This window comes from Diceros bicornis, chromosome 7 (genome assembly GCF_020826845.1).
Source record: "Diceros bicornis minor isolate mBicDic1 chromosome 7, mDicBic1.mat.cur, whole genome shotgun sequence".
NCBI lineage: Eukaryota > Metazoa > Chordata > Mammalia > Perissodactyla > Rhinocerotidae > Diceros > Diceros bicornis.
The window spans coordinates 11,171,558-11,274,453 of record NC_080746.1 but is presented as its reverse complement, the minus strand read 5'-3'; the positions used below and the strand labels follow the sequence as shown (position 1 = coordinate 11,274,453).

The 102,896-nt window shown below is 44.4% G+C and overlaps 6 protein-coding genes across 13 annotated transcripts; 3 read left to right on the top strand and 3 right to left on the bottom strand.

Annotated features, from left to right (window-relative positions):
* Nucleotides 1-38,037: 38,037 nt before the first annotated feature.
* On the top strand, nucleotides 38,038-45,450 carry NRGN (neurogranin). The gene is made up of 4 exons (XM_058544918.1): nucleotides 38,038-38,204; nucleotides 43,702-43,928; nucleotides 44,195-44,212; nucleotides 44,634-45,450. Exons 1-2 carry the CDS (start codon nucleotides 38,190-38,192, stop codon nucleotides 43,921-43,923), a joined length of 237 nt encoding a protein of 78 aa, XP_058400901.1. The 5' UTR covers nucleotides 38,038-38,189; the 3' UTR covers nucleotides 43,924-43,928; nucleotides 44,195-44,212; nucleotides 44,634-45,450.
* Nucleotides 45,451-45,535: 85 nt separating this feature from the next.
* Nucleotides 45,536-50,511, bottom strand: VSIG2 (V-set and immunoglobulin domain containing 2). 3 transcript variants are annotated; one of them, XM_058544914.1, is made up of 7 exons: nucleotides 50,367-50,511; nucleotides 49,691-49,854; nucleotides 48,877-49,084; nucleotides 47,901-48,059; nucleotides 46,850-46,969; nucleotides 46,591-46,735; nucleotides 45,536-45,903 (listed from the first exon to the last, which is right to left on the bottom strand). In XM_058544914.1, the coding sequence occupies exons 1-7, from the start codon at nucleotides 50,425-50,427 to the stop codon at nucleotides 45,771-45,773; spliced, it is 990 nt and encodes a 329-aa protein (XP_058400897.1). In that variant the 5' UTR covers nucleotides 50,428-50,511; the 3' UTR covers nucleotides 45,536-45,770. The 3 variants fall into 3 exon arrangements, with proteins under 3 accessions (XP_058400897.1, XP_058400899.1, XP_058400898.1); XM_058544915.1 differs by having other exon boundaries at nucleotides 45,838-46,021; XM_058544916.1 differs by lacking the exon at nucleotides 46,850-46,969.
* Nucleotides 50,512-51,547: 1,036 nt separating this feature from the next.
* Nucleotides 51,548-63,203, bottom strand: LOC131408296 (endothelial cell-selective adhesion molecule-like). The gene is made up of 8 exons (XM_058544912.1): nucleotides 61,671-63,203; nucleotides 60,272-60,679; nucleotides 56,527-56,747; nucleotides 55,244-55,445; nucleotides 54,903-55,058; nucleotides 53,072-53,194; nucleotides 52,653-52,779; nucleotides 51,548-52,409 (listed from the first exon to the last, which is right to left on the bottom strand). Exons 2-8 carry the CDS (start codon nucleotides 60,339-60,341, stop codon nucleotides 52,094-52,096), a joined length of 1,215 nt encoding a protein of 404 aa, XP_058400895.1. The 5' UTR covers nucleotides 60,342-60,679; nucleotides 61,671-63,203; the 3' UTR covers nucleotides 51,548-52,093.
* Nucleotides 63,204-64,603: 1,400 nt separating this feature from the next.
* MSANTD2 (Myb/SANT DNA binding domain containing 2) lies at nucleotides 64,604-95,290 on the bottom strand. Of its 6 annotated transcripts, XM_058544908.1 has the most exons (6): nucleotides 78,941-86,587; nucleotides 77,083-77,148; nucleotides 75,609-75,698; nucleotides 71,578-71,677; nucleotides 69,909-69,969; nucleotides 64,604-66,138 (listed from the first exon to the last, which is right to left on the bottom strand). In XM_058544908.1, the coding sequence occupies exons 4-6, from the start codon at nucleotides 71,651-71,653 to the stop codon at nucleotides 65,286-65,288; spliced, it is 990 nt and encodes a 329-aa protein (XP_058400891.1). In that variant the 5' UTR covers nucleotides 71,654-71,677; nucleotides 75,609-75,698; nucleotides 77,083-77,148; nucleotides 78,941-86,587; the 3' UTR covers nucleotides 64,604-65,285. The 6 variants fall into 6 exon arrangements, with proteins under 6 accessions (XP_058400891.1, XP_058400889.1, XP_058400890.1 ...); XM_058544906.1 differs by lacking the exons at nucleotides 75,609-75,698; nucleotides 77,083-77,148; nucleotides 78,941-86,587 and adding an exon at nucleotides 94,508-95,250 and having other exon boundaries at nucleotides 71,578-71,833; XM_058544907.1 differs by lacking the exons at nucleotides 75,609-75,698; nucleotides 77,083-77,148; nucleotides 78,941-86,587 and adding an exon at nucleotides 94,508-95,249.
* On the top strand, nucleotides 86,507-87,212 carry LOC131408298 (endothelial cell-selective adhesion molecule-like). Its single transcript, XM_058544917.1, has 2 exons — nucleotides 86,507-86,790; nucleotides 86,976-87,212. The coding sequence occupies exons 1-2, from the start codon at nucleotides 86,649-86,651 to the stop codon at nucleotides 87,155-87,157; spliced, it is 324 nt and encodes a 107-aa protein (XP_058400900.1). The 5' UTR covers nucleotides 86,507-86,648; the 3' UTR covers nucleotides 87,158-87,212.
* A 5,886-nt stretch (nucleotides 95,291-101,176) lies between the features above and the next one.
* Nucleotides 101,177-102,021, top strand: LOC131407826 (ubiquitin-fold modifier 1-like). The gene has a single exon (XM_058544432.1). The coding sequence runs from the start codon at nucleotides 101,223-101,225 to the stop codon at nucleotides 101,478-101,480; it is 258 nt and encodes an 85-aa protein (XP_058400415.1). The 5' UTR covers nucleotides 101,177-101,222; the 3' UTR covers nucleotides 101,481-102,021.
* The last annotated feature ends 875 nt before the right edge of the window (nucleotides 102,022-102,896 follow it).

The window sequence follows — 102,896 nt, the reverse complement described above, 5'->3', positions numbered from 1 at the left end:
AAGGATAAGCTGAGTCAAAAATCTGCCTCCCTGTCAGTTTCACCCATTGATTTTCATTTGTCATGCATGCATTCAATCATTTATTGAAAAATGTATTGAGCACAATTCATGTGCTGGGATTTAGTAGTAAATATCTGTTCTTACGTAAATATCTGTTCTCATGCAGCCAACAGTTTTTTTTTTTTAATTGTCTTGCTTTCCAGAGCCACACAGAATAAGACTAATACATTATATTTGAAAAAAAACAAAAGCTATCATAACATCATAAATATTCTCTTCTTCAGCTAAAACTTCTCAAGTTTCTTTAATGTATAAATGATAATACCTGTTTCACAAACTCAGAGGCCTTATATCTTTTATTTTTTCAATGAACAATTCAAGCCCTCAGTCCCTTATTTTTAGAAAGTTCAATCTCTCCTTTTTGAGGCCTCCCTACCCTTGATTATCCAAGAAACTGGGGGTTCATGTCTTAGACCAAAAGATGCCGTTCCCTTCCCAAAACCAAATGTAGAGAAAGTAGAGACATCATTTAATTAATGCTGTTGCCTTCTGCTACGATAATGTAGCGTAGTCCAGCAGACTGAAGTCATATCCTGGATGATTCAGATTTCTGTCTGCAGCACAGGGGATGCCCCATGCTTTGGTTCTAGGGTTACACCTCTCAGTTCCCCACACAGCCATTGTTCCCCAAAGCTCAATAACATGTCTGGGTGGCTCGGTCTTGAGGAGCTTCTAAAACCAGCCGTATGTTATGCATAACAAGTGCTCTCCTGCAAACACTTAGATCCTTGTCTTAAGCTCAGACATTCTCTTTCTGCAAAGCAGTTTTATTTCAGGTGCCCCCTTGCCCTTCCCTGTCACTGAGCCTTTATCAGGCTCTACAATGGAAGTTCACCCAAGTGATCTTCTCCACTCAAATACAGATGACTTGTGCCAATGATTTCAAGGTCGTGGCATTTATTCTATAATCTCCACTCACCTCCAGGCAGCCATCCCCCTTCCAAGGTCTTACTGCCACTAGAGAGCTGATACCAGCTAAACACAAGTCTCTAATATCCACTGGACCCCTTCCTCCCATTCTCAACCCCCCCTTTCACAGGCTTAGAGAGAGAAAAAAATAATCAGCTCTCTTCCAGGATTCCAGCTGCTTGTTCCCCTATTCCATCCAAAGCACCAGCCTCCAGTCTCTTTTCTCCTCAAACAAAGCCATTCTGCTTGGGGGATTATCAAGGGGACCCAGAATTAATGCAAAGACTTAGCTTCCCTGTTCTGGAGAGAAGATCAGAAGAGCAAAAGAGATTTTTCCCTAGTGAGTATATAGCAGGAAAGAAAAAAAAAAAAACAATTAACTTTTTCAATAATTCTGTTATACATGTAAAGTGATTAACCCTGTGCTTTCCATATAATCAGCATACACACCCACATACACACAAACACACAAATCTAGTGGTGGTGATATTTTTGGTGAAGGAGAAAGAGGAAGAAAAGAAGGTATGGAGGAATGGATGTGGTATAACAATACATATAAATAACACTTTATTAGCAGTTGTCTGGTTTTCTTCATCTCTCTGGCTGCTCCTTCTCAATCTTCTTTGCTGGTAACTCTTCAACTCCCCAACCACTAAATGCTAAAGTGCCCCCAGGCTCAGTCCTTGCACCTCTTTTCAAGTGATCACATTTACTTGTTCTCATCCAGTCTCATGGCTTTAGAAGCCATCTGCATACTGATTACTGCCAGATGTATACATGTACACAACGGACCTTTCTCCACTCTGATTCCAAACTTGTATATTCAATTGCCTACTTAATATCCCTATTTGGATGTCTATAGGCAACTCAATCTTAACATGTCCAATAACATGTTATTGCTCCTGATACAGGCTCCTGATATTACCCCTCAAATCTTCAATTTCCTCAGTTTTTCCCATTCCAGAAAATGACCCTTCTATTCTTCTGTTTGCTTAAGCCAAAAACCTAGAATTCATCCTCAACTCCTCTCTTTCTTTCACACCCCATTTGCAATCTATCAGCAAAACCTGTGGGCTCTATTTACAAAATATACTGAGAATCTGACCACTTCTGTTGTTACCACCCTGGTCCTAGTTCCCATCATCTCTCTCATGAATTATTGCAATTACCTCTGTATTGGTCAGTCTATGCCACATTAATGCGGCACAACCCATCCCAAAGTCAGTGATTTAAAACAATTTCTGTTTCTCATGGGTCTGCGGATCAGTAGCACTTTAGCTGAGCTAGGCTGGACTCCAGGCTTGAGATTAGGTTCAGATCTGCTCTAAGCTGAGAATTTGGAGGTTGGCTGGGGAAAGTCTGCTTCAGGCTGTGAGCCCAAGGGTCAACTGTAGTGCCTCTGCTTCATGTGTCCTATTCAGAGCCCATGCTGAAAATGCTACCCAAGGCATGCTCTTCTCATAGTGGTCACAGAAGCACAAGTGGGAAAAGCCAACATGGAAGAATATTTCAAGATTTTGCTCATATCGCTTCCACTGACATCTCATTGACCAAAGAAAGTCATTTGACCAAGCCCAAAGGCAAGAGGTAAGGAAATACACTGCTCGCCATGCAACCAGCACAAAGGCCTCATATATGCATAATACTACTACAGGGTAGTGAAGAATTGTGAAGAACGAATAATTCAATCTACCACAGTCTACTTTCTTGGTTATAATTATTCACATCTTTTTTTCATGTGTAAAATACACTCACTTCTATCCCAAGACCCCTAAAAGATCCATCAAATCCTTGAAATCCAGGATCTACATCAGGTCCAGATATGGCTCTTCTTGATGTAGAGACCTATGAATGAAAAGAGCAAGTATCTTCTTATCATATACCTGTAAGTGAGCATAAGTGAGGCCGTCTTGTTATACTAAATGGCCCAAGCCCCTCCTCTGTGTGACTACTCGCTGCTCTGCACATACTCCAAAGAATTCACATGCTCTCCTGATTTATGGCCTCCGCTTATGTATGTACTCCCCAGTAGCTTGATAAATTAAAAACTTTTTCCTATGAGTTTCTCTCCAGGAACCGGCTGACCACAGGCGGGAAACACACCTACAAGGTATTCATCACAGCTGACAGAAGAATGGAACAATGTGATGCCTAGAGCCCATCGTGCCTGGAGACTAACATCGCTAGACCCCCTCTTTACTGCCCATTTTCCCTATATAACTGCCTCAAGATTCTGTAATCTTTGAAGATGGGTTTTTGAGACATTACTCACCTGTCTTCCAATTTGCCAGCTAATCTAATTAAACTTCATTTCTCAATCTCTAACTCATTGTGATTAGTTGGCTCATATTGCAGCAAGCAGAGCAAGCCCATTGCTTGATATCATACCCAACATACAACAAATGATGGACAGGGATAATACAACCATGAAAATAAAGACTCTCATTCAAAAAGGGGATTAATGGAAGTAAGTAGCAGTCACTGGTCCATAACAATTATGAAATCCCATTGAGCAAAGGTTGTCAGGTTCCTCTATTTGGGGAGGGACAATAATGTTCCATGATTAGGCACTGGTTCTGCTCCCTAAGAATGATTCTCCAGTCTATTTTCCACAGCTCTTGGTTCTACAGTCTAGGAAATCATTCTTTTTCCATCATCTTCCTTAGCCACTTGGAAAGGGCATTGGAAAATATGCCCTTTTTGGTGGATAAGTAGGTGTCTCAACCTGATTCCTGCCTGTAGAAAATTGAGAGCCCAAAGATCTGTTTACATCTTGTACATCTTCAGTCTCTTTTGGTTGTTGGTAGTGATTTGCCAACAAACTTTTCTCAAAAACTTTGTGAGTTTTCTATGTGTTTGACTCCAGTCAACTCCTGGGTGTTCCAAAAGCTTCACCCACAATTTCTTGCAAGATATGCCTCCCTCTCTCTCTCTCTAGATTTCATTCTATTAAGAGGAGTGAAGAATTGGAACCAATATTTAAATACACTAAAGCCTCATAACTGTCATAGATAGTCTCCCTGCTTCTGCCCTTTTCCTCTTTCAACACAGCAGCCAAAGTGTCCTATTATAGTTTGGCCATATCATGTCATATCACGTTTAAAACCCCCAATGGCTTCTCATTTCACTCAGAGTAAAAACTAAAGTCTTCATAACGGTCTACAAAGTTCTATGCAGATTTTACCTCTTGCTACCTCTCTAACCCCTCTCCCTTATCTTTTTATTTTTCTCTTTGGTTCTGAACACCATCTAATATATCTTGTTTACTGCCCTCTTCCTCTACTAGAATGTATGCTCCATGAGGATAGAGATTTGCTATTTTGTTCACTGCCTAGTGCCTTTATTACAGGCAGCAGGAAAGAGTGAATCATCTCTAGTGGCACATACAGAAGTGAGAGGAGCCCTAATAAATATCTTCCTCCATCAAATTAGCTTTGATTGTGTTATACATCCATCCCTGAATGAGTCATTGAAGCCAAGGGAAAAGAATATGCTAATTGACTTATACCTATCACCATCAGAACCCACTCCTGGAGTAGGAGATCAGCTCTGCCCAAAAAACCTGGCTGAAATTCATGGAAGTTTGAAGTGCCTTATAGAAAATAGAGTAATGTTGTCAGGAGGTAGAAATAGTGGATGCTTGGCAGGAAACCAACAAATACCCACCACAATACTTTCATCACCACATGGCTTCTCACTACATTGCACTGTTTATTAAATTATTTGTCAAAACCAAAGGCTAGGGAAGTAGCAAGAATGAAAGGAAAAACTTAAAACAGCAAATGAGGGGTTAACAAACATGGAAATGTTTGAATAGCCTGCCACATAAACTGCAATGTTAATGGTGTTCCTTGGAGTTGTGCAATGCAAACAGGGGACTCTCCCAAAAGAAAGAGCTATGGAGTCTAGGAGAAGATGAAAAATCATGTGAGAGGAAAAGAACTTAAACTGTTTTTAAAATATATGCAAAATTTTGCTCTGTGGGAGGCTAAGTGTGAGAGTCTGTGAACATGAATTTTTCATAAAACATTCTTATGAACACTGTACCTATAGAAAATTCTGGAGTCTTCTGTCAAGATCATCAATCAGCCTCTTTAATAAATATAAGTCCAACATAATCTGGAGGGACCTGCTCTCTGTTGCACTATGATGTGGAGCTCAAACAGTGTCTCTGTAAGTGAGACATGAGCCCAGGATAAGAACCTGAATTGTTGTTGCTATTCTGCCTCTAAACATATGATATTCCCTTTTGTTGTTGTTCTAATGCAAACTAAACTGTGACTTCCCTAATTTCTCAATAAAATTAGCCCAGTAGTTTCTCTCAAAACAACTTGAATTTTCTAACATTTGGAAACATTTCAGCGGGTACCATGTTTTCTTCAAATGGTGGGTTTTCTCCTGCGAAATTGTATCCATGTTTTTGTTTTACGGGAGAAAGGGGAGGCTATACAGGAGCCAGGTACTAATTTCCTAGCTGAAGCTCTCTTGGCTTGAGGATATTTCTAAAGAGCAGATTACAGACATAGGACTAGGATTTTTGTCTCTTCATTTTTAGTCCTATTTTCCCTCTCCCATACGTCTGTAATGAACATATAATGATGAGCCATTTGTATCAATTTATAAAATTGATAAACTCATTTCCAATCTGAAGCAATTTTTACAAATATAGCTACTGGATTGACAATTATTTATGCCTGCGAGGCTCTCAGAAGAGACTGCACATGCAAAATACAATACTTCAGAATGTGAAGTTATTTTTGTGAAAGAAATGTGCTTGGGAGTAAGCAGTCTCTGTTGTGTAAAGCAAAAAATAAAAGTCTGCTGGGTAATGATGTTGTTGTAACTAAAATCTCAAGAGCCACCACACTCATTACCAAACACCATGACAAAGGATTGTCAAGATTCCAAGAGCAAGAGATCACCACAGAAACTGTACAAACACTATCCGAAAGGGATCAGATATAACGGAGAAGAGGTGAAAGTCTGCCATCATTCTATTCCTGAAGACACCTGTCTCAGAGGCTTCTGACCAAGAACCACGGCATCTTATTCCATTGAAATTGCTAAGAAGTAGGGCACTGTTTGATAAACCAGGCATTAAACCGATTTTGGAAACTATCAGGAAAATTTGTTTTTGAAATCTTTGAAACAATAGAAAATATGCTTGCCTGGAGACTTAACAAGCAATTGGTAGGGAAACATGAACACTGCAGTGCTATCCCAATAACGAGTTTAGAGGCACTTGCTTTTAGGTTGCTTGGGTAATGTAGTGAAGGCTGTGGCATGCTGCCCAGATCTGTCCCCACCTCCCACTGGCCTGAAAGCTGCTTCTTTTCTAATTGCCCTCAGCATTAGGGAGCTGCTTCACCCTAGGTTGTACCCTCCCTGGAGGCAGCTTACATGTAATAACTAGTCAAGGGGCAGTGGTAATGCCCCTTGCCTCAAATTGAAACAAGTCTGCATGGCCATTGCAGCTCTCAGCCTTGGGACTGGCTGACCTCTGTTGCAGCTTCATCACAGTTCAACTTCATGCTCTGTCCAGTCTTGCTTCCCTACCATCCTTACAGGTGTTTTTCCTGAATGCACTCTCCAATAAACCACCTCTACTCAAACCCTGTCTCAAAAACCATTGCCAGGGAACCTGACCTATGATGGGTAAGTTGAAAATCTCTGACACACCTGCACATTTAAAAACTCTTCGCTGAAAGTAGACCACTGTCTTTCGTCATACACAAAGATAAACTCAAAATGGATTAAAGATTTGAAGGTAAGACGTGAAACCATAAAACTCCTAGAAGAAAATATAGGCAGTATGCTCTTTGACATCGGTCTTAGAAGGATCTTTTTGAATACGATGTCTACTCAGGCAAGGGAAACAAAAGAAAAAAATAAACAAATGGCACTACATCAAACTAAAGAGCTTCTGCAAGGCAAAGGAAACCAGGAACAAAACAAAAAGACAACTCACCAACTGGGAGAAAATATTTGCAAATCATTTGTCTGACAAGGGGTCAATCTCCAAGATATGTAAAGGACTCATACAACTCAACAACAAAAAAACAAACAAGCCAATCAAAAAATGGGCAGAGGATGTGAATAGGCATTTTCAAGGAAGATATACAGATGGGCAATAGGCACATGAGAACATCTTCAACATCACTAATCGTTAGGGAAATGCAAATCAAAATTACAAGGAGATATCACCTTACACCTGTTAGAATGGCTATAATTACCAAGACAAAAAACAACAAATGTTGGAAAGGCTGTGGAGAAAAGGGAACTCTCATTCACTGCTGGTGGGAATACAAACTGGTGCAGCCACTAGGAAAACTGTATGGAGATTTCTCAAAAAGTTAAAAATAGAAATACCATATGACCCAGCTATCCCACTACTGGGTATTTATCCAAAGAACTTGAAATCAACAATTCAAAGAGACTTATGCACCCTTATGTTCATTGCAGCATTATTCACAATAGCCAAGACATGGAAGCAACCCAAGTGCCCAACAACTGATGAATGGATAAAGAAGATGTGGTATATATATACAATGGAATACTACTCAGCCATAAAAAAAAGACAAAAATAATTCCATTTGCAACAACATGGATGGACCTAGAAGGTATTATGTTAAGCGAAATAAGCCAGACAGAGAAGGACAAATACGATATGATTTCACTCATATGTGGAAGATAAGCACATGGATAAAGAGAACAGATTAGAGGTTACCAGATGGGAAGGGGGTTAGGGGTGGGCATAAGGGGTAAAGGGGCACATATATATGGTGACTGACAAATAATAATGTACAACTGAAATTACGCAATGTTATAAACTATTATGACCTCAGTAAAATAAAAAAAACTTTGCTTTCTCTAATGTCATCTGTATAAAGATTCAGTGATGGGCATACCAGCTGATCAGGGGCTAATCTGTAACAGAAAAATACAAATTTCTATTTCTTCTCTAAATGAATTATAATTATCAAAATTCCAAATAGTAATATTACATATGGAACTGTGTCTCCTCCAAAATTCATATGAAGCACTTACCCCCAATGTGATGGTATTTGGAGGTAGGGCCTTTAGGAGATAATTAGGTTTAGATGAGGTATTGAGGGTGGGGGTCTTTATGATGGGATTAGTGCCCTTCTAAGGAAAGACACCAGAGATACTTCTGCCTCTCCCTCTCTCTCTCTCTCTCTCTTTCCATTAGAATGGAAGAGCCAATGGTGAGGGCCTAGGATTGATTGATTGGATACTAAAATGGGAGAAGAGTGGCAATGGTCACTTTGCTGCCACTTTGGGCCTCATATCAAATTTTTCTGGGAGTGGCTATCTCGACTATCCAGTATCACTTCCACCTTCCCCCTTTCTACTAGTACCTAGCTTTTCTTTTTGGTTTCTATTGTTCATCAACACAGACCAAAAGTTGAACCAGCTCTAAAGATGAGTCCAGATTGGCTCATATATAATATGAGCCTTCTATACCTCAGCAGGCTATCATTGTTTCAGGACCAGACATGTGACTTAGGCCCATCTAATTGGGATAGAAGCTCTCAGCCAAGGGTGAGTTCATTTCCTAGGAGACATCTGGCAATGTCTACAGACATTTTGGGTTGTCACAACTCAGGGCAGGGTGAAGGAGTGCTATTGGTATCTAATGGATAGAGGCCAGGGATGCTTCTTAACATCCTGCAATGCTCAGGACACCCTTCCCCCCAATAAAGAATTATCCAGGCCAGGGGCTGGCCCCGTGGCTTGGTGGTTGGGTGCGCGTGCTCTGCTACTGGCGGCCCGGGTTCGGATCCCAGGCAGGTACCACCGCACTGCTTGTCCGGCCATGCTGAGGCGGCGTCCCACAAACAGCAACTAGCAGGATGTGCAACTATAACATACAACTATCTACTGGGGCTTTGGGGAGAAAAAGGGGGGAAAAAAGGAGTATTGGCAATAGATGTTAGCTCAGGGCCGGTCTTCCTCAGCGAAAAGAGGAAGATTGGCATAGATGTTAGCTCAGGGCTGATCTTCCTTACAAAAAAAAAAAGAAAAAAGAATTATCCAGGCCAAATGTCACTAGTGTCAAGGTTGAGAAACCCTGAATTAGGCATAAAAATATCATGTAGCTGCAAAGAAGAACAAGCTTTAGAGTAAAGCTGACCCAGTAGGAAGAGGGGCAAAAAGACACAAAGACACGGTATCTGTTCCTTTAGTGATCACATCAATGACCTACTGAATCACAGCTGAAGTCTGAGGACTCTCCACTTGTGTGAGCCAATTAATCTCCTTTATTTTTGATAGTATTCAGTTGTAACTGATATTCTTCTAAACTCACGAGTCCTGGGTAAAAGAATGAAAAGGAGAAATTTAGATAAGAAGAAAAAGGGAAAGAGAGGAAAGGAAATAAGATAGTGACTAAAGGAAGCAGCAGCCAGAGCCAGATATGCAGAGAAAGACAATGAGCTGCTGTCCACCAATTAGGTCTTTTTGACCTAACAATTAGGAGTTGCTAGAATTAACGTTGCAGAGGATGAAAGAAGCATATAAAACATGATGCTTCCCTCAAGAGAACACAGCCATTGATCAAGGAGATAAGACATACATTCACAAAAAGAGTACAGAAAAGATAGAAAAAGGATTTTTAAAATATAACACAAAAAGAACAAACCATAAAAGAAACATTTGATAAACAGGATCACGTTAAAATTTAAAACTTTCATATATCAAAAAACACCATAAGCAAAGTGAAAAACACAGCACAGAATGAGAGGAGATATTCGCAACTCAAAATGCATAAAATTAGCAAAGGATTAGTATCCAGAATATAACACCTACTCAGTATAAAAACCTTGCATAGGAATGGCAAACACTAAATTCATGATAGTGATTATTGAGGGAGGAATGGAAGAGAATAGGATTGGAGAAGAGGGCCAAAAGGATCTCAAGGATATATGTGTTTTATTTATTTTTTTTATCTGAAGCAAATAAGATAATGAAGGATAACAAGACAATTTAATGAAGCTGGGTGCTAGAAACATGAATACTTTTTATAGCATCTTTTATTCCTATGTATATGTTTTACAAAAAAAAATTATGAATTCTTGAAAATCATTAAGAAAAAAATTAGAAAAATGGGCAAAAAATATGAGCAGAGGAGGAAACCCAAGTCCAATAAACATGGAAAAAAGATGTTCAACCTCCCTAATCAGGGAAACGTAAATTAAACAATGGTGAGATAAAATTTCTCATTCGTAGATTGGCAAAATTTAAAAGTCCGACAATACTAAGTAGAGGATGTTGAACAACTGGAACTCATTTATACTGCTCTTAGGAATGAATATAAATTGGCACATAAGCTAATAAACTTGCTGATGATAAGCATACCTGTTAGTGTTTAAGAAGGTCAACATATAATACCCCTCTCTTCCCAACCCAAATTCTGAACCAATTGAGGGAAACTAAGGAGCAAAATTAGGATCAAAAGATAGCGTTTAGAAACAGAATATTCAGATTCAGCCTACAACTGAATTTAATCAGTAATTAATATAGCTCAGAGATAGTAAGACTATGTCCCACATATGGATACGATTGCTATTTGGACTTTGTGTCTCCTCGTTTTGGGGAGAGAGTGAGAACAATTTTGTAAGAAAGTGGAAACATAGAGTTGATTTTGTTGTTGTACAGAAATTCAAATATGCTTACTAGGGTGCATATGAATCCGAGTAGCAGAAAGGGTAGCCTATATCAGTTATTAAGCTATTGTCCCTCAGCTTCAAGCCCACATTCTAGTTAACTTTATGATGCCGGGATTGGGCTCTGCACATCACTCTTTTGCTTTGCTAGCTGTATCTCTTTTCGGCTCTGACAACAAGGCCATTAGGGAGGGACTTCAAGGCTGGACAAGGAGGATGGCACATGCTCCTTTCTGTTTTTCCTGTGGGCTTCCTATGCTTGTCAGTGTCACTCAACACTGCTTCTTCCTCACCCCAGAGCTGCAGTTAAGGCCAGGAGCAATTGAATGCAGCTTTCCAACACTCAAAGCCAGCCTCATCATGGCCCCTCAGAGATGCCAGCCCCAGCCATGCAGTGTTCCTCCTCAGAGGTCTGAGTTTCAGCTCTGTGAGGCCCTTTCACTAAGTTTCTAAGTTTTAGTAATTCCAGCTTCTTCTCTTTGTTCCTCCTGGCCTAGGAGTGGTAGCTGCTTCCTGCAATTTCTATCTCCATAATAGCTGGGTTTTCTCTTTTGTCTTTTTCAGTCACCATGTAACAGTTCTTTATATCTGATCAATAATTCTTTATATTAAATTCTACCTATTAAAAAAACTATAATGGTTTCTGTCCCGTAATTAGACAGTGACTAATTCAGATGGGAATCAAAATAGACTTCTTTTACTTAGAAGGGTGAATTGGAGACTTCTGGATTAAGATAGAAAACTGGACACATGCATCTAATTCTTTATCCTCCAGAAACTCCATTAAAACAACAGCACGTGAATTTTTAAAACTAAAACATGGTTAGTGCAACAGGAAATGAGACAAAATCAACAAATTTTGGAAGCTGGAAAACACATTCAGCAGAAATGAGAGAGCCAAATCCCAGGCCCAAAATGAGGAAGGCTGAGAATCAACACAATTTGCACCACAAAATTCACAAGAGGCACAGGAATAGGCAGTATCAGTTAGCACTGGAACTAGGGTAAAAGTGGGAAGGCTAAACAAAAGAAAACTGGGTAGAAAGCTGTTTGAGAAGCAGTTGGATCCTTAGACTCCTGTTCCCACTCCACGCCGCTGGGAACCTGCCCACCACCCCTATCTTAGCAGAATTCTGGAGGCTTACAGTCCAGAGGGAATAGAACAGCCTCTAGCCTGAGAGATGCCAGGCCCATGTGAGGACAGCATGAAGTGACCATGTGCATACCGAATCATGAGTCCAGAGACTTCCAGTCCTCTTTCCCAATCATCCCCCAGAGCATGAGTAGAAAGATCCTAACCTTCCAAATGAGAAATTGGAAGGTCCTTCTCTGAAGAACCTCGCCTAACTAACTGACATTAGGGGTTCTCAACAAATAGCCCATCAAATCACTTTGAAACTCAAGGTCAACAAGACCACCCACATGATAAAGGGCATGGTCTAATCGGTTTCCTCGTTCCTCATTCTTGAATAGAATTACTCTTGATTAGCCAGGGATTATGAGACATAGACATTTGGGCAAAGCCTCTAACATAGAAAATAGAGATTTTTCAAATTAAATTAAATTAAGTTTCTGAGACAGACTGTGCAGGGAGAAGAAATCTTAAAAGAAAAGTATCATTGATATCCTCAGAGAAGAGATGTTACATTCAGTTTTTTAAAAGGAGAAAGATTCCGAAAATGGAAAAAAACATAGCTCTTAGAAATATCAAACTTGGTAGCAGAACTTTAAAACTCAATTGAGTTTGGCAGTTCCTCAAAAAGTTAAACATAGAATTGCCATATGACCCAGCAATTCCACTTTTAGCTATATACCCAAGAGAACTGAAAACACCTGTTTACGCAAAAACTTGTACATGAATGTTCATAGCACCATTACTCATAGTAGTCAAGAAGTAGAAACAACCCAAATGTTCATCAACTTCTTAATGAATAACCAAGATGTAGTATACCCATACAGTGGAATATTATTCTGCCATAAAAAGGAATGAAGTATTTACTTGCTAGAATATGGATGAACCTTAAAAACACTATGTTAAGTGAAAGAAGCCAGACACAATAGACCACACTTTGTATGATTTCACTTATATGAAATGTCCAAGACAGGTAAATCCATAGAGACAGAAAATAGATTAGTGATTTCCAGGGGATGAGAGTAGGAGAGAATTGGGAGTAACTGCTAATAAGTACAGGGTTTCTTTTCGGGATGTTGTAAATGTTCTGGAAGTTGATAGTGGTGATAATGGCAAAACATAGTGAATATACCAAAAATCACTGAATTGTATGTTATGTGAGGCATATCTCAATTTTAAAATGCTATTAAAATAAAACTCAATAGAAGGATTGAAGAAAAAAGTTAAGGAAATCTCCCAGAAAGAAAGGTAAAAAGACAAAAGATGGAAAATAAGAGAGAGAAAATTAGAAATTTAGGGAGAGAAAGAGAGCAGGAAAACAGAACAGGGTAAATTATCAATGAAATAATTCTGGAAACATTTCCAGAACTGAAGACATAGGTTTCCAGATTGAAAGGACCCTATGAGTGTCTAGAACAACGGATGAAAGTAAGGCACTTTACTGCAAGGCACATGGAGAAAATCTGTGAATATTTGAGGACAATAAGAAGATTCTACTAATTTTGAGAGAGAGAGGAACAATAGGTCACACATACAGGGTAAGAGATCAGAAGAATTTCAAACCTCTCAATAGCTACACTACACTAGAAATTTCTTCAAACTTGTGAAGGAAATTATTTCAAACCTAGAATTCTATACTCTACCAAACTATCATACAAGCATGAGAGTAAAACAAAGACATTTTCAGACGTGCAAAGTGTGTTGGATATTTTCCATGTTCCCTTCCAGACCTTCATCCTGTTTTGTGCAATAGGAAAATCTTTTAAATGGCCTGCATCAATGGGCTCCCTTGCTTTCTAGGTTTGATAATAAGAGACACCAGCAGAAAGTCAGAGGGTGGAAGGAGAGCAAGGGGATGATATTAATCCCCTTGCCTCCCTCCTTAGTTTCTATGGCTTGTCTACATTGCTCTACCAAAGGCCACAGCTCTTGTCAAAAATCCTCTTGTATAGTTACTCTCTCCAGATTCTAGTAACTTCTTCCTCTCCTTGATCCTTTAAGCCTACCAACAACATCTCTGAGGTTCTGCCCCATCTCTTATTGGTTTTTATTTATTCTAGTGTATCAGCTAGCTATTGCTATGCTAATGCTGCATATCCACCACTCCAAAGTCCAATGTCTTAAAACAACCGTTTTTTCTCATAGATCTGCAGGTCAGCTAGAACTTGGCTGATTTAGGCTGGGCTCAGTTGGACATCTTTACTTCATGCTTTGGTAGCTAGAGCAGCTATGCTTCTCACTGTAGGTCTATGGGGTATTTGGAGCAACTCTGTTCCACATGTCTCTCATCCTCCTTGGACCAGTAGGTATTTTCTCTCACAGTGGCTCATAAGAGGCTCATAAAAGCAAACAAAAACATATGATTCCTCTTAGGCCTAAGCTTGGAACTGGCATGCTCTCACTTCTACCCACATGCCATTGGCCAAAAAGTCATATAACCAAGCCGAAAGATGTGAGGCAAGGAAGTACACTCCACCCATAATGAGGACACGAAAGTGTATGGATCAAGACAGGAATGAAGAATTGTACTCAATTATTCAATCTACCAGCCCTGCTTTCACCTTTATAAATAGTCCCTTTATTAAATCCACTTCAATTACATTATTTGAGTGTGCCATGTGCTGCTCCAGGATCTAGACTGATGTAAGAATAGATACCAGGAAGAGCCCAAGAAAACAGTCCCTCAAAATGAGATTCTGATATTCTATTGCTCTCATATTTAATAAGCACACAACTAACCTCCTTACCAGGAGAAAATGGGATACTGGTAATCTTCAATGTTCAGTGGCATCACAGTGACTCAACTTATCATTGGTGGTGGCAGGGAATTAAGTTCAGGTGGAGGGCAATAGCAATAAAGTGACTGTGGTACTTGGTCACCATGGTGACAGTGGAGATTATAAAGATTGTAGAATCAGCTGGTTGCTTCTGATGGCTCCAAAGAGAGTAAACAGGCAAAAGGACATATTAAAAACTTTGAATACCCAACACGGAACCAGGTAGAAAATCCGAAAGTCTCTATGGTAGCACCAAAGGACTCCTTCCCCTGTAGTCTCTGGACTGATATGGATGAGGACACAGTCTAGAAAATGATTTTAATGGTTGCAGAGTTGCAAATTCAATTAAGTACTCAAATCCTTCAGTTTCAGTCTCTTAGAATAAGCTGAGGGTACTGATGGGAAAGAAGTGGGACCCCAAGATATGGGATGGAGACATTTGTGCAGACATGGATGAGACTGAGAATTTAAATGCTCAAATCCTCCTAAACTTCCCTGAAAATTCTGCAGCCCTGCTTCCATTGAATAAAAACCTTTCAGTGACTGCACCAAGGAAATTCGATTTTCCTTAGGACCCACCTCCGCTACCCTCATTGCTTCCACGTCTTGGAACTATGACAGCATAGTTCAGATTGTAAAGTATAAGACCTGGGCCTAGAGAAGATAGACTATATGCCAAAAGAGCTGCAGGAATTCATTAACTTGTATCAACAGGAGTCTGGGAAGCATGTATTTAAGTGGATTCTAAGGTTATTAGACCAAGAAGAACATAACATAAGACTCAATTAGCTAAATTTTTTGAAATGGGTGCACAATTGGGAATCAGGATTTAATGTCATGGTTTGAGCACTTAAGAAGTGGCATTAACAGTCAACTAGTTTGGCCAGTCTCAACAGTAAGCTACAGCCAGTAAGCTCAAAATGCCAGAACTTCCCTGGCATACTATAGATAGAGGAAGAAGACTAAATGCTAAAGAACATGAGAATGCTAAAATGCATCCATTATATGCAACCTGCTCAACCACCCCCTAGCCATATTCCCTCACAAGGTCCCAGAGGATACTCTGTTCTTCAAGGCATTAAGAAATGAATTGAGGGGCCGGCCCGGTGGCGCAAGCAGCGAAGTGTGTGCACTCCACTGCGGTGGCCCAGGTTCGGATCCTGGGCGTGCACCGATGCACCACTTGTTAAGCCATGCTGTGGCAGCATCCCATATAAAGTAGAGGAAGATGGGCACGGATGTTAGCCCAGGGCCAGTCTTCCTCCGCAAAAAAAAAAAGAGGAGGATTGGCATCGGATGTTAGCTCAGGGCTGGTCTTCCTCACAAAGAAAAGAAAAGAAAAGAAAAGAAAAGAAAAGAAAAGAAAAGAAATGAATTGAACTGACCCTAATTCTAAAACCTGAATGCCACCGTGGTTCACTAGTCAGAGTGTGCTTATGAAAGTCAGGTAAAAGATGGAGTTTTCCTCTAAGTCCAGTGGGACCATGGATCTCTTTCATGGTTCCCAGTCTCAGAAGGCATATTTAGACATACATACTAACTGAATAGACATACATAGTAACTGGATGAATCTTCGTATTGGTTCCCTGACCCACAGAGTGAGGTCTATTATGGCCAGAAGGGAGGGCCAAGTAGAAGGCCCTAGAACTGCCCTACCCTAACGCACTCCCCCCTGCCACATTAGTAACCCAAAAGCAAACCAACCATCCTGGAGGAATTACAGAGTCAGTGCTGCCATTAAAGAGTTGAAAGAGGCAGAGGTGTGATTCCAACCACATCCCCATTTAAGTTCCTTCCTGGCTCTTGCAAAAGCCAAATGGTCTTGGAGACGGACTGTAGATTGGGAATCACACACTTAATCAGTGGTGCCATTTGCAGCTGATTCTGGATGTGGTAACTCCACTCCCCATTCCTATCACCAAAGATACTCAGAAGCAGTTTGACTTCATGTGCCAGGGACAACAGTATACTGTTAATGCTCCTGCTTTTTGCCATAACATAGTCTGGAGAAACCTTGATTGTCTTGATATCCTATAGAACGTCATACTGGTCCATTACATTGGTACCATGATAGAAACACTCAAGTGCTTGCCACGTCAATGAAGTTCTCAAGGATCTAGTGGTCTAGTTCATGTTGAGATATACTCTTTAAAGTAAAAGACAACTGGTTGCATCTACCCACAAAAAAGAAGCACAATGTTTGGCAAGACTCTTTGGATTTTAGAAGCAACCATACCACAGATGAATATGTTGCTCTTACTCATAACAAGGCTATTGGTTTTGAGTGACGTCTAAACAAGCAAAGACTTTGCAACAGGGTGCTGAGCAATCTATCCTGCCACTTTTAATTGTATACAACACACTGATCAATAGTGAGTGAATGGGTCAGGTAGTGCATTCTCCAAGAGGATTATTTTGCACAGCTATGATCAAGGAAATCTTCTTGGGGGAAGAAGAGGTTGGAATCATATGTTGGAAAGGAATCTAGTCGGGGAAAACAGCTAAAAGGCTCATGTATTTCCATTTAGCTTTGTTTCAAAAACCTCAGTCTCAGGAGGAAGTATCATTCTTAAATTAGAGAGGTCACAGGAAGTCAGAGTGTCCTGTCCTCTGGCGACACAACCAGGATTAGGGATCGTGGGCTTGCTTCTACCCAAGTTCTTCCAGACCCCAATGAAATAGTCTAAGTGTTTTGAAGTTAAGTCTTTGCCACCAGCGCCATCTCTGGCTAAGATGATATCAGGTGACCCAAAATGGGGAAAAAGAACATAATATCCCCGGATAAATCTGCAGTGTAGTGGCTATAGCCACTCTTATCTGATATATCCAAGGGTGATTTTTTTAAATTGTTTTCCATTCTTTTTTTTTTTTTTTTGTGAGGAAGATCAGCCCTGAGCTAACATCCATGCCAATTCTCCTCTTTTTGCTGAGGAAGACCGGCCCTGACCTAACATCTATTGCCAATCCTCCTCCTTTGTTTTTCGCTTTTTCTCCCCAAAGCCCCAGTAGATAGTTGTATGTCATAGTTGCACATCCTTCTAGTTGCTGTATGTGGGACGCAGCCTCAGCATAGCCGGACAAGAGGTGCCTCGGCGCGCGCCCAGAAGCGAACCAGGGCCGCCAGCAGCGGATCCGAGCGGGGCACTTCACCGCTAAGCCACTGAGCTGGCCCCTGTTTTCCATTCTATAACAACCACAGTCCCTTGACGGGCAGACTCCTTCCTAGGAGCAGACTATGGCTGTCCTAGAGGTGGTTTCTCTCTGAGGCTCTTCCCTAACGGTCCCCAAATCAGCACTCAGAGGCCAGAGGAAGTACAAGAGTAGGAAAGGGTGTCCTGTCGAGTTTTGCCTTCCTTCTGGTTTTGGCAAGGTTGGAAATAAGTGGCACCATGCACCCATCTCCCTGCCAGCGGGGAAAAGGCGGTAGCCAGGGGAGGCCAGCGAACCATCAGTGAATCAGGGGTCTCATTTGTGAGACCAGCAGAAAGCAATCTGGAGAGGCAGGCTGAAGTCCTTGCCCCACACTGCGTCTGTCCCCGCCCCCATCTCTCCAGGAGAGAAATTGTATCAGGAGAAACCGTCCGCCAGTCCGAGTCCTGTGATGGCTGAAGAGGCGGGGCCAAGAGCGTAGTAAATACTTGGCCAAGTTAGCAGCCTTCGGCACCGGAATGGAGAAGGGAGTGATTCAGAGTGCAACATGGAGGCCCAGGCAGCCTGAGCATTACTTTTGCTCCTACTCCGAGGGAAAGGAACAGGCTTTCAAATAGTACCTTCCTGCTGAAAGTGCAGCCAGCCCTCTTCCCTGACAGGCTTCCAGCACCTCGCAGTGGTGCCACAGCACTTGAGGATAAGAGAGCCGAGGCGTGGGGACAGCCGGGGGCGGGAGTGGCTGCAGCGTGTCAGCCGTCAGGCTGCAGGCGCCCACTCGTGCGGCGGTGCCCTTTGTGCGGAGAGCTGTTCTGGGGCCGAGATGATGCAGGGGGAGTTTTAGGCAGCATAATGATTTGTTTCTCCTCAACCACACAGTTGTTAGCGGTGGTGGTTTTATTGTCGTGGTTTAACTCTTGGCAGCGCCTTACCTCCCTCCACTGTGCTCACTGGCTCTCTGCTCCGGGCAGCTCTCCGGCCAGCCCTTCCCACAGCCCACTGGGACCTAGGCCCCCTGGGCAGGCCTCTCGCCTTGTCTCTCCTTCCCCTTCCACATCTAGGGAATGTGCACCAGGGAGGGGGCAGGCACGATGCTACGGTACTAATTGTATTAATGAAAATGGCAAACACACATCCTTTCCATCTGGCAGCACAAAAGGAGAGGCTGTTGGGGATGCAATTACCCACTACAGGAGAGAGTAAAATATTTGTCAGGTTTAGCAATAAAATTAATATCCCCAATTACTAGAACCTCACTAATGAGATGAATACAAATTGCCTTTTCTGGTTGCAAAAGGAAGAACCTGTCGCATAAAACCCAAAGTGCCATTTTTCGCAGGAATCTCTGCCGCTGAGACAGGCGTTTTCATGTTTGAGGATCCAGGGTAGTGAAGCTGGAGACGATGTTCTGCTTGTTGCTGACGCACACCCTGACATTACAAACTGAGGTTGTGTGTGTGGGAATGTCCATCTGGAGCCTGTGCTCCCAGGACTCCAGAGGGCTTGGGACAATCCCCAGAGCTGCAAGACAAGACAGCCAAGGACCCCACGCACCCCTGGCCCACCCAGTCCCTTTTCCCACGCCATCTGCACGGCCTTCCAGGTCTCCTGCAGCCAGTGGTTGTAGCCCACTTACGGCCAGATATTTCTGCAGTTTCCGACATTTTTTTCCTTCATGAAATTTGTATATAGCAAAAGCTTGGTTTGCTTTAGGCGGAGCATATGCTTCGTATTTATTGGAATAAGTTTTCTAGTTCCTTAGCATTCTGTTCACTGATATTCCATATGTTAAAAATATCTCTGCTTTTTCCCCTGATACTCAGTAGTAGGCAGCCACAGTGTTCCTCTGTAGTTTTTCTGGGTAGAAACAAGAACCTGCTCTCCACAGCCCGGGGGAGTATTCTTTACCTTTGGAGAGAATGACCTGATTTCCCACCCATGAAGAGAAATACGATTTTCTTACTCACCACCAGTTTCATGGATAGTGATATCAGGCAGCCTGATTTCAGGGCGCGAAGACCCTTATTTTAGAAAGGGAAGAGCTAAGACCAAATACTTTGTCTCTCACTTAGGGATTCTGGAATTCTGATTCCTCTTCTGATCTATAATGTGTTTGGTGTAGGAAGCAAAAAGAACAGGATCTGGACACTTCAATGAGTTTGGGTCTCAAGGAGATTGCAGATAAGCAAGGGCACTCTTCTCAGGAGGAGCGGGCTATAATCCCCTTGGGACCTCACATGCCCAGCCCACAGCTATAATAGCCTCTGTGATTTCCCCGAGGTCTGATGGGGTGGTCATCATCCCTGCTGAGCCCCCAAGAGACACAGGGAGCTACTATCTCAGCGATGGGAAATTGACCTTTATGACAACTTCAGCAACAAGAGAGCAATGAGTAAGCCAGAACTATCCACATTTGAAAAACAGAATTTGGAGTTAAAATGGTAGAATCAATATCCAACTTCATATACGTGTGTGTGTGTGTGTGTGTGTTTATGAGAGAGAAAGAGAGAGAGAGGAGAGAGACAGAGACAGAGAGAGATTGAGACAGAGAGACTGAGATGGGGGGGCGTGGCAGATATTTACAACTAACAGGGAAGAACACAGCACTCCTGGAAGAATACCTGAGTTGAATATTCCCCTTATGATCTGGAAGAGTGGGATAGAGGCTGGAGTTGCCAAGGCCAAGGCTGACTATCCACTCTACTGCCCCAACAGCCCCTCAGAGATATCCTGGGAAGACTCTCCCCCTCAAAACCCATTTATATGAGTTACTGTAGCTTGATGTCTTGTCTGAACCAGGAAGCTGTCCAGAGCTGGGCTTCAGGTCATGGCTTGGTAGGCCCAGCAGCAGATCAGGGACCCACCCTGGATCCCAACCTGTCTTCTCTGGACCTGGCTTCAAAGAGATTCTGTAAGCAGACCAAACTTATGAACTCCTTGTGTTTCAAATATTCTTTTGTAAGCTGGTTATCTTTAATTTAAAATTCCTTTTCTCACATAAACAACACATTTGTTCATTCACTCACAATTGTTTACTGACTGCCTACTATACCAGGTGCTGGGGACACAATGGTGAAAAGCAGACATAGAGGTTATGCTCCCAGATAAATCCATAAAAACCTATTTAATCAATAATAAAGGCCAAATAATTTTCATGTGTGGGAGAATTACATTCTGAGCTCCCTCTTGGGCTACCTGGAAAATAGCATTCCCTGCCTTGGCAATGGCAGTTGAAACTCCCACCTGGTCCCTGAGCAGCTGCAACCACAAGTAAGAAGTGCAGAAACCAATATCTGTTGAGTGCCTACTGTATGTCTGGCTGTGCTAGCACTTTACATACATCTATGAGATATGAGACTCTATGAGATAGACTGAATTGCTCTCGTTTTATAGACAAAGAATCCAATTCTCAGAAGCTAAGTAAGTTACTTAAGGTCATACAGTTAACGACTAAGCTAGAATTTGAGCCCAGGCTGCTGAAACCAAAGCCCACGTTCTTCCTTCTATTCATCCACTGACTGCCTCAGTTCATGCTTTGGCCCAGACAGGTGGGGCAGCTTGGGAAGGTGAGGACTGAGGGCACCTTTCCAAGGCTTTGGCCATGGGGTGCCACAGGGCCATGGGGAAGTGAAGCGTTCAGATATATAGATCATTTCTAAGTTGGTGGTTCTGAAATCAAGCTCTGAGTACACCATCTGTTTCCCCCAACATGGCTTGTTGCTCTTATCCACCCTGCTACCTACCCTGGAATCCTCACAATTGACCAGGTACTCTAGTCGTCAAGACTTGGCTAGAACTAAGAACCCTTTTCTTCCACCTTGTTTTCTTGGGGAGATGCTGTAGGAGACTTGCAGGAGGAAGCCAGAGTGTGAGTAATAAAAGAGTCGCTTATGTAATAGGAAACCACACTTTTCAGGGCACATGGACTTCTCTGGGAGCCAGGATTCCAGGGTTCTGTTCCAAGTCCTACCACACTTGGATCTGTCCCCTTGAGCAAGTCACCCCTACTTTTTCCAGTTTCATCCTGTGTAACCTTGGCAGGGTGATGCTCTTCCTTCCCTCTCCCACTGAGAGACCCCCACAGAATGCATAGCAACAACCAAGAGCTGTGTGGCACTCTGAGTGACATCCTTTTGTTTCTGACCTCCAGTCTCTGATCTTCAGGTGCTCACTTTTCCATGGCACTTTACAGGGGTTGTAGCCCCTATTTGTCTTTCAAATGACTTTAGACTTATTTGATGTGCCTAAGATGATTGTGTCACCCCCTCCCCCACCAGGGGCCCAGTAAGGTTATCATGGCTTCTAATTGTCTAGTTGTGTGCGGAAGAGGGCCAACAGCAGCTTCGACTTAAAATGGAATGAGTCTCGGCCTGGATGCCTATTGTCTAATTCCACCTCTGCCACTAATTATATCTGCGTCCTGGGAAAGTCACTTACCTCTCTGTACCTCAGTTTCTTCACTTGTAACAGAGGGGAATTAAACCAGGCATCTCTAAGAGTCTTTGCATTTTCCTGATTTTGATCCCCTTACCTTGGAGGCCGTCTTATACTTCTGTTTGTTTCATAACATTAGGAATGACGAGTCTCCATGTGTTCAAATGGACACATGAAACACGCACACAAATCCAGGCCCTTCCGATTCACGCACCCGGTTAGACGCCTGTCAGGTTCTGAAAGGCACCATTATGACCACTGCTGTCAGGAGATGTCTTCAACTAGGCCTGCTGCTGTCTCCCCTACCCTTGCACCTTCTCCCCAACACACAATCCTTTGCCCCAGCCACGTTCATGGAGGGTTTCTTCTGTACGGCAGGTGGCTGCCCACCAGACAGTCCCTCTCTGAAGTTAGAGGGTCAAAGCTGTAAGAGGAGACTTGTTCCTCACCCCAGCCACCCGCATCTCAGCCTCAGGACAGTTTTGCTCTGCTCCACACGCCCTGCGTGGGTTGGCTCCTGTTGCTAGGAGAACCTGACCATTTGCATTTCCTGCTGTTTTTATTTTAGATTAGCAGCCGCACTGCTGCAGGAACACAGGGTATTTTAAGAAAGACAGAAAAGGGAAGGGTGTGGGGAGGACCTAGTGTGGGACTCCTTCCCAAAAGCCTCCAAAACACTCAGAGCAAGGTAGCACCCATCCCAGACCCCAGCCCCACCCAGGCCTCTTGCCTCCTCTTCCCTGAGCAGCACCATCTCCCACTCCTGACACCCTCACAAGCACCTTCAAGCCATGCAGGAACAAAACAACACAGTCTTCTTCCAGAAAAAGGTGAGGCCTTGTACTCAACCTAACACACCTAGAGCACCAGTTTCCCCATACTAAAAACAAACAAACAAATACAAACATTTCTAGATTCCCACAGGGATTCTCCACCCCAGCCAAAACACCTGATCTGCAAAGACACCTCGTGTTTTCTCCTTTCTCCTTGCCCCTTCTCTCTCAGTCACTGCCCTAAAGATGGGGGCTTGACTTTTCTTTCAAAGCCTCATACAAATCAGTGTTATTTTCCGAGATCCCCCTCAGTTCTATTAATCTCTCCCTCCCCTGTTCTAAAAATGCCTGCACCTTTTCACCATTACCTTTGTTTCAGATAAGCAATCTATTTTTCCATCTCCCCCACTAGACTATGAACTCCTAGAAGCCAGTGTCTACGCAATTTTTAATTTTTAATCCCCTTCTTACCTCTAGAATATTTTGCTCACAGAAGATGCTCATTAACACTTAAAATTTTTTTTCATCTCCATCAAACATGTATTGAGCCCTCCCAGAGTTGTATACCATAGGTAATCATGAAACATTCTCTATCATTAGGGAGCTCCAAGCCCAGTGGAGGAAGACAAGACAAGTAAACAGTCTGAAACAGTGTGATGATGTTGTAACAAAGGTATGTTCAGAATTACAAGATGTTTCCTGAGACAGGGCGGGGGGGGTAGGGTGGAGTGTGAGCAAGAGAAATCAGGAACAGTTTCACGGAGCTGACTTCTCAAGAGGGATTAAAAGTCCCCCATGGGATGGCCACTGCAGTCATATGGTACAGCCGGTGCAAAGGCACAAAGACCTAAGAGAAATGGATTAAATCGAATACACCATCCAGGTCCTTAACACTGGCCCAGTGCACCTCTCTGACGCCCACACCCCAGACCCGTTCCCATTTGCATCTTTCCGTAAGAAGTAAAAATGTCTTTCCTCTCCTTAGCCACCTTCTCCAGGCTGTGGGGAGCAAAGTGCTGCCAGGAAGAAGATAATTATAAGAGACAAAACAAAACCATTCCTAGACATACACCACAAAGCCCCCTGTAGGGCCACATTCCTCAGTGGAACAAGCATGCATTTATTTAGCCTCCTTTCATATAGCCGCCCTTGTCAGAGGCTAAACCTGCAACCTCATTTGGGAGGACCAGCCTCTGAAGTGTGAACTCAGGAGTGGCTGATGGGACTCTGAAACAAAGCAAGCACTTGGATGCTCGGCCTTTTTCTTCAGTCAGCTTTGTCTGGGCAGTGGGCATAGAAACCCTGGAGAGATGGTAACATCTCCCTCCCCAACAAATCCAAGATTCTTGAACTTTAGTGAGAGAGACTTCAGCAGAAATTCCTAGCTGTCTACCCTGCTCTCCTTTTTCTTATGAACAGAAACACTGATTTTTATACGGAGCTGCAACGTCATCAGCTGAAAGACCGCATTTCTCAGCCTCTCTTGCAAGTGGGTGTGGACAGGAAGATGGAAGTGGATTTCTGAGATAGCTCATTAATAGGGGGACTGAAAACTGGAGTAGAGATTTTTGGCCCCCCCTCCCACCCCACCCTTCTCCTGCTTCCTGCCTAGAAGATAGATGTTCAGCTACGGCTCTAGCAGCCATCTTGAACCATGAGGTGACTTCAAAGATGGGTACCACATGCTGAGGATGACACTGTGGAACATCACACCAGCTCTGGTGGAAGTTCACAACTCTCCAAAAGGCTGTTTATGTGCACAAGCACAGTTTTTCAAACAGTTTCCAGGGTTTCATGAGCCCTGAAACCAATGCATGGAGCCCAGGTTAAGAACCCTGCCTTAGAGATGGGAGAGCCAGCTCCACCCCAACTTCTTAGATGACTATTGTTAAAGTGAGGAGAGCCTAGGCTTCTGTTGTGACCACATCCTCTGTAACCTGACAAGCCCTCTTCTTCCCTCTGGAATTCCAGCACCAATACCTTGCTTGCCTCATTCCTCTTAATGGTTCTGAAGCAGGGCCGCCCATCTCTCCTTCCCCCTCCCCAGCTCTTCTCTTTGGACTGCCAATCCCACTCCAAAGTCACTTTATACCAGGAAGGAAATTAGCATTTGTGTTGGGACAGAAAGTGACACTGCTCAGCTTTCACTGTCATTCTGCTCTTAATTAATATTTAACCTCAGAGAGATTGTGTAGCAGACGGAAGTGGCTGATGGGAGAACAAAGCCCGAGCTGGCTCTCTTTTTCAACACTGCCTCCCCCACTTCCAGCTTCTCTCCCTGTACTTTAAGGCCGTGAAGGACCAGGAGGACCCAATGGGAAGTGAGCAGGCGTGGCAGGGGACACCCCTGAGGACCCTCGATTGTACTTTATGGATTTGCTCCCTCAGATCTCTTGTCTAGAGAACCCTTCTGCAACAAAATGAGAGCAGCTGGAGCCCAGAATCTGCTTCCCAGTGCCCAGAGCTAGACCCAGGCCTGGCCTGTCCGGCAGCATGCAGAGACAGGTAGGGGGAAAGAAAAGCAATGCAAATGTGCCCCTCAACAGATTATATTTAATGCACTATTTTTAGTTGCCTTCAATCCCTCGGGGCTGTCAGGGCGGTTGCAGCCCCACTCCCCCGGGAGAGGAAATGACAGGCATTATTACCCAGCCCAGAACACTGGTGCAATGCGTGGTGGGTAGGGGAGGTGCTGCCTTGCCAGCTCCAAAATTTGGGAACTTAACTTCCAACGGGAAATTGAGGACACGGATAAAGATCAGGCTACGTACACAAGGCCCACAGGACCCCCTCCTCCGTTCCCAGCCAGCCTACCAGACCATCCCCAAATACACGTCCACTGGGCCTGGACCAGGAGTGTGGGAGTCTCTTCAGTCCCCAAGTGTCTTGAAAAGTAGGTTATACAACATCCCTCACTGCCAAGTTCTTCCTTCTCTCTAATCTTAGCCCTGCCTTCGGTCTAAGCCCATTTCCCCTTGCTCTGCATGCAGAGGCAAAGGAGGACAGCTGGTCACCATCCCCCAGCAAGAGAGCCCTTCTTTGTCTAAAAGAAAATGATTCAGTTTCCTCTCGGCCTTCTCTTCTCCAACCTGAGTCATTCCAGTTCTTTTAACCTTTCCATACGTGTCATGTTTTTTAGCACATCTCCTTGTCACTCTTCTAACCCTGTTCTTAATATATCTCCAAGTTCCTCCTTAGAACCTGAACAGACCCCGGACCTTCACCAGGGAGCACCTGAGCACCAATTTGAATGGAAGAATTTATGACATACTATCTTGGAGAGGTTTTCTAATTGTGTTAGTTATCTCCCCTCTCCACAAGACCAAACTCTCCTTACAGATCGCACCCTCTACTTCTGTAACCTCCCTCACCCTCCTGTACACCGAGCTAAGCGCAAGGCTTATAAGAAGTGGTACAGACATTTTCATTGTGTTTAGGTTTGAACGAGATGCATATATAAAATTTTGGGGCAAAGTAGTTATCATTTACTTTGTAATTATACAATGGCATCTAAGTGGTAGCTTTATTATTGTGGTGCATGCCAGACCTCTGGAAATTGCTTGTTTTCTTCACCATAGCATTGCAAACCATAGCACTCTATTATATTCATTCATTTGGTAAATATTTACTGAGTTCCTACTGTATGTCAGGCAGGATGCTAGATGCTGAGATGTCAAAAAGAAAGACCAAATCCTGGTTCTACAGGTGTTCACAGCCTAGTGGGGAAGATAAGATGTAAACAATTACTAGCCAGTGTGGTAACTGCTAACAAAGTTCACACGAAGTGCTAGGGAAATATAGAGAAGGAAGGGACTGACCACAACTCTTTACTCTCCGTGATTCCACCTTGTTAGGTATTGATGTGGACCTGTTTATGACTTCCAGCATCCCGTCCTAGAACTGGCCCGATCCATGCTGCTGGAGTGTTTGTCAGTAACATGGGCACATACTCAAGAAGGGCTGCGCAGAACCCTTTCACAAAATTTGGTATATGGATACATAGAGAGAGATGATCTTTCTTCTTTTGTAGTTTTGGGCCTGTCCACAGCCTTCTCACCAAACTGAGGGTAAATCTAACACAGAGAGACTCTGAGGAAGCACTGCTGAAAGATGGAAAGGGAAACAGACACCTGACAACGCCACTTTAAGCCCCTGGGTCTAGCCATGCCCATCCAGTTAAGTGGCTGGACCCAATAAATCTTTGATTTTGTTTAAGATAGTAACTCCAGACGGAAGCAAAAGCCTGAAAAGGGCCCTCAATACCAACATGCCTTTCCTGGATGGGAGCAGAGGCTAGAAGGTAGTTACCTAATGTGCAAACATAGAGTAATTTTGTCTTAATGGCTTCATGACTCTATGATACATAGATTGAGGAGAAAGTCATCTAAGCAGGAGAGGTTGCCAGATAATGGAGTAGCTTTGGAGTTAAACAGATTTGAGTGGAATCCCAGCTCTGCTGCCCACCAGCCTTGTGACCTTGTTCAAGTTACTTAACCTCTTGGTCTCCTCACATGTTCCTTGCCTGCAAAACGTGGATAACAGTATTTGCTTCATTGGACTATTATGAGCATTACGTGACATAAGGTACTGAGATGGACACACATCACTCAGTCATCCTGGTCTGGAACAACCCCCTTTCTTTTGTGGAACTGCTCTTCCCCTACTCTAACCAAATGGTTCTGGAGTGCACTGCCAAACATTTAATCCGGCTGGTCACACGGTTGTGCCACAGGCTGGGTCAATTATAATCCTTCATCCTCCCAGACACAGGGATTGGTGCAGGGATGGGCCTGCGGCCTCAGTCTGGTTTATCAGAGACCTCTCCCGGGAATTTTTGCATTATTATTAATGAAGTTGGGATTGAAGAAGGATATTTCCTCTTTGGTTCCAAGGCTATAATGGTTTAATTTCAGAGTTGCCTGCAGCCATAGTTCCAGTATTATGGAGATGGCAGCATTATGCAGATGGAAGTAGAGATAAGAGACAAAAAGGGAAGAAGAGAGTCTTGATAAAATTTTGTATTCCTGGATCTGGTTGTTCCTGAAGCTCCACCTCTGCTCCTGCAGTGAATTGATATTTATGCTACTGTAAATTGGGTTTCTATGCCTCACAACCAGGAGAGTCCTGATCAATACAGCTTGCGATGCCCTTGGTATAAAGCAGATGGCACACAACAGAGATGCATAATAAATGTTTGGCACAGAGAGTGCTCCCAGGAAAATAGTTGGAGACCTTCCAGACTTAGAAAATCTCTACTTTAATTTAAGGTTAATTCAAAAGTCCTTGTATATATGTACTGGTTTACAATAATAATAATGTATAATAATCAGTGCCCTCCAGTGTCCCAGAGGTTTCTGCTTATAGGTACAAGCCATTCCCATGTAGTGGTTAAAAGCAATGCCCATTTTAAAGGAGACAAGCCTACTTTAGCCAAAGAACAGGCAGAGAATCTTTGTCCTAAGGATGTCTAATTAACCCTTCAGACTACCAGCACAACTAGACTGGCAGCTGCCTGAGGACCACATGTACCACCTGTAGGAATGGTGAGGGAAGGGAGCCATACCCTGCAAGAGCTCTAAAGGCTGTACAACAAGAGATTCTGGATCATTAGCTGCTCTGCCTTGAATCTGTCTCCTTCCAGTCCTAACTTTGGAGGGTTTTATTTTTATTAAAAGGGGTGGGAAGTTTTTCCATTGGGTGGTCTGATATGGTTGATCCTAATTCCCTTGAATAAGTTTATATGTTAATGACTTTTTCCTACCAAGCTAAACCGGTGGCCTGTGGGGTGGATGAAGACCACGCTGCCACTGCCATTTATAAGAAATTAAGGGTCTACCACCTATAGCTTTTTTAAAACCAATATAAATCAGCCATAGGGCTAGAGATAAAATGCCCAAATCCATTCAGTTCTCAAGTATCTCTAGGTTCTTGTCTCTGCCTTAAAGGAATTTTCCTTAATCGCCAGTAATTCTAATTACAGCAAGCCCACACACCAGACATGGGACAACTGGGAAAGGTTGATGTGATAGAAATGCTAAGAGAGACCAGGAACAAAGGGTTTGAGCGTGACTACAGGAACTATAAATGGTCACTTAGAATCCTACAATGTTTCCCTCAATTAAGCAGAGCCAATCTAGGACGACCAATTCGGGAGTCAAGCTGCACCAGATCATATAACTCATGTCTGAGTTACTAGCTGTTCCAACTCAGAATTTTCTGGGTCTGTCATCAAAGAATCCCTGGAAATAACTTGCACATGCAGTTGCCATCTTGTCGAAATGATAGGGACATTGATTTGATGCACTTGACTATCTCTTGCACTTTCTGGCAACTTAGGGATTCATTCGTGTGAGTCTTACAGAAAGCCTGAATGATAATGGGTTAAATATATAGGAGTTGTTTTCCTCATGATTTTAGCATTTGACTTGTTGCTCCATGGTCAAAAGATAGCTGATACAGCTCTAGACTTCAGGTCTGTATTCAAGGCAGAAAGAAGGGGTCCAGGTGGTGCCAACCACATCTGCCCCCTCCTATCTGGAAAGCAAAAGCTTTCCCAGAAAATTTCTCAGCAGAAATTTGCTTATATCTCATTGGCCACATCTGGGTCTTCTGACCAGCCCTAGCTGTCATGAAAGCTGGGAAAGTGGAAACAGGCTTAGACCGAAACAGGCATTGTCAGGTCCAGACCCATGACTGCCTTCACAAAATTGCAGTTCTGGTAACAAGCAAGAAGGGGAAATACATGGATACTGGCTAGGCAATCAATAGTGTCTGCCATGATGGTTTTATTAAGATCTATACTTCCTCACATAGTATCCCAGATGTAGAACTTTCCTTTGTTATGGTCTGACATATGTTTAGCAAATAATAATGTAGCATAGCTCCGCCATTCCCAGAACAGAAAACGCTCTCTCTTCTTTAAGGACCAAACTTTATACTCCTTCACTTCTGAGGAACATCTACTACATAGAATTGTGTCTAATGTACAGATCTTTGACTGTATTCTAGGGTATGAGAACACCAAACACCTGTAGAAAGACTATTTAAATACCTTAAGCCTTCAGGGTCAAAAGGACAGAGTGCTTTTACCTAGCATGCCTTCTCTCCAAGCAGCAGGAACATTTCCACCAACAACCTAATCCAAAAACAGCTCATGTTCCAGGACTCCCCAGCCTCACCCCACTCCAACGTGCAATCCCACAGCAGGCAAAGCAAAAATAACAGAAGTATATCAACTCAAATAACTATCAGTACTTACTTCATTCAACTTAAAATGTTCCACCCAAACTACTGAATAACAAAAGCTTGTATTCATAATCTTTTACTTTGCAGTGCTTCAGGCTGACCAAAAAGAAAAAAAAGTCAAAATAAACATCACTTCCCAAGGTTAGCGCCAGTGTTAATCTGGGAAGAACTGCTCTCATTTTTACATAGGGAAAGATATTTGAACAAATGACCAAATTCCTGTGTCTTGATCCAATCTTAGGGGTGTATGACATACATGTCTTTCATGTTTGGTGGTACCCTTAAGACAGCTTTCTCTTGCAGATGGCCTGCCACATAGGCTCTTACAATGGCTAATTTCTAATATCTGTTCACCTATATGTTGGTCATATTGGACAACAATCCTCTAGGATAATACAGTCAATGTCTCCTTCCTTTTGAAGTCTAAGGGTAAGAGACCTTTCCACACCAACACTTACTGTCCTCACACAAGCGCATATGAAAATTCAGTAGAAGATGACTGTTGGTAACACTGTCTCCAGCCAGATGGATGATCTGTATTGGTTTAAAGAAAGTGACAGCCAGTAGGCCCTTAATTCCTTGTAAATGGCAGTGGCAGGTTGGTCTTCACCCACCCAACAGACCACTGGTTTGGCCTGGTAGGCAGAAGTCATTAACATATAAACTTACTCAAGGGAATTGGGTCAGACCACCACATTAGAAATTGGAATCGGGTCAGAACCATGTCAGACCACCCAATGAAAGAAACTTCCCACCTTTTTTTTTTGCTGGAAGTCTCCCTGAGCTAACATCTGTTGCCAATCTTCCTTTTTTTTCCTCCCCAAAGCCCCAGTACATAGTTGTATATTCTAGTTGTAAGTCCTTCTAGTTCTTCTATGTGAGCCACTGCCACAGCATGGCTACTGACAGACAAGTGGTGTGGTTCCATGCTCAGGAACCAAACATGGGCTGCCGAAGCTGAGCACACTGAATTTTAACCACTTGGCCATCAGGGCTGGCTCCCCATTTTTTTAAGTAAAAATAAAAATCTCCAAAGTTATCAATGCAAAGAAAATCTCCAAATGGAACAGAACAGCAAGACCACAAAGCCCAACTCTGATCCCTTGAAAGCCAGCTTCCTCTTAAGATGCCTCACTAATGACTGCTGCCACCAAGTTGGCTGTTCCACCTTGGGCTCTCTGGTCTAAGACTGAGTGTATAACTCTTCCATAAGTGCCCCCTTGCATAGCTAAGACAGAGCTGAAATGCTTAACCAAGCTAAAGGAAGGAAATAATAAAACAGAAATAGACAGAAACATTAAACTAGATAAACTGGTTTACAGGCCTGTCTCCTCCCCAGGCTCTCAGGCCCTGTAATGTTCTGTGCCCAGGAACCTGTGTCTATATATCTCAGTTCCTCAGAATGGAAAACTGAATCTTAGAGAGATGAGGAGTTGCCTCCTTCTTTAATGCCCTCATATTAAGTTCTTGCTGAAGACATACTTGGGTCTCTAACAGAATCATGGCCCACTGCAAATTAAATTATATCTGACCACAGAAATATGCACTTTTCTTTACCCCTTGCTTCCTCTTGACAATATTATTCATTCACCCCCTTATTCATTCAATCATTCAAACATATTTATTGAGGATCCACTATGTCCCAGACATTGTGCTAAGGCTACAGTGGTGAAGAAAACAGCTCGAATCTCTTTCCTCATGGTGCTTTAATGAACATACGCTTTAAAAATAAGTATTAAAGAGTCCTTATATTTCAGGGACACATACTTAAATATTTATGAATGAAATGATGATGGGGGAGTCATAAAGAATATAGATTAAATAAATTTGGTGATGAGCCGAGAATTATTGACTATGGGTGATAGGTACAGTGGAGTTCATTATATACTACTTCATTTACTTTTGCATGTGTTTAAATTTTTCTAAAATAAAACAAAAGGTAAAAAAAAGTATTAATACAAGGCAATAATTGCTAGGTGTCAAATGAATGACAGCCATAGCCAGTGGACCCAGATCAAAACCACTCTACACTCTCAGATTAGAGAGTGTCAGCAGGGAGAAGTGTGAGGCTGGCATGAACACACACACACACTCCAAGAGACACTCATTCGGGATGATTTTGAGAGGGTCTCTATCTCCTGGATAAGAGTTTCCCCCTCCTGCCCTGAGGCAGACAATGACACAGAGAATGGCCGGAATCTCACTTGACACACATTACTGGTAGAGCCAGGAATTTCTTTTATCTGACTGTCCAGTTGAACCACAAAAGGAAAAAGGATCTTTAAATGGACTAAGGAATAAGGTAAGAATTATACCTCATGTAAGTCTTTTTATAAAAATGATTTAAAACAGGACCAAAATTGAGGTGGTTATTAGGTTTGTGCTAGAGTTTGCTATTAAAATGTTATCAACATGGTTGTTACCTTGTTATAAAAACGAATGGTGTTGGTCCGGTGTTTACAGGCAGGGTGTGTAGGCCCAGCAGGTACACACATTGCTTAGCCATCACTAGCTTTTTTTTTCATAAGGAAATGTGGAGAAGCAAACTGAGGAAAGGGAAGTGGAGTTATACAAAACAAGTAGATGTTTGGGCAATATAGGAACAAGCAGCAAACCACATCTGGGACTTTGAACTACACTGAGACCCAGAGAAAAAGGGCATGGAGGTGGAGGAAGCAGACACCTGGCACATCAGTAGGAACAAAGGGTGGGTGTGTGTTAGAACTCCAAGAAACAGCAGGGCTGCAGAGCAGGCAGGAACACGCATTTGAGGTGTACCTAGAGGTCCTGGTGGGCTCCAATATGTCACCATAGATGAAGTCAGAGCCCTGAGCTTTAGACATAAAATCCTGTGTGAGGGGAAGGAGATTGAGATTGCTGTCCTCAGAGCCTTTCTGGACTGGGGCAGCATGAGCTAACAGTGACACTAGATGCAGTGCATGGCTCACAACACTTGCTCCCGCCTGAGATGTCCTTCTGCCCATTCCCAGCCCCCTTTACTCCTCTGAGTCCTATTCTTCCTCCAAACCATCCTCACCCAGGAAGCCTTCTTGGATCATCCAAATTCTCAATCATTTCTCCCACATCTCAAGTCCCATAACACTTACTGTCTGCATCATTCATTTGGCATCTATCAGTTATTACTTTAGGAGATATAAATATATCTCAAACATACATATATAGACATATATATACATCTATATCTATACATACATATGCATAGCTATATACATATGTATATATTTGCACACACATACACATGCATTTTTATCACCAGACGATAAGATCCAAGAGAGAAGAGAGTATGTCTGATTTGTTAACCACTCACTGTAACCCATTCTTTCTAACCCAGTGCGAGTGCTGGGAGTCATACAGAACTGTTTAGAGGTGAAAACACACCGAACTCAAAGTTGGAACTCTTGCATTTCAGCCTAAGTTCTGCAATTCACTAGAGATCTAACACCAGACAAGTCACAAGACATTTAACTTCTCTAGGCCTCATTTCCTCCTCAGAAAAAGGGGTTAAAAATACTAATGTTTTCTCACTCAGTTCTCAAGGGCACCAAATTAAATCATGGCTGTGGAAGCAGTTTATAAAGCACTATTTAGATTTAGGGTAATGTTATTATTCTGCTCTGAGTTTTAATCTGAATTTTTCCATTTAACGATGGTGAAACCTTGGGTAAGTTCTTCAACCCCTAGAAGCCTTCACTTCCTCATCCGTAAAATAGGAACATAATGCATAACTCACAGGATTGTTGTAAGAATTAAATGAAATCACATATATAACGTGGCTAGCACAACACATGGCACACAGTACTCACTCAGAAGTGCTCATTCCCTCCCCTGTCTTACCGAGTATATTATATTAAGCTTCTATATTGTGTCCCTAGCAGCAGCCTGCACACAGCAGAAGTTCAAGAAATATTGACTCTCCTTGATAATGCCGCTAATGATAATGACGCTGCTGATGATGGATAACGACTATTGGTGAAGACGACTTAATCGTCACCTAATGCCCAGCAAACCCGATTTTTACATTTGAATGCACCCTTTGAGCTGTATGCTTTCTGCCCTTGCCTTTATGACATGTGGGGTGAGGGTGGGAGGAGGCCTCCAGTCTGGCAGAGGCCCCTTTAAAAATGTACCCAGGCTCCTCCTCTGCCAACCAAGTTGCTAAAAATACTATTACAGCAAAACCTGAAATATTTGCACAGAAAACTGAATTTCCTGGTACCCCCACCCCCTCCACTCAAATGGGTAAAATCCTGACCTAAGAAGCCCTCAGATCAGCTCTACCAGAGGCACAGGCCTCCTACTTTCCACCCCCGCCTTATCATGGAGTCCCTCTGTGGGCTTGAGCTGGGATGTTATGTTCAGAAAGTGCCCACTCCAAGGAGGGGAAGCCACAAGTATTGGCAAATAGCTTGTCATGTGCTTGGCTTTTCTCTCTGCTTACAAGGACCAACTCTCTCCAAATCTCCCTCCATCTGTCCCAAGAAGTGTCTGTATTAGACCCCAAATGCTTCCTACTGCTCGATCTTTTATCTTCTCTTTTGTCTAACCATCTCCTCCTCTGCCCGCCTTGGCTTCTATTCTGTGCCCCTCCACCTCCATGCTCCCTGCTGGATCCAGCCCACTGCACCCACGTGCCCCAGCTCCCTCTCTAACCCGGCCCTTCCAGAGCTCATCTCCTTTCCAGGCCTGCAGTTCTTCCTCTTCAATAGCTATGGGGGCCGGCAAAGAGAGAGGAGAGATTTGAAATTCAGAGTCAAGGAGGACAACTACAGGGCCCAAGCCCAGCTGGCTAGTAGGTAATACTCCAAAGCCGACCTTGGCACCCAGGGCCTAGGCCAGGCAGTCCACTGTGGGGAGTGTCGTCTGGCACTGCTCTGCCAGGGTCCAGAGCCTCGGAGTGAGGCAGCCTGCTCCTCAAAGCAGCCAGACCCAGGCATTCCACACTGCTCCTGTCCCTTCTCCTAACTCATCTATTTGAGAATCAGAGGCTCAGCGTTCCACCCACCCCATCTTGCTGACAAACCCTGGCCACATAGTCCAGAAGAGGAGCCCCTTACCAGGGGAATGTGCGCCCTGGATGCATGGTGGTGAAGGGGGCCACTTCTGTGTATGTCTTTGGATGTCAGTGTGGCAATGTGCCCACAGCATGTGTCTCTGTGGCTGTGTGGACAGTGTGTGTGTCTGTGCCACTGGGCCTATGTGTATGTGTCATTTAAATGAGGCTCCTAGGCCGGCCCCGTGGCTTAGTGGTTAAGTGCACGCACTCCGCTACTGGCGGCCCAGGTTCGGATCCCGGGCACGCACTGACGCACCGCTTGTCCGGCCATGCTTAGGCCGCGTCCCACATACAGCAACTAGAAGGATGTGCAACTGTGACGTACAACTATCTACTGGGGCTTTGGGGAAAAAAAAGGAGGAGGATTGACAATAGATGTTAGCTCAGAGCCGGTCTTCCTCAGCAAAAAGAGGAGGATTAGCATGGATGTTAGCTCAGGGCTGATCTTCCTCACCAAAAAAATAAGAGTAATAATAAATAAATAAATGAGGCTCCTGCCTCTGGATATTTGAGTGTGTGTGTCTCTCTTCTCACTCTGGCCTCTGCCTTCCTCTCTGTCTACCTTTTCCTCACCTTGGAGTCTGCCCATCCCCAGGGCAAGCACTGTGGCTAGTTCTCCGTAGGCGCCTCAAGTGGGCTGACGCTGAAAGGATTGTTTTGTGGTCAGAACTGACAGTTGCCATATCTGGTCTCCCATGGGCCAGTGAGTGTTCAGAGATGCCCTCACCCCACACAAAGGTGTCTTTTAGGAAGAAGGAAATGCTGTGCTGCCTGTGTGGGAGTTAGGGGAGAGGAGGCACTGTAAAGACACCTCCCCCCCTTCAGCTCTGACCAGCAGGAAGAAGGGCCCAGAGGCAGCACAGCCTGCAGAGGGATGTTGCCTAGCAACTTGGGAGACTTTACTGCAAACTCACTAAATCCCGAATTCCTCAGCTCTAATTTGGGAAGGGAAAAGCACAGAGTCCAGGCCTGATATCTACTCTGCCCCCAATTTCCTCCTTCTCTCTCTCCTCTGGATTCTGGAGCTGAAGTCCAATGGGAACTGGCACAACCTAGGGCCTCAGATGTGCCCATCCTTTAGGCAAGGGCCTGAGTTCCCAGGACATTCTGTCATTTTGGTGGAGGTAGGGGGATGGAGGATGTGCCAGAGACAGATTGGGGAACAGATTTTCAGTTACAAGGGTGGGTGGGTCCCAAACATGCTGGGAGAGATACCTCTATACCCCAAGCCCTGGAATCCCAGCCAGCATCCAGCTCAGCTTGTGGGCCCAAGCTGTCTAACCCTGTCCTCACATCATGAGTGGCCACTGGAATTTCCCTCCCACTCATTTTCCCTTTGGCAAGCAAAGCCCATGGCCCAAACGTTCAGGTAGCAAGAAAGCATGTAACAGCCATGCTATGACTGGCCAGTGGCTGTGGATTCACTGCAGTGCTATCTCAGGATCCCCTATCCCAATGAGAGCCACAGGGCAGTCTCCCCTTTTTGCTCTGCTTCAGTGAACAAGCCTGGACAGCAGCCATCCTTCCTTCCTTCCCATCTCTGGGACCTTAGCTGAGCAAGACTTTCTTTCTAGTTTTCTCAGAGATGGCCCACTCTATCCACATAACATGCCACACTGCCAGCTCTAGTACCCTGACAGGTTCGGGGAGGTTGGTGGCCACAAAAGTGGCAGGCTGCCCCACCAAGATGCTCTCCCATATCTCCCCTTCCCAGCCTCTCACAAAGCCCACATCCTTCCTCCATCACGGACCTAAAGAGCTGATGACTTCTGATATCTCCCTATACTGGGGTTTAGGGTATTTTTCTTCTTCCCAGGGGCAAGGGTGGGAATGGCCAGTTTTTGTCTTATTATGAAGCAGTGGCTCAAGAGGCAAGGGAGAGTCTGGTATGGGGAGTGGGACAGAAGGGTGTTTCTCCCAAGTCAGTATCTACATATAAATACGTACAAAATGGATGTTGTGCACATATGATTTTGTTTGGCGCAGGGCATACAGATAGATGGATGGATGGATAGATAGATAGATAGATAGATAGATAGACAGACAGACAGACAGACAGACGACAGACAGACAGGTGATGGATGGATCGATAGATAGATATGTAACGCAGACGTCTCAGTTAAGGTGACTTGCCCTCACGCGCACAGAACAGGGCGTCTGCTTTTATCTCCACAGTGTGTGCACAATTATTTTTGCAGGTTATGTCTGTAGTGTGTGCGTGTTAACGAAATGCACGTTTTAGGGAGCCTGGGGAGTATCATATGTGGATATGTGGGGCTGGTGTGCTGTTGTGTTTACGTGTGCCCACCACCAGGTTGTGTGCCGACGGCTTTCTCCGTTCTATGGCAGAGTGATGATGGGACTTGTTTACTGCACGTCTTAGGGGGCTCTTCTTTGCGGACCGAGGGGGAGGGAACTTAGAGGGAGCCATATTTGAGACTCTAGCTACGTTGTGAACTGTGGGGAGGTGGATGAGGGGTGCGAGATTTTCTATATATGGGTGGGAGGGGTGCTGTGCCCAGATGTGAGTGTATTTGTGCCCGAGATGTCGAGGGCCTTCTTCTGCCTGCGTCGGCATACATCTGCCTGGCAGTCTGCCGCCTCGGCAAGCAACGGGGTTGAGTTTGGGAGGATGGGGTGTGTAGGAGGAATGGATGGAAGTGTGTAGGCAGAGGGGTTGGGGCAGGTGGGGGAGCGAGGCGGGAGTGGTCCTCCCTCCAATCTCCCCGCCCACTCTGCCGAAGGCTTCTCCTGATTGGCTTCGGGGCCGCAGGGCTCAGGTTACATTCGCGAGCAGAGCGGAGCGCGGGAGAGAGGACCCGAGAGCAGACTTGCTGGTTCCGCGCGGGTCGGCGGGCGCCCCACGGCCCCAGAGTCCCCACCCAGCATCACACAGACCCCACCCCCACCCTGCGCCAGCCTCCACCCCAGCCAAGGACCCCCAACACCAGCATGGACTGCTGCACCGTAAGTTAGAGGGCCTGGGGGACGGGCACGCAGCTTCGTCTGGGGCAAGGGGCTCCCAAGAACCCCCTGGAGGGCGAGTGAGGGATGAAGGTGGGTGCAGAAGACCTAGGAGCAATAAGGGTGCCCGCAGAGATGTGGGAGGTGGGTGGTGGAAGCCGCCTGTCTGACTTGGACGCCCTAGGAAAAATGCTCCCCAACTCGCGGGGGCGTCTGGGCGCCCATCCGCCAGGCAGTCTGGGTTGGACTGGGAGCTCGGGAGGGCGCTGCAGCAGGGAAGCTGCAGTTTAGACGAGATGAGGAACTTCCCCCAGAGAGACGCTGGAGGCCGTAGCCTAGCGAAGCTGCGGCGACACCTTTCCTTTCCCCTCGCTTTTCGCCCCCACCCCATTCCCCAGCCCACTGCCGCCGCCGTCGGGGGGCGGGCAGGATGATCCTATTGACCTCGCGCCCTGTACAGCGAACGGTGGGTTAGTCAATTCATATTGGTTAGCCTAGTAGTGGTGATGGGTAGCAAAGAGCCTAGTCAATGTGGTTCTGGGGAGGGGTTGGCGCGTCCCCCAACGCCTTCTCGCCCTGGAGAGGGCTGGATGAAGTGACCGCGAGAGAACCCTGCTGGCGAGGGAAGGAAGTGTTTGCATTTTGTTAGCGCCCACACGGAGACCTGGATGCTGGCAACTGCCTGATGCCACAGTAGATTGCTGTTAAGGGACTCGGGTATGAAAACCCTGACACAGGACCTGGCTCCTGGCTCACTAGAGTAGAGTGATCATACATATATAAAATTTATTTGTTTATTTATTGCTCCTACATATGGAGAAAGACTACTCCAAAATCCTGTATTCTCATTCAGCCAACCCAGCTAATGACACAAGAGGTTATGACTTTGCCTGCTCCCCCACCGTCCACCCCATGGCTTAGAAAAGAAAAGAAAAGGAGAGGCTTGGAAGGAAAGGATAGCGCAGTTTATAAGAGCCGAGATTTCCCTATGTCTGGGTACCAAGAGGCAGAAAAACTTAGGGGCATGTTGTTGTAGTTGTTATTATGATTTTAACTGTTATTAACATTAATAATAGTTGTCAATTTGTGAATGCTTACCATGTACCCAGCACTTTATATTTAACCATCACCACAACCCTGTGAGGTAGATATTATTTCTCCCATTTTACAGATGTGCAAACTGAGGTTTAGAAGGATTAAATAATTTGCCCAAGGCAGCACAGCTTCTAAGTGTGGAGGCAGGGTTCAAACATAGCACTGTCTGATTCAAATAGCTGTACTTCGTCCTCTCCTCTAAATAGTTACTATTTTTTTCCTCATTAAATGGTAATATGGTCATAATAGAAAATGTAAAAACTAAAGAAAAGTATAAAAAAGAAACGTCAGTCATCTACAATCCCACCCCCTGGAGAAAGCCCTGATAACATATCTGCTTCCAGAATTTTCTGTTTGTTATTCTCTGGGAAGCAATTTTTGGTTGTGAAAGGGGGAATGGTCTCTTAATGCAGTTTCCTGGGCTCCACTGAGGAAGACCGCCTCAACCCCGCAGGAGTGTTTTATAAAGTAGAGAAAATAAATGGGTGGTGGTTTCTGGATATGAGTTGGTTGGGGGGGAAGGGCAGGGAAGGGAATATTGCTGAGATGGTGAGAATGACAGGGAAAGGAAGGCAAGACCCATGGTCAGTGGAAAGAGATAGCAAAGCAAAGAATCCAAGAAGTCAAGGAAGGAATGTAACTTGTCTCCACAGGTGCCTACAGGAGCAATTAGGGTAGGATGTTGGACCACTGCCTGTAGGCTCTGGTCTGCCCTGGACCATGCTCTTGAGTGCCCAGGAAGTCAGGCTGAGGGATTGGTAGACATGGTTGGAATGAGTGTCCCCTAAAAAAAAGGAGAAGCTACCACCCAAAGAGTACAGAGGAGGCAAATACACAATTTTCCCAGTGGCCCAGGGCCCTGGGGCACCTCTTCCAGGGCATGCTGTACGCAGGAGCCTTCCCCTTTCAGGCCCTGCCCTAGGTTTGCAGGGCTAAAGGGCTGAGCAAGAGACAGCACCATTGTCAGACTGCAGGGGGGCAAGAAGAGGGAGGAGGGGTGACAGGGGCAGAGGGTTGGGGCAGGGCTGGGTTTGAGCATCCACATTCTGTGGAGGGCTAGGCTCAGTGCTGGAAGGGAACTGGGATGTGTAGAGAGAACAGACTGCATCTAGGGGGCTAGTGGCAGCGCCCTCTTCATCTTTCATTCTGCAGCTCTCCTTGCCGACTGACTGGGTATTTGGGAAACACCTAGTTCTGCCTTATTTCCTTCTTTCTCCTTGGTAAGGAGACTCAAACAGAAATGAGAAGAAGAAAACATATGCTTTTTTTCGAGAGACAGAGCTCTTATTCATATTAGCAGTTGCTGATTTACATAGCCATATATATATGAGTTTTCTGCATTCACTTAATATGAAAAGGCAAAGAAACAGTTTTTTTTTTTTTTGGATCCCACTGCTCTGCTTTCTTTTGCTTAGTCTAGTTGACTTGGTCCAGTTGAATTCATAAAATAATTATCTGCCCTGAGGCAGTGGTTAACAGCACAGGCTTCTGAATTCCATCACTATTTGTCAGCTGTGTGGCCTTGGGTAAATTACAAAATGTCTCTGAGGCTGTTTCTTGACCTCTGAGATGGAGATTAAATGAGGTAATGTGTGCAAAGTGCTTAGCACAGGGCCTGGCACATAAGAAGTAGTAGGCAGGGATAATTCCTAAAGCTATTAGAACTTGGGAGCTGAAGGAGAATTTATTCATCTAGGCCAAGTTCTAGTTGTGGCTGAAAAAACTGAGATCCTCAGAAGTGAAGTGATGTGCCCATTTGGAACCAGAAGCCATGGCTCCTGTTTTGCCCACCAGTGCAATTTCCATCCCCCACCCCCAACTCCTGAAGCCCACCCAGTTCATACGGAGCTCTCAGGCAGACACCATCAGATCTGGGCTTTGGAAGGTGCCAACCCAGGCTCCATGACCCTTCCGGCTTCCTTTTACTCTCCCTCCAGTTCTGCCTGTGGACAGGCCACCAAGCAGCAGGCCACCAAGCAGCTCTACCCTAAGAACTCAGCTGGAGGGAGAGGGAGCTGATTCTGGGGAGGAGCAGTGTGTTGGGGGTGGCTTTGCCTGTAGTTCCAGGTTTCCATTCTAGATCCAGCCAGGGTGGGTGGTGCCAGCAGGTCGGTCTTAGCATGGTGGGGGGAGATGTCCCTTCCTCCGCTCAGCCTCCACAGCTGCCATCTGGGGAGCTGGGTCAAGAATGTTTTTGATAGTTGTGCTCTTGAGGAGAAGCTTCACTGTTCCCTGAGACTGTCCCAAGAAAGGCATGAGCTCTGAGAATCAAGGAACCCACGAGAGTTATTAGAGTATACAAGTGGGGAATAAAATGTCCGGGAGAGAGCACTAGACCTGGGAAAGACAAAAAGAGTGTGTCGGGCCGCTCCACAACCACACTGGCCTCTTGATAACTCCTTTTAACTGCATTTAAATCAATTGTGGGCATCTTGAGCACAAATTGAAAAACTTTGAAGCCCAGGGAATGAAGACCACCTTGGGAAGCATAATGAGGGAAGCCATTTGTAAACTTGGGCTTAGGCATCTGGGATTTAAACCTGTGCTCCTGGGGCAAAACTTGGTGGGGTAATGATCACCGGAGCCCCACTCATACCCATCCCACTGCTGGAACGGGATGGGTGATGGTGGAGAGGGGAAAGGAATAGAACTGAATTACTATTACCAAGTGAGACCTTGGTCATCTCATGCCCAGGAAGCAAAACACAGTGAAAGCAAAAGTCCTCAGGCAAAAAAAAAAAAAAAAAAAAAAAAAAATGAAGACAAATTTCTAGAAGCTAGAGGGTCAGATCAAAGGAGAAATGCCCTTCTGACTATGCAGTAACCATTCACATCCCCACGCACATTAACACTGTGAGTAATATTAAGCAACAAAGGGGCTCAGGGGCTGAGGTCCTCTCCATTCCAGAGCCTTGCCTCTGAAATCAATACCATCAATGCCCTAACCCTTTCTCCTCTCAGCTAGGGCAGGCTGTGGGAGAAACAGAAACCTGGGGCATGGGGTGGGTCTGATTATCAATAGGTTGAACCATATGAAATTATTTTTATATGACCACTTTTGGCCTATACAAACAACTATTTCACAACAATGTATTATTATTTAAAAGAATCATAATAATAGCTACCATTTATTGAGCAACTAGATTGTGCCAGAAAATTCATGCATATGTCATGTTGTTGATTCTTCCGCACAACCCATAGAGGTACATATTATCCTGATTTCAGATGAATGAGCTGAGATAGGGAAAGATTAGATAACTTGCCCAAGACCACGCAGTTAGAAATGGTAGAGCTTTGTTCATTTTCTTGACTGCCTTTACCTATCCTACCTATCCAGAGTAGGGGTTAAAAATAGACTCTGGACTCTGACATACAAGGGTTTGGCGCTTAGGTCCACTGAAAGCTATCTGTATGACCTCTATAACACTCTAATCATCAATTAGAGTTTATAAACACTCTAATCATCACTCTAATCCATTTTATTAGAGATAAACTAGGATAACAATAAAAAATACGTCATAGCTTTGTTGTCAGGCTAAATAAAATAATGTCTGTAAAACACTGTGTTACTGGCTGGGAACAGGGGAAGTGCTTAAATGGTAGCTATTGTCGTAATTCCTTTCTCATGTGCACATCAGGGAAAGGGCTTCTTGCTCCTGCTTATCTTTTCTTTGTCCTTTTTTGGAGTGAAGCCTTTTCTCTGTAGCATCTTCCAGATCATCTCCTCTCTACATTCTGGGAGCAATGGAAAATGGAGAGTCAGTGGGAAAACAGTCTCTGGTCCTCTATTCCTAGGTGGAGGGAGGCTGACTCACTGAGGGGTAGCCCCATCCTCACTCTAATTCCAGCTTTGAGCTCCGGTGTGATTTCCCTCAGGGAAGGGACTTTCCTACTGATTCTTCTACACCCTCTCCCAGGGAATCCTGGACTCAAAAGGGGCCCTTCTGAGGTGGAGGTGCGCTCTGAGGACAGGGGGAGGGGCAGCCTCATCCAGTCATCCAGGAGTCCCTGCTGCTGTTTACTTGGCTCCTCCAATCCCACCCTCCAGTTAGCTCTGCAGCTCCCCTAACTCGGCTGACGGTAGTGGGCCCTTCGCTGACTCAGGGCTATCTGGCTGTCTTGTATCCCATCCCACCGTGCACTTCTCTTTCCTGAGTTGGGAACACACTTGTATCCACCTGATCCTGAACCTTCCTTTTTGCCTGCTGCTGCCCGGGAGGGACACACACACACACACACCAGCGCGCGGCCCCCTGCCTTAGCCCTTCTCCACGCCGGTGGCTCCCCTCTCTGCACTTCCCGCCACCGCGTCGCCCCCGTCTCAATCCCCCAAGGCTCTCCTCCTATCCCATCCTCGCGAGGTCTGGGCTCAGTTACCCTATAAGTACCCCCTGCCCGCCCCCAGGAGAGCGCCTGCTCCAAGCCCGACGACGACATTCTAGACATCCCGCTGGACGATCCTGGTGCCAACGCGGCTGCTGCCAAAATCCAGGCGAGTTTCCGGGGCCACATGGCGCGGAAGAAGATAAAGAGCGGAGAACGCGGCCGGAAGGGCCCGGGCCCCGGGGGGCCGGGCGGAGCTGGGGGCGCCCGGGGAGGCGCGGGCGGAGGCCCCAGCGGAGACTAGGCCAGGTGAGGCGGGCGGGGCGCGACGGTTCTCCTCTCCCGGACTCGGGACGCTGAAGAGCGCCGCCGCTCCTCCTCCGAGGACCAAGGAAGACAAACGGCGGGCTGGGGTGGGGGGTGGAGAGGGGTGTGGAGGGAGCTAAGGGTGGGGGACTAGAAATCCGAGACAGGAGGTGGGTGGGGGGAGGAGGCTGAGGGTGCTGCGCGTTCCGAGAGCTCACCTGTCTCTCTCTTTCTCTCCACCCTCCCTTCTGCCCCACCCTGGACCGAAGAACTGAGCGTTTTCGAAGGTAATGAATTCGACTCCCAAGCGGCAGGGTGGGAGCTCAGAGTGGGAGAGAAGGACCGAATCCCCAACCCTTCCCTCTTGCCCGCCCTCACCCACTCCCAGCCAGGGAAAATACACCCTGCGCCTGCGGGTTTTCTGATACATCGAGACACCTGAGGCTGAGATGGGTACACACCTGGACCAACACAGATACGCTGTCACTCCCGTTTGGCTGCACAAGCCCGGCCGGGGGCTATAAACACACTGCAGCGCACACACGTATCGGCCGCGGGCTCATTTCAGCTCAGTGACTCGGGGTGGGGGGTTCTAGGTGACTGGGGGCCCCGGTCCTCCCCGCCCCAGTGTCCTGGCTCGGGAAAGGAGAAGGGAAGGGGAGAGGAAGTACCGGGAGAGGCAGGTGCTCAGACTTTCTCTCTCCTCAGTTCCCGAGGAGAGATGGATGCCGCGTTCCCTTCGCAGTGACGAGACTTCCCTGCCGTGTTTGTGACCCCTTCCTTCCCACCAACCTGCCAGCTTCAGGAGCCCTCCCTGCGTCCCCAGAGACTCCCTCTCCCAGGCAGGCTCTGTCGAGGAGTCGCTAAGTCCATGGCTTTTTACTTAGTTCTTCAGTATAGTATGGTCCCCATTTGCCCTCCCTCCCCACCCTGCTCCCAAACCCCGCGCTCCCAAATCTTCCTTTTGCTTCTCGCCCACCTCTCCCCGCACCCAGCATGCCGCTCTGCCTCCGCAGCCTCCGTGCGCCTCCCTTTGCGCATTGCGGAAGGCGCCCTAAGAGTCGTCCAAGTACACTCCCTTTAAAAAAAGAAAAAAGTTCTTTCGTTCTGTGCGCAGCTGAAAGGGGCGCCCTGCGTCTCTGTGCCGTTCCCGCCCCAGCCTAGCCCCAGAACTTTGGATCTGGGGCCAGGAGAGACGGGAAGAGGGTGTTTATGGTGTCGGATACCCCTTGCTCTGACCAGAAGGGAAGTCCCTATTTCGCACCCCATCCCTACGCCTGCCTGTCATCTGCCCTCCCCTCTCACCAGCTCACCCTGAGAGCCGCCTCTCCAGCTCTTGTCTGCTCCAACGCCTAGCGCCTGAGAGGCTCGGTAGGAGGAGTCTGCCGCGGCCCCGCCCCCGCCCCTGCTGGCCCCGCCCCCGCCGGGCTCCTGGGGTTGTGGCCGGAAGGTTTTTTTATCTCCGTGTGTGCATGTGACCGTGCTGGGTTGGAATGTGAACAATAAAGAGGAATGTCCAAGTGTTCAGAGGGTGCCAGAGGGGAGGGAGTTTGGGGTACAAGGCCACTGCTTGAAGCTTGAACAAGTCTCATTTGACCAAAGCAAAAAGTGGAGGTGGGGAGGGGGAAAGGAAGAGAGAGACCTAGGTTAAGACCTACTACTTGGAGCCAACCAAACTTCCCGCCTACAGCATCAGCTCTCGGACATCAAGGCCGTTCCTTCCCTTATTGGTAATACTCTGGGCTGCGCAGAGGAATTTGCTGTGCCGGCAGAAAGAAGAGGGAGTCAATATGGTACCCACAGGCTTTAATTCTTGATATCCCTCCTCAGGGATCGAGAGAGAAATCAGACAGCCATAGGGAACTTGGACTTGGTGGTCGTTACAGTGCTGGCAGAGGGGCGCCTCTCTGGGAGCCCACTGCTAGACTCGGTCCTCAGAGAAGTTTGCTCAGAAATCCCAGGAGCGATGGCATCCTCCCTGATGGATACAGGCAAATTCTTAGTGAAGGCTGGAAGCATCCCTCAAAAGACCCCCATCCTCTAACCCAGGGACTTTTAAATTTTGCTGTGCATGAGAATCATCTGTGGAACTTTGGCTGAAATGAAAATTCCAATCAAAACCATATCACCCCTCCACACACAGACACACACAGATTCTGCTTTGGGAGAGATAGCAAGCGGCCTGAATCTGAATGTTTAACAAGCTCCTGGTGATTTCTCTCCAGGTAATCTGGGGACCACACTTTGAGAAATACTACTCTGATCCCCATTCTGGACCCCACGACAGAGGCAGCTTTTGCTTGTCCTTTCCTTACTGCCCCACATTAGGTAACTAAACTCAACTGAGTGCTCAGGGCAAATCCAACTCTTGGCATCCACATCCTGTTGATGTATGAAAAGGCCTTAAAAACTGAAAAGTAAAAATTCTTTTAAGTGTCAGGAGGGTGAGGGGAGCTGGTGAACCAACCCCTCCATTTCGCTCACACACTCAAATATACAGGCTATACTGCTACCCCACCACCACCACCACCAAATCCCAGGGCTGAGCAGCCCTCCTTATCCCAAAACACCCCAAAAGATGTCAGAGTTTGAGGGCTGAAGTCACCTACTGTTAACCCAAGCCCACTCCTCCCTCTCTGCACCACCCCCCAGCCCTCCTGCTCACCTAAGGTCACTACCCTGATATGTCTCCTTGGGCCTCTTCCTCCTCTCTTTCTGGAACCTTATGAGGCAGAATGCAGCGATCGACAGGAACAGCACACCCAGGAGCACTCCAATCACAGCCCCAGCCACGCGGCCTTTGGAAGGGTCTAAGGAGACACAGGATCCTCAGAGCTGCAGACGTTCCTTGGCCCTTCCTCAGATAGCTTTATGCAGCCTACCCAGCCCATGCCTGCCAGTCTGGCCTCTGCCGCATGCCCTACCAGTCACAGAGAGGGTCAGCTCACAGGATGCACTGCCCATCTGGTTGGTGGCCACACAGCGGTAGGTGCCAGAGGAGGTCAGGGAGAGATTGGTGAGAAGGAGCTGGCCAGACACCTCATCTAGATGGTAAAGAGGAAGTGTTCCATCACTCACTCCACTCACAGTGAGCACCTACTGTAATGAAAGCATATTTCATTTCATGCTTAGGAAGAGAGTAACCTCATTTTATTAGTGAGGAAACTGGCTCAGAGAAGGAGAGTAATTGTGACCCAGAGAGGAAACCCCAAAGCCACCACAACTTCTGTGTTCTTGCCACTCTACACAGCTGCCTTTTCAGGGGAGGGGGAGACTGCACACACATGAAGGGTTCAGAAACTGGCAATGGAATCGGAGTGGGGTGCTTTCAGGTTCCTGGGTCGGGGAAAAAGGCTTGATTGCTAGAAACTGTATCCCCTTGGGTGGCTCTAAGCTGACCCCAATGCTTTTCTAAACTGCTTACCTTCACTTTAGAAAGCAGAGCACACACCAGGAGGTGATCTCGAGGGCTCTCTGAATTGATAAAGGGGTTTGCTGGGACTGGGGCTTAGAGGAGAGACAGGGCACTGGAGCAAGCATAAGGAGGCTGAGAAGCTAAGGCTCTTAGCCGGTTATATGGTTCCTACAAAGAAACTGGCTAAATGATTCAAGCTACTCTGACTCAGTTTCCTCTCTAGGAAGTTTGGAAATGATTCGTGATCCTTCAGAAATCTAAAAGAAATCCCCCCAAAACAGACAAGTGGGAATCATAGAATGCCCCCTGCCTTCCACTCTCTTTCAAGATATCAGGAGTACATTTAGTCTGAGAAATGCTCCCAGGATTATGCAGTCACAGACTGTGCAGGAAGACAGACAGGAGGGAACAATACAGGAAGCCAATGAAGAAGCAGGGAGAAGGTATAGCAGTTTATCTCAGACCCCAGGTATGAAACTGGTGCTGTGGGTGTGTGGAGTTGAGAGAGCAGATTTGCCCAGGTCCTGAGTCCCCTCTTCCTTGATGTCCTGGGTCCTTACCTTGCACCATGCTGCCAGGAGAAGGCGTAGGAGAAGATCCAAGGTGCACCCAGTTGTACACTGGCCTGGGGGCTCCCTCAGAAGAGCTGCATCTCAGTGCAGCAGAGCCCCCCACAGAGGTTTGACCACTCTGGCTGCACGAGGGGCGACTGGGGGGCACTGCAAAAATCACACATAGTACCTTAGTGATCTTCTATCCCCACCCCCATGAAGTGCTAGATTTCCTGCTTCAATATCCCTACCAAAGAGTGGTCCACTTCTGTTCACATACCACTGCATCCCCAGGAAATTTCCACTACAGGAAATTCTGATTGTCAGAAAATTCTTCCTCGTGTTGAGCCAAAATTTGCGTTAATGTAATATCCACCCATTGGTCCCAGTTCCTGCCTTCTGGGTCCACAAAGAGAAGTGAGAAATTTCTCCTCCACAGAACAGCCCTTCAGATATTTGAATGCTGCTGTCATACACCACATCCTAGGTCTTCTCTTCTCCATCTAAACATCCCCAGCCTCTTTAATAGTTTCTTCTGTTTGCTTGTCTCTGAGTGGGCTCTAGTTTGGGGTGAGACAGAAGCTCTGAACACAAATTGGTGCTTAGTGATAGAGGCCCTTGTTCCTTTAATGGCCACTCCCCTTCCCCACCACTGACCCAGGGAGGGACAGAATCTGAACTACAAATGGGAGTTTCCCCCAAAGATTGAGCGGTTGGGGGCATGACTCAGATCCCCATATATGGGAAGGGCTTTCTCTCTGGAACCCTTTGTTAGCAGGGACTGAGGGAGGAGGCATTCTTTGTGTTGGATGGAGCAGGAGTATGATCATCTAGACTAGAAGACTTTGCAAAGGAGGCATTTTCCCTTGGGGTCCCCAGTGCCATTGTGAGCTTGGGCTGGAAATCAGGATGTGGGGGGATTCAGCGGGGCCACTGTAATCTTTCATGGCACATGGGGGGCTGGTAGGTCCCCAGGCTGCCTTACCCAGCACAGTAAGGTTGATGAGCCCCAACCCATTGGTGTAGAAATCTGGCGGGTTGTTAACAAGGCAGAGGTAGGTGCCAGTATCCGAGGGGTGAACATCAGTCAGTTTCAGGGTGGCCACCCCAGCTGTAGGGGGGTCCTGAAGTAGGCTGGCCCGCTCTGCCTTAGAACCAGTTGGATACAGATGGCCATTGGTGAAATACAGGATCTGGGGAGAAACAGAAGACACTCACATGTGCCTTTTTCTGCCTGGCATCAATTCTGCTGTCCTTTCTCAAAACTGAGTATAAGAGGCCCTTCCCTTACACCAGCCAGGGAAGCTGACACTCTGTAGCCAGAACCATGAAGGTCTATCTGTCCCCAAATAACACCCCTTTCCAGGTGCTAAATGAACTAGATTCATTGCTTTCAGCTAAGCATGGCTCTCTCAATTTGTAAAAAAAAAAAAAAAAAATTGATGCAAATATTCTTGGAAGGGGCAGCATATCCTACTACCAATCACAACACAGCCTCAATGGGTTTATTAACTGAAGCTGGGACTGCACTGACACAGGGAAGTTGGATATAGGAGCTACGGGAGAGGAAGTTGGAGACAGTACAGAGCTATACATGTGACAGAGGATCACGCAGACTGCAGTCCTAAGAAGATCTAGAAACGGTCCACTTATTTTTTTCATCCAAGCATACAGATCCCCGACCACGCGCCCTCATCCTGAGTGCCCCTTCTGTTCCTGCCTCTCCCGGCCAACCCCCACTCCCACCCTCCCCAAGAGGCAGGAGGCCCCCCACTCCGGCGCAGTTGCTCGCAGCTCACGGGATGGGACACAGAGATGGGCTTCCCAGGCTGCACAAAGCTCCACTCCAGGGCGAAGTTGTCTCCCACCGACGTGCTGTAGCTGCAGGTCAGCTCGGCCGTCTGGCCCACCGGCGCGCTCAGGGGCTCGGCGGGCACCTTCACCTCCACGGCTGCCCCGGGGGCTGGGGACGCAGAGGGAGGCCGGCGGGAGGAGCGGGAGCGGAGGCCGGCCCCAAATCCCGGCCGTCTGGAGGGCCGGCCCACCCCGCCGCTTCCACAGCGGAGGCTGGGGGCTCCCACCTCCTCCAGAGCTCAACTGTGCCCCCGACCCCCACAATCCCTCCCTTCTCGAAACCAGAGGTTTCCGGGAGGGAGGAGCCCACATCCCGCCCGCCCGGGTTTTTCTGGGTGAAAGGACCGAGACTGGGCCAGGTATGAGGGTGTGTTTGTCGGGGAAGGAAAACAAGAGTGCTACGGTGGTTAAACCCTCCCCGAGAGGCCCAACTCCCTGCCGGCTTGCGTGCCTCTGTCCTTCACCCTCACGGCCTTCGACGCCCCCTCCTGGGCCTCGCCCCGGCCACCTCCTGGGCCCCTGCAGCCCGCTGGGCGGGCGGAACTGAGAGGCCCCAGGAGCCCGGGAAGCCAGGCCTCTGTCCCCAGCTGTCACCAGGTCCCGCCCGGCCTCCCTCCTCACCACTCATGCAGACGAAGCCCAGCAGGGCCCGGCAGAGGAGAGGCCCCGGGAGCCAGGCCATGGCCGCGTCCTGCCGTCTGTTGTCTGTTGGTCCGTCTGTGTATCTGGGTCTGGGGGAGGGAAAGCTGTGCCCGCAGGGCGGCCTCCTCGTGCTGGGCAGGAGCGAGACTGGCTATCTCAGAGCAAACAAGGGGAGAGGAAGACGCCCTCAGGTAAGGAAATGCTCCTCCCTCCTTCAGGCCTGATTCTGGAAACATTCTAGCCTTACTCCCTTCTTCTGTCCTCTTCCTCCCAATTTCTGAAGCTGTCAGGCCCTGGGGAAAGGGCTGGGCTTGGGGCGGGCACCCTAAAGGGAAAGGATCACAACTGGAGCTCTGTAGAGAAAGAGTGACCCTAGAGGAAGAGGGAGGCATTCTGATAACCTGAGAGCTGGCAAATGACATCACCACTTTGGGGTCTCTCACACTGTGAGCCTGAGCCCCAGGCTGAAGACCCTTTCTGACCCCTTCAGAGAATCTTGTTCTTTCCAAGTCTTTCTTCTCTTCTCCTCTGAGATCCCTTCTTTGGCACTTTCATTACATTAGGATGACATTAGGAGTCTCCATGGAAACTACAACCACCTCCCTACTCCCAGATCCACTCCATTTTGTGGGGAGAGAAACTGAGACTTGGAAGAGACGCCACCGTTGGCAGGAAAGGGTATGGGAGAATTGGGGTGTACACCTGCACCACATCCTATGCCCAGCTCTCCCTCAGTACAAGGGGCATCACTGCTGGGTGGGCAAGAAGATGTGTGTGTTCAGGATTCAATGGTCTGGGAGAGGGGAGCATGCCAGGTTCCTCTCCCCAGCCCTTGAAGAGAAAGCAGGAGATTAAGTGCCTGCACACCCAAACAGTGAGCACTCAAGACCAGCAGAAAGTGCACCAATTTCATCCCCTTGCTGCGCAGAGTGGGTTAGGGTCTTCCCAGCCTCAGGCTCTTTGTGCTTCTCCCTTTGTGCCACCTGACAGCAAATGACCCTTTTAAAGACTCTAGAAGAGCTATCCTGAGCCAGTAAGCTGGGAGGCTGCGTGGAGAAGCCCTCCTCCTGGGTACACAGCCTGGGTAAGGGTCCTCTTTGCATCATCCTGAAGCTCAACTTCCGGCAATTCCAAGTTTGAAAAGGCAATTTGACTCTCACTTTCCATACAAACACAATGTATCTTTATTGAAATCAGCAAGATAAAAACAAAAACACACGTTTGGAGTTAGTTTAAAAAATATCTTCCCTATCCCCTGCTCCCCCAAAAAACCCAACCAAGCTAAATATAACCAGGACAGGTTATATTAATGCAGGGAGCTGAAGTGGGAGTGAAGGATGATGTTAGATAGGGGTGGAGTACAGATCAAGGGGGCCTGGAGGACTCATTGACTGGCAGTCTCCACGAGGGCCCTGGGGGGTGGGGTGGACTGCCAATCTCAGCAGCATTCCACTGCAGTCATAGAGAGGACTAGGGGAGGGGGTGAAGGCTCTACCTAATCCCAGGTCCACTTCTTCTTCTCCTTCTACCTCTTGGAAGTTTGGGTCTTAACTGAAACTCAGTTTTCCCATAGTAAAGAAAGGTGGGGACAGAGGACTGGAGGTCTGGAAGATGGCCACCCTCCCAAGCCTCAGGCCTCTGTGCTAGGGGTGACCCCTATAAGAAGGAGAGAAACCAGATGGCTTAGCTAATGGGTGGCTAGGCCATCACACCAGAGACCCAGCCTGACTCTGGGCAGGCACCATCACGGGGACAGCACCTATTCGGCTCAGAGTAGAGGAAGAGACCCCCCCAGGGCTGGGGGATGTTGGCTGGGGGTGGGCCCCATCTGTCCTGGGCAGCCTTGGTGAGGGCAGGACCTGACTGGCGAGGCTGGGTGTGGGGGTCAGTGCACCAGGCCTGGGAGGGCCTTGGGGTGGCCGGAGGGCTCGTGCTGAGGTGACAGAGGAAAGGGTCCCATTCTTGGAGATTGTGTCTGAGCCCTTGGGCCAGGGCAGGGTCCGAGGAGCAATGGCATCCTCCCTAGTCATCAAAGAGGTAACAAGAGGTCAGAAACTGGAAGGGGGAAGAGGGGAGAGTTTCTACATGCTTTGTCTTACTCTCCCCTCCCCCCTACTTCAACTCCTCTCTCCCTTAAAATCTGCCCATAGAAATGAGGTTTCAGCCACTGCCCACCCTTCCATTAGATGAAAGCTGCCTGAATTCCCAGCCTATGTAAGAGGAGCTAGGAGAACCCCCATTTCAGCAGAGACCAGGGACACTTACTTGATATCATTGGCTGCCTCCTCTAGGGCCTTGCCCCGGCGTTGGTACAAGAGGACCAGCCCAGCCAGCAGCCCCAATCCAACCAGGGTTCCCACAACAGCTCCAGCCACCACCGCAGCCCCAGGCCCTGGAAAAGTCTTGGTGTCAGAGGAAGACACCCAGCTGTTGCCACCCCTCTTCAATCCCACTGCCCCCCTGCCACCATACTCATGCACTCTTTTCCCTGTTAAGAAGAGGGCTGGCTGTCAAGTAGAATATGGTCAGTCACTGACCAAACATTTGTACAAACATTTGACCAGGACAAGCTCCTTGTCCTATTACGACAAGAGACCTCAGCAGATAGGCCGCCTCACCTCTCTTACAACCCCACCCCCACCATTGACCAGTCTTCTCCTTAACCACACTTACCCCTCACTGACCTGTGCTCACTTCCAGGGTCACATTGCACTGGGCAATGCCCACCTTATTTTGGGCCCTGCAGATGTATACTCCGGACATGGAAGTAGAAAGGTTTGTGAGGTTTAAAGACCCACGGTTGGCATCTGTGGACACAATTTAGCTATCAGTCCAAGGACCCTCTCTCCCATTGAAAAAATCCTGCTCCTCCTCTGGAATGTCCTCTTTGACCTTTTGGGAGACTCAGCTGTCTGTCCCCTGATGGAGGGGAAAGGTATGCAGCCAGCATGCTGGGCTCTGCTCCCAGTTGCAGAACTGCTAGCTCAACATCCCTCTCCTTTTCCACTGCTCAGTATCCCCAACTGATATTTGAAAGCAGGCTAAAGAAAAAGGCATGCCCTGAAAAAACAAAACATGATTTTTATTTTTATTTCTGAATGGCAGAGTGGTGAGAAAGAATATTAAGCTAGGAATTTAAAAACCTTGGTTCCAGAATAGGCCATGTGACTTTAAACAAGTTGTTATTATCTCTGGGTCCCAATTTTTTCATCTGTAAAATGGGGGTAATATAACCTACTTGGTGTTGAAGGGATTATATGAAATTGTCATTATAACAGTTAAAGTTTATTGGCTGCTTACTCTATGCCAAAGACTGAGCTCTTTACGTGTATTAACTTATGAAAATTTCACAACAAACCTATGAGGCAAGCACTATTTGAAAAAAAATAACTGTTATTATAAAAATGGTCACATGAGGGCCGGCCCCGTGGCTTAGCGGTTAGGTGCGCACGCTCCGCGGCTGGCAACCCGGGTTCAGATCCCCGGCGCGCATCGATGCACCGCTTCTCTGGCCATGCTGAGACCGCGTCCCGCATACAGCAACTAGAAGGACGTGCAGCTATGACATACAACTATCTCCTGGGGCTTTGGGGGAAAAAATAAATAAATAAAATTATAAAAAATGTTTATAAAAATGGTCACATGAAAAGTAGAAAAAGGGACAAAATGAAAATCCATATGCCTACCCCCTAGATCCAACAATTGCTAACATTTTGCTGTACTTATTTCATTTCTCTCTCTCTTTCTCTGAGACATTTTAAAATAAATACTTTAGCACGAATCTCCAAAAAATAAGGACGTTGTCCCACATAACTACAATACCATTGCCACATCTGATACATTAATAATAATTCTCTAAAACATCTAATACTGCATATTAAAAACGTTCCAATGGGGGCCGGCCCGGTGGCGCAAGCGGTTAAGTGCACGTGCTCTGCTGCTGCGGCCTGGGGTTGGCCGGTTGGGATCCGGGTCACGCACTGATGCACCGCTTGGCATGCCATGCTGTGGCGGTGTCCCATATAAAGTGGAGGAAGATGGGCACGGATGTTAGGCCAGGGCCAGTCTTCCTCAGCAAAAAAAGAGGAGGATTGGCAGACGTTAGCACAGGGCTGATCTTCCTCACAAAACTAACTAACTAACTAACTAAATAAATAAAAATGTTCCAATGGCCCCAAAATGTCTTTTATAGTCGGTGTGTTCAAATCAGAGCCATTGATATCCCCTTGTTACAAAAGAGGAAATGGAGGCACAAAGTCACAGGGCTAGCACACAGCAGAGCTGGAATTTGAACGCAGACTGTGTAGCTCCAGAGCCTCTTGAGTAACACAAGCACAGCAGGGGGAGCACCCAGCACAATGCCTGCACCTGGCAGGCCCTCTTTCTCCACCCCTCCCCACATCCTCCTCCTCCCCAGGACTTCCCAGCCTCCCCTGTTCACCCCAGTCCCTCTGCTACCTCTGGCCTTTCCCCCACCCCAGTCACAGTCTCAGTTGTCTCCAGAAGTTCCCTCACCTAAAACTGGTGCAAAGAAAACCTGAGGGGATGGAGGTGGCCGCTCCCACTGGTATTGGGCAGCGGGCTTACTCCTTGGGGACCGGCAGCTCAGGGTCACGTTGGTCCCCACACGGGGCACGCCCAGGAGACGGCAGGATGGAGTATCTGGAGGAACTGGGGGAGGGGGACAGGTTAAAATCTCACACCGAAGGGACCAACAGATCCCCCCTACTCCCACACACATACCCTCTGTCACTCCATTTGTCCCTCCTCCAACCTTTACATCAGCCACTTGGGAGAGACCTGCCTGGCCTCCCGTGGGGGTGGGGGGTATTGGAGAGGGTGTGCTTCTCACTTACCCAGCACATCGAGTTCTAAACTTTTGCTGCCATGGCCCCTATTTTTGCCTTGACTGTCATGCACGTTCACAGAACAGAGGTAGGACCCAGAATCTTTCTCCTGGAGGCCCTGCAGCCGCAGGGACACATTCCGGGAGGGCATGGGGTAGACCAGGGATGCTCCAGGTTTGCTTGACAGGGTCCCACTGATGTACGCCAACACCTGGAGTGGGGCAGAACACCTGCCCGTTACTACATGTATGCTTTGTACCCACAGGCTCAGCTAATCTCCCTCCCCCAAACTGGCAATCTTCAAATGCCCATCACCTGCACCATCCCCTCTAACCTGTACCAGCCCCTCATTCACCCCCTGTCTCCCTGGTCACCCTCTCGCTGCCCCTCAGTGCTCTTTACCAGAACAGTTCTTGGTCACCTATGCATTGTCTTTTCATCACCGCTTAGAAAGTATGTTTAGAAAGGTGGTGTAATGGGCAAGGGATAATGTAAATAGGGGTTATGTATGAAAGAAACTTAGACTGCAGGGGTAGACCCAAGATGTAATATATATATATATATCTTTTTTTATCTCCTTTTTCTAGAAGATGTCTCCACCCCCCAAATGTATAAGTTCAAGCCCTATGAAACCTGGATCTACCCCTGCAATCTAGGTTTCTTTCATACATACCCCCTATTTATCAAATGACCTTTTGAACACACTTTCCAGGGCCTGGAAGGAGCCCATGCAAGTAAGGGGCTCTGAAAATGAAGTTTCATTGCCTTCTGGGTAAATCCACCTCTGAATATAAGTCTGATGTGAGGAAGGAGGATAGGTGGGAGATTGTGGGAGGAGACTGGCCCTTGCCTCTCCAGGGGGGTATAGAGGGGCAGCAGGACAGATAATCATTTGGGAAAAGAAGTGGCCTGTGACAGTGTCCAAAGCACAGAGAATGTGAAAACAGAAAGATGCTCAACTTTAAAAGTTGTGTGATACTTGCTCTAACCCTTCTCATTTCCTCACCCCCCAATCCTCACTTCCCCACTCCCTAAAGCAAAGTAAAATGCCACTCCACTTTTCAGTGTTTTGTGTGCTGGATTTCTAGGAAAAGCTGGGGAAAGAGAATTCTTTGGGGAAGCCTCCAAAGTCAGAACAAAAAATTCAACCTGTGAGGAGGACCTTGCTTTTCCCTGCGACTTCTTCCTTGTGCCCCATTCCCAGGCCACCCCTCCCCCCACTGTTGTCAGCTCTTCCCTACGCCCCCCACTGGGCACAGCTAGCCTCTGGCTGAGATGCTTTCCTCCCTCACCTGTTCCGACTCCTTCCCGTTGTGTACCAAGTACCACATCACGGTGGGCATCTCCCACGGGTGGGCGGAAGACCCCTCCTCTTGCAGGGTGGGCTGGGCGGAAGACCCCTCCTCTCGCAGGGTGTACCACGCCGGGAGCACCACTTCCCGGCTCTCTACCGCCTGCAACCGGGTGAGGCTGGCGGGCACGTGCAGGTCCAGCTGGGCCCGCGAGGAGGATGCTGGGGACAAGATCAAGGAGGCGTGAGCGCAGAGGGCTGGCTCCCGTTGGGTCCGCGGACCCTGCCCAACTCGGCAGGAGGAGAGGGTCACGAAAGTCCCGAGAACAGGAAGGACGAGCCTTGCGGGGTCCCGCCACTAGAGGCCTCGAAGACTGCCCAGAGACCGCTAAATTAGTGTCCTGCTTTCCATTTCATCAGAGTTTATTCTCCCCAACCTCGGCCCGTGGGTTTGTAGCGGGGATAGGGACACATTTCTATGCATTTATTTATATCCAGAGGCGCAGATTTCGGAGCACCAAGAAGAGGAGGCAGATTTCGAGCGGGGAGGGGAAGACATCCAAAAGGAAGGGCAGATTTAATACTTTTAAGGTACACTCTACTTAGCCCACTTGCTCCCCCAACTCCTCGGGGAAGGGGGAGTCGTGACGCTGGTCAGGATCGCCAGCGTTCCTCGCTCCTGCGTTCTCAACCTCACGGGCCGAGGGGGTTGGGAGGCTACCCGGTTACTGATTAACCCCGCGGCTCCTTCTGAACTGCTCAGAGAGAGAGAGAGGGGAGCGGCCCAGCGCCCAACGTGGCCCAGTTGGCTGCAGTGCTCCCTGGCCTCCCGCTCAGTCCGGACACTTGGGCTTCCCCAGGAAAGCGGAGAGTTGAGACCCAGAAAGCTGGCAAGGGCCCTTTGGGGTCCAAGCGATCTGGGCAGATCCTCTGAGGTCACAGAGAATCATAGCAGAGCTGGGACGAATGAAGGTCCCCTAACAATCAAGTACAAAGCTTGTGTCCAGGGTTCAGGAGGCGGACTGGGGTGTTGGTTTCACGGAGGGGATTCTGGAATCAACGCTTGCACCGTGGCGTCCAGGAATACACTCTTTTGCCCTTCGGAGAGGCACTGGAGCAGCCTGAGTCCCAAGCCCTTTGGGGGAATAACCTTGGGTTTGTACCCGGCCAGGCCTGAGAACGCCGGCCGCCCTAGTCCTTGGCCCTGCTCTCCCTCGGCCTCAGCCCTCTGTACCGGAGTCTGAGACGTGACCTCCGCATGGTGCCCAGGCGGCCAACGCGCGGACAGAGTCCGCATGCCGGCTCTCCTCCATCCTAGAGCCGGACTGAGGCCTCTGAGGGCCCAGGAGCGGATCCGGCCAGGATGCGCGCCACCCCCACGGCTTCCCGGCTGCGCGTCTTTGCAGAACCACCACCCCTATTCCTCGGCCTTTGTAGCACCCCCCTCCCCATTTCCTGGCGGGTCCCTGCGGGCCGGGCAGGAAACTTGTGCCCAGTGATAAGCCAGAAGACAATGACGGGGGGTGGCCGCTAGACCGGAGGCTCTACCGGCGAAAACAACCTCCGCCTCAAGGAGCCCAACGCCCTCTGGGGACCCGTTCGCCGAAGCCAGGAACGCCAGGAGGCCTGCGGGCCGTGGCGGCTCTTCCGCAGCCTTCCTGCAACACGCGCCCTGCGGCCAGAAACAGTTCCCGCCGGGAAACCTGCCTGGGTCCCGGGAGGGGCGCGAGATTCCTCGCCCTAGACGCCCCAGCGACCCTTCCAGGCCCTGCATTTATAATTTCACTTTGCAAAAGGTAGACGGGGGTTAAAATAGATAGTAACGGACACACTGGGGTCTGGGCAAACGCTCTCTGTCCTGTGCCCCCAGTCAGAAACTAGAGGCTGAAGAGGGCCTGAGGCTTCCCTGCCCTCGTCCTGGGTGTGTGCTGGAGCAGAAGCCCCCCAACTCTTCGTTCCTTTTCGCTCTCAGAGTCCACAGTACCATAGGGAGAGAAAAACGGGGTGGTTGGGGCTGAGTGAAGGAGACAGGAGCAGCCCAAGAAAGCAACCCTTCTGGCCCACTCGGAGACCAGAGTGAGGGAGCAGGCAACGGCTGAAGGAGAACGAAAATGGGCCCGCTCCCCAGGCCTACTATTTTTAGTCTCCCTCTTTCTCTGAGAAACTCCCCCCGCGGGCTTCTCACGCCCCAGGGGCAGCAGCGCTGAGCCTCAGCGCGGACGGAAGGGCCTCGCAGGGAGCCGTCGGGCAGAGCCGGGTGCCTGCTCGAAGCGCCGTGGGACCCCAGGGCCATTTAACTCTCGAGTGCCTGGCGGGAGCTCAGCAATCCCCAGTAGGAACATTGAACCTGGGCCGTCAGTGTGAAAACTGAGGCTCAGAGTTCGGACAGAAAAAGGAGGTGTTGCAGGAGAGCTGCAGACGATGCCTGGGCAGCAAACTTGAATTTTTCTCCCCTGCTTCGGAGGCCCCCACCAGGTAGGAAGATGGGGCAGTTGGGGGTAGAATGCAGAAGGGAAAGAGGCGCTAAGGCTGAAGTTGGGAGAGGCGGGCTGAGAAGCTGAGGGGTCCTGGGGCAGGCCCACCAAGTCTGGAGGGGCAGGAAGCTGTATAGGTTTTGGTGCCGCGGCTGCCCTTGAGCCCCACACTTTGTCTGGAGACCCTAATACTTCATGCCCCAACACCCTTGCAGACCATGCTAACAGGGACACGAGTGAGAAGTGGTCCCCACCTCAGTCCTCATCACCGTGGCTGAATTTCACACATCTTTCCCAGCCTGACTTGCCCTGGCAACTTCCAACCTGAGAGAAATGAGGAGTTAAAGCTGACTTCGACAAACCCACCCTTCACCCTCATTCAGGATTCTTGAAGAGGAATGGCAAGAAAGCCTGGGAGGTAGCAAGTGAAACAGCTTATGGTGGGTTTAGTTCCTGCTGGGTCCTCTTCTCCCCAGATGTCTCATTGGGCCACCCCCAGTTCCTGGGCGCCTCTGGAAGCCTTCAACACTCCTCAAGCATTTGCTTCAAGAGGCGCCCTTCCTCTCTGACTCTTTGCTTTGTGCCTTTGGTTCTGGGAACCAATGGGGGTAGTAGATCTCTGGGGGTGGGGGGATCACAATTCTGTTCCTCTAGGCATTCGAACGAACCCTTCCCCCATTTCCTGTGTCCCAAATGACCTCACGGTCATGCTTTTGGGGCACCTCCCTTGATTCCCAGGGCAGGAAGCAGGAAGAGGGGGCAAGAGGGAGGATCTAGGCTGGGGAATTGCCATGAAGAGCGTGTGTGAAGCCAGGGGACCAGGGAATTCTCCCGGGCTCTGTGCATGGGCTTGTATGTGGGGTGGGGGGAACGGAGGGGGCTTGAGTTAAGTCCTTAAGCTCTTTAGCCAGTGTCTCATCTAGCAGCTCAGCTCATCTGGCTCTGCTGGGTGGAGGTGGGGAGCTCTGCTAGGTGGAGGTGGGGGGGGGTGAGGAATGGTTCTGATAGCTCACCCCTGAGGTCTACCCAGGTGATGCTCTAACATTCTCTCCCCACCAACACACCGCACCCAAAGTGGGAGCTGTCCTGGATACAGCGGGGACAGAAGTCAGCACCAGCCAGTGATGTCCAGAGTGGCCGGGGAGGGCAAGAGTCAGAGGTGAGAGTCCTGTCCCACCCAGTTCCTCATCAGTGCCCCAAACCACCTCCCTCAGGGTCGGATTCACTCCATCTCCCATCTCAAGTCCCCTCCTGGTCCCGGGTTTCACTCACCGAGGGTACTCAGCCCCAGGAACAAAAACCGCAGCAAGTTGGTCGCAGGGGGCCCGGGCAGGGAAACCATGGCCTTCCCTGGCCCCGACGGAGTCAGGGGCACCGGCTACCGGACACACCGACTGACAGGTGCTGAGGATGCACGACAGCCGGCGCGGACGCGGGAGCCGGGCCACTGACACCAAGGGCGGCTCCAGCCAGAGTCTGTGCGTGTGTGTGCCGGTGGTGGGGTGGGGACCGATGGGGACACGGGGGCGGGGCATTCGAGGGGGCGGAGAGGTCGCCGTCCTCCCGGGCGGGGTGCGCGGGTGACCTGCCGCGGGGCGGCGCTCCTCGCGCTCCGACGGCCGGATCTCGGGGCCTCTATCCGGTCAGGACGCAGGGTGGGGTCGGGTAAGTCATGGTGCCCTGGGCAAGGGGAAAAAAGAAGGGTCCTGAACTGTCATACTGTGGCCATACCGTTTCTCTTGGGCCGGTGTGGGGTAGAAAGGAGAACGAGGAAGGGAGGCAGGTTTGGGGATTATCCGACGTCCAGGAGCCACCCGCACCCCTGACACCGTAAACGGCCGGACCTCTGGCCCGACTAACTGGCTCCGAGCTTGGGGATACCGCGTCCTCGGCCTAACCCGGGCGGCCTTCCTGGAGGAAGGGGAGAACCGCGTTTTCCCGGGGCCATTGGCACTCCACAGTGCGGGGGGCAGAGCGGCAGGAAGAGGCCAGAGTGCCGGCCGCGCGGGCCCCGTTCTGCTGCCCGAAACCGCCGCGTTCCCAGGGCCAGGGGCGGGCTGGGCCCCGGGAGCCGGGCCGCAGGAGCTGGTCGGGAAGAGTAACAGCCCGCCCGCCCCCGCGCAGCCCCGCACGCGCCCCCGCCGCCCGAGGCTGCCAGGAGGAGGCCCGGGGCCGCACCCGCACGCGCCCGGGCCGGCGGGTGGACGCGGGGACCGTCTTCCCCTGTGGGCGGCGAAGAGAGCGGCTCAGCAGGTTCTTGGGAACTCCCTAAAACCCAGGCCCGAGGGTCACCTGGGTCTTGTGCCTCATACCGCGAGCAGGGAACAGACTGGCGCAAGGAAGCCCCTGGAGCTGAGCGGGCAACTGAGGAAACACGAGCCCTGTTCCCAGCGCCTCACCTCTAAAAAGAATGGCTTATGTATAGTCCTTAGGCTGACTGGGGAGGAGGGGGCGGCTGCGGGAAGGCAGACTGGACAAAGTCCCTCCATTTCTTTATCCCCCGTGTCTTCGCTGCCCGCCATCCCTCCTCAGCCCCACTCTGATCCTTTGATTCCCGGGACTAGATCTCGTTCGCCGTGAATGTAATTTAACCGCCCCTCCCCCGCCATTCGGTCAAAGGGCCCCTCTGCGCCCTCTGGCGGCCCCGGCGCCCCTACAGAGTGGCACGCACCTGTTCTTGCTTCTCCGACCAACAGCCAAAATAAAGATGCTTCAAACATCCGGGAGCAGCTCAACCACCGAGCGGAGGTCACCGAGGGCAGGAAGCGTAACAATGAATTCCTGGCGCTGCCTGCTCTGGGTGGCAGTTGACTGGGAAGAAAAGCAGCCAGGCCTCCTGGATTCCATTTATTCCACACAGTTCTGCTCGAACATTGTGTCCTTTGTGCCTGCACCGCACAAGGTCTTTTTCTACACATTGCCCCACAGACCCTCTCAGCTGCTTCTTCCTAGTGTGACCTGCCTGGCTGCTCTTCAAATACCTGCCAGGCAGTGGCTTTGAGAAATGCCTGTGCAAACACTAGACTGCTCATGCAACCTCTGGAATCTAATATTCGGCAGCTCAGGGGCAGCAAAGGCAACAGAAATAGGTAACCGCCAGGGACCTACAAACCTGGAATTGTCAAGCAGATTGTGTGAGTGTGTATGGGGCGGGGGTAGGGGGCTGTTGGTTTGGTTTTTCTATTCTATCACATTCAAAATTTCTTGACTTTAGTCTACGCTGCAAACTACCTCTTGTAAACATCTCTTCTTTGTTTCCAGACCAGGGTTAAGTCGCCCCAAATAAGTAACTCCTTCCGAGAAACGCAGTGCAAAGTCTCCTGGTTGTATATCCTGGGAACACCAAAGCATCACACAGGCTGTGCTCTTCCTATCGAGTGCTACATAAGGTATAGCCTCAACATTCACTCTGTAGCTAACTTTTCCTTCAGAATTTGGATCCCAAATAATTTGCAACATCGGAAGTAAAGCTGCAACCAAAGATTTGTAGGCAGTGACTGTTTCCATGTGACACAGGGGTAGTCCCCTCAGGACTCTTTCATGGCCCTCACCCCAAAGAACTGAAAGTTTTTGCCAAGATGAATTTTAGGGTAAACATTGTTCTCTACCTTTGTGTAAAATGAGAATGGGGGGCTGGCCTGGTGGCACAGTGGTTAAGTTCGCATGCCTCACTTCAGCAGCGGCCCCAGGTTCATAGGTTTGGATCCCGGGTGTGGATCTACACACTGCTCATCAAGCCATGCTGTGGCAGCATCCCACATACAAAATAGAGGAAGATGGGCATAGATGTTAGGGACAATCTTCCTCACTAAACTAACTTTAAAAATAAAAAATAAAATGAGAATGTTGGCACAGATGATCTGTGAGTGTCCTGGGAACTGCTTGCATAAACATGTTATATGCAAGAGCAAAGTTCATAGTTTCATATGTTAGGAGACTTGCAGGTCACTAGCATTTCTTCCAATCACATCTCATCTTATATCTCTAAAGTATTTTCTAACGCTGATTCTTACATTTGAATATAGTGTCTTCATCCCCCTTGAATCAGTTATAAGGCTTCATGAAGGTCTAAGTAGTCCACTTTTTGTTTTTAGCAATCCTCATATAGTTATCTGACACCCCGTTGTCCTCTTTTCTAGATTGTTTTGGCCAAAGAGACTGGATGTTCAGTATCAGCAAGCTAATTTCTTTCCAAGTCTCCTTTTCCCAATGCTCAGCTTTGTCCTCTTGCCCCTCCCCCTACCCCTCCCAAGCCAAATGGTGAAAACACACGTTGGGTCAGTCTGTCATCTTATCCATGTTGCTCATAATGGTCTAGCAGTGCCCCATTCTCAGTAACGTTAGGTAGATCCAAAACATCCTCACTACATGTTCCCCAAACGTTCTGCCCCAGGTAATGGGATAGAAAAAAAAAAAGCATGAAGCATGTTTCTTTTGGGGTTGGTCACTGGCAAAGTTTTGGGAATGCCATGTAGTACTCCTGGTAATAATGCTTTTTTCTGTAGCACTTAGCACTGAACACTATGAGATTATTGCTATAAGATGGTCAATGGAGCCTCAGCTTTTAGGACTGTAATTCCAAGTTCCAAAAAAGAGCAAACTCATGAGAATTTCCTAGGGCCATACCTACAGATTGCGTCCAGGGAGTAGAGGTGCCACACTCAAACATTCCAGAATATTAGTACTTTCCCTGAACCAGCACCCATTTTTAGCTGCTCACATCAGAAAACAGCCAACTTCATAAACCTAGACTCAAATGACATTAATAAGTTATCCCATTGATTATAAGCTCTCTAGCCACTAGAAAAAGAAATAAGCATCAACCAAGAGGTAGCAGAATGAAAAAAAATCACTGATTTGAGACCATTCAGGTTGCAGGAAAGAAAAGAACATTTTTTTTTACCAATATGCAATTTTATCTTCAATAGTATAGAAAGACAGGGAGAATTATATCTCTTACCTGGCTTTGCAGTTCATTTAAAGTAGAACACCTGTGAGATGTTAGGGAATCATTAAAGATAAATAAGCAACGTAACAAGTCCCTGCCATGAGACCAAAGTTATCCTTGACTACCCTACTAGTAAGCTAGTCCTTAGCCAAGAGTACTAACCTGTAAGTGGAATGCTAGTTGATCCACAGAAATCTCTGAAAGATCTAAATGTGATAATTATTTTCCTAATGGAGTGATACCTTACAATTTCCTATCCTATAGATCATTTAAAAAAACTTGGGGAGTATATCTATTGGATCTTCTCTCCTTTTTTATAGGCAGCATGATGACATCAATTCTCCACTTGGACTCGTTGAGACAGATGCCCCTGATTACTGAGTATAAAGAGGAGGAATGAAAGTCTCTTACAAATTCATGTACTTAGGGTCAGAAGGAATATCCTAGTGGTTTTTAAAAAAGAAACACTAAATGAAATGTCCAATGACCTTTGGAACTCTGCCAAGAAATAATGACATTGGTTAGTGGGGTACAGCAAGTGAAAGGCCCTGACGACATCCTGCTCTGCTTGTTCTGTTCACTCTTAGCAGCAGTCAGGGCACAGCCCCCATTGCCAGTGCCGACACAACTCTGCTACAAAAAGCTCAACTAGTATGCCAAGAGGCCAGGAATTCCTTTAATTTTTTTTTTTTTTTTTTAAAGTTTAAATGGCAACACAACCATAAAGTTGGTACATCACAGAAACAAAGGTCTTTGCAGGCAACACTGATTGGGAATAGCAAAACACTTGGTTGGTGAAAAAAATGAAACTAAATTATATACAATAGTAGCTAAGGGTGATATTGAAAAACAGTCTTATTTACTGTGACTCAAGATTTAACTTGCCATTATCTATTGCTTATTTATTCAGCGTTGTAAATAATACTCATATAGAGACATAGAGATGTGTAAAAATGAAACATTGTGAAAAAAATACAATTCTTCAATTTCATATGAAACTCAAAGTCTAAGTTTTGTCCAATATGGAATGTACCTACATTTGTTTATATTAGGGCTCTAAAATCCATTTAAAAATTGTTTTTTGTTTTTAAAAAAGAAAGAGCTGACCCACCATGCAAGTTCATTGTATATCTTGCTTGCTCAAAATGAGCATTTTCAGGTGAGGTCTGTTTTTTCTGCCCAGAGTCTACTATGATTCCTTAGAAGTTGTACTGGCCTGATCGTGGAGAGTTTCCATGAAGAGTCTGATGGCAGCATCTGGATGAAGGACAGTCTGGGTAATGGGAAGTGAGTAGAGAAGAGAGAGGTAAGAGCCCAAATCCTTATGAAGGATGACATTCAGTTGTTAAATTTTAAGGGGTATCCAATGGCTTTTTCCAGGCATTCAACCAAAGAGCCAGCGGAAAGAAAATCCCTCTCTACTTCTACAAATTTGATATAGATGGATTTAGGGGAAACTCCAGGATCCACAATACAGTTCTGAGACAAAAACCCATTAATACCAACCCAATCTTTGCTGAAGGTTTTGGTATTTGCTTGGAAATGTAAAAATAAGCATTGCTGCAGAGTCCTGACCTCAGCAATCCCGAGGTAGCAATAGATAATTCGAGTGGGTTCTATTTCCACCTGTAATGAAGCTTGTGCTGAAAGGGTTTCCAAGTCAACCCGGCCCTCCTTTCCTGGGTCCAGGGTACGTCGCTCCATGTGGGGTGAGGGGGGCCTCTCAATACATTCTTCATAGCCAATGGCATAAAGGCCTGGGCTTTTGGGAATGCCTCCTGGCAATAAATATTGAACAACGTTCCCACCAGTTGGTTTGGAGTGGGCGATAGGTATCCAGTCAATTTCCATGTGCAGCTCCAGGCACCTAGCTTCACTAATAGTGATCTCTAAATATTTGTAGTAAACATTTTTCCAGTTCATTTTCTGCACTCGGGTCATAATGATCCGTCCCTCAGGCTTCTCGGAGTTGAAGTATTCCCGGAGTCGCTTGCCAAGGGGCACCTGGGAGCTGATCTCAGCATAATGGTAACGGATATCTTCTTTCCAACGGGTGTTATAACCAATTCCAAAAATGGCCAGTTTATTAGAAAGATGAAGCCTTGAAAAGTCTGTCCAGCTCTGAAACAGTTCCCATTTCAACTGTACTGATTCCAAAATCTGTACAATATTCTGCATGATGTCTCTCTTCCTAGAAAGAGAAATAAAAGTCAAATTCCTCAGGTGTCTAGATCAGCACTGTCTAACAGAACTTTATGCAATGATGGAAATATCTGTGCTGTCCAACGTGGTAGCCATTAGCAGTTAAAATGTGGCTAGTGTGAGGTATTAAATTTTTAATTATATTTAACTTAAAATTACATTTAAATAGCCACACGTGACTAGTGGCTACCATATTGGATAGTACAGGTCTAAATAATCATCTGAGAAACACTCACCCCTAAGAAGTTTCTAGGAATTAATGATAAACTGTTTCCCATTACTTCTATAGTCTGGCTGTATTAAACATAGTAACTATCAATACAAAAGACCCTAGGATTTCAGAAGCCCAAGGATCATAAATTTTTTTAAATGGCTATTATTATGCATATGATGGCCTTCAGACCTAACTACCAAAAGCAGGTGAAGGATGTATTCAGAAGGGTATCCAGTATCACTTAAAATAATGTACAGCCTAATTTCTAACCTGGAAGTTCAATAATTTTGGTCCACACATGCTTGCTGTAGGAAAATATAAAACTGATTATGACTAATGACTTGATACAAAAACAAAATGACATTTTCTTCTGTTTGTCTGAAATTATTATTCCCAAATTTAAAAAAGATCTCAGTTTAGCACAGAATGAAAATCTGAGAATTCAGATGGAAAAGGTCCCTATTAGACTTAGGTTTTAAGAGAGAAAAATTCAAGGTAATGAATTGAGACTGTTCTAGCAAATATTTTATAAAGGGAAGCAAAAGTATAGAAATTATTTCAACTTTGATTTGGATAGTTAACAGAGTAAGACAGAAAATACAGGAAAATTCTTGTTTCACATGCAGCTTAACTCGTAATTATAACTGGTACTTCATGATGATTCGTATTATATATGAGGATATGTAACTACAAATTTGTTTCAGGTATGGCAAAACTCTGATATTTTGGAGGATTGAAGTCTGTTAAATGTTAACTTAGCAACAAACTTATACTCTACATCAATTATAGGTTTAAACTACAAAAATAGTCAACTACCACACTCGCATACAATCAAACATAGGCAAGAAAAGAGGGTGTACATGCTGGTTTGCTAACAGCTCCTTAGGAGAAGACAGATCCTTAAAACTTTCCTATTAAATTCTCATACCTTCTAGGGGAAGAGCTTTTGGAACAAAATGGGGAACCTTCCCCATAGTCATTCTCAGTCTTCCTCTCACTGTCCTTGACTTTCTTTGTGAGATGACAAAGAGCTAATATTTTGTTATCACCTGCTCCTTGGAGCCAAAGACTGCCCTGGATTTACATTCTGTCCTTTAGTTTATCTTGAAAGCTTCTCCAGTATCAGAGTGGCCATCTAGATGATATCACTGCGTTCCAGGGGAACTGTTCCCCTTCTCAGAGTACACAAAGGCACCCGATGACCACTCTTCTAATATTTAGATTGTGGTGCTTGTGAGGCTAAGATACAGGACCATGTTTCTGCAGGGGTCTATGTTTTAAAGAAAAACTACCTTTCATAGCCACCATCATTCCTTGTCCTCTTTGCAAATATTTTATTGATCTCAAGGAGGACTAGGCTGAGGAGTTGGGACAGAGGGCAGAGACTGTTGTGTTTTCCTCACTGATATATCCTGACTACAGTAGGTACTTGATAAATAAGTGGTGACTCTTCCTCATGAATAAAGGATGGTCTTCTACTACAGGGTATGTCCGCTAATTCAGGCTAATCCCACCTACAACTAGAAAATCCAACAGCAACTAGAAGGATGTGCAGCTATGACATACAACTATCTACTGGGGCTTTGGGGGAAAAAAATAAAATAAATAAAAATTAAAAAAAAAGAAAAAAGAAAATCCAATGCCCAAATGAAGTTATTTTATTCAGCACTGTCATAGCCCTATATCATCAATAAGGAACAGTTCTGAGGAAACTGTGGCACTGGAAAATAAATTGCCTACTAGGAACCTCTCTAAAATCTCTCACCCTGTGAGCTGAAACCTGGAGAAGAGGCAGCACGGGCTGGATATTTCTGCAGAGCCTGTCAGCTTCCTGCCCTGCTGCTCTGATCTCAGCCTGAAGGTCCCTGGGCTTAAGACTCATATCAGCTTTTCGAAGCTATAGAGCACAAGGAGAACTGGACCCAGTTATTTAAATGGTTCCTGAAAACTGTCTGTTGTATTTCCTGATTTCTGAAGTTCTGACCATGGGAAAAGTTCAGATGGTTTGAGGTTGGTGACACCAATTCTGTGAAGTTTGAGTTCATCCCGTTATATCAACTGGGCCTCCCCTGTAGGTCCCAAGGGGTTAAAGGGAAAGATGGGCCATTTAGTGAAAGAGACAATGGCTTCTTTGAAGAATAGGAGTCTGAAGGTATGGACTTGTAATAACTCATTTTTAAAAATACTCCTCAAAGTTTCCCTTCCTTTGGGACATTTCAATATCACAATTTTAAAAGAGACCTACCTCCCAACAAGAGCTGGCCTCAAACTTACTGATTTGAGTCATAAACTTCTTTTTTGAGGAGTGGGAAATGGTTACAATTTGGGGGAACAATTTTTTTTTTTTTGTGAGGAAGATCGGCCCTGAGCTAACATCTGCCAATCCTCCTCTTTTTTTGCTGAAGAAGACTGGCCCTGGGCTAACATCCATGCCCATCTTCCCCCACTTTATATGGGATGCCGCCACAGCATGGCTTGACAAGCGGTGCATCAGTGCACGCCCGGGATCTGAACCGGCGAACCCCAGGCCGCTGCAGCGGAGCGTGTGCACTTAACCGCTTACGCCACCGGGCCAGCCCCTGGGGGAACAATTCTTGATCCCTGGCATCAAGCTGACACCGGGAATTCTTTGGTTTCAAAGAGATACTCTGAAAAAGGCAGGGGCATTTGCAAAGGGCTGGTGGTGGTGGTTTGCTGAATGAAAACAACTAATGTTTCTTCGCTGTACTGCTTGTTATCTATCTATCACAGGCCTTTCCAACTTGCCTCTTCCTCTCTACTTTTTCTCCACTTTCAGACATCAAGATCACATGTATGAAATGAAGTATACAAGAATAAGTGGGGCTATGAATACTTCAAGGTTAGCAGGTGAAAAAAAATGGTGTTCCGTACTTTCCCCCTAAGTTTATCTTTTAATATATTCTCTTCAATAATTAGATTTAATCAGGGACTTACTTAAAGTTACTTAAAAGAATCACAAACATCACTGGTAACTCAGAGAACTGTGACGTTCTTACAAAAGAGAAAATGGTAAACTGTTAGGGGAAAGATCAGGTGATACGAGTCAGTGGACAGACCCTGGCCCTGGACTTTCTTAGTCTATCCTCCAGCAACTGCTTTCTTTTACAAATGTATAAATGGGTCATCTAAGAGTTTGCTTTTTGATTCCCAAAATGTAATATTATAAGGAATTCAAGTGTCCCTCTGGCCCTCCTGTCATTTCACCTAACTGCAGATAAACTCAGGGCCCTGTAACTCATCTTTGTATCTTATTTAAACATCCAGCTATCCACATTCACATACAGGCAAACACCATAAACATGCTCATTTTCATGTAACACATTTATTTCTTCTTGTTGTATACGTTTTAGACTAACCACTAGAAAACTTAAGCAAAGGAATTGAGAATGACTAGACACGCTTCCTCAGTGGCATGGCTATAACCTCCACAGCATGTCTAATTACAGCAATGACTTTCTGGATCTTCCCAATGGTCGTTAAACTTAGATAAATACACTGTGTAGAAAAGTGAAGTATCTACTTACTGTGCTTCTTCAGAAGATTCTTGTTTTATTTTTAATGTTCTCTTTGTGACAGGTATATCATCTGAAAAGCAAAGTTTTTGAAACAAATTATACTTTCCTAAGTGGTGGCATACATTTATGTAGATAAGTAATGTTTACTGTTCGTTCCATACTTTCCGACGTGAGGCCATAATTCTAGTGTCAAACACTGTCCAATGCCAGATTTATAAATATAACTCTTATACAATGAGATGCATACATTTATATGCAAGATCAGAAAACAGCTCTACAAGTATAAAATTCTTCAAGGTCACCAGTGGATTTCTAGCTAGGAGCTTAAAGCTTAATTTCACTGCAAACATGATTTTTAAAGGAACAAGAATGAAAATAATTATTTTCTATTTCTGTTCTATTTAGATTTTCTATGTGGGTTTTACAGAGCAAATATTCCCCCAATATTAGGATCAATATACTCTGCATGTTATTTTTTTGCCAGTGTTTGGGTGACTTAACAAAGTCTATGACGAAATCAGAGTTATGAGATGCCAAAATAATTTAGGCCTTATTACTATTTTGAAATTAATACACAGTGGTCACTGAGCATCTGTCCTTTTTACTCTTCCAATCTTTAAGTCTGTCTTACACTGTATTAGTTTTATGGCTTCTTTCTTCTCTCTGTCTCTCTTTCAATATTTGAGAGATTTTTTTTTCAAACAGCATTCATAAGAAATATTACTTTTTAATCCTTTTTCTTTTGAATTAGCAATTCTCTATCATCAGGAATTCTGTAAAAGAGTGCCCATGGACTTTATCTTAAGCTAGGGAAGCACATTTATAGTGCCAGTGCTACTTATTCCTTGGAGGTTGCCTGAGCACCTCCCGGGGGAGCCAGAAATTCTACTGGTAAGTGAGCACTATCACACACTTGCTATTAATGCACAATGACTGCAGCAGATACTTGATTAGTACTTCCAAATTATGAAAATCAAAAGTGGAGCATTTACTGCAAAAAGAAACAAAAAACAACTATATATACCCTCTTAATTAAGCCACACAAGTTTAGATTTGATGGCCGGAGTTTTCTTTTCCATTTTTAAAGCTAAGACTGTTTTATAAATCATTCCAGCAACTGTTGGGATAGGATCCTTTCGAAGTTTGAAGGAGTATGATCACTGATAAAATTCAAATATCAGCTTTTATCGAGATAAACCGAGGCCCCCCTTCATTTTTTGTTCAGAATAAAGTCTTGGAGGGGACCTTTTCTAAATCAGGAACAGAAAAGAAAAAGTATTTGGGATAAAGGATGGAAAAGGTAGTTACATCTATAGCAGTTGAGCCAAGACTCAATACTCCTGGCAGTCATTGTAGAACTAGGAGATGCAGGATATTTAAAATTGCATAGGCTTCTACCTGTCCCTGAGCTTCCTTGTGTAGCTCAGAATTAGGAATTCTTCTGAGTCTTTAGGAATTTTGCTGGTACCCAAATCACCAAATGACCAACACCAAGCACTAGTCGGCAGTTTAAGACTAAACCAAGGACACCCAAATTGCCCCAAATAAGACTGGCTATATGCCTTTTGCTGACAGTGGGAACGGTATCAAAAGATATTACAGATATTAAGCACTGGTGCACATATAAAGGTATATATACACACACACACATAAGTATCATATATATTAGCTTTCTTACCCAATTCCTGATCTGTTGGATAGCCATGGAGCTCCTGACTGTGGTTTCCCCAGTCCTCCTGTGAATACTCCTCCATAGTGCTGCCATCTGACTCCAGCTCCTGGTACAAGCCACTACTGTTAATAAGTACAGGCTGGCAGGGCTGAGCATCCCATCCTCCCTGACCAAACACCTGTTCCAACTGTTCAAATGTGTAACTGCTCTTTCTTTTCCCAACACCATGTTCTTTCACCCGACTGTAACACCTGCGAAGGGTCTAAGACACAAAGTCTTTTGTTATTCCTTTAAAGCTGTACTTCCTCTTCCAGGTACGGACCACAGATATTAATTACTATTAGACAAACATAGACAGACAAACATAGACACATTGTTACAGGAATGCTAGATTTCAAATTCATTATTATATTAGAAAAAAAATACTAATTTAGCATTTACTCAAACATGTTATAATTCAAACAATTATTTTGCAATTAATTATCCATTAAACAACAAGAAACATTACAACATTATTGCATGTACCCCATACACATATTTTTATACCCCCACCCCCATTAAAAAGAATAAGAAAAAAAAAGAAAACAAGAAATACCAGCCAGCCAATAGGATGCACACCTACCACAGAAGAGAAAGAGCTGCTGTTGTGCCCAGAATTTGGAAAAAGTGAGGGAAGGGAGGACAGAAAGAAGAATTTCCCAAAGCAAAGAATAGAACCTTCCTCACTATTGGTTATAAGAAGGAATACAGGGTAAAAACAATTACCTACATGAATTAGCTAGTAAAACATATTACTTATATAGTCCATATTCCTTACTAACTCACTGTCTTTGGGAAAGTTGCTAAAACTTAAAAGAGGTCAAATCAATAATGCTACAGATTCCCAGTCTCAAACATCAATTCTCAAGAAACAATACACTAATATCTACATCTAAAAATTAGCCAATAATACTAGTCTATTCTACCAACTCAAACTGCCAGCTAAACAAACCAACAAATGAAGCCAATAATTTCTTTTTTAGGCGGAAAGTGAGGTGGAAGGGTGTTATTTCAATTCTTTTTCTGCCTTATGGCAAAGAGCAAATAAATATCATCGTGTAAGTCTACAAATAAAACCTAGATAATTATCTTGCACACTCTTCAATTTTCTTCATGGTCAGCTAATGCATATTTCTGATTATTAGCCCAGTTTCCTTAGTTTAATGGTATATCTTATGCTATCTTATATGATATTTCAAAGATAAATCAAGGACTTAGTCCCCGCTTCCAAATTTAGTTTAGTTACATTCCGTCTCTATCCTACGTCTGCCTCCCTTTGTTCCTTCTAATCTCCCTTCTACTTTACCGGGCCTCACTCAGAATTTTCTTGAGACAAGACCCTTTCTCCCTGGTGGCTCCCAAATACTTTCTAACTCAACTGTGCAAAATCAGTTCACCTCAGACAATTTATACGCATTAGCCAGACTATCAATTTCTCCTAAATGTGAGATTACTTTCCATAAGCCAATATATCACCTTTTCTCACCAAACGAAAACAACTCTTAATAATCTTTATAGAGCCTCCATGAAAGTTCAGTATCTTTAAAGCACAGCTGACAAACTACAAGAAGTCATTCTGTCAAATACTTTGCAGATCTGTCCTTTGAGGTCAAAAATCCAGATGGGCAAAAGGAATAATAAAAGCATGACACATAAAATGATCTTCCTCAGAAATAAACAAAGCAATGATTAGAGTCACCCCGTCCTAAAACCAGCCAGCTTTCCCCCTGCATAAGCACCTGTCTCATTCTCCCTTTCTTGAGATCTCTTCTGGTGCCTCAAATGATGCCTTCAAGAACAAGGTTTCTGATAATACACTCTTTAAAGAAGGAAATGTTCCTTCTTTCTCTTTGTAAAGGATAGTCACAACTATATAACACAGAACTTTCTAGAACAAATCAGTAATGAACTTGGGAAGTGTGTCATGGACAACCCTTCCAATGGAAGGCGACAGATGCCTGCAGCAGATCTCATTTGACTTTCTACACACTCCCCCTTCCCAGTGCCCTCTGCCCTCCTTGCAGGGATTGGAATTTGAATTGCAAACATCTCCTGCCAATTTATTTTTATCTCACAATGTCTAGTTTCTGCCTCCAAGAACACCCCAACCACTCTTTTCAACTCCTCCAAGGACCGTAAATGGAGAGTCCTAGCCATGTCCCTTTCACTCTTCCAAGGCCATAAATGGAGATAGAAACCATGCCACTGCTCACTATGTACTGGCTGCCTAGAGAAACGCATTCAGCACACAAAAGAGCCCAGTGAGATCTGTCACTGAGGGTAATTTCAGAAGTTAAGGAATAAAACTAATGTTCCTTTGAAGAAAGGTGCCACACTTATCAGGATATGACATAGGCACAAGCAAAGCCACCAATCTTTGACAACATACATGGTGGGAAACCACAGAAAAGATTTACTTTCTTTGAAACCACCAAATAGAGCTTAAAATTTCACTTGGCTTATGTAATTGTGAATAAGGAAACTAGCAATATATAATGGTTTTAGATATGGAAGAATAATTAGATGATATATTTTATGTTTCATCAAGAAAGCCTAACAGATCTTTCCACCTCTTTGTAGTGTGCTTTTGTAATATACTTTAATAGTGTAACATGCTGATACGTAAAATATCTAGTAGGGGACTGAAGGAAAAATGTTTGGTAACTCCTAAATCTATATGATAGGAATTTGATGTACTGAAATAATGTTAAAAAGATTTCCAAATTGATCTGAACTCTCTCAAGACATAAATACACATAAGAGGTAACTTCTGGGTTCAGTAAAGACCACAGATCCAAGCAGAGGCTGTTTAAATAGGACACGTCAACTAAGGAACAAAAGTAAGACTCAACATCAGCTTGACTGCTGCGATAAGAAACACTGAGATTTAGTTAAACTAGAGGGACTTGGATAAAAAGGATATATGGAAACCTTCCAAATCTTTATCGCCCATAATAAATCAGAAAAGGTTACACTTTCCACACTCTAAACGATTAACCAAAGCAAACAATTAAATGATTGTGTGTCTGTGTTAACAGTCCTAAATAAACCAACTTAAAAACCTACTCTAAATCTGAGATTAAGATAATGCTCCAGAATCCAGGACAAAGGAAGTCTCACCTCCCATTTCAGACAGCCATACCAAACACAACAAGAACCTCAATTTAGCTTTCTTGGAGAACCATTTCCTATTCAACACAAAAACCTTGCTTCCCTTCCTTCTTCCTTTATCTCACTCATCTTGGAAATTTATAGCAACTTAAGCTCTAGCATTTTTTTAAAAATTAAGATCTCAGGGGGGAAAGAATTTGCTTAAAATTATTAAAGACTATTCTTTCTAGTCACCATTAAGAAGAACAATACTTTCCTTATTGTTAGAAATTTCCATGGTAAATGGATATTACTGTCTCTTCCCTGGGGAAGAGCTGTGAGATAATACTGTATCTTGAATGAAGTCATAGGAACAGAAGTCAGGAGGAGTCAGGAAAATCTGGGTAGAAGAACTAAGTATAGGGAACAACTTGATCAGGTGGTCAAATCAGAGGAGTTCATAGGTATTTGATTGGGAAGAAACGCCAAGTGAATGCTGACTAAATCCACTATGCCAAGTGTTTAATGACTAAGTGTTTAAAAGGAAAAGAACCAGAGAAAAGACTTGAAAGACATCCCATTATGAAAGCAGGGAGAAAAATAAGACGGCTGACAACTGACAATTTATAGACAGAGGGAAAGTTTTGCCAAAGTTTAAGATTAGAGTGAAAGGAAATTAGAGAATAAAGATAACATTCATTGTGGATGAATGTAAGGGGAGTCTATGGGGGAGGGGGGCAGGTAAACAAAGGCAGGAGTTTTAGATTGGCAGGATTGGGGGTTTAACGGCAGCAATGCAGAGAAAGACCCAGGGTTACAGTACACGTAACATTAAATACAGTGCACAATGCAGCTATCTTGCCAAAGTAAGTAAATCCAGTATTGGGTTGTATAAGCAGAGGAATCACATGTAAGCTATGAAGGTGGCTCTTCCTCTCTATTCAGCACCGGTGAGGCCACAGCTGGAGCACAGCATTCAGTTCTGGGCATCGAACCAGCTACAAGAGAGGGAAATTGTAGAGTTCAGAAAAGGGCAAATAAAATAATGAAAGGCTTGGAAAATAAGATCTATAAGCAGGGCCAGTGGTTTCATCAAAGCCCTTCCTGACATTATATAAGCTACTTTTGGGGTAAAAATAAGGTTTCTTTTGCTTCAGTATCCTCCAATCCCTCCTTTGACTTTCAGGAAGTGGGAAAAATTGAATTCTTCTCTGGTATGGCAAAGTAGGAAGCAAACTAAATAAATCATATGGACATATGCCAACAAATTTTGCTTCTGGCTCAATCATTTTCTCAAAATTTGCCCCGTTTCATACAATCATAAAATAACCACCATAAAACCACTGTTCTAACAGAACTGACTACAGGTGGAACAGGGTATCTAACAAGGAGGAGTAGAAATAAGGTATAATAGCTATACAAATGTGTCATTTAGAAAACACTGGCATGATCAGTCTAAGATGGCAGATGAAAAATGAAGTCACATTGCAGCGAGGACAGCTTAGTTATCCAGCAGAAAACGATGTTATGAGAAAAAACAAGCAGTGAAAACAGATTTTCAAATGTAGCGGTCAAAGTGGCCATACTAGAAATGGATTATATAGTTTATCCTAACCCTCCGCCAACTAAATATGGTGAATTTGAGATTCTTTTAACTCAAACGATCAGTGATAAGTGCAAACTTACTTGCAAACAAAGTCTTAAAAATCACATATTACATTCCACAGGAGACAGGGGAAATTACACTGGAAGCAAATCTCCAGTGACTGATTGTTTATTAAAGTGTTAAAAACAACACCTCAGTCTAAGCAGCTGTGTATTGTGAAGCAAAAAAAGTCTTTGTGAAAGAGATCTATTTTCTTCCTTTAAAGTTATTGCTTTACTGTAACTGTTACAACTAGTTGCTCTTAGTTAATTGGGGCAAAAAAATACTGAGTTTATTTCAATATCTTTAAGAAAGACTCAAAATTTCTTTAATTAGTTTTATTTTCTTACTGTGAGCACCAAAGGTAGGAAAGAAAAAAACCTGAAAAAGCAGACATAAATAAATAAACACATTTCTGCACACAGTAAGAGGGCTGTTAAGAATATAGTATAAATTACTATATATATCTCGACACAGAACTGTAACTCAAGATTAGGAAGTCACCTAAGGCAAAATCCATCTGGGCCAGCAGAACCTTTAGGTTTTCTACACATTAAAATCTGGCAAACTGACTTGCCAATCACCCAAATCATCTTAAACCAACCAAACAAAACCCCCAACAAAACAAAAACAAAAACAAAAATATAACTCTTGTTTCACAGCCTTCCCTCCTCCCCACCCCAGTTCTTAGTGCTACAGAGGAAGTTTTGGCAAGTGAAAGATCTTTTTGTTCTTACATTTTACTTTTACTTTTCCTCTCCACAGCAGAGGTTCTTAACTTTTTTGGGTCATGGATCCCCTCCCTAGAAAAATGCACATACAAAACTGTTCCATACAATTTCAAGGGGAACATGAACTCTCTGAAGGGCCCATATAAGTACCTCGAGTTAAAAAACCCTTGCTCTATACCATGTGGTTGTTTCTTCCATAAAAGAACGTAACAAGTATTAGTCAGAAAACCTAAAATAAGGTAGACTTAATTTGTGTCTTAGGTTTTACAAGAGATTCTCAGATTGGGACAAGCAGTTTAAGTACAATTTATCCAGTCTGCTCAGTATCCTGCTCATTTAGATAAAGCAGCATTACTATTTCCTTTAAGAGGCAAATTAGCCAAATTCCCGTTTTGTAAAAGAAACAATCTCTATCAGTAAAAGCATAGAAAGATATCAATTTACTCTTCACAAAAATATAGCATTTTTTTCTACCTGCGGGGGAAGAAATCTTTTTCTAAAGTGGCAATTAAGCAATATTAAACAATTCATAAATTATGTTGATTATCTGTTCCAATTGTATTACATAGTACTTGATCATTCATTATCTGATTAACTTATCAATATAGATGCTAGATAAATTACCTAGGGTAACAAGTGAAAACAGGAAAATTCACACATCTAGAAACAAGTATAGGAAAGTAAGCCTTGACTATGTTCCTTAGTAGTCACAAAGGCCAAGTTTTAACATCTTCCCATTTTAACACTGCCTAAAGACTAAAGGGTCTCAGAGGAATAGGCAATGTCTACACTAATTCAATCCTTAACCCAATGGGATCAAAGGCTGATCTATTAATCTGCTCAAACTGTTCATATTATGGTAAGCAATATCTTCTTAATTGCTAAGAAGAATGGTCCTCAAATTTAGTCCTTAACTCATTTGACAATCCTGCAGCACTTATACTATTCATTACCTATCTGTGTCACTATCTTTGCCAAATATATCTTTAGTAAAACTTTCTATAATATACTGATTGACAGGAGGGGGGTGGAGCTGCCCAAGGCTTTAACGGCAAACCAGGTTCCAACTGCCAGAACATTATGGAAGTTTTGAATGGAAAAGAACCTTAGAGATTATCTAATCCAACTTTCTCACTTAACAAGTGAGGAACCAAGGCCCCAAGACAAATAAGTATTCCTTCAAAAGGGATTTGGCATATAAAAATTACCAAATGCCATTCACAAAATGTTTCCTAAGGGAGCTATTCCACTAGATTGTAAACTCCATGAGGTAGGGATTATGTCTGCCTTGTTCAGTTTCTCTGAGCCCAGAACAGTGCCTATCACATTAGGATTGTTCAATATATATTTACTAAGTAAATGAATTAAGCTAACTTTAGTAAATTACTAGCAAGAAGATCAAATTTTTCTTAGCAAAGAAAATCAGGAAACTCACTGTCCAACCACAATAGTGGATATTTATAAAGTCAAATCCAAGGTAGGTAGGGCTCCTAAAACCTTTTGAAAAAAGCAGGAGGAGAAAAGGGTATAAAACAGATACAGCTGCAAGTAGCAAAGCAAATATATTTTTTTTGTAACAAAGGAAGACTAACTGCAGAGGGCAAGGCTATTTTAAAAATATCTACCATTCTTCTTGTTATATTTTTCTTGGGGATTTGGGGGGGGAGGGGCGGGTCACCTGCCAAATGGAACTCTACAGCTCTGCCCAAATTTTATTATTTCTTACGCCTTACAAATTAAACAAATAAAATATTCAAGAATATAAAGTAGTTCTGTCAGATAGAAAAGGAAAAGGACTCAATTGTTTCCTGGATTTTAATAGGGTCAAACAGAAGAATGACCACCAGAAACCAAGAGATCTTACCTCTCTGGAGCCTCAGTCTTTGTGGGGGACTGTCCAGGATTGAATTCTATCAGCTTGCACTTCATTCCGAATCTGGCTATCAACGACTCACTTTTGTTTCTATAACTGGTCAGTACTGTCTTCATGAGGGAGAGATTCTTGCATAAAACAGATAATTCAGGAAATTTTGATTCTCAATGAGTATCAGCACCTATGTTTTCTAGGTTCCTCCATGCTAGCAGCTGAGGGTCTTGCCCATTCAGATTAGGAAGAAAACACCCTCGAGGAGGACAATACTAATTGTCAAAAACACACAACTTCCATTGCTCAAGGAACTATATTCACGTGACCATAAAGCTTTGAACCCTACACTGCAGGTAAATCATACGGCTACTCATACAATATCTCATCTTGGCATAACATTATAAAAGCCATACCTAGTATGCGTGGTCGTGTTTAAGGACTTCTTTGGGATACAAGAATCCTTCTAGACATGGAATCCTCAAGTGCTTCTCTATTTAGAACAAGACAGATCAAAAACTTAGGGTATACTGAACTACTTAATATTTCAGACATAAGCAGCAACAGGTAATTACAGTCATCAAAGATGGATAATGCTATTTGTCTAGAACTTCCTCCCCACCTAAAAGGGAAAAAAACTCAGTTGTCTGTAAAGAACTGACTTGGATTAGAGGTTATTTTCATGTGACTCCTACTTTCACCTCTGAAGTTGCTACATCGGCATCTCTGTTGAATCTTTTTCTCAGTACTTCACCCGCTGGGGCACCACCTCAAAGTGGTATTTGGATGATATTAAAAATGTTAACTTTTATTAGTATGTGGTAACTAAAAAAAAACACATTCAAGAGAATTATCTAAAATATTTCTAGGATAGCAGGGCAGAATCATTTATCTTTAAAAGGCTCCCATACAAACATCTTGCATTACGCACTAACTGTTCCATAATCAACCATGTCTAAAAAATAAGAACTACACACATGTACACACACACACACATTACCAAAAAACCTCACACAGCTTTATTGTTACAACATTGTATTGCTTCCCCAACACAAAGGTACCTTCTTCTATTCATGAGACCAATGTTCAAAAGGGAAACCGCAGGGCAGGTTTTCCCCCCTGAAATTATAGGCTATTTTATTCCTTTCATATGTTGACGGTGTGATTCTCTCAGTTTTGCAGTTATTTTCTTACTAAAAACTACCATCTACAATGTAAAGGTAACCTACAATACAGATTTTTTCCATTAGCAAATTTCATGTATTTGGTTGTGAGCAAAAAATAATCTTGATATCTAGATAAAATCATCTAAAAAGTAAGGTTATTAGAAATCCTCCATCAAGATATCTGGGTACAAGCATTAAGTCAAGATTCAGTCAATTGTTAAAAAATGGTAAATACTGAATTACTTCAAAAAGTGTGGTTTTGCATTTACATGGTGTAAACTACAGATCATAAATGCATGAAAAGAATACATCCTCATATCCTGACATATACCCTTTTATTGAAAAACCTGAAAATAAGCATGTTTTAAGTTTAAGCATCTGTCCTTGGGTGACTGAATTTATTGAGGAAGTTGTTAGAAAGAAATCCAGGCAATTATAACCCTTTTTATAGCTCGTTTGGTAGAATTTTTGTATTTTATTCTTACCTTTATGAGGATTGCTAAAAGCAATGGCCATATGAAAAATGTGTGTACCTTCTACAAAAATCACACATTTTCCATAGTTGGCTCAATGTCCCATGTAAGGAAGGTTAACCATAACTACCATCTCCTCAGTGCCTACTGTGTGCTGAGATCTGGGCTAAGCAGTTTACATTTATTATTCCTAATTTTTACAATAATCTTAAAAGAGAGGGTCTCAGGATACAGACTCTGAGAAGACTGTGTGCAGGAGGTTTACTGCGGAGGGCTCTTGAGAACACCACTTGTGAAAGACTGAGCAGGATTGAGCTGAGAAAGTTGAAGACAGACATAGTTGCAGCAGAGGCCTTAGCTAATCCTAAAGTGAGGTATGGAACTTGGATGACCCTTCAGAGTTGTTCTGAATTGAGGCAAGGAGGCTATACCTTTGTTATTTCAGCCCTGACCAGTCACTGGATTCAGGCAGCCACCAAAGAGGGGGTCTCACCTGGGGGGAGACAGCTCCCTTGGGCAAAGGGAAATTCTTGGGAGGAATTCAATCAGAAGCCCTCATCAATCAGTGCTTCTGGCAGCTGGGGTGACTAGTGTCTCATTCCTGGAGGAGGGGTCTGGGCAGTGTAGCACATACACAGGGAAGGCATATGATATATCCCTATTTTACAGAAAAGAGAACTAAGAGAAAAGTAAGAGCTTATCCAAGGTCACTATCAGAGGATCTTTAATGTAAATTCATCTTAGGTTTCAAAACCTAAGTATGCTTCTCTTCAGAGACATTGAAAAGCACAGAAAGTCATTGTATTTACCTTTTTGCCCTAGTTGCTGGGAAGTTCATAGCTCATTTTAATATTCAGCTGAAGTAGCCATATTTACCTGGGTTACTGCTATATTCCCTGCACTCTCTGATTTCTTATTTTCTGGTTGTATTTTTAGCTTTCTTCACACATGCATATACATTTGTTTTTTGGTGAGGAAGATTAGCCCTGAGCTAACATGTTGCCAATCCTTCTCTTTTTGCTGAGGAAGATTGGCCCTGGGCTACCATCCGTGCCCATCTTCCTCTGCTTTATATGTGGGATGTCTCCACAGCATGGCTTGATAAGCCGTCCACAGGTCTGTGCTGGGGATCCGAACCTGCAAATTCACGGCTGCTGAAGCGGAGCACGCGAACTTAACCACCACGCCACTGGGCCAGCCCCTGCATATACACTTTTTGGTATATTCATATTGTATATTACAAAACAGTCCATTTCATCCCAGTCATCTCTAAGGAGAAGAGTACCCAAACCATTTACACATCAGGTGAACAATAGCAGACATAAGGTAGTGGACACTCCATGGCCTCCTTTGGTAAGCCACATCCTTACCTGCTTTTACTGTCAAAAAGTAATTCTACTTTGTAAATGTTTCTCCTTCTGTAATTCAAACTTACTTCCTTTAAGAGGAACTGGTAGTCCAATAAATATGATCGTTTATATAAAGACTTGAATGAATGACTGAATGAGTCTTCTACAATAAAAGCTTTATTTATGTTTCATCACCTGTTTTAAATTCTTCCTCGGGACTTCCAAATCAATGTTTCTCATTGTGTTTATAATCTTAGGACACCATGAATTATCTGCAAGAATTTTTAAAATTTGTGTTTATTTCTGTAAGAAACATGTATGAGCATAATGATGTCCATCTGGGTGTTGCTATATGATTTTGTTATTGCCTTTATGACTGTTTATGATCACATTGTTGCCAAAATATTACTTCAATTGTCAAAATTTAATAAAGATAGGCTGATGATTCATCAAGGGGCAATATAACCAAGTGGTTAAAAGCATGAGCCACACTGTTCAATCAAGCTTCACCACCTGCGCTTTGTGACATTAGACAAATTAATCTCACTGTGCCTCAATTTCTCCATCCGTAAGGTGGAGCTAATAACAGTACCTCATCGTAGATTTGTCGTGTTAAATGAAAAATACAAGTAAACCATTTACAACAGTGTCTACCTAATAGCTTGTACTCAGTAAATGTTAGCCATTATTATTATTATTATAAAAATGACAGTCACACCACATGGAGACCAAGGTGCCTTATGTATACAGGTTAGTTCAAGTAGAGAACAAGTAGCAGCAAAGTTTTATCACAAAGCACACAGTAAGGAACAACAAACTCAAAAGAACCTTGCTGCAGCAGTCAGTATCAGAATCTCTTTTGGAAAAGCAAGTAAGTTTCAGCTAAACCACATCATGCAATACTAAAGGAATGCTAGCTTGATTTTTTTACTTTTATTAGTACTTAAAGTGTTTTATAAAATTGTTTTTGATAACATGTGAGATCTATAAGTAAAAGGAGTTTACATCTAGATTTAGGTTTGTTACATATTAAGTAACATTTTTATATGAACATGTTTTTGCCCATACATTACTCAAGTTTCAGAAACACCTGGCTATATCATCATAGCTTCTTCAACTTTGTGCTCATATTTCCTCTTTTATAGATAAAAGCCAATCATTTAACCATTTTCAAAGGTTTATAGTCTTGGCAAGAATATGGTGACTAACACACTTAGCTATAAACAAAAGGGGTAGAAAGGTATCCTAACTACCTAAAAGGTATCCAAAGTGAGGAGCAGGCCTCACTCACTGGGCAACCTGTTTACAAGAAGCAGGAGGCAGGCAAAACTTGGCATGAATCAAATAAGAAGGATGAATGACACATGTATTTTCTTGAGTTCAAAAGAACAAAAAGCATGTAGATTTACATTCCTTTTTTGGTGCATGGAAATTTACCCAAATTAAAATCAGATTTACCATCACTTCTTGAAAAATAACTTCTTCACTGTAGCATAACCATGAAATGTTAACATTTTTCCCTTGATTTTTCCTCTTAATTTTTAATGTGGTTTACATTACATATATAAAGAAAAAAACATTATTTTATACTGTTCTAAAATTGGCACAACTCTGATCTCTCAAATTCCAACTATTAACCATGTTTCCTAATTTGCATGAGAGAGGAGACATTACCTGGTTTTGCTGAAGACTGAACCTCAGGACCCAGCACAAGGGTGCTCATTATCTAATCACTGAATGAATACTAACAATGTTGTACTTTGCTGCTTGGTGGGGCAAACCTCAGTGACAACTGGACATATCACAATAAAAAGGCATATTATAAAATCATGTAAATCATTCTTAATAAAGCAAAGGCAAATGAATTTCTATTTCTTATTTATAATGAAAGGTAGACAGCTCAAACTTTCTAAGGTCAATAAGGCTGATATCAAAAAATATCATCGTTGAGGGTTTTCTAATTGTGTTAACTGTTTTGAATTACATAATTTTTAAAATTTTTATTTTTATTTATTTATTTATTTTTTGCTGAGGAATATTCACCCTGAGCTAACAACTATTGCCAATCCTCCTCTTTTTGCTTGAGGAAGATTTGCCCTGAGCAAACATCTGTATGTAGCAGTCTTCCTCTATTTTGTATGTGGGTCACTGCCACAGCATGTCCGCCACCAAGTGGTGTAGGCCACCCCTGGGAACTGAACCTGGGCCGCCAAAGCAGAGCATGCCGAACTTAACCACGAGGCCACGGGGCCAGCCCCCTGAATTACATATTTTAAAGGTCATATTGTTTTCTACCAAAATGTAAGCTCTTTGAAGGCAGGGGTTTTTTTCAGTTTTGTTCACTGATGTATTCCCAGCAGCTAAATCAATGTCTGGCATGCAGAAGCAGCTCAATAGATTTCTGCTAAATGAATGAATGAATGAATGAATGAATAAATGAGTAAAACTTCCTTAAGACTGTAATATGGCAGTTGAGAGATCAGTAAAAGGTAGAGGGACTTTTTTACCTATCATACTCTTCTTTCTAAATCATAAACCAGCTCTTTCCATTTAGAGAAAAGTATTTGTAAATTTAAAATAATAATAATAAAAGCAGTTTTTGGTAGATATGAACTTTATTCTGGTTTTATTAATATCAATTACAAACATAATTGACTTATTCGGATAAATGAAGTAATGTGAAGGTAGATAGTAGAGAAACAATATTACGAGTTTCAAAAATTCAGGCTATTACAACAAAGTAGTCTTACATAGGCTGAGAAAATGTAACTAGAAAACATATCTAAGTAAATAACTTCCATTCTACCGTATCAATTTATATTGAATGAAGTATTATTTGGAAGCTTAAAATATGTAATTTATGAATACAGCCAAGAACACATATATAAAAATGATGGCTGTTATTCCTAAAATGTCTGAGAATAAACACAGGTTTGTATCTTACTAAGGAATAACAACACATACCACTAAGTGACAAGGTAACACTCACTTGATTAGCGCCAAGAAAAAAAAGTATTTCCACTGGCTCTCAAGAACTCTCTCAACTACAAATAGGTAAGAATTATACAGATTCAAATACATGCCTTTTTCCAATATGCAGACATTTTTCAATTATTCAGAACAATAGGAGGGAAGACCCTGCATAGATTACAAACTTCAGATAATTTGTAACATATGCATACGAGGCACAGATTCATTAAGCATTCATTTTGAACACTGAATGAAGTTTCTGCAATGGTAAATAGTAGGCAGAAGAACACATTGCATGAACCCCACAACAGAAATAAAATTAATAATCACGGCAACCCTAACAATCAGTTGTTTAACAGCTAAAGCTTATTATAGTACTGGTCTTTGTTTTTGAAACTCAAGAAGTTTTTTCTCCCATTTTTTAACAATTTTTAAACATTACACAGATATAACCTTCCAAAGGGGAAAAAAACTGCTATTCTACCTCAACCTAGTGATATAAGCATACTTCAGAGTGCCTGTGTGACAATGAACATTTGAAACTTTAGATCTGAATTTCAGTTCTTGCTCTCTGGTAGTGTTAGGAAAAAAGAAGGCAGGATCATCACTCCTGAAGATTGGAGAGCAGATCAGAATCCAAGAGTCTATATAGAGTATACCCTAGAGGTAACACTGACACGACTGTCCTAAAATGGTGTTTTAGCTGGATCTCATTGGGTTCTAGAACCAACTCTAAAAACTTAAGCTATGAAGTATTGCGATCATCTTGGAGGACCACAACAAAGAATCCTCTGTGTAAGTTTGTAGAGAAGTAAATAGTGAGTTGTGTGACAGGTTAAGATCTAACAAATCCTATAAATTAGAATTTTCAGATTCTCCAAACAGCCCCACCGATTTTGATACATCTGAAATCTGTTCTCTTCTCTCCGTGTTCACTGCCTGTTTTATTTCACCTTTTGTCTAGCTTACTGCAAGAAGCCTCCAAGTGATCTTTGTGCTTCCAGTCTTACTCCTTCCAATTCATTTTCCACATTGCAGCCAGTTCTAGAACCTAAGACTGACTGCATCACTCCCCAGCTTAAAATTCCTTGATGATTAAGATCAAGTCCAAACTCCTCGGCACATCATCTGACCTCCTGTTTATGTCTCCAGTCTCATTTCTTACCACTTCCCACCTCTTTTCACCCTCTTCCCTCAAACCCTAGGCTCCAGCTATCTGGAACTATATAGTGTAAAACATTTTATTAGAATATCTGGGACATGACTCGTTCCAAATTAATGACACTTCTGGAGTCTTTATACCTTAAATCTAAAAGAAAAAGAGCACAATGATTGAAAAAAACTTGATCTCACCTCAATATCTTCTAATCCTCTTTCATCTACCTCCAGTTTATGGCCCATCCCTGGGCTAGGAAATCAGTTTTAGTGGGTTGTTGACCACCTTTCTAAACACCCCAAGTGGTGATGAAACGACAATGCATAGGCGACCAAGAACTGTTCTGGTGAAGAGCACTCAGGGGCAGCGAGGTGACCAGGGAGACAGGGGGTGAATGAGGGGCTGGTACAGGTTAGGGGGGATGGTGCAGGTGATGGGCATTTGAAGATTGCCAGTTTGGGGGAGGGAGATTAGCTGAGCCTGTGGGTACAATGCATACATGTAGTAACAGGCAGGTGTTCTGCCCCACACCAGGTGTTGGCGTACATCAGTGGGACCCTGTCAAGCAAACCTGGAGTATCCCTGGTCTACCCCATGCCCTCCCGGAATATGTTCCTGCAGCTGCAAGGCCTCCAGGAGAAAGATTCTGGGTCCTACCTCTGTTCTGTGAACGTGCATGACAGTCAAGGCAAAAACAGGGGCCATGGCAGCAAAACTTTAGAACTCGATGTGCTGGGTAAGTGAGAAGCACACCCTCTCCAATACCCCCCACCCCCACGGGAGGCCAGGCAGGTCTCTCCCAAGTGGCTGATGTAAAGGTTGGAGGAGGGACAAATGGAGTGACAGAGGGTATGTGTGTGGGAGTGGGGGGGATCTGTTGGTCCCTTCGGTGTGAGATTTTAACCTGTCCCCCTCCCCCAGTTCCTCCAGATACTCCATCCTGCCGTCTCCTGGGCGTGCCCCGTGTGGGGACCAACGTGACCCTGAGCTGCCGGTCCCCAAGGAGTAAGCCCGCTGCCCAATACCAGTGGGGGCGGCCACCTCCATCCCCTCAGGTTTTCTTTGCACCAGTTTTAGGTGAGGGAACTTCTGGAGACAACTGAGACTGTGGCTGGGGTGGGGGAAAGGCCAGAGGTAGCAGAGGGACTGGGGTGAACAGGGGAGGCTGGGAAGTCCTGGGGAGGAGGAGGATGTGGGGAGGGGTGGAGAAAGAGGGCCTGCCAGGTGCAGGCATTGTGCTGGGTGCTCCCCCTGCTGTGCTTGTGTTACTCAAGAGGCTCTGGAGCTACACAGTCTGCGTTCAAATAGAATAGAACGTATCAGAGTGTACTGCACATAAGTATAGCGTCATTATGTGGATTATATAAATTAGTATTTGTAAAGCAGTTAGTACATGGCACATAGTAAAGGCTACATAAGTGTTAGCTATACTCATTATTTTGTGAAATTTGTTTCAGTTATATATATATATATTATGTGAGTAGTAGACCACAGAATAAAATATATTTCTTTTTCTTGTATGCTCAAAAAAGATGCATTGTGGGGCCAGCCGGGTGGCGCAAGCGGTTAAGTGTGCGTGCTCCGCTGCTGCGGCCGGGATTGGCCGATTCGGATCCCAGTTGCGCACCGATGCACCGCTTGACAAGCCATGCTGTGGCGGCGTCCCATATAAAGTAGAGGAAGATGGGCGTGGATGTTAGCCCAGGGCCAGTCTTCCTCAGCGAAAAAAATACGAGGAAGATTGGCAGATGTTAGCTCAGGGCTGATCTTTCTCACACACAAAAAAAATGATGCATTGCTTTGGTTTTCCTTTCCAGTGTATAAATTAAGAAATGAGATATACAATGGATATTTGCACAACTGCAATTCAACAGTATAAAAAAATAGTTACTTATTAAAACATATAAATTATCTAGAATTTTTATGTCCACTATACTGTTATCCCAAAACTATCTGCTCTACCCTCTCTTGGTTCTTTATGACGCCACCAACCATTCATTCATAGTCATACCTTCACCAAATGGCATGCACTATGGCAAATTGTTCTTCAATTGAAAGGCATGACTTTTTAAACAGCTGATTACTTAAAAATTTTTTGGAAAAACTGCATTAATTGGATGCTTCCAGTTTTGGATTCTTGGGCAAAATATATTTTTGTGTATTTGAAGTTTGCACCATTCTAGGTTATGCTGCCTCTGGGCTTTTATCCCAACTGCTCATCTATCTCTACTCCCTTCTGCCCAATTCAGTCCCGCTACACCTTCAAGATCCACCTCCTGAAAGCCTAGGATGACATGCCCTTCCTGTGTGCACCTGTGGCACCATGAGATTAACGTCAACACAATACACGGACTTTGCTACAATACTGTAACTGGTGCTTTAGTAGTCTGACCCTTTCACTGGAAGGCGGACACCTTGACGGTAAACGGTACACTGCTCTATTTCTAGGGCCTACTGCAGGAGGCACTAAAATATTTGTTGGCGATAATAAAAAAATAAAGTCTTTATTTCAGACCTTAGTATTTAATGAAACTCTGTGATGACTCTGTCAGTTGAGTCTAATGAAAGGGAATGGGCAAGATCTCCAAATCCTCCCCAACATGCTTGGACTTTAGCCAAGAATTAAGCTCCACATCTTTTCCCTGTTTCCTAAGGGCAGTGGAATTCAAGGGCTCAGTCTCCCTACATCACCCAAGAAAGAAAAAAGATGCTCAGAGTTCTAAAGCAGTGATCTTCAACTGGGGTATCCATATGCCTTCTTTAATGACTGATTAAGGCACCCTAAAACCTTAGGGATTTCTGTCATTCCCAGTCTTGTATGTATTTTTTAGGTGTGAAGCTTGGCCTCTGAATTTAGAATAACCAAAGCAATATAGGTTAGTGATACTGTTTCTTTTAAATGTAAGTGGAATACTGTCTGATCATCAACATTTTCAAGATACATTTGATAAAACCTACAGACAAAAATTTTGGGTGGATTTTTCAGACTCATAGTACATTATTCAATAAATTTTACAGGCAATTCTCATCTTATTCATCTCATACTAGATTTAATATATCCTATATCCTGTTAACTTCCTGTAAACTTTCAAACATATGATGAAAAAATTTTAATGTCAGCTTAAAAATGTTTGAGAGACTACATGGATTTCAAAACTCTTTTGGGAGTAAATAAGCAAAAAAGTTTGAACACCATTTATTCCAAAGCTGTTTTGGCCAAAACTATAGCCACTAGCCACATATAGCTATTTAAATTTAAATTAATTAAAATTAAAAATTCAGTTTCATAGTCACACTAGTCACATTTCAAGTGCTCAATAGCCACCTGTGGTGAGTGGCTAGTGACTGTTGGACAGTGCAGATACAGAACACTCATATCATCACAGAAAGTTCTACTGGACAGCACTGTCCTAGAGAACCAAGCATATGACACTGTTTGCCCCAGCCAACTAAGGTTATAATACTTTATTCCTTGCACTAAAAGCTCCTCCTAGAATGGTGGATCCTTTTTCTTGACTTCTATCAAGGTTCCTCCTACTCAGAGGTAAAGTGACAGGGAGGGCAAGAAAAAGGAACTTCGAGCTCTCCCTAGAGGTCTGAGTGTGTAGTAAAGAAAATCCTTTCATAGAATAAAGACTTCTTTAATACTCTGAATAACAACTTATTACCTACACTGTTCAATGTGGTAGCCACTAACCATATGTAGCTATTTATAATTTAAAATTAAACTAATTAAAATGGAATATAATTAAAAATTCAGTTCCTCAGGCACACTAGCCACATTCCAAGGGCATAAATAAGAGCCCCATGTGACTGGTGGCTATCTCATCGAACTGTGGTAGATATAGAACATTTCCATCATTACAGAAACTTTTATTGAACAGCACTGTTTGTACTATATGCTTTCTAAATTCTTTTTTCCTTTTACATATTCTCTTAATGAAGGATCCAGAATGTTTCACTCCACTCTTTACTAGATTTCCCAAAATGCCAGGAATTAAACTCAGAAGCGTATTCATTCACACAGTTTTAACAAGTGCTTGTTAGATCCCTTACCTCCAAAACTGAAAGCGTAAATATAAGTGTATGGTTGGTAGTCTAAGATGGTCTATTCTTTTAGGATACACATCAAGCCCCTGTCAGATTCACAAGCAGACAAGCAAACGAGAATGCACAAGCTTTCAGGTGACAGTGGCATGGGAACAACAGAAACTGAGTATGAAAAAAATGGAAGGAAACAAATCTGACTAAATCTTTCTTATGAGCTATTTACGTGGTATACCATATTTCTTGGAAATCTGTCAACAGTAATGCAGAGGGAAAGTCTTGTCTGCAAACCCAGAGAGAAGTCCTCAAAGATGGGCAGAGTCTATTAAAATGCTTATACAGGGACAAAGGTATCTTTGGGCTCCAAGTTATCTTTGCCCTGTTGGTTCTCACAAACAAATAATGACAAAGTTTGACAGCCAAAATGAAAGACCAAATATACTATACTGATTTATCTGCTAAAGGATGAAATTTTTTCCAAAGATTATGACAATTACTGATGAATAAATCTAAACAATGTCCCTAAAAAATTAATCATTTTGTTTGCCAGGCAAAAGACTCTCTACCACTTTTAAATTTGTCTGATGAACAACCAGCACTGATCTGGCAAATACAAGTTTTTTAGGTCATACAATCACCTTGCATTTCATCTTGAGGCAGAGCTAAAAGTACACATCTGTTTCAAAGACATAAAGCCAACTCTCAAGAAGCAAATTTTTGGAGAACACCCAAAAATACGGGACTTGAGAATGAGTTTTGCAGTGCATCAGATTAACTGACTGAAGTGTGAATACAGCATCTGGCTCAGAAGTGAATGCTTTCATGAATTCCAAGTCTAGATAGATCTTTCAACTACTACAGTATGGGCTGTGATGAGATCTCTCCCTCCTTTGAAGTCATCACACTTATTGTCTGCTTTAGTCATATGACAATCAAGTACTGCACTGCATACCGTCCCTTGTGTTGTCTTGTACAGCTTAACTCTTTGATGTGTGTATACAGACTTCAAGCGCACTGTGAGCTCTCACACCGTATATTACAGTTCTTTTATTCATCCTAACACCTAGCAGACAGCCCTGCACATACTAAACACTCACGTATTTGGTGAATGGAGTTATGGAGAAAAGGCCTAGAGAAAAGGAGAATGCAATGACCAGACAGAAAACCATCTATTTGTTTATCTGACTCCAAAATTAGGTTGGAATTGTTAGCTGACAAACTTTCTTCCAGCAAACAAACAAAAAAGCAACAAAACTTCACAACCAAACAATAATCTGTGTAGCAAGACAGTCTCAAACACATCCAGTAACAGGACATGTCTGACTTGAAAATGAACCTTTTTGCAGCAATAAACAAATGTTTATATCTGACTTTAAGTTAAAATTCTGTATGCATAGAAATATACATATTCACTTGGATAGTATTTAAAAATAGTGCTTTGGTAGCAAAATCCAAGAGTTATTAATTCAATTTCAATATTTACAATTTTAATACTTTCATTGTCTAGAGAAGGGGACTGAGGCACGATCCAGAGAAGGGAAGTGATGTGCTGTAAGGTTATTCAGGAAGGTGGTCAGGGAAGAGGCTGGGATAAGACTCAGCCTTCTGATGCCTTCATAGGATGAGATGAAAGCTGCTACATAAACATGCTGAAACTATGATTAAGGGAAAATCTCATGGAAAAACCAAAGTTACTATATATCTCTTCCCTCCTTTCAAACTTAAAAGAAATTATTTACTGAGTTTTCATAATTGAATTTTGACAGACTCTTTAAATACATTAGACTAGAAATACAACTGACACATAAGGTGTTCCTTCCCTGTGAGCCTCTGACATGAGTTCACATTTAAGTGAGCTACATCGCTCTGTAGAAGTTCCTCATGGTCCATATCTTACTGCACTACTTTGTTTTTATTTTGTAAAATCTAAAGCAAAAAGGATTATTGAAAAAAGTGAAAGAGACTTCTGAATTACTCGTTCTAAATCGGCATTCCTGAAACTGAGGTCTAAAGATTTGTTTTCAGGGGTTTGGAATTCGAGAATTTTGTAATGTTGTTTTTTTATTTTCATAAACATAATCCGGATTACTGGGACATCCACCTTATAATGTGTAAGGCTATGATTTCAGTGATCACATTTGCTTCTATGCTTAAGATAACATACATACTAAGGCTCCTAGAGGGACAGAGCTTAGTTTTCAACGCAGTATTTTTCAAACTGGGTTTCAAAGTCTATGTCTTTGGGTTAAAGTTTGAGTAACAATGCTCTAGATTTTTATACTTTCCAAAATTCTCCTTCTAGACTTTATTTGGTGAATTTAATAACTGTGTATCTAATGCCTATGTGCTAGGCACTGAAGATACAGTAGTGAATAAGAGAGACCAGAACTTGTCTTTACAGAGATTAAATTCTGGCAGGAAAGACCAACACAGTTAATGGAAATTGGTTCCTTGGTTAAAATCACTTAAGGTGCAGAACACTTAAAAAAAAAAAAAAACAAACAATTATCTGCCCACCTTTTCAACTGCTACTGTGGATCAGAGAACCCATCATCATCATCATCATCATCATCATCTACATATTCTCAAAATATTCTAAGAGCTTGAGGTCAGTTTGGTCTTCTCTGTTTGGAGACAGGTAACTGATCCTCTTTAAAAATTCTTCAGAGAAGCTCAATCTCCTTTCCTTGCTTTAGGTTATGCTTCTCATAACTGGACAAGGATGAAATCCAACTAGAGAGTTCTTGGTCATTTGAGAAACAAGTTTATGGAGAGATTTATAGTCAGTGAGGTTTTGATAGCACAACACTTTCCCCTTGATGGGGAAATTTCTATGGACAAAAACTGATCAAGCTAAAACAGTTACAAATGCCTAAGGTGCACTTCTAAACTCAAGAAAAGTTCAGGGATAGATGCTAACACAGTACAAAAACTGTCCCCAAAATTTAACCTTAATGACCTTGAATAGAACAATGAATGAGATTCAGAGAGCAGTGCCTACTATTAGCTACTACTTTAATCCTGTCTATAAGCTATTTTAATAACATCTTTGCTTAAAAAAAAACAAGAGGAGGCATAAGAAGACCCAAAGGTACATGTTATCAAGTAAACCAATTTAATTTTGTAATTGAAAAACAGATGCCAAATTCCTTGAACAGGAGTTAACAGGTTTGAAATATCTTAGTTTCTGGACCAAATTTGCTAAGCAACAATGTCCCAGGATGAACACTACTTGAGCCCAAATCTCTTGAACTTTGGAGCAATCGCCTCCTTTAGTGTGATTGTTCTTACTGGGTTTTTTCCCCCCAAGGAGTTCAGGAAAAAGTGCCATCTTACCAGAAAAGAAGTGCACAGATACTATGACTATGAACAAGAAGTGGTTCAGTGAAAACTGGAAGAAAGAATCCTACCAGAATCTATCAAACACTGTGATGAGGGAACTACTTTACCTAAAAAACAACTCCATATCTCCCAATAATACAAATTTGAACGCCTAGATTAAAAGTCAGCAGAAACAGCAAAACGATAACCCGGCTGGCGGTAATTTCCAGCCCAAATTAAGCCTCTGAATTTCAACGTTCAAATACACAAGGATAGCCAGGTGCACCCTGAGAGCCTTACTTGTCACCACATCTGGCACAATAACTAAAGCAGGAAAAAACTGACTTTCATGAAGGAGCTTAGTCAGAAACATAAAAGGGCCTCAAGTCAATCTAACTCGAGAGGTATCGCCACTCCAAATTCCAGAGCAACTCTCAGCCAGGCTAACTTTGTGCCCCTAACTCCACAATACCAACACACTACTATCTGGCTACAATCAAGCCTTTCCAATTCTCCAAAGCATCTCGTCTTACTCGTCCTTCGAAACTCAAGTTAGAAGCAAGGCGACTGACACAAAGGCCAGTCGTCCAAAGGCGCCTTTTGTACGGATCTGCCACTGCCACTGCCACTCATTTGAAAATTCCTAAACTGGGAGCTCACCGGCCCCCCTCTTCTACCCTTCCTCAGTCTCGTCCCGGCTAGTAAGCCTCTGCCTGGGAGCCCCTCCGCCTGGAACAAAGCGAGGGGCCCCGGCGGTGGGGGCGAGAGGCGCCCGCGGCACGGGGACTGCCACACGGCGCACAACGAGCAACTACCAACTTCAGAGCGCAGGAACATCCTCAATTGGCAAGAAAAAGGGGCGGCGGCAGGCACGCCCAACTTCAAACTCAGGAAACCTACGGGCTGGCGGCCATCTGGAAAAAAAACCCTTCCCAGGGAGAGAAGAAAAAGGCGGAGGAGATGCGAATCGCCCACCGGGCCCCGGAGGGGAGCCCTGCGCTCAGACCGGCCCCCCGCCCCCGAGGCCCGCTTCCCCGCCTTCTCTCTGCCTCTGGTTCGCTGCCCCAGGCCGGGCGGCCGGTTACCTTGATGCGCTCCCGGCACTGGGATGGGGTCCGCTCGTAGCCCAGCTCGGCCAGGGCCCGGGACACGCGCTCGTACATGGCCGGCCCGGGGGCCTTGCTGCCGAACACCGTGCCGGCTCCCTCCAGCTGCTGGTACCGCGCCTCCACCAGCCGCTCGTTGCCCCACACTGCGATGAGCGCGTTCGTCTCGGCCGGCGTCCACGACATGCCCCGGCAGGCGGCGGCAGCGGCTGCTGCAGCCCCGCCACCGCCGCCACCAGGGGAGAAGGAGACAGAGGACGAGGCGGCGCTGCGGCCCCCCAGCCCCAGCCCGAGACCCCCGGACGCCGCTGCCCCTGAGCCCGCCGCACTGCCTGGCCCGAGCGGGGAGGCACCCCGAGGCGTGGAAGGGTCGGACAGCGACGGATTTCCGTCGCTCAGGCCACCAGGAGAAGCCGGGGAGAGCACCTCCATCTTCGGGATTTTTAGCGGCGAGTTGGCGGGCAGCTCCGAGCCACAGGGCGCAGCCATCTTCCAAGCGGCCGCCGCTGCACCTCCCGGAAGTGACGTACCCGCGCATCCGGCCGCCGCGGTCTCCGGGGCTGCCCCCGGGCCTTGCTCGGCGGTGGGCGGGCGGCTTGGGGCGTCTGCTGTCGAGCGGAAGCCGTCCGCTCTGCCCGGCCTTTCTCCGCGAGCTCTCCCGCGCCGCCCGCCCCTCTCCCGGGGCGAGGAGCGAGGATGAGGCGTGCCGAAGCCCCGAGCTGAGGAGAAGGGTGGGGGCATGAGGGCGCCGGTGTGAGGAACAGATTGGAGCCTTCCCACTTCCTCTCCAATCTCAGCCCCCGGGAGGAGGGGTGAGGCCCGCGAGGGGGCCCGGAGTTAAGGAGGACTTGACCATTTCGCTCGCTCTCCTCTTTCCTTCCGCTCTGCCTGTCCTCCCTCCAAACTGGCCTCGGGGTGCAGAGGCTGACGTCCAGGGCGGAGACCGGGGGAACCTACGGAGGGGTCATCCAGGAAGGCGCCAAGGCTGAAGGGAGAGCATTTCTGCGGGAGGCTTTAAAAAGCAGTTGTGGACCAGGGTTAGAGTTTCTACGCTGTAGCTTTTCAAGAAACCCAAGCTCATTATTTGAAGAACAGCAACTCTGATTCCAGTTATGATCTATGTTCCAGTTAGTCTGGGTAGGCGTGACCATTTGCAGAATAATTAGATATCTTTATTGCATTTGTACGGTTTGTCTATAGTTTAAATATGTATAAACTCCGGAGCCCTGCTGAAAAGTTACTTTCCAATACTATTCTCCATCTTCCCTAATTTGGAAGTTGCATCGTTTTCCCACTGTTTTTCGTACTTTCGAGTATAAGGAGATTAAAAAGAAGACTGTCAGTTACGATAGCACTTGTGACCTCTGGTAATTAGTGTATTGTTCCTGGATGCTCCTTAAAGTGCTGCAATTTAATGAACATTAGCACACCAAATCCAATACACAACTGTAAGGTATTTCAATATTCTGCAAAACCAAAAATCTAATTGTTTATTTTAGATCTTAAAAGCCTCGGCGGATTTTTTTTCAAATATGATTAAGCTATACAACATTTTTTAAAATAGCAAATATATGTTAGGTTTAAAAAAATAGAGCAGAGGTCAGCTACATTTTTAACTCAGAATCACCCATGATAATATGGTTGTCGGAAAACCAAAGGAATAAACAATAGGGATGAAGTAGAGGAGATAATTGTCTTCGTTCCTCATATTAAAATACCACCGTAGTCTATATGAAGAAGCATAAAGAAGCATATGCTTTATGAAGAAGCATGAAGAAGTTCTAGAATTTATGCTATCTCTTCCTCTTTGTCTAAGCTCTTTGGTTAAGAGTATGGATTCTAGAGTCAAAATGTCTGGCTTCAAATTCCAGTTCCGCTACCTCAGCCAACTTACTTAACCAACCTCTGAGTGCTTTGATTTCTTCATCCATAAAATGAGGATGACCTCACAGCATTGTTGTGAGAGTTAAGTGAGTTAATACAGGTAAAGCCCTCAGAATGGTGCCTGGTTCACAGTAAACGTTGTATGAGCATTAGCTCTTATCTCACTTTGCCTATACCCTGCTTAATAGAATCTTCCCTTTGTTGCTTTCTCTCCACCACTGGTTTTCACTGTTCTCATTTTCAATTCTGTTAACGGCTCTAGTGAAATCTCAAACACCTATCAAAGCAAAATTCACTCTCATTCAGCCCAAAAGTAAGTTTTTTAATGTCATAAAGTATTTAATGTGTATGAAAGGGAGAGTCATGCGTAAATCATACACTAATCAGAAACTCTTTGGAGTTTTAGAATCACTGCTGATCCCATTCTCATTTTCCCACAAGCCTGAAAAAAAATCCTCCCTCCTTCTATTGTTAATTCTGGATGATTCTCAAATCAACTCTGACTCATGCAGGAAGACTTCCTAGATAAAGTGGGTTGACTGAGAAGTCTCCCTTCCCACAAACTTCTGCTTCTAGACATTATTTCTATGTACCCCTCCTTTATTCCCACATCCATCATTCTATCCAATGAGAAAAAGTCTTATCAAAAATAAAATTCCAGTAACATCCTAAAGGTAAAACTAAGCCAATAATGTGAAAGTTATTAATATATATTACATAGTATAGAGGCATTGCCCTACAGGTAACCAGGATCGTGTGTGTGTCATGTTGGCTTACCATGGCTGATCCTGGATTCCAGGGCTTGTGTGATGTGCTTGTTCAAGACTTCGTAGTTCAATCAGAATTTATGGAATGGCTATGTGTTTGAAATAATGTGCTGCACCTTTTATTGTGGATCCAAATGATAGTCATAAGTAGATAAAAACCTATTTGAGAGATAAATTATGAAATGTCTCAAAAATAAAGTAATGTGCAAAAGAGTACAGAGCAATATACACTAACCTTCTACCTGTAAACTATCAACTACTCTCTTTAATTTTATCATCCCCTCATCCATTTCCTCCAAAATCTGTGTCAAGTGTTTGTTTTCCCAGCTATACTTTGAAGCCACCCCTAACAGAGGACAGAAGTCCTCCATCTAATACCCACTCAGACAACTTAGCACTTCACGTGAATGTTTTCTGTCTCAAAAGCTTAGTTTTAATTCTGTTGCATACTCTCTCACTGTGTTTTATGACTGTCAGTACGTTTGTTGCTTTATCTTTTTCTTCCTTCACATTCCACATCAAGTCCTGTTACCACTACCTCTAAAATATTTCCTAAATTTGACTACTTCTCAACCCTAGTCCAAGCCTCCATCATGTCTTTACTGGACAACTGGACTTCCTACCTGCACACTTGCCTGATTATACAGTAGCTATAGTGAATTTGGTTTTTTAAAACTTTTTTCTTATGAAATATAGCGTGCATATAGAGGAGTACATAAAACATACATGTACAACTACTATATGAATTATTGTAAAGCAAATACTACATAACCACCATCCAGGTCAAGAAATAGAACATCGCCAGCACTCTAGAAGCCCTGCCCTACGATCCACTCCCAGTGTTAACCCCTAGCTCCCTTCTAAAGATAATCACTATCCTGACTTGCCTTTCTTTATAGTTTCATCACTTATTATGCATCGCTTAAAGTTTTCCCAGGTTTTGAATTTTTTGTAAATGAAATCACGTGTATTCTGTGTCTGGCTTCTTTCATTCAGTGTTATGTTTTTAATTAAGATTCATCTATTCTGTATGAGGCTGCAGTTTATTTATTTTTGTCACTGTACTCTATTTTATGAAGATGTCAAACTTTATCCATCCTACTGTTGAATTTTGGGGTTGTCTCTAGTTTAGGATATTATGAATAATGCTGCTACAAACATTCTTGTACATGTCTCCCAGTACATATGTGCAAGTATTTCTGCAGAGTATATGCCTGCCTCCCTCCCTTCCCTCCTCCCTCCTTCCTTCCCTTCTTTTCTTCCTTCTTTCCATGTGGATACCCAGTTATTCCAACTCCATTTACTGAAAAGACCGTCCTTTCCCTCCCTTTTTTGCGATGCCATCTTTGACGTAAATCGAGTGTCCATATGTGCATGGGTTTATTCCTGGGCTCTTCTATTACATTGATCTATTTGTGTACCCATTTTTCTATTTGTTTTCCTTGTGGCAATATCACACTGCCTTAATAATGAGGCACACTGGCTTTATGATAAGTTTTATGTCAAGTAGAGAAGGTCCCTCCTCCTCCTCTTCCTTTTCTTCCTCCTCCTTCTTTAAGAGTGGCTTGCTATTTTTGATGCTTCACATTTCCATATACATTTTAGAATTAGCTTGTCAAGTTCTACAGAAAAAGCTGTGGGTGTTTTGATCACTATTGCATTGAATCTATGGACCAGTTTGAGAAAAACGACACCTTTATGATAATCAGTCTTACAATCCTTGAAAATGGTATATCCCTTCATTTATTTAGTCTTCAGTTTCAAGAAAGTTTCATAGTTTTCTGCATAAAGGTCTTATACATTTTTTGTTGGATTTATTCCAGGGTAGTTGGTATTTTTTTAAACACTCTTGTAAATGGTATCATTTTTAAAATTTTGTTTCTAATTGTTTGTTTCGTTTTCTAATTGTTTTTGCTGGTATATAAAAATACAATTGATTCTTGAATGTTGATTTTGTATCTAGTAATCCTGACAGAGTGGTCTTTTAAAATTGTAAATCATTGCATGTCATTCCTTTGTTAAAAACCCATCAGTGGCTTCCAATTGTAAAAATATAATCCAAACTGTTGCCATGACTGTGGTGGTTTTAAAACCTGTCCACACATTATTTGACACTCTTCCAACAAGAAGTTGAGTCTGTAGTCCCTCCTCTTGGACCTGGGTGAATCTTGGTGACTACCTTGATGAACCAAATGTGGTGGAAGTGACACTGTGTGACTTTCAAGGCTAGAAATACCCTGAAGCTTCTGCCAGTTTCTATTGATATACTTGCTATTAAAACTGTTAGCCACCATGTAAGAAATTGGGCTACCCTAAGTCCACGTGGAGAGACCACAGAGAGAGGGAGAGAAAGCCAAGAAATCAGAAGTGTTCCAGCCTCCAGTTGTTTGTCTACCTAGCCCAGGCTCCAGACATGTGAATGGAGAAGCTCTGAGATGACCCAGCCCCAGCCACCACCTGACTGCAACTACGTGAGAGACCCTTAGCAAGAACTGCCTAGCTGACTCCAGGCACCCCCAGATTCATGAACAAGATTAATGACTTATTGTTCTATGCCACTCACTTTTTGGGTGATTTGTTATGCAGCAATAGGTAATTGGAACAATGATCTACAAGGCTGTTTTACTCTAAGCTCAGCCTACCTACTGCACCAACCTCATCTCCCACCTCAAACACACTCCAGCCACACTGGCCTTATATCTGTCCTATCAAACAAGTCAAGCTTATCTGTTTGGGGGCCTTTGGACTTGTCATATATCCTTACCCCAGAACACTCTTATCTTAGCTCTTCAAGTGACAGCCTCCTTCTCATAAGTCATCTCCTCAAATGTCACCTCCCCAGAGAAGCCTTTACTGCCTCTCTATCACATTATCATCTTATTTTATTTGTACACACTTTCTGGAATCGTTTATTTATGCATATTTATTTTTCTTTCATGTATTTATTGTCTGCCATCCCCCTCTAGAATGTAAGCTGTCTGAAGCCAAGGATTTTATCCATTTTGCTCCCTTCTAATAGGGACTTGGAATAGTGCTAGGCAGGCTTTCACCATCAACCAAGATGGAGTAACATGGAATGGATATACACTCCTATCTTAAATTACTAGAAAACCAGACAAAATATACAAGACAATGGTTTCAAGACCTAGGACATCAGACAACAAAGGACAGTGATCCCTGAGAGATGGGAAACAAACAAGGTGACAGGGTGATCGGCTCACAGGTGTATGCATATGTTAGAGGTTATCAAGTTACACACTTTAAATATGTAAGTTCACTGTATGTTAATTATACCTCAATAAAGCTGTTATGAAAACATAGTTCCAGGCACATAGTAGGCACTCAATAAACATTTGTTGACTGGCCATTGACTTTCTTGGCCTGTGATTTCTTAGTAGTTAGGGATTGATTCTTCTATACATGTTTATGTAATACCCAGCAGAGTACCATGTTGGAATAAGTATTCAACTGACATTTTATAAATATTATCACAAAACATTTATTACATATCCTTTATATTAATGTCATTTAAGTGGCATAAAGATAACATATTTTTCCTGACAAAATGTTTAACTTCATTAGCAATCAAAAAAATACAAGTTAGAGTAATGAAATACTATTTTTAACCTTTCAATTTGCAAATAGTTTTAAATGATAGCATAAGCATGAGTTATTTTTATATTCATAAGAAAAAAGAAAGCTATTTCCATTTCTAAAGCATTTTATAATGCCTACTTGACAAGAGATTGGGGAAATAGGTGCTCTCTCCTACACTGCTAATGAGAATGTAAACTGAGAGAAATTTTCTGTAGAGCAATTTTGACAAATACCAAAAGCTTCAAAAACATGAGAACCCCTTGATCCAGCTATTCCACTTCTAAAAAAGTATACCAAGAAAATAAGATTGCACCTAAAGATTTAGTTACAAAATTATTCACCTCTACATTGTGTACAATACCAACAATTAGAATGAACCCATAGGCAGAGGAAGTGGGGCTAGCCGGCAGAGTTGGCGTGGGGTCTCTGTCCTGAGCGGTTCCACGATGTCGAAGGTTTCCCTTAAGATCACGCTGACGTCAGACCCGCGGCTCCCTTACAAAGTACCCAGCGTTCCTGAAAGTACCCCTTTCACAGCAGTCTTAAAGTTTGCAGCGGAAGAATTTAAAGTTCCTGCAGCAACAAGTGCAATTATTACCAATGATGGAATAGGAATAAATCCTGCACAGACTGCTGGAAATGTTTTTCTAAAGCATGATTCAGAATTGCGAATTATTCCAAGAGATCGTGTTGGAAGTTGTTAATATCCACTACTTGAAGCATAGGATTACCTTTCAAAATAAATATTGGTATTGTTGTTATAAAACTGAAATCAGGTGTTTAAAATACTATGAAAACAGCAATTGTTGATGAAATAATGAAAGGAGACTCTCCGTCCCTTCTTGTTATTCACACTGTTCATGTGAAGAGGGAAGGCTTAAGCATTGAGGATATCATCACCACAGAAGATCATAGTCTTTCATTGCTCCCTCACAACACACACAGGTAGTTCATTTGGGGTAAATGGATTATCCAACTGTGTTTTATAACTGGAGGATGCTTCTGATCATTCTTTCTGAGAACATGTGGAAAATTAAAATTTACTGAATCTTCCTATTTGTCTTTGAGTTAAAAATTTAAAAGGATTATGGATCGTACGTGGTGGTTTGTTTGATAGCATCTGACTTGGAGACTCAAAAATAGTTGAATTCTTAATTATATATTGTTTATTATAAAAGATATAGAAATATCAATAAATACTTAACTATCTTAAATTTCTATCATTTAGGTTTTTTTAAATTTCAAACTTTATGTGTTCATACAAATTTTAATTTAATATCAAAGAGCCAGAAATTGAATTTTTTGATCTGGCCCCTATGTATAAAATAGATATCCCACACTAAAGAGTTTTATCTATGATCTTGCAAAATCCATTACTTGTATTGGTGAGAGTTCAGAATAAAATAAGAGCATCCTTTGCTGAGTTATGCAAAAAAAAAAAAGAATGAACCCATAAACCCAGCAGTAAGAGACTGGTTAAACAAACACTGCAATATTCGTTCCAAGAAATATTATTCTGACAAAAATGATGTAGTGAATGAATATCTTTTAGAGAGATATAATATCTTTTTGTTAATCAAGAATAATAGGCTTGGGCCGGCCCCGTGGCTTAGCGGTTGAGTGCGCATGCTCCGCTGCTGGCGGCCCGGGTTTGGATCCCGGGCGTGCACAGACACACCACTTCTCCGGCCATGCTCAGGCCGCGTCCCACGTACAGCAACTAGAAGGATATGCAACTATGACACACAACTATCTACTGGGGCTTTGGGGGAAAATAAAAAAAATATATAAGAATAATAGGCTTGTTAACAGAACGAAATGACACCACAGACTGGGAGAAAATATTTGCAAAACCCACATCTGATAAAGGACTTGTAACTAAAATTATACAATGAACACTTAAAACTCAAAAATAAGAAAACAACCCAATTTAAAAATGGGCAAGAGATCTGAATGGACACCTCACTACAGAAGGTAGATGGATGGAAAAAATGCACATGAAAAGATGCTCAATGTCACATATCATTGGGGAATTGCAAATTGAAACAACAACGATATACCACTATGCACATATTAGAATAGCTAAAATTTAAAACACTGACAATGCCAAATGCTGACAA

Coding starts and splice junctions, on each gene's coding strand:
- VSIG2 (XM_058544914.1), bottom strand. CDS start 50,427: ATGGCCTGGCTCCCGGGGCCTCTCCTCTGCCGGGCCCTGCTGGGCTTC. Junction 46,736..46,849: donor GCTGACCCTCTCTGTGACTG/GTAGGGCATGCG, acceptor GTGTCTCCTTAG/ACCCTTCCAAAGGCCGCGTG. Junction 45,904..46,590: donor TATCAGGGTAGTGACCTTAG/GTGAGCAGGAGG, acceptor TGTATCCATCAG/GGAGGATGCCATCGCTCCTG.
- MSANTD2 (XM_058544906.1), bottom strand. CDS start 95,017: ATGGCTGCGCCCTGTGGCTCGGAGCTGCCCGCCAACTCGCCGCTAAAA. Junction 69,970..71,577: donor TCCAACAGATCAGGAATTGG/GTAAGAAAGCTA, acceptor TTTGCTTTTCAG/ATGATATACCTGTCACAAAG. Junction 66,139..69,908: donor GAATCTTCTGAAGAAGCACA/GTAAGTAGATAC, acceptor TTCTCTTTCTAG/GAAGAGAGACATCATGCAGA.
- LOC131408296 (XM_058544912.1), bottom strand. CDS start 60,341: ATGGTTTCCCTGCCCGGGCCCCCTGCGACCAACTTGCTGCGGTTTTTG. Junction 53,195..54,902: donor TTTCTTTGCACCAGTTTTAG/GTGAGGGAACTT, acceptor TTGTGTCCACAG/ATGCCAACCGTGGGTCTTTA. Junction 52,780..53,071: donor GACCCTGGAAGTGAGCACAG/GTCAGTGAGGGG, acceptor AGACTTTTCCAG/GGCCTGGGGCTGCGGTGGTG.
- LOC131408298 (XM_058544917.1), top strand. CDS start 86,649: ATGCCCTCCCGGAATATGTTCCTGCAGCTGCAAGGCCTCCAGGAGAAA. Junction 86,791..86,975: donor TTTAGAACTCGATGTGCTGG/GTAAGTGAGAAG, acceptor CCCCTCCCCCAG/TTCCTCCAGATACTCCATCC.
- LOC131407826 (XM_058544432.1), top strand. CDS start 101,223: ATGTCGAAGGTTTCCCTTAAGATCACGCTGACGTCAGACCCGCGGCTC.